We start from the raw sequence: 101,659 nt of genomic DNA, 5'->3' as shown, positions 1-101,659 counted from the left end.
GAGGGAGCATGCTCTGCTGCATTCTCCTCTTGGCCCTATTTTGATGTGCTTAGGTTATTCCATTTGATAGGGACTCTACAACTCTGGGAGAGGATGTAGAAGGGAGCAGCCGAACTCTAGCATGCCCCCAAGCAACTGGGCATATCTGAAAATCTGGGAGGGGGTTACTGCTGCTCAGACCAGCCATAGCTCCATCTATCCATCAACATCTTTCCCTCCAGCCTCCTGAAGCATTTTTGTTTTGCTGCAAAGAAGCTTATTATTCAAGATTGGCTTGGAAAAACTGTATCCTCAGCAGATTGCTATTATCTGCTCTTACACCCCACCCCCAACACACGTGCATAAAGAAAGAAACAGGAGTTCTTGTGTTTGGCACGAACAATTTTATTCTTGTGCTATTTATTTGTAAGACAGTGATTTAAAAAGTTTAACATGTATCCTACCCAGATACATAAACTGGTTTATTGATAGATTACTGCATGTGAAACCAAAGAGATCAGCTCACATGTAAAGATATCAGTGCACATAGTGGTACGCCATTATGATTCAACTTGGAATTAATACTTTGTTATTTTGTCATGTTATACATTTAGGGCCCAATCCCATATGCCTTGAGCATATAAAATTCCTACTGTGTATGAATTATGGGCTTCAGCTCTTAGTAAATTAGAAAGGAAAAACCTAAAGACAACATGAAATGCAATATACAGATAGGAATATACATAATGTCTTCATGTTAGGTGTCTTTTGAAATCTGACGTAATGGAATATTTAGATGATATAAGGTCTGATTCTATAAAAGAGCTAAACAAATTTACCCTGCCAAGGATCAGGCCCTCTGTGTTATTAACATCTACCGGGTGTTGAATCTGACAAGATTTTGCACTTATTTAAGAAAGTATTTGATTGAGAAATAAAATCTGTTAGTTTCATCTTGATTTTCTAGTTGTTAAAATGTCTGTGAAATTAAAAACTGCTTAGATCTCTGTGCATGTTGTTATTTAGGGTAATCTAAGGAAGGCAAGATGAACTTTTACTGTAAGAAACGTTCAATGGCTTTAAAAGAGATTCAGAACAAGTTCTAAAAAGTACAATTTTATCAATTTCTTTTAAAATCAGATGAGTTACTATAATCGTTAACTGTAAGATACTGAGTCATTGATAATATGAGGTTATATTTTGGGTGTGATCTTTTAGCCTTAACATTAATAGTCTCGTTGGGTACTAATCAAACGAGTAAGGGTATCCTTAACTGGATCTCTTCACCCATTGATACCTGAGGGCCTGATTTGCTACCAATATTCAGGCTGAGTAGTACCTCACTCTGAACAAGTGCATTGACGTCAATGGGAATCCTTGCTGACTAAGATATTACGCAATGGATGAAACTCACCTCTGTACAGAATCAGCATAAATCCTTTGCACCATTTAAGCCCCCGCAAGCGTTCAAAATCAATCTAGGTCAGTGGTGGGCAACCTGCGGCCTTCACGCAGCCCGTCAGGGTAATTCACTGGCGGAACGCCAGTTTGTTTATATTTGCATGGCTGCCCGCAGCTCCCGGTGGCCACAGTTCGCCCACCACTGGTCTAGGTCTTACACACACTGAGTGAAATTCACCGTTGTGCAGAAGGGAGGCAGAATTGGTCTTTGATTGATTTACAAGGATAATATCTATTCATGTTAACAGGCGTTACAAACACTGATCCCTCAGACCTCAATAGAAAAATACAATATGTAGGGTAAAAATGCCAGACAATCCCCTCCAAGCTGACTTATGAAACTGCTTGTGAGAAAGTATATGATTTTCAACTCCTCAGTTGTGCATACTGATGTCCATTTCTAGGCAAACTGCAGGTGCACTTTTGGAGCCTGGTTTTCAAAATTTGACCCCTAAACCTTATAGAAAAATGGATTTTATAGAATAAACTATTTTGCATTGGCAACATTTCTCAGGAATTATCTTTCTCCTATAAGCACATGTTGCTTTGGATCGATGCGAAGATCCTGAAATTACATAAGTTGCCCAAAGAGTCTAAATATGAGGTTTCTCTCTAGTCCAACTGAATTCTCAGTACAGTCAAAAATCATATTTCTCTCATATAAAAGTAGATTTTGCAATGGTATTGATTTGATATTTATGAATCAGCAGCTTTCTTCAGGGCACAGACTTAGTTTCTTCAACTTTACCTTCTTTACTTTAAAAAAAAGTCCTGCAATAAAAAAGAAACAATTAGCTAGAATGCATCTGTAGGAGTTTGTGATAAGCACCATATAAAATAATGAAATCACAACTGGCTGATTTTGGTTTGCATTTTATCTAACCAGAGAGAGAACGACCACAAAATCTTCATGCAAGCCTACATGAGAAGTCTTACCTTAGTCCTTCTAGGGGCCTGTAATCATATTTAGAAAAACCATGCATGAAAAGCACACAGAAAGTTTACACTATAAACTGGGTTTGAGAAGCAGTTAAGGATAATTCTTGGGACAATCACTAAATGACAGTACAGTAATAGAACCAGGCCCGCAATAAAAAGACAAAGAGACATGAATGGTTGTTGACAGATACACCAAGGTATAATGTGAATAGTAACTAGGGCTGTCAAGCGATTAAAAAAAAGTAATTAATCATGATTAATCACACTGTTAAACAATAATAAAATACCATTTATTTAAATATTTTTGGATGTTTTCTACATTTTCAAATATATTGATTTCAATTATAACACACAATACAAAGTGTACAGTGTTCACTTTATATTTATTTTTATTACAAATACTTGCACTGTAAAAACAAAAGAAATAGTATTTTTCAATTCACCTAATACGAGTACTGTAGTGCAATCTCTTTATCATGAAAATTGAACTTACAAATGCAGAATTATGTACAAAAAATAACTGCATTCAAAAATAAAACAATGTAAAACTTTAGAGCCTACAAGTCCACTCAGTACTACTTCAGCCAATCGCTCAGACAAACAAGTTTGGTTACAATTTGCAGGCGATAATGCTGCCTGTTTACAATGTCACCTGAAAGTGAGAATAGGTGTTCGCATGGCACTGTTGGCATAGCTGGAGTTGCAAGATATTTACATGCCAGTGCGTTTAAGATTCATATGTCCCTTCATGCTTCAACCACCATTCCAGAGGACATGCGTCCATGCTGATGATGCGTTCTGCTTGATAACAATCCAAAGCAGTACAGACCAACGCATGTTCATTTTCATCATGTGAGTCAGATGCCACCAGCAGAAAGTTGGTTTTCTTTTTTGGTGGTTTGGGTTCTGTAGTTTCCGCATCAGTGTGTTGCTCTTCTAAGACTTCTGAAAGCATGCTCCAAACCTCGTCCTGTTCAGATTTTGGAAGGCACTTCAGATTCTTAAATCTTGGGTTGAGTGCTGTAGCTATCTTTAAAAATCTCACATTGGTACCTTCTTTGTGTTTTGTCAAATCTGCAGTGACGGTGTTCTTAAAGTGAACAACATGTACTGAGTCATCATCTGAGACTACTATAACATGAAATATATGGCAGAATGCAGGTAAAATAGAGCTGGAGACATTTTCTCCCCCAAGGAGCTCAGTCACAAATTCAATTAACACATTATTTTTTTAATGAGCATCATCAGCATGGAAGCATGTCCTCTGGAATGGTGGCCAAAGCACGAAGGGGTATACAAATGTTTAGCATATCTGGCACATAAATACCTTGCAATGCTGGCTACGAACGTCCCATGCAAATACCTGTTCTCAATTTCTGGTGACATTATAAATAAGAAGTGGGCAGCACTATCTCCTGTAAATGTAAACAAACTTGTTTGTCTTAGCGATTGGCTGAACGAGAAGTAGGGACTGAGTGGACTTGTAGGCTCTAACGTTCTGCATTATTTTGTTTTGAAGTGCAGTTATGTAACAACAACAAAAATCTACATTTGTTAGTTGTACTTTCCCAATAAAGAGATTGCACTACAGAACTTGTATGAGGTGAACTGAAAAATATTGTTTTTTGTTTGCCATTTTTATCATGCAAATATTTGTAATAAAAATAACAATATAAGGGAGCATTGTCTACTTTGTATACTGTGTTGTAATTGAAATCAATACATTTGAAAAAGTAAAAAAAAAATCCAAAAATATTTAATAAATTTCAATTGGTATTCTATTGTTTAACAGTGCAATTAAAATTGTGATTAATCGTGATTAATTTTTTTAATCACGATTAATTTTTTTGAGTTAATCACATGAGTTAACTGAGATTAATCGACAGCCCTAATAGTAACTCTTGTTCTTTGGACTCATGGAAGGAGTCATTTTTAGCTGCCTAAATAACCATAAATTCCTAAAATAAGAAAAGTGGTGTTGAGATATAATTCATGTAATTGTTTTCACAACTGCCTATGTAACAATAGGCTCTCCCATGCCAGTGTGGGTGAGGATCTAATCCTGTAAACAGCTGTGCCCCTTTTGAGGAGACCACTGGGGCATGAGTGCAATCAGAACGGACAGGATCAAGCTATATGTGTATATGCACAAGTGCAAATGTTTGTTTTGGGGTGGAAAGAATGAGAACTATTCCAAAGACCAAGAGAAAAAAAAAATATCAGCAGAGGCACCATGATACACGAACAACAATCAAATGTGCATGTGATCACACTGATGCCAAACAAATATCAGCTCCAGTTTATTGCAACAGAACCCTGGAGGGTCTGATTGTACAACAGGCATTTAACTAGGGTGACCGATATATTAGATAGAAAAATAGTTTCCTTCAGCAGGAAGCATTATGTCTGTTTGCTGAGGGAACTTGTTTGCTGCTGTCAATACACACAGAATGCTACTCTTTGTTTAGGTAAGGGTAGAATTTTTCTGATGGAAAGAACCGTAGCTCCATCAAATCCCACGATACCTGCCTCTGGCAGACGAATCTGCTCTTAACTGGCTCACATAGATATATTATTTTATGGGATGCTAGATAAGCCTCTATCTCGTTATTAGTCAGTTAAATGGACTGTCACACTCATAGTCTTGGATAAAAACTAGATCTGCAGAGGGCTAGAATGTGTCTTTAGGAACAGCCCTGAGCAAGGGTAACTAGGCCCATCCAGACCAGGCAGTGGACCCTGCTAGTGACTCAGTTTCCCCTTAGATTCAGTCAGTCACTGACTCCTGGGTTTCTGTAGTGACCTAGGCCCAGACACTGAAATGGTATTTAGGTGCCTAACTCCCACTGAATATTAGGGCATACAGAGATTATCTTCAATCTCCATCCTGTCCTCAGTGCTTAGTGGTCCCATTTCTTTCCAGGTTTGCTTTTTATTTGTATGGCTAAAGAACCTTGTACTATTGATTTTAATTTTCTTTGCACGGTTCTTTGTTCTGCTCGGCTTTCGGATATTCTCCTTTTATCCCTGCACTTCTTGACCTGTTTTCCCATAACATGCACATGCTCATACATGCTGATAATAATACAAATCTTGAAGTTATGCACTTGAACACTGCCAGTTTTCGATATAGATTTAAGGATCTGATTTTCACAGCTGAAAAGCATCTACAGCTCCCACTGACTTCAGCTGGAGATGGGATGCTCAGCACATCTGGAAGTTTGGCACTTTAAATGTGCTGATTTTGTTGATCTGACAAAACTACCACCCACCCAAAGGGCCAAATCTGCAGCTGGCATAAACCAGTGTAGCTCCACTGAAATCAATGGAACCATGCTGATCTATATTAGGTGAGAATCGGGTCAAAAAGGGCCAAATTCTGCTCCCAGATATTCATGAGCATCTCCAAGCCAGTGGTGCTGTACAATTTGTCTTATCTTGTGCAAACTAGTAATGTGTAACAATTCACATGTGTAAGCAACATGTAACCCTTTGTTCTACATCTCTAATGCAAAACATTTCAAAAAAATGTACTACTAATTTTTGGAAGATAGTACAGTGACTGGTCTTCCACAAGTGCCTAAAACAGATACATGTAATCAGACATGTTTTGCTTAGCTTAACAAAAAGGAGCTAAAGCAATATAAATTTTTTTGTTACTTTGACAAGTTAATTCTAATCCCAACCCAGAGAAAGGCCCAAATGTGTGTGCTACTGTCTCTTACTATATCTCTGTACAGTGTGGCGCTGATCCTGGTTATTGCTTTTGGTTGCTACCATAATATAAATTATAATAATAATTATTATTCAATTATGATCACTAATACAATTTATTAAAAACATAGTTTAAATTTTATCATTCTAAACTGTAAATCCTTGTGCTCTAGCAAAATCAGACAAGGCAAAAGCGCAAAGGACACACCAATACACCATGTGAGACCCAAGTAAGAAGAGAGGCTGAGGCATGCAATGCACAGGCAGGCACATGCTTTAGAAAATAATGCATCCTCACAATGAAACAGTATGTATCAACCCAGATCTGGCTATTCACCACTGCAGTGGCTACAGCTGCAGGAGATACCCTTGTCTGTACACAGTTGCACTGCCTTCAAAACCCTTTCTGTTTGTGTTGGGGCTGATTGCTGATGAGGGAACAGTAGGGCCAAATGTACAGGACATGAAAACACACAATAATGATGAAAGTTATTTCCTTGCTTGCTGGTACGTGTATAGGTATTAAACATTTTTACTACAGTTTCTGGGTCAGATCCAGAAACCAGCTGGTGTAAAGCAGTGTAGCCCCGCTTAAGTCGGGGCAGCTACTGGGATTTACACCATCTGAGGATCTGGATCCCTGTAGGCAATGGGAAATCAGGCTTAATAAGAACTATATAACTTCCCATTACCAGTGTATTTGGCATGCACCTGCAAATATGTCTCATTGGGGCAAATTAGAAAACCAGGCTCTGTTTTTGAAAATATCTGTCCGAAATAAAACAACTGGTTTCAATATAATGTGCCCATTTGGTTTTAACTCACCTGGTCCTTTGCTTAATTGAATATACTGATTAGTTTTGCATTATCTCATTGCTTTAGATATTTGTAATATTCACTAAGGTACTTGGGAGCCTAAGGATATGTCTACACTTGGAACTGTATCAAATGCTTTACTGAAGTCCAGATAGATTAGATCTCTTGTATTTCCTTTGTCTAAAAAAATCAGTTCTCTTCTCAAAGAAAGAGCTCAGGGTGATCTGGCATGATCTACCTTTTGTAAAACCATGTTGTACTTCATCCCAGTTACCATTTACCTCTACATCTTTAATTACTCTCTCTTTCAAAATTTGTTCTAAGACCTTCCATACAACGGAGGTCAAATTCCAGCTCCAGGAGAAAGACCCACGCTAACTCTGATTGAGTTAGTGTATTAAAAATAGAGCACAGCCAAAGCGGTGAGAGGGGCTAACCACCCTAAGTATGTACCCGTCCAAGGTCCTTGGCATGTATTTGGGGCAGCTAGTCCTTCCTGCCACTTATGCTGCTCTGGCTACACTCGGTTTTGAGTGCACTAGCTCAATTAGCATTATGTCTCCGCAAGGTGGAATGTATACCTTCCAGCTCAAACCGTAGAGATACCCTTCGTCCCAGTGAATGCCCCAGTTGCTTTTGAAAATGGGACTGAGGTGCCTAAGTCACTAAGGCATTTCTGAAAATTCCCCCAAGTGGCTAATTTATTTAATTAGCCAAATATAGTAGTTGCGGATTAAGAAATATAATTAAATCTTCAGGCTTGAAAAAGGAAGTTGATAGTGTATAATAACATCTATGAGGAAGGCAATTAATGACCATGCATACAGAAGGAATTAGAGTAAGAGTTAAAATAAACAAACATTCCTTAGTAACATTATCTGTATGTTAAAAGGCAAGCTAGCCAGACTGTTGTTACTAGCTGTTTAACTGCTGGGGAAACAGAATGTACACACTTACATTTCATCATCATATTCCTTTGGAGGAGACACTGCAATGACTAAGTCAATCCAATCCTGTAAAAAGAATGTATTATCGTTACAAGAGACTTAAGCAGCCAGGTAATTCTATCTCTCGTTACATGACCCTTTGAAAGTGGAACTTTGACAGAAAGCTTCAACCATATCAGGATTAAACACAAAAGGGACAAACTCTGCCCACCCTCAGACACATCCAAGTAACCTCATAGGTGGAAAGTCGATGCGACTCCACATAGCAGGAGGTGCAGAGGGAAGGCTACAGTACCAACATGGCAATATCATGGGAAGAGTCACAGAGGAATCCATTGCTAGGAGGGAAAAGGGCAACAGGAAAAAGATCTATTTGATACTGGCTGAAGTTAGTCTCAAAAGTCTAAGGAGTGTTTTAACAATAAGCTGGTTAATTCTGAGTTACATCCCAAAATGAACAAATATTTTCTCGACTGCTGTGTATCAAACCCTTACGATGATCATTTATACCCTGCACTGGGCAATTTTAACCCTTGATATCATTCTTCTTTAGAAGATTCTCACTGTAGCCAAAACAGTAGTTATTTGTGCATCCTTTGTGAAGGATTAGATAAAACTATGATGCTGTGATAAAGTCCTTGACAATTCCCAATTCATCTTCAATGTTAACATCTTGGAGAGTCTTACTATGAAATGCCCAGAGCGGAATACATTTAAACCAAACAACTCACGTGGCCGCTGTGTCCTTCTCAGGGGGAAAAACACCCATTCACTTACCCCACCCACATTCCAGGCTTTGGCTAGAGTTGTCTGGGCTTCTGTCAGTGTCACATCGACTAAAATCTTGCCATTCACAGCCATTATTTCATCCCCTTTCACGATGCCTCCTGGTGAAGCAAAGACAGGGCAAAAATACCATATCAGCAAAATCATTTCTGTCAGAGACTTCTCTCCCAGATGCCTTTTCTTCATGCACATTCAACAAACATCCTTATGTAAATTAGCTTGAAACCTTTCCTAAATGCCCAGGTGTACACTGAAGTAGTGCAGAGAAGGTGGCTTGTTGTAAATGAAAATCACTGGAAGCTGGGGCAGTGAGTATAACATTCTTCTGTTGGTTGTGGTCAATAAGGGCTAATCAGTCCCTGGCTATGAACAGACTATGGTAATATTAAGGGGGAAAGTTTCAAAGGCAGGGATGGCAGGTAGGTCCTTAACTATGGAGATGGGTTCCTAACCACCACAGTGGCTTTGAAACTTGCTGACAGTGAACTCTCTTAAACAGGGCAGTCAAAGGTATTATAGGTACTTTGCTAAATTTTGCCATCATTTACACCCAGATTCTCATGCCTGCTACTGAAGTCACTGCAGGATTGTTTTGCAGGATCAGGGCCATTCTTAGGAACTAGAGAGTGAATTACATATGGAATAGAAGACTAAGGGCTTGTCTACACTACTGCTTAAGTCGATGTAACTTACGTCGCTCAGGAGTCTGAACCCCTGACCCAAGCAACGTAAGTTACATTGACACATAGCTTCCGCCTCTCATTGAAACAATCATCTGGGGCCAGACTGTGCCACCCTTGATTTTAATGGGATGACTTACACTGCAAGGGTGACAGAACTGGGCTGATAATAATGAAGTAGCTCTCCATCTTCCTCCTCTTCCCCAATTACTGGCCTTCGGCTGCTGCTGCTAAAATGACAGCAGCTGTGGCTTTTTCTTTATACTTAGTGAGAACCTGCCAGAAAATCTGACCAGTTCCAATTATTTTTAACTATAAGCACCATTCCCCAAATGAAGGGCCTAGTTCTGAAGTGGCTTTGAACATAAAACTCTTGGGGACTTAAGTATTTCTCTGGCGCCTATAGACATCAGCCACAGTCATGAAGAAAGCGTAAACTTGGGAGGCTAACAGATGAAGTGCTTTAGAATCAGGTTCAAAATCCCCCTGACTTTCCCCAGGTTACTCACCATGTTTGTCTGCGGCACCACCCTCATAGATAGCAGACACTACGATTTTTCCAACTGGGGAATCAATGCCTCCCTCTACTGCAAGATCTAATGGTCCTTCCTATTAAAGAAAAAGTTTTAGTTCAGAATACGCTACAGATAGACACCAAAATCAGTAGGGCCTGATCCTTCCACCCTTACAGTGAATAGGACTATACACATAATCATTGCAGGATCAGGTCCTTCGTGTATTCTGTAGTAGTACCAGTGGTCAAGGTTTTAATAAGTGCTCAGTGATTTTGAGTGCCTCATTCTTTGAGTGGACAGTTTGAGATAGGAAAGGCTGGATTTTCAGCATCTTTAGAAACTCAGGCCTCTTTAAGGTGTCTGAAGTTGGGCACTAATCCCTTTTTATAATCTTGGTCAGCATCAAACTAGTTCATAAAAGGTAATGGACATAATTCTTCCATGTTATTTCATTCAAAGAGGTCCAAGAATGACCACTGTTATGCTGAAATGGTCAAATAACGGCAACAAAACAAAACAATGTCACATTATTGAAATAAAAATGTATGATTCGTTACAATTTGAACACGCTTTTAGCAAAAGAAGAAAATCAGAAAAAAATAGTTGGTCTCTTTAGAGAGTTTGAACTGTGCATATTACCCAGATTGACTTAAAATTTAAAGTTATGACTAAATCAACAAATTCAGATTTATTTTTGTTAGCATTAAATACTGTGGTGACTTTTTACATGAAGACCCATTTTTGAAGTGGGAAGAAGAGGTAACTGTAAGAAGGAGATTCAATCTTGCAGGGATTCATAGATTTTATAGTACGCCAATGCCACTGCTATCTAAGGGCAGGTCTACACTACAAAATTTATTCGACTTAGGTTGAGCTACATCCACGCAATAATTAAATTGGCTGTTCATGTCCATACTCTACTCCTTCTAACGGCGGTGCGCATCACCAGGAGCACGTGCACTGACTGACGTGGGGCATTGTGGGGCACTGACAGCTGGAGTCCTGTCATCAAAGGCAGCGTCGACCTAACTACATCGTCCTAAGCGCTACGCCTCTCATGAAGTTTTTAGGTTGGCGTAGCAGGTGGATTAAATCGGTGGGAGGAACATTGTAGTGCAGACATTTAAAGAGTTAGGTAAGCTTCCTTATGTCGCCCTAACTCTACTGTAGACCAGGCCTAAGATCCTATAATTACATTGTCTAGATGTTACCATTAATGTCTACTGAATAAGAGTTAAGGAAACTAATGTTTTCCCTGATTAGCAATTTGTCTGGAGTGAACCGTAAAGTGGGGCACAGGAATGGGAGTGTGGCTTGAGGAATCTGAGTTTTCAACCTCTTTATGGCCCTGATTCAGGAAGGAACGTCCTTCAGCATGTACCTAACTATAAGCACAAGAGTAGTTCCAAGTCAATGGAACTACTTGTGCTTAAAATTAGGCACATACCTAAACAACTTACCAAACTGGAGTCCATGCTTTTGGTTAGCATGGAGATAAAAGTTTCAGAAGCACCTAAGTGACTTAGAAGCCTCAGTCCCATTTTCAAAACTCACTCACTTTTGAAAATTTTCTCCCTAATGTTAGCATGAGGGAGCTGGACTCAGTACTGATTGCTCTCGAACGTGTCATTTATACACACTGTCCCATTTGTGTATCACATAACTTTGTTTTGGGCATTTTTTCATAGGTACATGTCTCTAATAGTAAGTGTCGTGCTTTGTGACCATGTTAATTTTTGCTCTTTTCACTCAAGTCCTCTCCTTTCATGATCTGGGTGCACGAAGATGGGCTAGGGAAACATATGAACTCTGCGTCTAAAATGACGCGCAGTTAGCATCTGGATTGTCACAGGGCTTGACTCTGAAAGGTGGCGAGTAGCAACTATATGTTGAGTACACTTGGAACTGGGCAGAATTGGGCCCTCAATAACGACTGAGGAGTTAGGCTTGTAGGGGTCCCGCGACCTGTGCATGGACTTTGTTCTGTGTACCCCCATGAGTCCTAGGGGTTTGGGAGAAACATAAGAACATAATGCTATTGAGGGGAGTGCTAGCAGGGAGCTGGTGCAGGAGAAGGTTGCAGTGGGGAAGCACCAGTGTTTCCCTCCCTTCACCACCCAAATCTCCTGTCTTTTGTCAGAGAGGAGACCCAATACTGTTATGTACAAGAGATTCATCAAGGGTAGACCATGACGATGTAATCATGTGCCCCATATACTCTGAAAAATCAAGAGCCCACCAGACCCACAAAATGTCTCAACCCAATTACAGGGGTTACCTTTTTAATACGTAACAGCCGCACATCTTTTCCCATGATCTGATCTGCTGAAAACTATCAAAAGACACATCAGTTACTCATTTCCACCGTTACAAAGCAGCTGCATGAAGTCATTCAGACGATGCACCTCTTCTAAATCACAGCTATGGGAAGAATAGAACACTAGTCCATTAAGGACCATCTGCTTCCTTAGCAGAACTACCTCCGGTCTCAAAGGGAGCTCTACAGGCACATCACAAATCAAAGATAGTATGTAACCCTGTCTTTCCCCACATCATTTAATCTTAACCTCTGTGCCATAATTAAATCTTCTTACCATTGTGTAGGGGTCAAAATCTTCCACGTACTTCTGGAAGCCCTGAAAATAAATAAAAGTTTAATTATATGCAGATCACACACACAACATCCCACCAAACTCACTAGTGAAAAAACTACTCTAAACTACAAAAGACGGTTAGAACGTAACATGGAGAAAGACATACAGGTAGCTGATATGCCTCCTGACAAAGATATTTAAAAGCCTTATTTTAAGACGTTAGAGAGACCAGGTAGGTGAGTTACTATCTTTTATTGGACCAATTTCTGTTGGTGAGAGAAACAAGCTTTTGAGCTACAAAGAGCTCTTCTTCAGCTCTGGGAAAGGTACTGAGAGGGTCACAGCTACATACCAGATCGAACAGATAGTTTAGCATAAGCAGTTAGCATATATTTTAAGGGACAATTTAAGGTGAAGTGGCCCATTAACACCCCTGTAGTACAGGACAATAATGGGGATTAGTGGGTAACAGATTGTTGTAATAAGTCATAAATCCAGTGTCTTGATTACGACCATGATTTTTCTTGTCTAACAAAGTTATGAATTTAAGCTTCCAAGCTCATCTTTTGAAAGTGTTGTACAGATTTGTTTTGAGGATAAGGACTGACAGGTGAGATACAGAGTGATCGCTTTGCAAGAAGAGTTCACCCACAGGTGATAGGGTGTTTTTGTCTTTTATCATTTTCCTGTGAGAGTTCATTCAAGAGCATAGTGATTGCCTGGTTTCGCACGCACAATAGTTATTGGGGAATTTCATGGACTGGATGAGGTACACTACATGTTGTGATAAGCATGTGTAGGACCACGGATCTTGAAAGGTGTGTTGTGGCGGGCGTTGATCATTGTAGCAGTGGAGATTTGTCTGTAGGTTTCGCATCTGTTGTTCTTGTAGGTCTTGTGCTGCTCTGAGTTGGTGTGTCCTGGTCTGAGGGGAGCTTGCTTCTGATGATGGCCTCAGAGAAGTTAGGGGATTGTTTGAAGGCCAGAAGAGGGGGTTCAGGATGGCAATTTGAGTTGGTAAGATTATAGACCACATTTGGAGAGGTAAGGAAGATCATAGGAATGCGGGGGAGGGAGGTAGACTCACCAACCCTTCCGCACCTCTCAGGATTTGGCCCTATATGGTCAGCATTTTCTGCCTCCCTCGCTCTCACAGAGAAAGGCACTGCTTGGCATGACTCAGGGTGGCAGAATCTGGTGCTCTATAATCAGTCACAGTGGCTCAGTGTGCACAGGACTGAGTCCTTTACAAAGCTGCTCCATTCTCCCCTACCATCACTGAAGTCTCTGGGATGATTAATGGAAATAGATGTTTGATAATTTTTGGTTTTACTTTCATGGTACATTGGTGGGGATGGTGTTAAAATAAAGAGGAAGATGCTGTGGGACTGGAGATGGGTCTGGTTCTGTTTTTGTTGGATGTGGTGGTGGAGTGAGAGTTATGTTGAGATGGGTTTGTTTTAAAATTTTTAGGGGATTCTCTGCCTTTTTAGCTTTCAGGCCCAAGCCCATTACCTTAAGCAGAGCATCTGGGGTAGGAAACACGATCAACTATCATTACTGCACAGGTGGCTCCTGGATAGGCAGGTGGTTGTTTGTGATGATCTCATTTCAAGAAGGTGAGACATCCCTTGTGATATCCCGGGAGCTGCTGGGTGAGCAGCGTGGGTAGGGGTTTGAGGTGTATGGAAGTTCGGCATTAATTCTGTTTGAAAGGGGGGGGTGTCGTATTGATAAATTTTGCAGCTTGGAGAGCCTTGCTTGTGTACCCAGCTCTGGCAGCGGCAACACTTCCGTGACCACTTTAAGCTGCCATCATTTGGGGCTATAGAGACTTGGAGACAGGAAGATCGATTGTGGGAGTCCGGGTCCTTCAATCATTGACACGGTAGGTGAAGGGATACTAGGTATATGCCAGGGGTGCCGTGCTTAACATCAGTCTCACCGGTCTAATTTGGCCTCTCCATCTACCCTCAGACTCAGTCTCTATTTCACTGAATACAGGTGACAGAGTCTCTTGGCTACCCCAATGTCTAGCTGAAACAGAGGTTTCTCCACCTTTTGTTAAAAAGAGGAGCGCTATGTTGTGCCCATTGTCTTCTTGGCTGCTCTTAAAAGCCCAAGTTGCAGCAGTAACCAAAAGTGCTTTTGTCCATCTGAATCTGTCTAAGCACTTGTGATCTTTCCTCTGGGGCATGGACCGTATCAGAGTCATACAGGCCTTGTTCACCCCCAGCGTGAATTATTCCAGTGCACTATGCTCAGGGCTGCATCTGAAGAATATTCCAGACTCAGCTAGTGCGACTGCCCTCTTGTGTAGCAGTGTTTCTCACACAGAGCCCATGGCACCAGTGCTTCTCACTCTGCAGTTCCAGCACTTGACTCTGCTCCCACTGCTCTAACAGAGTTAACTCTTCAGCACACATAGCCAGACCCTGTCCATTATTAGAGGCTTTTCCCTGACAGGATGATGCGTAGGGGTTCAAGACCTCTTTTGGTGAAAGGGCTATGGGGAGGTCTTGCTAAATCTTTTAGTTAACAGTTAGCCAGCTCACCCAGTACTTAGCATGTTCAATTAAAATCTTAGGAGATAAAATCTTGACCTCACTGAAGTCAATGGGAGATTTGCCATAGATTTCAATGCAGCTAGAATTTCACCCTTAAAATTGTATTCATGCACCTAGACAGCATGTTAGATACTAGATAAATTAATATTATGATTATATTTTAATTATTATTGTAAATTTTACAATGAAAATGGAAACCAAACTGATCCAGGTGAACCACTGATTTTAAATAATTGATTTATGTATCTGATCTGAGGAGGAAAGGTTGGTCTAGACAACCATAATGTTGGAGCAAACAACCTTGAGCAAAAAACCTGAGGAGTCCTTGTGGCACCTCAGAGACTAACAAATTTATTTGGGCATAAGCTTTCGTGGGCTAAAACCCATGTCATCGGATGCATGCAGTGGAAAATACAGTAGGAAGATATTTATACACAGAGAACATGAAAAAATGGGTGTTGCCATACCAACTGTAATGAGACCAATAATAGCCCACCTTAATTGATTAGTCTCGTTACAGTTTGTACGGCAATACCCATTTTTTCATGTTCTCTGTGTATATATATATATCTATATATCTTCCTACTGTATTTTCCACTGCATGCATCCGATGACATGGGTTTTAGCCCATGAAAGCTTATGCCCAAATAAATTTGTTAGTCTCTAAGGTGCCACAAGTACTCCTCGGGTTTTTTGCTGATACAGACTAACATAGCTTCCACTCTGAAACCTGTCACCCTTGAGCAAGGAGTTCTAATTTGGTCAGAACCACTGCTTCATTATGTAACCGAGGTCAAGTCACTTGACCTTCCAAAACAGATGTTGCTCCTGAAGAAAATTTTCTTGGGAAAATATATTTTAAACAACAACATAAATAAATAGGTAGACAGATACTTTTGAACAAAAAGAGAACACAATCGGGATCCAATAAGCACACAAATGCCACACATTCTTTGAAATATATTAAACTTTCCAGGAAAAATGGCACCACAGTCATTCGCAGTGTATTCAGTGCTCTGAACATTGCACATTCAGGAGAGGGCTAATATTTCAGTCAAGTGGCAAAACCAGATGAAAAAAACCCTCAATGGCCCAATCTTGCCCTCAGGTTACAGAAGTGCCTCTTTGGGGAAGAGACTTGCCACCTCTTATGGGACTAGAAGGTAGAGTGAATAAAGCATGGATTTTTTTGGTTCATGAGAAATTCCAAAAAATATTTAAAAAGTTTTGTTTTCGGTCAACTGAAATGGGCATTTTTCAAAAATTCTAGGTCAGCTGAAAAGTCAAAAATGCCTCAAGTCAAAACAAAATGTTTCATTGAAAACCAATTGTTTAAATTTCAGGCATTTTGACCAAAACGAGAGAGAAAAGGAGGAGTAGATTCACAAGGTTGCTGGATGAGGAGAAGGAGGTAGTGGTGCCTTCCTTATAAGCCCGGCGATTAGGGCACTCAACTGGGATGTGGGACACCTGGGTTCAATTTCCCCCCTCCCCCTACAGCTGATGTGTAGAATGGATTTCAGCATGGGTCTTCCACACCACAGGAGCGTGCCCTGACCACTGGGCGATGGGATATTCTGGGATGGCCTTTCTCAATCTCTCCTCTTGCAACTGTTCCACTTTTCAGAAAGAATTAAAGAGTCATTGCAGTATGGAATTGAACCTGTACCACCCACATCCTAGGTGAATCCCCTAACTACCAGCCTGTAGAATTAGTCTCACTCTCTTTGCCTGGCCCATTTGACTATCCACTGCTATTCACAGTGGCAATTTATAATCATTCATTCCCACTTGCTGAATCTAATCCTCCTTTCCTTTCATCAAAATGCCTGAAAATCAAAATGAAAAGTGTCACTTCAACATTACTAAAACTTTTAGACGTTTTTTGGTTTGCTCAAAACTATTCTGCAAACTTGACACAAATTTGCAAATAGTTGTGATAGACTCAAAACTGTGTTTTCCAGTGAATGAACTATTAGTCCGAAAAATGTTGCCCAGCTCTACTGGAGGGTAGGTAGTCAAAGTCTGTTCATTTACTAAACATGCAGCTCCCTTTGCGTTCATGGGATTGAATGCATGTAACTATGAACAGAATGACTCTAGAAATGCTGTATATTTGGTAGCCCAAGCAGCCATTTGCATAAACATATAGATGAAGCATAATGTTGAAAGTTGCAAAGGGCCTAAGCCAATGGGAGTTGGCCACTGAAATCCCATCCTACATATTTAGCAGCAACCAAGCAATTTTAAAAAACAACAAGTAAATAAAAATCTCAAAACAACCAGGGAGAACTAAAATTAAGTAAAAATAAATGAATAGGTTTTCTGAATATGCTAATGTTATACAAGCAGATTATAATATCATTCAGTAGCAATCAGCCCCAGAATCCGACTTCTTGTTGTCTAAAACCAATCCAGTACTCCTTGCTCATCCAAAACTAGATTTTTACAAGTAGATCTTTGCAACCTTGTGGAGCCACACTGAAGGCAATGGTGCTCTGCATGGCTGCAGAGGTCCTTCCATGTGGATCCAATTGCAGGATCTGGGCCAATGTTTCACATGTTACTAATCTGATGATCTGAGAATTTTAAAAACCACAAGGGAAAATATTAATGATTAAAATATGTTCACTCGCAAAGAATATGCTGTTTAATTCTAATTCATTCTCCATTTTTCTAGTCAATATCATATCTGGAGAAGAGTAATAAAACAGAAAAGTGCATGCTAAAATCATGGAAAACAATAGCCAATAGAACATTTTAACCAGAGATTTAATCTTTTTTGTCAGTGCATGATTGTCCTGCTTGCTGTGGATTGAAGGGATTTGTCACATTTCACAGTTATTCAAATGGTTTATTAATTTGACAGCACTTACAAAAACACAACAGCTCTGAATCAAATGCATACAACCCTACGTCTCCATTTTCCTGAGAATGTATTATATATAGTGTAAACTTTTCCAACACCGAGAATTTTTAGTTTCCTGATATCTAGTATATTGCATTGAAACTGGGTTGTTCTCCAAGAAAAACGATCCATAAAACCCTTTCACTTTTTAAAAAAGCCCATGTAAAAATAAACGTCATGAAAGGCACACAACTACTAAAATCAAAGAAAACAGTTATTATTTGTTCTTCACTGCTGGTTCTGAATTCAAGCAATTCATGTTCTACTGATGTTCCATAGAACATTGTAACAAATCCAACATAACTGGCAATAGTAAAGATGCTTTGTACATGACCTGGTACATTTAACAGCAAAGAAAAAAAGCAAATTTCCCTCATGTTAAGCAATGACCAGGGATTATTTCATCATGGTGAAATGTGACCAAACTGTAGTACACCATGCAATAGCTTTCCAAGGGAACCTCATCACTTGGTTTATTTGAAACTGGACAGAAGCACTAGGAGTAGTATCATGGGGACCAATCCTGTATTGGAAAAGGGTTGGACTAGATGATTTAATAGATCTTTTCCATCTCCATTTCCTATGATTTCATTTAAAAATCTAGTCAATCAATAATAATTCTATACCAGTTAGCTATTTGCTCTGGAAAACAATACACCTATTACAACAGATGGCACAAGCAGCAGAGTATGTAACAAAGAGAAACAACCAGCACTGGAATGTCAGACAATTGATTATTTTTTTATATTTCGACCTTGGTTATAGATGCCCAACTATCCTAAAACTATCAGCGAGCACATGAGTAGCTGAAGAGAGAATTTGTCCTATGGTATCTACTCTCTTCTCATTCTCTATATTTAGCGTCTGTTTAGGAGAACACATGCACGCATTGAAAGATTATAAAGAGTAATAGTTTCCATGCATTAGGGCAATAGTGCATCTTTGGTCTGAAAAGTTTGTCAACAAAAAAGGAAAGAGAAAAAGAAAGGGTTATCATCTATGAACAGTCAAAACAAAAAAGTACCACACAAACAAAGAGGGAAAGTGTTATTTTACTTGTTTTTTGTTAGATCTAAATGATGAATTGTAAACCACCATCCTTTTAAACATCTCTTGTGGCTGCAAAAGAAAGAAAATTGCCAAAGCAGACATTAATTTTTTTCCTGTAAATAAAAATCAACCAACCTATCTAATTTCTCTTCATCCTTCTTCCTTATAAAGGGCATGGTTCACTCTGACATTTAGTAGTACTAATTCCATTGAGTACTTTCAATGGAGAGTACTCATGGAGTCAAGTATTACTGAATGGGGGGCTGGAGGGAAGAATCAGGCCCTAAATAATTAATGCACATTTCCATTTCAAGAGATTTCTTAAAATCATTTTGTTTATCAGGCTTCATTTCACCCCTAAATTTTCAGAGAGAGATCTGCTCAATCTATGTTATGCAATTTCCACTCAAATCTATGGAAACTTTAATGCAAAAAACTTGGCCAATGTTTTGAAAATGTATGGATGAATGACAACAGAGTTATTTTAAGATTTCTCTTTCCCATCAGGCTACTCCCCATCTTGCAGGGTTAATTCCACGGAATAACACACAATTCTTCTAAGGAATGGGTAAGCTGTAGGGACATCAGGATTTGGTCCTGGATGGGGGCATTCTTCAAATGTCTCTGCTTGATAAATTAGTTCAATTTGATTGTGGAATTCTGAGGTCTATTTCGGAGGAATAGTTCTATTGTCTAAGGATCAAATGCTACTCATTTTACTTAAATGAAGAGTCCCATTGACTTGCTTGGAATTATTCACAGGAGCAAGTCAAGCAGATGCTGTTTTTACTCTATTTTGCCTCCATTTGATTGCCTAGCAGCACTTTCAAAGTATTGGTTAGTAACACTTAAATGAGATTTAACCTCCTAATGTTTTAGGGGCTATCTTACTCCAATGTGCACAAAAATGTAAACACAATTTTTTGTGCCAAATCTGTGTCTCTTCGTACATTAAGTATTCTCAGACTAGGATGAGGTCCATCTTTCCACATTGGTTTTATCATCATGCCTGTTGTGGTTTTTCAGAGAATCATAGAAATGTAGGGCTGGAAGGGACCTCGAGAAGTTATTAAGTTCAGCCCCTTGGATGGTGCCAGGACCAAGTAAACCTAGACCATCCCTGACAGGTGTTTGTCCAACTTTTTATTAAAAGCTTCCAATGATGGGGATTCCATGACCTCGCTTGGAAGCCAATTCCAGAGCTTACCTACTTTATAACATTTTTCCTAACATCGAATCTAAATCTCCTTGCTGCAGATTAATCCCATTACTTTTTTATCTTACCTTCAGTGGCCATGGAGAACAATTGATCACTGTCTTCTTTATAATAGGCCTTAACATTTTGGAAGACTCTTATCAGGTACCCCCCCCCACCCAGTCTTCTTTTTTCAAGACTAAACATGCCCAGTTTTTTAACATTTCCTCATAGGTCAGGTTTTCTAAACCTTTTATTATTTTTGTCACTCTCCTCTGGACTCCTTCCAATTTGTCCACATCTTCCCTAAATTGTGGTGCCCAGACTTGGACACAGTACTCCAGCTGGGGCTTCACCTGCATCGAGTAGAGTGGGACAATTACCTCAGGTGTCTTATACACAACACTCCTTTTAATACACCCCAGAATCACATTAGCCTTTTTTGCAGCTGCTGCACATTGATGACTCATATTCAGTTTGTGAGCCACTGTAACCCCCAGATCCTTTTCAGCAGTACTACCACCTAGACAGTTATTCCCCGTTTTGTAGCTGTACATTCGAGTTTTCCTTCCTAAGTGAAGTACTGTACTTTTCACTTGTCTTTACTGAAATTCATCTTGTTGAATTCAAACCAATTCTCCAATTTGTCAATGTCATTTTGAATTTTAAACCTGCTCACCAAAGTGCTTGCAACCCCACCAAGCTTGGTGTCATCTGCACATTTTATAAGCGTACTCTCTCCTCCACTATCCAAGTCAATAATGAAAATAGTGAATAGTACCAGATCCAGGACTGACACCTGCGAGACCCCATTAGATACACTCTCCCAGCTTGACATCAAGCAATTGCAACTACTCTTGGAGTGCGGTCTTCCAACCAGTGCTGCACTCACTTTATAGTAATTTCATCTAGACCACACTTCCTTAGTTTGCTTATGAGAATGTCATACAGAACTCTGTCAACAGCCTTATTAAAATCAAGGTATATCACGTCTACTGCTTCCCCCGATTCACTAGGTCAGTAAGCCTATCAATGAAGGAAATTAAATTGGTTCAGCATGATTTATTCTTGACAAATCCATGCTGACTATTCCTTATAACCCTATTATCCTCCAAGTGCTTACAAATTGATGGTTTAATAATTTGCTCCAGTATCTTTCCAGGTATTGAGGTTAGGCTGACTGGTCTATAATTCCCTGGGTCCTCCTCCTTCCCCTTTTTGAAGACAGGTACTATGTTTTCCCTTCTCCAGTCTTCTGGGACTTCTTCCATCCTCCAGGAGTCCTATAACAGGGTTCAAAAAAGAACTAGATAAATTAATGGAGGATAGGTCCATCAACGGCTATTAGCCAGGATGGGCAGGGATGGTGTCCCTAGCCTCTGTTTGCCAGAAGCTGGGAATAAATGACAGGGAATGGATCACGTGATGATTACCTGTTCATTCCCTCTGGGACACCTGGCATTGGTCACTGTCAGAAGGTAAAAAGAAAAGGAGTACTTGTGGTACCTTAGAGACTAACCAATTTATTTGAGCATAAGCTTTCGTGAGCTACAGCTCACTTCATCGGATGCATACTGTGGAAACTGCAGAAGACATTATATACACAGAGACCATGAAACAATACCTCCTCCCACCCCACTCTCCTGCTGGTAATAGCTTATCTAAAGTGATCACTCTCCTTACAATGTGTATGATAGTTGGGCCATTTCCAGCACAAATCCAGGTTTTCTCACCCTCCGCCCGCGCCTGTCTTGGGAGACAGGCCAGTCCTTGCCTACAGACAGCCCCCCAACCTGAAGCAAATACTCACCAACAACCACATACCACACAACAGAAGCACTAACCCAGGAACCTATCCTTGCAACAAAGCCTGTTGGCAACTGTGCCCACATATCTATTCAGGGGACACCATCACAGGGCCTAATAACATCAGCCACACTATCAGAGGCTCGTTCACCTGCACATCCACCAATGTGATATATGCCATCATGTGCCAGCAATGCCCCTCTGCCATGTACATTGGTCAAACTGGACAGTCTCTACGCAAAAGAATAAATGGACACAAATCAGATGTCAAGAATTATAACATTCATAAACCAGTCGGAGAACACTTCAATCTCTCTGGTCATGCAATTACAGACATGAAGGTCGCTATCTTATAACAAAAAAACTTCAAATCCAGACTCCAGCGAGAAACTGCTGAATTGGAATTCATTTGCAAATTGGATACTATTAATTTAGGCTTAAATAGAGACTGGGAGTGGCTAAGTCATTATGCAAGGTAGCCTATTTCCCCTTGTTTTTCCCTAACTTCCCCCCCCTCAGAGGTTCTGGTTAAACTTGGATTTATGCTGGAAATGGCCCACCTTGATTTTCATACACATTGTAAGGAGAGTGGTCACTTTGGATAAGCTATTACCAGCAGGAGAGTGAGTTTGTGTGTGTGGTTTTTGGAAAGGGGGGGAGAAAACCTGGATTTGTGCTGGAAATGGTCCACCTTGATTATCATACACATTGTAAAGAGAGAGGTCACTTTGGATGGGCTATTACCAGCAGGAGAGTGAGTTTGTGTGTGGGGGAGGCGGAGGGTGAGAAAACCTGGATTTGTGCTGGAAATGGCCCAACTTGATTATCATACACATTGTAAGGAGAGTGATCACTTTCGATAAGCTATTACCAGCAAGAGAGTGGGGTGGGAGGAGGTATTTTTTCATGGTCTCTGTGTATATAATGTCTTCTGCAGTTTCCACAGTATGCATCCGATGAAGTGAGCTGTAGCTCACGAAAGCTTATGCTCAAATAAATTGGTTAGTCTCTAAGGTGCCACAAGTACTCCTTTTCTTTTTGTGAATACAGACTAACACGGCTGTTACTCTGAAACCTGTCAGAAGGTAGGCTACTGGGCTAGATGGACCTTTGGTCTGATCCAGTATGGGTGTTCTTATGTTCTCAAAGATAATTGCTAATGGTGCCGAGATTGCTTTATCTATTTCCTTAAATATTCTGGGATGAATTTCATCAGGCCCTCATGACTTGCATATATCTAACTTATTTAAATATTCTTTAACTTTCCCTATTTTGGCTTGCATTGCTTCCCCCTGGTTGTCTAAATTAATTGTGTTGAGTATCTGGTCGTCATTAATCTTTTTAGTGAAGACTGAGGCAAACTACGCATTAAGCATGTCAGCTTTTTTGATGTCATGCGTTATTAGCGCTCCTTCCCCCACTGAACAGAAGACCTACACTTTCCTTCATCTTTCTCTTGGTATTTAAAGAACATCTTCTTATTACCTTTTATGTTCCTTGCCAGGTGTAACTAATTTGGTGTCTTAGCCTTTCTGATTTTGTCCCTACATACTTGTGCTGTTCTTTTGTACTCATCAATTTGACCATGTTTCCACTTTTTGTAGGATTTTGTGTAGCAAAAAAGTCACTTAAAAGGTAATGAGATCAGTTGGACCCCTCAATGGTAGTCAATGGGGAAAATAAAAGTACTACACTTCCAAAGTCTTTGGGGGTCTTTTGAACTCCAAGCACATACAAAAATTTAAATAAAACATTGCCTCTTCTTTAAGTATTCTCAAACTATGATGCGGACAACCAATTAGCATTGGTTTTATCTGCATACTTGTTGTGATTTTTGTGTAGTGAAAAAATGACTCAAAAGGTATTGGGGTCTGTTAGATCCCAATTTAATTATGCATTCCAACATAAGATTGCTTTTATGTTGAGGCAGCAGTAATGATATGATATATGAACCTTTCATCATTGTTTTAATCAACAGTTTCAGTGGTTTTTATTTAAAAAAAAATGCACCAAAAGCATCCTGGGGGTCTGTGAGATCCCAGTTAATGTTCCCCACAGGTATCATCACAATTGTACAGCAAATTGAGTTTCTTTCAAGATAATCCCATCGCACTGATCTTCTGGGAAGCCTACACTTGCTAGAAAGTTTCTGAGGAAGCCACAATTGTGAGATACTAGTTTCTGGCAAGCTCACACTTGACAGATGCTGTTGCTGTGGCAAAGACTTACTGTTGCATTGCAAATGCACATTGCATGTCTGAATGCATATATTGTTTGGATTTTGTTGAATCACACCTGACATAAGCATTTGAGGAAGAGATGGATGTTTCACAGGGACCTGAGCACAGAAATGGTGAAGCCACTGGTGCAGGAAAGGAACATAGCAGCCTTGCTTCAGGCTTCTAGGAAAGTAGTATCTGTGTGCTGGGTACTGATCCAGAGCCTAAGAAACAGGGAAGATGCTACATTTGTTCTGGAGAACGAGGCAGGAAAACACATAACAAATGTTCAAAATGTAAAAATGTTGTATGCTCAGAATATATGTCAGCTTATTTGCTCTATTTGTTCAAAGTGGTAAGCCATTTACTACCACTTTGCTGCGTTTGTGCCTTTTATAATGCTGCTGTTGCTATCTGTTTTCATTGTCTAAAAACGGGGTCTGTTAGACGCGACACCCGTGTACTGTGTAGCTATTTTTAAAATGTGTGTGTTACTGGGTCAGTTAGACCCCAACACAAATACTGTGTAGTGTACTTCTGAATCTAGGAATGTTTTAACTTGTTCATAGATTTACAGTTCACTGGTTACAATGAAGTCAGTTTTAAATGCATCCCATGTATTTTTCCAATTTTGACATACTAGGGGGTCTCCAAGACCCCAATATGGAAATAGTTGGGAGATTTTTGGTCCAAAGTGAGGATTAAAATGGTAGTTCCTATATTTTCCTGAACCCAATACAATGCTGAATTGATTTTGTTATCCTCAGACTACTACCTGCATGCTAATAAAATAGAAATGCTATAGTTTGGAATAATTTCATACTAAGTGTCACATGAAATTACAAAGACTTTGTGATAAAACATAATGAAAAAAGTCTACCCAATTAGGGGAAGAGATTGGGGTCTTCTTTTAAGAACTTTCCACTCACAGGGTAAGTGAGGGTATTATACATTTCTAAATTCAGAAGTTGTATATGTTTATTGCCCCTGTCTGGGCAGCTTTTCAACAAGATTGCAAATAAATGTGGCTACTTAGGAAAATGTTCATTCATTTTCAGTATTAGTGTTGTGGGTAAAACCAGGGCACCAACATCAGTGCAGCTGAGCAACTGAGGTGGTGAAAGACACCTACATGCTTTAGTGTAGGCCGGGTAAAGGCTAACAGCCAAGGATCTGCTTCACTCCCATCGACTTCAGTCGTGCAGAATCAAGCCCCAAATCCTGAAAACTGGAACAAAACTCAAGTAATAAATCTTTCCCTCAGGAAAACTGTGCTCAACCACAGGGGATTTGAAGGTAGGACTCATTAGCACAAATGCCTCAGAGCTTTCTAATAATTGCAACAGGATTGTTTAAGGTATGTGGGAGACATTGCCTGCAACTCCCTTCAAACATGAGGTTTTGCCTTTGGAAATCCCCACATCCCCAGTACTGTTTCATTGCAGCGATCCATCGAGTTCTCTGTGCCAAACTGTGTGCAGCTCCTCCATGAGTTGCTGCTGTATTCTCGATAGCACAGCACAAGCAGAGCATTCCCACTGCATTTGCCCACATATCGGCATATAGGCACACTCAGGGTTTACCTTCACATGTATTTCTCCATCCATACATTCAAATAATTTATCTGTACTTGAGTAGATGGAAGACTTGGGTTTACTGGGCTGAATCCAATTAATATGAAAGATATGGTAACGCTGCAATAAAAGACCTGCAGCACAGCTGTGGCTGGCTCGGATCAGCTGACTTCGACTCATGGGGCTCAGGCTGCAAGACGTAAAACTTGCTGTGTACATGTTAGGGCTGGAGCCCAGGCTCGGAAACCAGCCTAAGCCCAAATGTCTACAATGCGATGTTTAGCCTCGCAGCCCAAGTCCAAGTCAATTGACCTGGGTTCTGAGACGTGGTGCTGCAGGTTTGTTACAGTAATGTAGACATAGCTGTAGACTTAAATAAGACTAGATAGAGAAACCACTTCTTCTACTTTGAAGACTTCTTCCCTTGTCACCTGGAAGGCATTTTGCCCTCAGTTGGGTTTTTTATTATTATTTTCTTGCCCCCGTTGGGCTGCCTAGCTAATAGTTTGCTTGACTAAAATCCAAACCTCTTTTTGACTGTCAGAACACAATTCAACGAATTTTCCTCAAAAATCAGTCTCCAATGATTGATACACACAACTTTTTACCATATACAGAAACAAGGTGGGAGGAACTATGTAGGTTGTACTATATACAGAATCAGGATGGGAGGATCTTTATAGGTCATGTGCAAGAAAATAAGAAAAGGCATTAGCAAAGGAAAACTATCTTGCCTTTGGTGATTTCACACAGTGAATTGAAGAAACCGATGAACTAGTCCTATTTCTAAACATTTACATCAATCAGAAATGATGACAAACATTATTCCCTCTATGTGAAACAAATTTATTTTTAGACTTTTCAGGAGAGATCCTGTATAAACTCTGCCTGTTAAGCACGTGGTAGCCTGCACTTTTCCTGGATAATAAAAAAAACTGTTCCATCTTTTTACATTATTTAAATATTAAACCCCAGTTTACAATGTACTGAGACCCTACCTGCGGACAGTACAAACAACCATAAAGGACTAAGTCATAGTTGGAAGTTAAAAAGTGGAATTACAAATGCAATTTACAAAGTAATTTGCTTTGAAAATCATATCAGAAGAATATTTTCTCCTCATATCCACGAATTCCCAACTAATAATATAAAGCAATTTGGGAATAAAGAAGATTGACACCTTATCATTTTGGTCTTTTCTCCTGACCAATTTCAAATTGCTTGGTAAATGATTGAATTATTAGTTATTTCACACATTCCAAACTAAAATGAAATTTCCATGTATACAATTGAATGGAATATCTATATTCACAGTCTTTTTACCCATTACAAAATCACAGTCCTGCCTCTTGATGCATGGGCAGGAATTAATATTTATCTTGTAAAAATCAGCTCTCTTATGCACATAGTGGCTTGAGAACATGTATAACATAGCAGTTCTGGGCTGAATGTGTTTTTGATAAAAAAAATGATCATTAAACAGCTACTGTATCTGTTTTCACTGTAATGTTGAAAACAGAGGAACAAGAATCACGACTTTATTAAAAAAAGAAAAGGAGTACTTGTGGCACCTTAGAGACTAACGAATTTATTTGAGCATAAGCTTTCGTGAGCTACAGCTCACTTCATCGCTCACAAAAGCTTATGCTCAAATAAATTCGTTAGTCTCTAAGGTGCCACAAGTACTCCTTTTCTTTTTGCGAATACAGACTAACACGGCTGCTACTCTGAAACCTACATTATTAAAGCAGAACATTCTGAGTATTTTAATACATGACAATTTAATATGCAAGTTAATTTTTAGAGTTTAGAATTCATAACACAACCCTGTAATTCAAGAATTTTAAGTGCCGATGGGATTTATTTTTCATCATTAAGGAGACTTTCTACTGATCTCAATGGGCATTGGATCAGGGCCTACCCTACTAGCATCACTCATGATGTAATAGGCAAAACTGCAATAAAACTATACATATAAAATGATGGCGTCTAAATTAGCTGTCACCACTCAAGAAAGAGATCTTGGAGTTACTGTGGATAGTTCTCTGAAAACATCCACTCAATGTGCAGCGGCAGTCAAAAAAGCTAACAGAATGTTAGGAATTATTAAAAAAGGGATAGATAATAAGACAGAAAATAGCATATTGCCTCTGTATAATCCATGGTATGCCCATATCTTGAATGTTATGTGCAGATGTGGTCATCCCATCTCAAAAAAAGAGATATATTGGAATTGAAAAAAGTTCAGAAAAGGGCAACACAAATGATTAGGGGTACGGAATGGCTTCCGTATGAGGAGAGATTAATAAGACTGGAACTTTTCAGTTTGGAAAAGAGACAACTAAGGGGGGATATGATAGAGGTCTACAAAATCATGACTGGCATGGAGAAAGTAAATGACGGAAGTGTTATTTACTCCTTCTCATAACACAAGAACCAAATGAAATTAATAGGCAGCAGGTTTAAAACAAACAAAAGGAAATATTTTTTCACACAATGCACAGTCAACCTGTGGAACTCCTTGCCAGAGGATGTTGTGAAGGCCAAGACCATAACAAGGTTCAAAAAAGAACTAGATAAGTTCATGGAGGATAGGTCCATCAATGGCTATTAGCCAGGATGGGCAGGGATGGTGTCCCTGGCCTTTGTTTGCCAGAAGCTGGGAATGGGCAACTGGGGATGGATCACTTGATGATTACCTGTTCTGTTCATTCCCTCTGGGGCACCTGGCGTTGGCAGCTGTCAGAAGACAGGATACTGGGCTAGATGGACCTTTGGGCTGACCCAGTATAGCTATTCTTATGTTCTTATGCATCCATTTAAGAAATTTAGTCAATTGGATTGTTCTCATGAATAATTGTCACTAATGGTCGCAGCTCTGGGACATCAATTCTTACTCAGGCGAACTTCCATTGACTTAAATGGTAGTTTTTCCAGAATAAAGACTTCAAGATTGAGTCCTTATCTTCCAAATTACTCATGATCTCTTCTGCTCTCAAAAGGCCAAACCTCGTAGTCCTTAATACAACAAAATTCAGCCCAAACATTTTTAGTCTAAGATTTTGGTCAGAGCACAATACATCTTTATATACACTGGAAACAGATGTGAAAAAAAAATCTACTTGTGTAACACTTAACAGGACAACCACAATACTAGTCTATTGTATGGTCCAATTTAATATTAACAATCTACATGTTTTCCTTGGGAAGGGAAGAATTTGAAATGTGTATAAATCATATAACTTTTGTTTCTTTTTAAAGGCAAAAATTAACATTGACAATCTTGCCACTTATGAAAAATTTGACTTTTTGAATGAATGAACACAAAAATGATCAAATCAAAACAATGTATGAAATAAAAATAAAAATATATAAAAAAAACCCTCCAAACTTCTTGCTGTGAGATAGTGTGACTCTATTCACAAAGCCACACAGAGACCTTTAACACTTACCACGTCTGATTATTCAGAACAATTCAACGTGGTTTATGGTTAGGAGAACACAAGGACAAACTTTAAAGACAATTCAACAAGAGAAATTCCTACAACTTTACCACACTCAGAAAAGAATATTAGAAAAGTCTTACCAGGGCCTCCGGTTTGATTATTGGCCTCACCATAAAGTTAGGATCAGGTTGCAGCATGACTGGCTTAGAGACTATAGGTACCACTGGCTGACGCTGGGTAGGTGGGCTTGGAGCAAATTGCTATCGGGGTTCAATTTAAGAGAATTATAGACAATGCAATTTGTGCAAACCACTCATATTGCATACATCACTTCATTGCTATGAACTTATTGCCACTAGTATAACAAAAAGCTGTCAGAAGTATTTTATTAACTGATCTATAATGATAATAAGATAAAACATAATGTAATTCCTGGTAGAGCTAAATAATGGCTTCTCTTCCTTAAACCATGACTTCAGAGGGATGATGGAAAATTTTATCCCTGCATTTGGCACTTATCCCATAGAGGCAGTGAACTGATTTAAGAGCTAAAGAAGTAATGCTAAAACGATTAATGTAATGAGACAGCGAACCTGAATTGGAATTGTGATACTGTTAAAGATATACTGCAGTCAGGTGGCTAAACTGATCTTCAAAAGTGAAATTCACCAGGCCTGTAATTTATTATTATTATTCCATTAGAAACATATTAAAAATCACTCATCTTGGGCTGAGATCAAGAGTTAGTCACAGTACTTAGTCCCTTTACTCTATGAAATACAGTGGATACTCTGAGGCATTTCAGAGTTAATCATCTGACATGTACAAATTAGGTGCCTGATCCTACACTCCTTATTCAGGCAAAACCTCCACTGACGTCAATGAGAGTTTTGTCTGAATAAAGAGTTCAGGACTGAGCCCTATGGGTTTAGGTTCTGACTCAGCTCCAGCTACTCCGGTTGACATTTCTCATAGGAAACATGATGTATTCCAGATATCATCCATGTAGTACAAGCTGTTATTATGGAAATGATCTGAAGAATTTCCAGTAAATTGGTTACACAATCCCATTTTTACAGCAAAAAGGAGTATTTTTTAGAATTTAGAGAAAAGTTTTGGAGCCAGGTCTTTGAAAGTCACGAGAGAATTCCCTTGAGCAGTGTAGTGTTTACCCACACTAAATCTATTGCTTAAATGATCTCAGAAGAATCTGAGCGTTCATAGTGATCAACTCTCTGAAGTTGCACTGGATCAGGATAATATCCCCAGGAGTCACACTTACTTCCAGAAACCTGGCTCTACAGAGTGACCCCCTAGTGGAAGAAACTCAGATCTGGCCAGTCTTGAATCAAAACCAATACGAGCCGTTTTCAGGCAAACGGGTGTTCTGAAAAATGGCTCTCTATCACACTTGCTTAAGAATATGAGTAGTTGTATGAACCATCACTTTTTTGGAGAGACCAAAGTGAATTTCTTTGTCCTTTATTCATCCTTTCTGTGACAAACTAGTGATGTTTTCACATTTGAAGACATCAAGGGGATATGAAGAGATACTTGTCTGATACTTGGAACCACAAGTTGCTTATCACTGATAGACCTTTCCCGAATGCAGGAACCTTGGAATATCTCTAGTGCTAGCTTACAGACTCTTTAAAATATTTGCTACGCAAGTCTCCTTCACATCTTCAAAAATGTCCATTTTTTATAGCTTACCAGGAAATGAGTCTGAAGTTTTAGATTAGTTATCATGGGATAATGAATACCTGAGGACTTTTAAACCAATAATGAACTTCCTCATTATCCATTTCAGGCTTAAGTGTTGCCTGAGCCTTGTGTTGGCCCTATGCACAGGAGTGAATGTCATCCCTTGTGAGAAAATGAAACTTAACCATGGCACAGTATTTATCAGTGTCTTTGCCATATAAAAATGGCAGCTGTACTGAACTTTGTGAAACAGTCTACTCTAATCCAGTGGTGGGCAACCTGCCCATCAGGGTAATCTGCTGGCAGGCCACCAGACAGTTCGGAAATGGCGAACCACGGCCACTGGGAGCTGTGGGTGGCTGTGCAAATGTAAACAAACTGATCTCCTTCTTTTAGAAGGTAACAGATTTTTTTAGACAAAGGAAACGCAGTGGATCTAATTTACCTAGATTTCAGTAAGGCGTTTGATACGGTGCCACATGGGGAATTATTAGTTAAATTGGAAAAGATGGGAATCAATATGAAAATTGAAAGGTGGATAAGGAACTGGTTAAAGGGGAGACTACAGTGGGTCATACTGAAAGGTGAGCTGTCAAGCTGGAGGAAGGTTACCTGTGGAGTTCCTCAGGGATCAGTTTTGGGACCAATCTTATTTATTCTTTTTATTATTGACCTCGGCACAAAAAGTGGGAGTGTGCTAATAAAGTTTGCGGATGATACAAAGCTGGGAGGTATTGCCAATTTAGAGAAGGACCGGGATATCGTACAGGAGGATCTGGATGACCTCGTAAACTGGAGTAATAGTAATAGGATGAAATTTAATAGTGAGAAGTGTAAGGTCATGCATTTAGGGATTAATAACAGAATTTTAGTTATAAGCTGGGGACGCATCCATTAGAAGTAACAGAGGAGGAGAAGGACCTTGGAGTATTGATTGACCACAGGATGACTATGAGCCGCCAATGTGATATGGCAGTGAAAAAAGCTAATGCGGACTTGGGAAGCATCAGGTGAGGTATTTCCAGTAGAGATAAGGAGGTGTTAGTACTATTATGCAAGGCACTGGTGAGACCTCATCTGGAATATTGTGTGCAGTTCTGGTCTCCCATGTTTAAGAAGGATGAATTCAAACTGGAACAGGTACAGAGAAGGCCTACTAGGATGATCCAAGGAATGGAAAACCTGTCTTATGAAAGGAGACTCAAGGAGCTTGGCTTGTTTAGCCTAACCAAAAGAAGGCTTAGGGGAGATATGATTGCTCTCTATATCAGAAGGATAAATTCCAGAGAGGGGGAGGAATTATTTAAGCTCAGTACAAATGTGGACACAAGAACAAAAGGATGTAAACTGGCCGTCGGGAAGTTTAGACTTGAAATTAGACAAAGGTTTCTAACCATCAGAGGAGTGAAGTTTTGGAATAGCTTTCCAAGGGAAGCAGTGGGGGCAAAAGACCTATCTGGCTTCAAGATTAAACTCGATAAGTTTATGGAGGAGATGGTATGATGGGATAACATGATTTTGGCAATTAATTGATCTTTAACTATTCATGGTAACTAGACCCAATGCCTGTGATGGGGATGTTAGATGGGGTGGGATTTGAGTTACTACAGAGAATTCTCTCCTGGGTATCTGGCTAGTGGAACTTGCCCACATGCTCAGGATTCAGCTGATCGCCATATTTGGGGTCAGGAAGGAATTTTCCTCCAGGGCAGATTGGAAGAGGCCCTGGGGTTTTTCACCTTCCTCTGCAGCATGGGACACGGGTCACTTGCTGGAAGATTCTCTGCACCTTGAAGTCTTTAAACCATGATTTGAGGACTTCAATAGCTCAGACATAGGTGAGAGGTTTATTGCAGGAGTGGGTGGGTGACATTCTGTGGCCTGCATTGTGCAGGAAGTCAGACTAGACAATCAGAATGGTCCCTTCTGACCTTAATGTCTATGAGTCTATGGTGGCCAGCCAACGGATTACCCTGACGGGCTGTGTGCGGCCTGCAGGCCTCAGATTGCCCACCACTGGTCTAATCTAATAGCCATAGTATAGAGAAACTATTTTCCAATCAAATAAGTTCCTGATATCCATTAAACTATGATCTCCGTTAAACTCAATTTCCAATGTTTAGGAAATACTATGGTTTCATATGTGGTTTCTTTCTTTAAAAGCACACATTCCTGAAGCTTCTTTTTTTAGTTTGTTTTTATTCTACACACACGCGACAAATCTAGCCCTGGCCAGTGCAACATTGGGAAGTGGGGATGTAGACTGGTACATTCCCTGTCAGACAGGTGGGGATTGACAAAAGGTAGAACGGCCATCTCAAGAAGGAGGTAAAAATTACTGCTCCTCTAAGCAAGGAACCATGTGTATCTGAACAGCTGCCAGCTACTACATGCTGCTGTGGGTGGCATATGTATTAACCCACCTAGTGGACAAGATACACCCATAACCCTCAGACCATGCTTCCTGCAGGTATATTATAAGGGCCAATGCATCAGCTGGGTCTTCTCCCATCTCACTCCTGTGCATAAAAGAGGGATCCTGTTCTGCTGTCCCACAGGAAGGTGAAAAGGTTCTCCATCGTCTTTTTCTTTTCTACACATTCTCCACACCAGTGCTATACAGTGCATGGGTAAGCCCATAACAACCTCTAAGAAATGTATTACAGAGACTTTTCCCTATATGCCAGTCTATCAAACTGGACATGTACTTTTTCAAGTGTTTATTCACTGTATCTAGCAAATATGTGTGTATTGTATCATGGAACATAAAGGGGGACTGAACAGACCTATGTTATGGTAGCAGTTTGTGAGGTTTGTGAATTTATTATAGGAAGAAATTTAAAAAATACCTTCCACTAACATAATACTTGCATGCTACTGGAAATTGGGGACTACATCCTTTCTTAGCACACATATCTTTTCTAATATGACCCAATGTCTACATACACTTTCAGTAAAACAATCAAAGACTGGTTATATTGGGCTATATTTTTCAGCTGTGATGCTATCCCAAGCTGCATTTAAAAAACATAGGATTGTAACTATGTTGTGTGTCACCCTGACAGAAACACAAATACACAGTACATAGAAAAAATATCGTACATGCAACATGCATGCTTCAAGCTTATATTTCTGAGACTGTTGAAAAGTGAAAACTCATTGTAGAGAAAGTCTTTTATACTGTTAGAGCTTAGCACTGCTAATAGGTACATGGAGGGTAATATTACCGGTATCTTGTAAATGCAATGACTGCCTTACACACCTGAATGCAAAGATATGATGGCCATTTTTCAAGGGGGGGAATCATATCCTGCACCCATCTGAAATCATCCCCTTTTTAAATTCCTTGACACTAGCATTACATTGAAAGCTCATTAAAAAAACGTATATTAATTATTAAACATTTATGACATACCAGTGGATTGCTTGATGCAGATGATATTTTGCCAACATGAGAGGCGTTTCTTAAACCCTAAACAACAATACCTTCATTACTGCATATCTACTAATGATACTTATGATGCTCAAATCAATTCATGCCACATCTATGAACAATTCATAGCCAATAATTTTTGACAGGGAATTTGACTCCTTCAGCACCAGCAAGCACCTGGCAGAACTTGCAATTAAATGGCCAAGGTGAAGAAAATTATTGATGCTGAAAAGATTTAGAAACCTATGTGTATAACATTAGGAAAGGAAGTTTATGAGACCAGAGTAATACATCTCTGTTTACTTCAACTTTGGCTGGTCTAACAACAGGGTCTCGTATTTAAAATCAGATAGATTTATTCAGTTGATTGGGAGTAACCTAGCCAGAGGATGAGATATGAGGAAGGAAACCAGTTACTTCTTTGGGAACATCAAATGTTTGTGTTTAGCCCAAATAATATAAACTAAGCTATTTAAGAAGGAAACAGGCACAACAGGCCAGATTCTGAACTCAGCTGGACCAAACCCAAGGTCCAGGTGTTCCACTATCATGTCTAGTGTTTAGTATCAGATATGTAGGAGGAAGGTATAAAAAACCCCACAATAGGCAGAATGGGATAATCTACCTGACTTTAGTAATGGAACTATATAACTAGGCCAGGTTCTGATGTGAAACCCCACTGAAGACAAAACAATGGATATAATGCATATAATAGAGTAAGATTAGCTCAATATTAATATTTTATTAAGAGCTAAAATCTCCTCTCAGACCTACCTGTTATTGAGTTTGGTTGGCAGCTGGTGGGGGCTTAGAACTTTTGAAGATTAGGTCACTTATTTAGCTGCCTAATGTGGATTAGAAACCACCCAGGGCCTTCACCCCCAGAATATTTATTGGGTTACGACAAGCCATAAAAATGTATAAATGGCTCCTGAGCCCAAAAAGGTTGAGAACCACTGATTTAGAGAACATTTAGAAAACCCATCTTCCATAAAAAGATGTAGTTGTCATTCTAATTCCAGAGAAGCTTAAGTATTCTTGAAATGTGATTATAAACTATGTTTATGGAGTCCCCTTGTTAATCAGACTGTTTATAACAAAACAAAGATTCATAATTCACTCTTTTAAAACTATCCATCAAATAGAAATAATCTACACATTTTCACGAAGAACTAAGAAGTCATTTTAATCCTGTGCCCTTCCCCTGTTCAGCTGCAATACCCACAATACAAAGTCATTATTATTCCAAATGATCTTGCAGAAAACCACAGCACACAATGCAGTGAATTCGTGCAGAAAAACATGCAGAAAAACTACCCCAAAGGGTCTCAGCTGAACTGTTTGAAACTAGTATAAAATATCTGCAGAAAGATCTTTTATTACAAAGATTTGAGTATGTGCCTGATGTTATAGTCCTTAGTAAAGCAAAATACTAGTATGATGAAGTCACAGAAATATTTTTCCCTGAATAATGGGATTTAATATATGAATTTTTTGTAATATTCAGTATAGATCCTCTTTTGGAATAAACCTAGTGAGTTTGTAATAAGGGACAATCAGAGTATTTCCCCAGAAAACTAACTACTGAAAGGTCAAACCATTCAGATTTGTAGTAAGAATGTTTAGTCTTGTTCCCATCAAAGGACTACTGTTGGTGCTCACTTCAAAAGTTTCTGAGCATGTGACTTCAACCTAGTGTTCTCTGTCCACTACTTTCCCTGAGTAAAACAATTCAGGGTCATATTTAAACCATATTAGCTGAATACTAATATTCTGCTTTATAGATACTTTATATCTCATTCAACTACAAAATAACCTACTTTTTGTGTTTCTGTAGTGAAATAGGTCACATGATTTCTTTATATTTAAAATATGATGGGCTGTAGGTAATAATGGTCAAGCACAAAAGATGCTATTAGCTAATGCATTCTGCAAATGATATTTGGATGCAGAAGATCTGGAACATTATGCAGAGCAAACACACAAGGCATATTCTCCACCTGCTATTTAGATACATCACTAATGAGAATGATGTATATTCAATGAGAGGAGAATATAATTAAATTATACCTTTGGGCTTGATAAGTAGGTCTTTTCATTATTCTGAGAGCTAATGGGTCCAAAAGTAGATCTTCCTCTGTAATTTTTTGCTTCCCAGCTATTCAAGGACTCTGTAGGGCCAGAAGAATGGTAACTGTGGTTTCCCATTCTTTCTTCTAAGAGGGTGGGTGGACGACAGAGAGATCCAATGGGTTGACTGGGTAAGGAGGCAGTGGGAGGAGGTGCGGGAGTATGCATCCCAGTGGATGATGATAAAGTCACCCGTGAAGCTGCAGAAGGTGAAGGGGCTGGACCTCTTGAAGATGGGACAATTGGTGAAGAAAGTGGATGAGCTGCTGATATTGCAGAAGTTGTGTGAGGTTGTGGAGGGAGAGGTGCTATGTGTTTTGTAGGCTTGTCAACTTCATCCAGGTTAATATCATCAAGGTCTGTGGTGTGAAGCTGCAGACCACCTGCAAACCTCCGCACTGATGTAGCAGAAGGAGAAGCAGAAGTATGTCCACTTGTCAGCTAGTGTAATGACAACAAAGACCTGCCTTAACTGTGCACTTGCCTATAATGGACCTGAACAAACTAAAAACAAGTAGCAGGACACCACAAGCTATAATTAACTCAGTACTGTAAGGTCTTGGGTTCCTATTAAAAAAAACATGTACACAACTTTTTCCTGGAGCCTTTTTGTGTACAAAGAGCACTTACCCCAGTTTTAAAAAAATACAGTGAATAGAAATACAGTGCATAATTGCTGTGCAAATAAAAAGAGCAGACACAAAAAGCAAAACAAACAGGAAAAAAATGCTCATTGCAAAAGTGGCTGATGTAAAAGGAGAGCACTTTACAGGCAGCTCCTGAAATTCTAGAGTCATTTAAAAGGATTTCCAGACCAGATTAAAAAAAAAAAAGCCATGAATCTGGAGTAAAGGTTGTCAATACATATCAATAAGAGGAACATCCTTAATCAGCACTAAAGTTTAAAGGACAAAATAGAGTGCTAGGGAATTCAGAGTTACAATACCCCAGCCAACCTAATACCACCCTAGAGTCCGGAGTGTCTGATAAGCAGCTCTGGGAATACATCCACCTGAACTGTGTATGTGACGGCGGTGGTGGTGCATGTCCTGATGGGTGGAAGCTGTATGCATGCTGGTGGCGCACATATGTGGGAGGAGGGGAAGTGCTTGATTTAGTCTCCATGAGTTTGGTGTTGTTCAAGCAAATCTACGCAGAGCTTAGATAATGCTGAGTAGCCCATGCAGAGCTTGAGTCCTTGCTGGGCTTAAGAACTCCAAAGGAGTCAATACAGGAACTAGCTGTTCTGCAGAAGTGAATACATTAATCCAGATTTGGAGCAGTGGAGAAGGGATTCTATATGTATGTGGTCTAAATGTTTCCAGTAGTCATTTGTCATGGATCATGTTAAAATGTTTGTGAAAGTTCACTTAATCAGTGTTCTCTTATCCACTATTTTGTCCACTCCCTGGAGGAACAATTAAAGAGGCATAAATTATCCCTAGAAAAACCAAGATATTTATCCTAGTCTTATTTGATTTACTTCTTCAGGTGGATTACTGCTCTGTCCATAATGATAGTCTCAGCTAAATCTGTCAGTACCATAGAGTGGCTCCACCATCTAAGAATGGCTACCGCATTGGCTGCTCTCCAACCCTTGGGAACTGCTTCTTGTTTTAAGGATATATTACAATTAATAACAAATAATAATACATAATGGCTGTTAGCTTAGACAGGTTAATTCCTCACAACCAACCTGTTCTCTCGATTTATACCAGTTTAATCTCCTGAAATAGTTTTACGGTAATAAAGTAATTAGTGGCAGCGTAAATACAGTAGTGTACTAGTAAACAGTTCCGAGCAACAGAGCTCTGAAAATATGTCCAGGAGTCTGGCCCTAGTATCATGCCCCCTTCATTTCCACCACCGAAGGGGACTGCAATCCACCAGTTTGCAGCTAGTGAGTGCAGAAGGTGTGGGGAATTTCTGCAGAAACATATCCCTCTCCTCAAGAGACTCTTCCATTGGAGAGCCATAAGGCTTTGGGCACTGGGCCAGGAGGAACAGAAGACCAGATGCTCTCTGCTGACTCTAGAATGATTCAAGTGGGAGATCGCCATGGGTCCCCTCTGCAGCTGTTATTGTTCATTCCCAAGGGAAGTCATCAGAAAGCTGTGTTCCTCCTGAAGCAACTGTGCTGGGAGGGGAGCCAGATCTGCGGGATGGTGGGAAAACCTCTCTGTGGGTGTGGAATTATAAGGCCATAAACCTTTCTCTGTGTGCCCCCTCTCCTCAAACTCCTCCCCTTTAAAGGGAAGATTTGAATAAAAGTTTATTAAGTGACTCTTTTAGAGTTCTCTCAGCTTTTGTCCCCTTCCCTTACATATTTTCAAGTGAGGCTATGATTTGGCTCTTTGTTATCCCTAGCTCTCCACGGTACTAGGTTGCATTCAAGATCCTGAATATCAATGATTCCATCCTCAGAGTGTTCTTGCCTTACCGTTCTTGGTGGTAAAGTCCTCATAGCCTCGAGTTTTAATATGGCTAGCAAAAGCCATCCTAGCCAATCTAGCAGGGTCAGCTAAGAGGATACAGAACTGTCAAGTGGTCACGCTGCTTTTCAGTGGAAGTCATGTGGTCACATTTATCAATGGTAATGCATTTTCCAAAAAAGATAGCACCCTGAAAAATGTGCAGATGTCAAATGCTAAATGCTGTCTATGTCAATCTTAAAGGCTGAAATGGGAAAGAACGGGACAGGTTTTTCTCACTGACACCCTGCAAAATCTCCCTGCCAGTCTATGAAACATACAAAAGTAATTTAGATATCACAGTGGAGGGATAAGCAAGAGCTTTCTTTTACCTCAGGAGAATCATTCTCCACAGAGGAGATTTGTTCTAACCGTGTCTGACAAAGTCTTTCCACCCAGTGCTGAACCTTTTCTGATTCCTCCAGATCTTCTCGCTCTGTCTCAGATACCTTAGTCATATCACCGTGGTATAAAAAAAGATTAATGGGTTTACACCACACACAAGATTAGAAGATACAAAATGTATTTGACTTTAAAACACTTTCTGCAAAAAACAATTATGCTCTTGTGAGTCACTTTCTGTTTCACTGCCTTCCATTAGGCCTGTCCTTGAAAACCCCTAAATATCCCATGTGAGAGTACTGTAGTCTTTAAACTGGTAGAACTACCCATCTGAGGAAGAACTGCTCTTGTGAATAAGAAAGCTCAGGATAGGGTTCTCTGTCATCCTTTAGCAACAGAATAGAGTATTTTGCTATCCTGTGTTTTTAAAGTATTTAACACATTGGAACAAACTCTCTGCTAACCTATCTCCACTGAAACCAACAGCATTATACTAGCAGATAAAACATAGTACTATGCTTTGTTACCTCAATTTAAACATTTTCTTCATTTGCTCAGGTCGTATTGTTTCTGATTTTTAGTAGTTCTTTAGTTTCTATGTTTGTCTTGCACTGAATTCCTGCTTTTCATTTTTACAGATATTCATATTTTTATTACCAAAAAAGCAAGCTAAGGAAAAAGGTGGGCACTGATCTCAACATAAGCTTACTATTCTTTACCTGTTGCCAGGTATACTGAACAAGAGCTGTAATTTGTTATTTTAAATAACCCATAAGATACCACTATCTGCAGACAAGGCAAGGGCCCACCTCAGCAAGGTACCTGAAGTACCATAAGGTACCTTTTAAGTCAGTGAGATTAAACATATTTTGAGTTAGATACATGCTCAAATACCCTGCTGAACTGGGTCGCAGACATCCATGAGCGTCAAAGAGTTTTGCGTGCAGAAAGAAAGCAGGATAAAATAGGAGGAAATAATAAAATCATAAAGAAATATAGTCCAACATTTATTGCAACATACCTCTTGTACAAGCCGGTTGATTTTCAGCTGTTTTTCTTTTTCCAACATCCCTTCTTTTTCTTTGGCAAGTTTTTGCTCAAACTCCAGTTCCTTTTTACACTTTTTCTGTTCATGCAAACTGTCACTCTTCAACTTCTTTCTCTCTTTCCCTTTCTGGGAGGTTTTTTTATTACACAAAACAGTAGTGTGTATACTTTACAATGGCTTAGAACACTGCAAAACTCGGCGCTTGATTGAGCCTTTAGATACATGAAAACCTGTCTTGGAAAATTAGCCACTTTCCGTATGTGTGCATAAGTGTGGTGGCTGTTTTTAAAACAATTCTAAAAACCAGTCCCCATCATATTGGGTGAAATTCATTCTTATTCAGAAGGCAAACAGAAGGCCTATACGTCACTTATGGATCATGCAATGTTGGTAATGTTAAATACCTTTTTCCTCTAGTAAGAGTTATGATATTCATAAATAGTTTACCATAACGTCATCATTTCTCACCCTTCTGTTTGTCATTAATTGCATGATGGCTTTCACATAAGTGCTCATGTATTAACATGTAGGAGTGAACCCTTCCTTTTAACCTATAAAAAGCCTTTGTTGCGTCACACACTTCCAAAACACCGCATACCATGCATTAAGAAAGACAGAGCCAGCCACTGCAAAGAAAAGGCTTAGATCAGTGCAGTGTACTAAGGAGGCGGTGTGTCTGGATCTTAGAGATGGCAGATGGGCATTCATGGCAGCTACAGGATTAAATGTTCTCACATGCACTGGCCACTTAAAGATGTGCTAACACTGCACAAAACAATCATACGAGTTACATGTCTGATCATTTTGGGGGTGGGGTGGAGGCTTTAAAACAGTGCAACTAAAGGCCCCTGAAACTTCTGGAGAGAGACTTTGAAGTCCGTGCTCTTGTTGTTAGAGAAAGAAAACCTCCTCCCCTGATTACAGTGGCCATCAGCTGTGTTCCCTGAGGCCAAGTAGTAATGTAGGAGGATAGCCTGCATTCTCCAGTTTCCCCATGCCCAAAGCTGCACAGTGAAGAGGAGCTGGCTGGTGCAGTGAGAGGCTGTTCTCCAGGCTTGGTTGTTGGAGGAGACACAGCACAGTGAGGAAGCATGAGCTGTTCCTCTTTTCAGCTGTTCCTCTTTTACTGTGGCTTGGGGAACCCAGGGCACAGTGACAATCATGCTACAATCATTCTCTGCATAACAGGATTAATTTATCAGCTCTGCAATACTGGAGTGACATGTAGCAGCTCACACCCCTAATCTAGGCAATAACCATTGGGAGGATTTTAAAAAATAGACAGATTCTTCTTGCTGGTAAAAAAAAGACCTGCCCTGATGTGGGAGCAATTAGAACCTTCCACTGCTGCGATCAGTGAGGTTGTATGGTAATATCTTCACAAGTAATTTGGCTATTGTTGCAAAGATTAACCCTAACAGGTACAATGACTATGTTGTGAAAAAGATTTAGTCGCATCAAACACCTAATTTCTAATGCCTGTGTTTTAGCCATGAGGTTTAGTTTGTATTACAAATGTTTTCATGTTTTGTTTAGAGCTAGTTACTGTTTACACCATTCACTGGGGACATCATTCTTTACAAAGAACGGTAAATATAGCATGGCTCATATGATAGATGTTAACGTTTTATACTGGAGATGAAGACTCACACTGAGCTCTCTGTATGATACTAGTGCTAAAGAATAGCAATATGTTCCCATTAATCTTAGCTGAATGCACTACCATAGCTCAAGTCAAACTCTACAGAGCCTGAGTCATCCCTTCCATAGATCATTTTTAATGGATTCAGAATTCACCGTTCGCAATTTGCTCTGTATTAAAAATACCTTTAATAGGAAGTGAATTTCTTTTACAAACATTGGTCTGTTGTTTTGTGTGGGCTGAAACATTTTAAAAACACACAAAATAAAAATATTGCAGTTTAGATTAAAAATACATTTTTTCAAGCTTTTAGTCTACAGTGTGCGTAGATTTCAATAGTGGGTAGATTAGCCCTTTAATATTTTCCACGTGCTTTGAGAACTTCTAAACATATAAAGGTGCAAAGCATATAATTATACAGAATAACTTGGGCAGTAAAACCAATTTGCACTTTTACAGCACACCTTATGTTTTTCTGCCATATAACCTACTGTATTGATGTTGGCTAGAGTATGAGATACAGTTCTGAGTCCACATGGTGGTCAGCACTGACATGCCAACATTAACTAACAGCACAAAGTGGTATCTGAGATGTTACAGATGTTTCCTATCCTATGCATACGGAAATAATTGTGGCTTGTGGTAAAAGATGACCTTTTAAGTGGTGACTATGGTAGATATAGCTGACAAGTCCAGGCTGTGATCCTGATTTCCTTGCACACCCAAAACTCTAAATGAATTGATGTAGAAGCAATGCAGGATCTGCTCTGGCTCTAAGATGGCTCCACCATTAAGTCCCTAATTGGTTTTGATCATCAACCTGGTAGTAATATAATGTTCATCATAGTGTCAAAAGATACTGAGAAGGAAATGAAGATGAATGTATCAACAGGACTAGAATATTATCTGAAACACTACTGCATGCTTTAGAGATGATACTTATAATATACTACCCTGTTTAGCAAATTTTAAAAGTATGTTTTGATTGTTTTCTTCCATTATGAGTCAAATTCATTTCTGTTTAAAGGTCTATTCACCACGTAAGCTTCCACTTACTGGTAAATTTCCAAAGGCACAAATGGATCTAGGCACTCAATTCCCATTTATTTTTTTCCTCTGAAAATCTTCCTTTTAAGCACTATTTCAAAGGCTTGTGGGGAACATAAGATTTGCAAAGGGGAGCACCCCATTTGTCCAGTTTTCCAAATGTGTTGAGCACCTCCTGAAAGGTATGTCTAGGTATCAATTCCCATTGCAATCAGTGGGAGTTGAGAGCACTCCGTACTTCAAAGATCAGCCCCTCTAGCTGCACTCCAAAGAAACTTGCTTGCACATGCACATGTTAAAGGAGGAAGCATTTGAATATACTGAATCCATATGAAGTAAGACAGTTGGTCACGTATTGCCACACTTAGAAATAAATGTACATGGCTGTACAACTTATTTAAAAAAAAATACAGAGGAGAGAAAGGAGTAATTTCAAATGCAAAACCCACAGCAAATTTTCATTTATAGCTCCACACACTTTGTACCTTGCGAATTGTGGGAAATTTCCCTTCATATCGATAAAACCACCCAAAAGCTATAAAAAAAGCAAAGGAAAAATATTTGATGGAGAAAAATCCAGAACTGGTTTAGATCAACCCATGTCCATATGTAACAGGTTAAAAGCTATTTGAAGGCTAAAATAATAATGGTATTAAATGTCTGGAGTGTTGTATTGTATTAAATGATGGTGTTAAATGACAGTTCCTTTATCAGATTTGATCAAAAAGCAGCATCTGTACATTTACTAACATGCTTACCTTATTGATACACTTTTTATGTGAAACGAAACTGATGCAACAGCCAGCTTCTATACAAAACCTGACAGTGATTCTCTTTATTGTTAGATAAACATTATCATGCCTATTGCTTTATATTAATTGTAACAATTTGTTAGCAATAACATATAGAATGAAATCAAGTAAATGATTCAAAAACATCCAAGCTTGTGCACAACATTTAGGGAAACAACAAAACCTTTCATTCCCCATACGAAATATTTTTGTTCTGGGGGGAAAAAAAAAACGATTTTCTTAAAGCCAAGTTCATAAAGTTTAAAACTATACTGTTGGGTAACACACAGGGCATTCAGTAACTCTATTATTATATATAAATCTGCTGATGATCCAAAGCTTAATTAATAGCATCCACTTTCTTTATATTTACTGACAGTGTTTGTATTCATTTCAGGTGTCTCTAGGGCACAATAGCAGCAATACATATTCTGAGCTCTGTAATTTTGCTAGCGTTTACCATCCAATGGACTGTGGGTCCTGCCCTAGCAATTGAAAACAGCAAGAATAGAAAGTGTTCAGTCCAGTGTCAAGACTGACTGTCAGGAGGAAATGAAATGTAGGAAGAATCTGAATCAGGATAGGAAGCCAAGGTTGAAGAGCAAACCTGTTTGTTCTGCTTCGTGATCACTCCATCCATGTCATCTGCTGCAAGTTGGTCATGCGCAACTCCCTTTAAATCTACTAAAGAAACAAAGGAGGAAGGAAATGAGGAGATAGAAGTGATAGGGTAACTGAGGTTTCCACAAGGTAAAAAGGGAACCGCACTGAGATCTGTAATATCATGAAAAAAACAAGGTATAATCAATTCCTGGTTTACCCTGAAGAAAATAAGGTCTTCATACAGCCATCATGGCCTGCAATGCACTGAAGCTAGGCTGGGTGAGGAACCTGGTGGCTACTCTGAAGTTTGACCATCAACAGTTATCTGGGGTCTAACTTCAGAGAGAAATGCCACCGCTTTCCCGTATACTATAGTAGCCCCTAGATTGTGGCTCCTCTGTGGGAGGCACTGCACAAACACAGTAAGAACAAATCCCTGTGCTAAAGAGCTTCCAATGTAAATAGACAAGAGAAATGAACAGTGGGAGAAAGAAAATATCATCACCTTCATTTTATGATTGGGTAACTGAGGCATAGAAAGATTTAAGCAACTTGCCCAAGATCATGTGGGAATACTGGGGCAGAATCAGGAATTGAACAAAGATCACCTGAGCTCCAGCCTAGGGTCTTACTTTCCTACTTCCTGTTGTGCATAATAGTGCTTCAAAGCATCTGGGTTTTTTCAGTTTAATCAACAGTTCCTGATTTAACCTTTTATCTAGAAGTTAAGCTTCAAGCCATCCTAATTAACTTTTAAAAGCTCAGTCCAGCAGCCAGGCTTACAGTTAATGGGCATTTCTATGAAAAGTTAGAGCGTACAAACAGCACCTTCTTACTGAACAGATCTGCTCCCTGTGATAAATCCTCTGACTTCAAGGGCACAATAACCTCTGACTTCAAGGGAGTTTTGTCTTAGCAATGACTACAAAATTTGCACAAATTATTTTCTGGGGACGGAAAAGGAGGAGTGAGGAATAAGAGAGGGGGAAAGGATGGAACGGGAGCAGAAAAGCGGGGGGTGGGGGGACATGGGAGAAGGACACCACAGTGTAAATGGATTAGACAACTGAAAAGTGAAGAACGCATGTGTCCAAGCCTTATGGAATCCACAGTAGGAGATGTGTTTGTCTCCTAGTGTCTGATCCACATAAGATATTAATGTATTTGCTATATGTGCCAGAAAAAGCTCTTAGGCCCCAAATCAGTGCACACTTACGAGCATGCATAAATGTAACCATGTGAATGATCCCACTGAGAACTGACTAAGTAGATCTGCTCACATGCTTAAAGGTAAGCCGATTCTTAAGTGCTTTGCTTTATCAGGGCCTTAGCATAGAAGAGCCTAAGCTCAATTCTCCTTTTTCAGTCTCATTTTTCATACCACTTGCAAAATCATCAGAATGCCCACTGCAAACAGTCAGCAGAGCAGTCAAAACCCTGAGTTCCAAAAGTCATTCTTCACGTAAAACTCAGAACAGGTTTCAGCAAAGGATAAAAACTGAAGGGAACAATTTGCTAAGAACAGATTTTTTTTTACAACTGTTGGAGAAATTCAATGATCCCTGAGATTATATCTGTATTTCACAAAGTTGAAAATTTCAAACTGATCTGGATTTGATTTGTTAAGCAGAGTAGGAATATTGTAGATTTTTTAAAAAAGATCTGCTTGCTCAGAGGTTTACTGCTGCCCTTGAAAGGTGTTGGATCTTTACAGTGTAATTTACAAGCTTGTACAGGAGACTGGGACATTTTTCAGAGTTTTGTTATAATTTCTAAAGAAATAAATATTTGCTAGAGCCTGTGCTGCATATTTGCACAAGTGTGTCACAGTAGCCACCAGATCCCTTTATTTATTTAGGGGACAAATGTTTAAACAGGGGACATGATGAGTATGCCCCCAAGAATGACCATTCATTAAACACAAAAAGATCCATATTTGCACATGCAATACAGTAATAACAATAAATAATAGCACTAATACCTAGCTCATATATAGTGCTCTTCATCTCAAAACACTTTACAGAAGGAGATCATTATATCCATTTTAAAGATGGGGAAACTGAGGCACAGAGATGCAATGACTAGTCCAAGGTCACCCCAGCTGGCCAGTGGCAGAGCTGGGAATAGATGCCCAGTCCAGTGTTCTACCCATTAGCCCACATTGTCTTGCCATAGTAATCATCGTTAGCCCATTTGCATGCACAAATACCTATCAGCATGCAAGTGTGAGCTTTTGCAGGTTCAGTGAAGGCACATGCATTTTTGAAGTGTCCTAGTGTGTCACTGAGTTTTCAGGGCTCTCAGGCTTTAGTTGACATGGCTGGTATTTCTCTTTTACTTCTGCAATTCACCCCATTTTGGTTTCTGTAGGACACTAAAGACCCACATTCTTAATTACATTGAAATGCATTAAGTAACAGCAGAGGAGTGAGCTGTTAAATATAATGTAATTAGGGACCAGATCATCCATCCTTGTGATGAGATCTCAACCCCACACTGGCCCTGAGGGCGTTACTATGGGTCAGGAGGGGCCCATTAACCTTATATGCTCCACCTGGCAGATGAAGCCCAGCTGGGAGGAGGAAATCCAAGGGGAGTATAAAGCCAGGAATTGAGCATGGGAAAGGGTCTATAGTCATTCCCTAGAGGAAAAGGGAATTGGCCAGGGACAAGGAGAAGATCAAGTCCTGGGCTCCTGCCCTGGACTTGAGAGTCTTACAAGTGGCCTAGAGGGATGAAGCAGCTATAGGGACTGATGGAAGCTCTGGTGGTAAACCAAGAGAGGTGTGGCAGGAAGGCGTCCAGGGAAAAAGCAACAGGTCAGATTGGGCAGACCGAGGTTGCTAGTCACAGGGTCCCTGGGCTAGAATTTGGAGTAATGGGTGGCTCAGGTTCCCCTACTAGCCACTGGGAAAGTGGCACTGGAGGATAGACTTGGAATAGAAGACTGCCTAAGACAGCATGTGGACAGTTGGTCCAGTGAGACTTTGTTACCCTGAAAGGAGGGAGACCATATAGTAACCTGGCCAGAGGGCCAACTCAAAGAGGAAGCACCCAGTTCTCAGAGAGAGATGGGCCACGGCATGCGCAACTGATGGAAGAGGTACCAGATGGTATGAAAGCTAATTCCCAGACACAAGGATGTGCACTTGTGGAGAGCCGACCCCTTCACAATCCCATGTGGAAAGCAGCAGGAGGAGAATTTATGCTTGGAAATCTCATGGAGATTTCCCTTACAACATTCCCATAAAGCGAATTGCGCTTATCTGCTCCTGCAGAAAAGGGTCCAGGACCCATCCTCAAACAGAGCAGATCCCTAGGAATCTGCAAGGATTGGGGCCCATGCATCACCTTTGGTACTTGGTGGCAACCCCGGCATTCCTTATGCAGAAAAGATAATGCAGCCCCAGTTAAGGTCGACAAGGGTGGGCTGGAGGTAGGGGTGGAAAGAATATGCATTCCTTTGGTCCTGCCCTGGCTCACTCAGTCTCCTCCCTCTCCAGTCCCCTAGCACAGAGCTCATATGCATGGAGGGGGCTCTGCCAGGTCTGGGCAGAGAGGGATGAGGGTGCTGTTGGTGAGGTGGCATTCCCTTTCTATGCAGGTCAAGATGGAAACTATCCGGGAACCACCTGGAAGCACTCTGCAGACTGCTGTTAAAGAAGTTTTGAGGGATAGCCTTAAAATATCACTGGCATGAACCTGTCATCTCACATTATTATAGCCACTCTTTGTAGGAGTCCTTATCTGTCCTCTCCAGTTAGCAACATAGAAATCCTCACCTAGATATAAAATGTGCAATATAATCCATGTGGAAGAATTGGTAGTTACCAGGGATGTCTTGCACATTAATGGCACCAAGTTATCATCCCATACATGTACAACCAACTTGTGTGACCTTTCAGTTTGGAGGTAAATTCTTGGGAGGTTTGCATCTCTCAAGCTGAACAAAGCTCTATAACTAATTCAGTGCTCTATGTACAATGGTAGGCAGTATGCCCTTTCCCAGGACTCTGCAAATGGTGCTCTGCTGGGCTGGGAACCATGTCAGAGTCAGCAGACAGGTCAGGAGGCAAGCAGCCTCACAGTGGGCCTGGATGGGGTCAAGGTGTTCATTTATTATCTTCCTACCAGGCAACACCTGAAGGTGCTGCAAGATGGATAATCATTCTCTCCTCAGAGATAAGTAGCAGGAAGGAGTTTACAGGACACCAGGCAGCCATCCTCACATCCTCCAAAGACTTACAAAGTGAGGAGTCTGGGGTCCTCATTGAGGGAGAGGGGAAGGGTTGGCAGTGGTTTACACAAACCAGATACTTCATGTGCACTTGGACCACGGTGATCCACATGTCTCAGCTGGTAAAGCTCAGATGAGCTGAAACCTGCATGTTGCCCTCAGCCATAGAGGTAGCTCAGTCCCTCTTTGCCAAAAGCAGGAAGTTCTATATAGATTTCTCCTTTACAAATAAAGTGACCACCCTCCCCTTTTCTCCCAATAATAAATCCAGAGCACCAAGCCACTGTGTCTCCAGCTGTAAGTACAGCATTACGTCTCTGCATCCTATCCCTCATCTTCCAAGATCTCTTCCAGGTCAAAGATGCCAAATAGGGAAATGAAACCAAGACACCCGTGGCATTTTTCTGATTATCTACTGAATACAGACAGCTCAACACTCATATAAAGTAAGAGATCAGAAAAACTTTGAAATGGGACCCAAGTAGCAAAATACCAGTAAATCCTGTCATCCATTATGCACTGACATTTTATGCAAAGAGATTAAAATAAGACTATGAATGCAACATATTTGCATCTCAGTCATTCACACATATATATACACACGCACATACACGGTATATAAGAATTTTGGGTAGATTTTCAAATGGGAGCTGAGCTTTTTTTAGGCACCTAAATGAAGTGGCTAGACTTTCAAAAGTGTTCAGAGTGAGCACACAGCAACTCTGATTGAGAACAGCTCAATGAAATCTTGCTTTTAGTGCACATGAAATGTGCCAGGTTGACATCTCTGGAGACTGAGACTCTCTGAATAGAAACAGGCTGGACAACAGCAAATTACACCTAGAGGGCTCATCGTCATGGTATGAAGTTCAGTCTCCATATCAACACATTTTTTGGCTGAGACTGTGAACATGGCTGACAGTTAGTGTGGTAGTGAGTTTTTGTGACAGATGTCTATTAAGTAGGAACTGGATGGAGATAACTTAACTCATCTCTCATAGACCTCCAAACAGCCATCAGGTGTTGCGTTTTAGTCATGGCTGACATGGGTTAGGTTTGAGCTGGTGAAAACACACCATATCCATGACTATTGCTGAATCATAATATTGTTCCGCAAACACAACTGTTTCCCCCACTGACTAGGATGGAACCAGTCAGTCACTTACTTCTGTGTTTAGGAGTAGGGGCTGGATGTACGTCTTCAGTTACAGTTTTTACAGGCTTAGGTGGCTCTTTAGGCCTCCAATCTTCTTCCCATTCCTTTTTAAATTTCTCTTCCTCTGCTGTTATCCTAAATAAATATAGAAGAAAAGTATTTCTTGAAATTCTCATTTAAAAATATAACTTTGTAAACCACAAATTATTTATTTTTCTTAATTTAAAATACAAAACCATTTCCTTCCAACTCAGCTAAAAACCCAAATTTTAAACATATAGAAATGGCTGCTATTTCTCTTCTGGTCCAACTAATGCATTCAACTGAACAGAAAACACACTGAAATAATAAGCAAACACTTCTTGTTTGTTTTCTAATGATAATATATACTTTATTGTGTTTCAATACTAATGAGATACGGAGGTAACTCATGCAAAATGAAAGTCACTGCCTTTATACAAGCATGACAGACCCACATATAAACTGGTTGAATTGCACACTGGGGTAAGGTTTGGAGAAGCCAATTCTGAGCACCTTGTAGAATCAATGATTTTTAAGACCGGAAGGGATTATTATGATTATCTCGTCTGCCTGTCTGAATAAACCAGAACAAGGAACTTACCTCACCCAATAATTTCTACATCAAGACCGTAACTTCTGTCTGAGCTATAGCATATCTTTTAGAAAGACAACCTGTCGTGACTTAAAAACTTCAAGTGACAGAGATTCCATTACATCCCTAGGTAGGTTATTCCAATGTTTACCTGTCCTCACCGTTAAAAATGAGTGCCTTACTTCTACATGATTTATTTCCATTTAAATTATTGCTTCTTGGAATAGCTAGTCCTAGAGAACACAAAAAAAGTAGCTGAACCCTGACAGGAGTTGGCTCAAGAAATAACTATAGCTGAGACAACTAAACAACAGTGACACCACTGTATAATTAAATTCAACATGTTTGGAGAAGGACTTCTACCAAAAACGAACACTGTGACACTCTAGAAAGGGAGAGTTCAGAAAAATGAGGAAACAAGTTAAAAAGAATCCATATGTGACACCTTGGCAGCACAATATTCACCACTGTAATGTAATTAGGATATGTTTTGTACAAAGAATGCCTTGTGAGGTATCATTCTAAAAGTCTTGATCTGCTAGACGTTAATATCTCGTTGGATTGCATGTGCTATTGTTGTATGCGAAGTTATGAAGTTTGGCTGTGTGTGTGTTACTGAAACATGTTGTGAGGTTGAAAACACCCACAAGCAGCCTTTCAGGTACAACAGTAAAAAGGCCAAACAATGTTAGTGGCTTAATGAAGAAAAAAAAACAAAAACAAGCACAAGGATTACCCCAGGAACGGTGTAACAACAGAAAGCTCTCAGAGATAACACTACACCATGGGAACTGTTTGACCCAGGTCACAGCAAAAGACTTTTCCAGCAAGTGGAAAGAAGATATGAAAGGGGGAAATGACATCATGATGGGACCTCTCTCTCCCTACAACAACACACCTGGAAACACCTGAGTGGCAAGGACTGAACAGGCGGAAATTGACGGTCCCAGGCTAAAGGGATTTCTAGCCTGTGTATGAAAACCTGGCCAACTCAAGCTACAGAGCCAGGGCAGCTTGTGCCTTAAGAATGTGCCAGCCTGTTTATCACTCAGGATGATAATTTACTAATTCACATCCTGCCTATCTAGTGTGTTACGCTCTAGTACGTTACGGTTTTGTTTATTTACTAGGTTATCCGCTTTGATCAGTTTGCTATCGCTTATAATCTATCCTTTTGTAGTTAATACACTTATTTTATGTTTTAATCCAAACCAGTGTGCGTTTGACTATGGTGTCTGGGGGAAATCTTAGCTTGGTTACCACATGTGTGCATGGTCCTCTTCACATTGAAGGAGAGGCGGACTGGATGTTAAACCCATATACTGGCCAGATTTGACCAGGGCAGGACGGTACTGCTCTGGGATCAGAGGCCAGTAGTTAGAGAGCCTGCATGTAACTTGAGCTGGATGTGTCCCTACCTGTGTGAATGCTGGTCAAAGTGCAGGCTGGAGAGCTTTGCAACTTGTCACAACAGCACAGTGTGAGACGGAGCCCAGGCTGGTAGGTCAGAGGGCTCAGTAGTACCCTAATTCCGGGTGGTACCCTGGGGGAACCCATCACACCATGATCAGAAATAAGGAGATCTGGGAGATGAAGGGGGAACATTGGCACAAATGGGACTTAGGATACCATGTCCCATTAACCTTCAGTGGGAGTTGGGTGCCTAACTCTTTAATGCTCTTTGGAAAAACCCTGCTTAAAATCCTTAGACCCCCCCCCATGGAGATTACTTACAACATACAACAACGAAAGTCCAAGGTGATGTACACATAACCATCCCCCCACTTGCTCTACAAAAAACCTAAACAATAAAAGGAAGCAGGAAGGTTTGAGGGGTTATTTATGATAAGCAGATATTCTTCCAAAAATGGAAATCCAGCTCAACACAAAAGTGCATGAACAATGGCAGTAAAATGGCGGTTGGAGAGCTAAATGGGGATTTACATCAGGTGTGTGGGGTAGGCTGCCTACTGACCTGAACTAGGGTCAGGACCAACCTAGTCATGTATTCGGTGCCTAGAAGCAAAAACATCTAGATTGATGATGGAGAATTTAACACAGTATAGCCCCTACTATTGCTGATATTAGCATTACATGACAAATAAACAATGTTTGACTGAAACTGCAGAGTCTGTACAATATATTTGACATATCCTTCCTCAGGAGCCACATCCTCCATGGCAATTACAAGAAATGAATCATAAGGATTCCACTTTCCTTATATTTATTAAAACAATTTTTGCTCCACCATGTTGTCCATAGCTTTAGCTGAGTAACCCTCTAATCCTCTTGATTTAACTCTTTCCATCTTCCCACTCTCTACTGTTTTATCAACTCTGCTCACATCTGCAATCAGATTGTAAAACCACGGAGATGGAGATTACGTTTTACCTGTATGGAAACATGCCAAGCACACTCTTGGCCATTGTGTTAATAAATAAAAATAGATAGTAAAATAAAAATGTGTGAACAATAACTGTATAGAATGTTTCTTCCCATTTCTCTTAACCTGTTAAAGATTGCTGCAATCACAAGCGACAAACAATCCAATAATATATTGCAGCATTTCTGCTGTTGCTGAATTTTGTACCATAGAGCACAGCTCTCAGTGACATAAAAGATATATTTTCAGCTGTGGCATGTCAGTGTAATTCACTGGTTTATGGTAGCAAAGTCCTCCAGAGTCACAGATTCACATGATATCCCTAATTTATGGACTTTGCATTTGGATCTCATCTAGCTGCTGCTGTTGTTGCTATTTGCATTACATGACAAATAAACAATGTTTGGATTTAGTTAAAAGACTGAAAAGAAGATTTTAAAAAGGCCCATGTGTAGGCAGAGGACTCTACTGAATATACATCAGAGGAGGCTAGTCTAGGAATTAAATTATTTGGTAGCAACAGGGTCAAGACCAATAACTTAGAGGTAGCCCTGCATGTTCTGGCTAATGTAATTGCTAGCAGAGTAGACTTTAATATTCAAACAATATGCCAATAGGGCCAGAAGGGTGATTCATAAAATAGTACTAACAACATATGACACAGAGCCAACAGTTTCCTTGGAGGGTCCATCTTCCTAGTTTCTGTAAAGAAATTGCAAACTACAGGGCATAACTCATTCTGTACAGTTACAGATTTTTGTTAAATAGATTTTGCTCTGCTAGGAAAGGCTGCAGGCTACAGAGAGATGCTAAGGCAAAGACTTGTGTTCATGTTCAGAACACAAGGATTGATAAGAGATTTTCAAAGTACCACCCCACTGAAGTGAGAGTATTGGTGACACTGCTTGCTGAAGCCTTTGAAACTCTTCACTGAAACCAGCCACGTGGCCTGAAATAGTTATTGTGGGTAATATGCTGTAAAGCACCCAGGTGACTTGGGAGCATAAGTCCAGAGCCTGAGCTCCAGTGTAAGTTGCAACTTCAGAGCGTTGTCCATACAGCAATTTTTAGAGCCCTTGTGCAAGCCTGGCTAGCCCCAGTCTGTTGACCTGGGCTGGGAGGCTCTCTCCAAAATGCTCTGTAGACATACCATAAATCACGTAGGTGCTTCTGAAAATGTTACCTGTCATGTGCATGAACATTAATGATAGCAGAGCTTGTAAGCTGCAAACTCCACTTGCTGATGTTGCATTTGTGAAGTGCTGAAATAAAGCTACTGAGATTACTTAAAGGTACTTCAGGTATGACGATACATCAGCTTCACAATAATTTAGGCAGCAGAACCAGATAACTGCAGCAATTTTAAGGAAAGAGTTTCAGAGAAAAGGGTCTTAAGTCTTTAAAAGGGGTGAAAGGCTACTCAAGCTACTAACACAGGAAAAGAGCATGTTCTAATGGATTGAGCCTGAAGCTCATAGTCAGAAACTCCTGTGTAGTAAAACCTACTCTACCTCTGACTTGATACATAATCTGAGACAAGTCATTTATCTTCTCTCTCTTCTCATATTTAAAATAGGGATTATAATAGTCTCCTACCTTGCAGGGGTGTTGAGGCTTAATTTGTTAACTTTTGTATTGTACAGCACTTTGAAACTATAAAAGCTCTATATCGAAATGCTTGATACTATTACCAGACTTCAAGACAGACTGTAATAGGAAGAGAGATGTGTGGGAACAAAGGTGCAATGGTTATGATGTTCAGATGAAGTCTGCAGATACCAGAGGCATTCATCATGACAGTGAGGCAGACAAGCTGGCTTTGGAAAAGGATTTCTTTGTTTGTTTATGTAGCATCCTTCACTGTTATTGCACCAATTTGTTCAATACAGTATGAGAACGGGAAAACATTGCAGACAGAAGTCGTCCCTGTGCTGACACAGACTCCAGTGCGGGGATGGCTGGCATATGTATGGGCATTTTTGGACCCCCAATCCTGGGGTTGCAAGAAGCTGCTCTGGTCCCCGATGGCCCTTGTGGCAGCTGGGGAAACATACTCTGTTCCGCATCCAACATGCCATCACTGATTCAGAGAGCCCTGTGCATGCTCTGTCTGTTGTGCAGGATTTCGGCTTCTAATATAGATAGATCAAAAGCAGTCAAATGAAATGATGCACGTGGAAAGCTGTTTAATGTGACAGGAGAGGCATGTCTGAACATTTCAGAGTAAATTACAGTTACAGAAAGGTTTCAGAGTAACAGCCGTGTTAGTCTGTATTCGCAAAAAGAAAAGGAGTACTTGTGGCACCTTAGAGACTAACCAATTTACAAGTTACAGAAAGCTGCATCAGAAAAATTATGGAGTATGAAATCTGCCACACTAATTTTCCAATTTCATACTATCATTTAATTTGCCAAAATTGTTCAGAAGAGAAAATAACGTACATTAAAACAGTGAACCACATAGTGATTGGTTGGTTTTCCCCCCTCCAGTTCTAAATGTACAACAATATTTAAACTACATTGATATTTGCATCCAACTTGTTTTCAGTACTGTTGATGGATGGGCTGTCAGAAAGCCTTCATAGATTTTAAGGTCAGAAGGGACCAGTATGATAATCTAGTCTAACCTCTTGCATAAAGCAAACCACAGGACTTCCTTGAATTAATGCCTGCTTCAAGTCCAATAGCTGTGGTTGTAAGTAGAGCAACTCTTTTAGAAAAGCCTCCACTCTTGATTTACAAATTTCCAGTGATGAAGGATCCATCACAGTCCTTGGTATGTTGCTCCAACGATTAATTACCGTCACCGTTCTAAATTTGCATTTTATTTCTAGTCTGAATGTGTCTAGATTCAAATTCCAGTCACTTAATTTAGTTATATTTTTGTCTGCTAGAACAATGAGCCCTCTATCATCAAATTTTTGTTTGCCATGTAATTACTTATAGACTGATCAGAATCACCCCTTACCCTTTTGATAATCTAAATAGGTTGAGCTCCTTGAGTGTCTCACTATAAGGCATATTTTCTCTTCCTTTAATCATTCTGATGGCCCCTCTCTGAATCCACTCCAATTTTTCAGTATCATTCTTGAAGTGCAGACAGCAGAACTAGACACAATATACCACGAACAGTTGTACCAGTGCCAAATACATAGGTCATTTCCCTACTCCTACTGAAAGCTCCCTGTTGTTTACATCGAAGGACTGCATTAGCCCTTTTAGCCACAGCATCACACTACAAGCTCATGTTCATCTCAGTCTCCCCCGGGTCCCCAAGTCTTTTTCAGTCACTGCTTTCCAGGATAGAGTTTCCCGCGCTGTAAGCCTGGCCTATGTTCTTTGTTCCTACACGTACTAGGAATACACAACATTAACATCATAGTTAGGGTTCCTTCTGTTCTTGTTATCATAAAGACTCTTCCTTCTTGTCCTTAACTCTGCTGGCCTTAGATTTTTCTTTGAGTTCTTTTGATTCCCTTACCAATTTTCTACAATTTCTAGCTTCTGACATATATATTGTTATCATCTTTCCCTTTCTCCCCAACCCTTGTGTTATATAATATCTTTTTATTTTTATTGCTGCTTTCAACTCTCTCTCTAAGCCAGGCTGTTTTTCTAACCCGTGTAACCTTAACTCTCAGTTCTGGCTTTTGGGGCATCTAATAAAATGTTCTAAAACAGTTCTGAATGATCATTTACATCTTTGTGGGGTTTTTTTCTCCCATCTGCTGTGGCTCACAGTTATTTTCAGCTTTGTAAAACAGGCCCTTATAAAGAACCCAGTACATAATGTCACTGCTTTGGACTTTATTGTTTGCATACAACAAATATAATCAAGTCTTGATCACTGGATCTCACAAACCACTAACTTTAAGTGCTGCAATCAATTCCTCTTTATCTATCAAGGTAAGGTCTAATAGAAAATTCCCCTATGTTGGGTGCAACACTTCTTGAGTTAGGAAATTGTCATCTACAAGTTTAAGAAATAACTAGGATGTTGTACAATTGGCAGAGATTTCCAGCATATGTCACTCAACCAGAAAGAACATTTTATATGACCTACATTTGGAATGATCATAAGCTGCTTTAAAACAGCACCCTCGTAGTCCTGAAGATAAATTTCATTCAGATATGAAATGTATATAGTAGAGTAGATAAGGAAAGGTTGATTTTTTTTCCTTGCCCATTTATTCCTTGATGAAAATGGAAAACTGTTTCCTTTTCATCAAAAATTTTCTATGAAGATTTTGCGGGTTTTGTTGAAAACTGAAACATCTGAGATGCTTCGGCAAAAATATGAAGTTTTACTGAACTTTTTCACTTGACTATACAATTTTTTTTCAGTTTTTGGTCACTCAAACTTGAAAAAATTCTATTTTCATTGAACCCCAATTTTTTCATTGAAGACAGACATTTCCTGTAAAAAATTCCATTTTGACAAAATTGCCATGTTCTGCTGGAAAAAAACGTGGACAATTTTTTTTTTTTTTGCAAACTCTAGTATTTAATTTCTCTTTACATGCATATTACACAACATATATAGCACAGGATTACTTACTGTTCAATTTCTTTTCGGTATCTTTCTTCTTCTTCTGCAGCCTTTTGAGAAATTTCCAGTTTCCTTCTGCAATACAGAGCAATTTGCATTTAGAGAAAAATAAGTTGCCATGTGTATGCTAGTGTAAAACAAAAATATATATTGATGAGAACAAATATGCACTGGGAGAATTTAATCAAAAAGTTTTAGCATTAGCTGAAGAAAGCATCATTCTCCACCGTCGATACTGTGGTTTTTAGAGTTATTGAAAATATACTTTCTACAGTAAACGTAACCACAAGCTTAGCAGAGTAGACCAAATGCAAAATATGAGTGTAAACCACTCTAGTGAGCTGGAGAGTCAAAAGATTTGACTTCTAATCCGGGTTTCCCGCCAGTTAAGAGATAATAATGCTTATCCACCTTTGTAAAGTACTTCGAGATTCTCAGATGATAGTTACTGTATCAACTCAAAGCAGAGTAATATTTTTATTTCACCTGCACTACGACTTGGTTTCTCTCTTATCATCTAACTAAAAAACATAGTAAATCCCTTGATTTGCGCTATTCTCTACACACTATAATCCAAGTACTGTCATCAGTTCTGTGTGTAGATCAAAGTACAGGGAGACTCTGGTCACTTATCAGGTGCAGATTTATCATGTCTTGAAATCCCACTATTTTTGTTAACTTTGCTATGCCTAATTTATGACCTATACTGTTGAGAGTGAATTAGAGACAGCATCCAGATTAGAAGAATCGGAATATAGTAGGGGAAAAATGAGGAAGTGCAGGTTTCTGCAAGAAAAGACAGTAGGGAAAGGAATAAGGATAAGAAGTCAGAGAAAAAAGAAAGAACGGGAGACAGAGAGGAACAAAACTTGTCTATGCTCTTGCTCCATTGGGAAGAGCAGATGAAGGAGAAAAAAGCAGTCAAGGAGAACATGTGTTCTCTCCACTCTCCTTGACCTAAGTATAAAAAGAGAGAAGACTCTAAGGGTATGTCTACAATGCAATAGAAGTCCTATGACACAGCTGTGGCTGGTCTATGTCAGCTGACTTGGGCTTCCAGGGCTCAGGCTGTGGGGCTGTAAAATTGCAGTGTAGATGTTTGGGCTCTGAGACCCTCCCCTTTCAAGGAGGAGGGTCCCAGAGCCTGGGCTCCAGGCCGAGCCTGAACGTCTACATTGCTATTTTTAGTCCCACAAACCAAGCTTTGCAAGCCCAAGTCAGCTGACCCAGGCTCTGAGACTCAGTGCCATGGGTTTATTGCAGTATAGACCTGCTCTAAGAAGTTAGTAGTAAGCAGGCAATGAGATTTCACTTTTAAGAACAAAGTAGCAGAGGACAGGGATATTGGGAAGAGGCGGTGTGCCGGGAGGAACAACAGAATGAAGCAATTGGAGAATGCTGTTTCATTTTTTTCCCTTTCAACAACTGTAAACTGCCACGTTAATAAATCCCTACAGCAGTGACCAGTATTGTGTTCATCTGGTTCTGCTGCCCAGTTTAACCCATCTGTTGTTTTATTTAAACTGAGAACAGATAAAGCCTGGAGTCTTAGGGCACATCTAAACAAGCCTTTACCCCATGACAAGCGGGGGTGTAAATCTACAGTGCTCCAGCACAACACGCGTTAACTGTCCATATATGTAGACTGTAGAAACTGCCAGGGCTCACATGGATCACCCATATACAAGCCACGGATGCCCGGAGTTGGCTACTTTAGGATTCTGAGCACTGCCATGACTGCTGTGGCCAAGGATAAACCTTCAGATTTAGCTGGTCTTATGTAATAAAACAAAGCAATTTTAGTTCTGACCATTTACGTCTAGACTGCTGTGCTCAGACAAGTCAATGCAATGCTACTCATGTCCGTTTGGAGACGCAGTGTACAGTGGACATAAATAGCTACCTTTTATGTATTTCAACATTTCATAATGGCTCACCAGAAACAGGGCTGCTACAGCTGTTGCAGACCTTGTGAAGGCACTGGACTCTGACACAGCCATTTCTGTGCCTGGGGATTCTGGCAGAGTTTTACAATTTGAGTGATAAATAGAACACTGTGAAGGATATTGATGGGGAGGTTACCCGAGAGATGCAGTAAGAACCTGTTCTATTGCCTGGTGAAGGTGTGAAGAAAACAAGAGCGACAGCATCCAATTCCTTTCATAACTGGGCTACAGTAACCGTGTTCCACAGCATTGATCACCCACCATAGGATGCACCTTCTCCAGCCAGTTGGTATTTTCAGTTGTTTCAACTGATCATTCTTCCTAAACAGTTAGCAAGTCTGCCTTAGATACTGATTATTAATAGACACATAGTTGAGCACACGTAATAAGAACTAGATTGTGGTCTGTGTAGTGGGGCAGTGCAAAACTGCCCCCATCCCTGGAGAAGCACCTGAGACACTGTGCTCCACAATGGTGTGCACTTTTGTGGGGCTGCTTCTTGCGCACAGGGCTGAGCAATCAACACCATCCAGGAGGATGGATCTAACAGTTCCTCTTGGTATGCTGCTCCGACTCTGGGTCAGTGAGGGAGGGATCGTGGCCCAGTTTCCTCCCCAGGCCCTTTTCACTGGCTAGCTCCTTGGAGGAGGGGGGAGATGGAGCAAGGACTCTCTGCACTGTCCAGAGCACGCTAATGGCTATTGTGAGGTGTACTACAGCTGCAGGAAGTGGGAGGGGAAGAAGAACTCCTTGCTTGCCCCTTTTTCCCTATAAGCACGCCTCAGGATGTAGCCCTAAGAGTCTCTCCAAAACCCTCCAGGAACTAGATGCTTTACATGCTGATTTCAACCATATAGGTGTTTTACTGAGAAACATTTTATGGGCAGAGATTTACCTTGATGTCACTGTATTGAATTTTATATGGGTAGAATGTTGTGACCCGATACTTACAAGACCTCGGTAAAGGTAAATGGGGCTGTTTAAAAACAACCAGTTTGCCTACAATGCAATGTATGTGGGGACAGCTGTTGTTAGAGTTCTCTTTGTATGACATATCCCCTTGGAAAAAGGCAAGTCTTTAAGTACTCGGGCAGCCTGCTTTGTGTGGTAGTGGGCACTTGAGTATGGTCCAGATATCACCCTTCACCCTATCACTGCTCCCCAAAACAGTCTTGTCCCACCTGCTGTGGCTCTCTCCTACCATGTCTTCTGATCCTACCAGGCCCCTGCACCCTCATTTTCCTGCTGGTCAGATGACAATCCTTTCCCAGCCCCTCCCACTTTGGTTTCCTACTGCCAGGAAGGGATAAGAGCCAGAGAGTCTTCAGACCCACTATCTCCTGAGGCTGCTGGTTCCCTCCCTCCAGGTTTGGTATCTGCAAAATACTGACAGCCCTCATTTGTTACTCTATGGTTTTATAGATACAGTTTGTGCGTGTGTGTCTTTTATTTATATATATTCCCTTTTCTGTTGGTGTTGTGGGCACTTTGGAACTTCAGAGCTAAGATCCTTCTGTATTCATTCATTCTGTATATATACGAGAGAGAGAGTGCGCGTGTGTATCACTGGCACATTCCTTGAGATGATGAATACAGAAGGATCTTAGCTCTGAAGTTCCAAAGTGCCCACAACACCAACAGAAAAGGGAATTGGAGGAGAGTCTCTCAGCAGCAAAAGAATTAATGTTATTCGAGAGTGTCCTCGCCATTATTTCGCAGTCATTATTGCCAGTTCCAAGTGAAAGGAAAGTTGAACAGATCTCCCTCCATCTAAAGCACTTACTGTCTCTCTTTCTCTTGCTGCTCTTTGAGGAGTTTGTTAGTCTCTAATGCAAGCCGTTTCTGATGCATTAACTCCTGGCGCTCCTGTTCACGAAGACTTGCCTCTCGCTGCCTCTCGTCCTCAGTCATGAACAGCTCTCTCCCCTTCAATCACAGCATAAAAACAAATTCATCACTAAAAATCTGAGTTAACTTATTTCCCCTAAAAAAATCACAACCTCCAAAGCTGCTACCGTAAATGTACATTAAATTGCTTCCTCCCATCACTTCTACCAAGTAACACCTTCTATAACACAGTTTCCAAATAACAATGACCAAACATGTCAGGGCTGTGAGCAACTTGGGTCCCAATCTGTGATGTGCTGAGCACCTCCTACATGATGCTGTGCACCCTCAGTTCCTGCTAAAGTCAAAGGGAAGAGAGAATGCTCCTAACCGAGACAGAAGTGCTCAACGTCTCCCAGGAGAAAGCCCCCCCCTTTTCTTCAATACCAGTCATTTTACTTTATAATCGGAGCATGCACACAGTGTGGTGAAACACATCCATTCTCACACCTGTTTTCTATTCCTGCCTATCCAAGTGGTGTGAAGGCAGTGTCAGAGGTGTTATGCCTGCGTGGATGTGCAAGCATCACTATCTCAGTATGAGTGAATAAGGATCCAAAGGGAACAGGAGTGGGAAACAAGGCTAGTCACATCATCTTGTCTGTTTCTTTGTTCTCTTCTGTTTGAATTTATAGTTCAAATAAAACATATGGAATATTTTCATCTCAAAACAACAGGGGTAACATAATGGAGCTGTTTGATGGGGGCCTTTTGTGACTGATAGGGCAATTTCCTGCAAAGTCCTTGCAAAAGCTTCTTGTATTAAGTTTATGTGTTATGAGGATTGTATGTAACCTCTCTGGGGGGAGATGTGACAGATATTGCAACCCCAAGCAGTGCCTTTCGGGTCCATTTTTAAAAAATGAACAGGTTACATCTGACTGTGTTCTACTCCATCGGGGAGGGCTACTACAGCTCCTCCAGGAATTAGAGACAGTAGGTGGTGATTAAGGCAAATCAGCCACGTTGCAACCCCGCCTTCTGGGAAGACTCACATTTACTAGTTCAAACTAGATTCTCCAGACACCAACAGACAAAGAAAGGACTTTTGGATAAGTAGCCTGAGTTTAAACTGACTCAGGACCTTCTTTCTGATCCAGAAAACAGACAGGGCCTTCTATCCCTGTCCCAGCCCCACACACCCCTCCCCCCGCATCCTTGCAGAAGGGTAGGAAGGACTTGACCTACTTTTGCCCCATAAGTCTGATGGGTGGCCTCTGATAAAATTTTAGCACACACATAGGAACTTTTATTGTTTTCAATATGCCTTCTTTGTAATGCTTTCACTTTAAGAATAAATATGCTTGCTCTGTATGGTAACTTGTGACTGCTGGCAGGTATGCTAGTCATAGCCTTAAGAGAGAAATCAAAACAGAGGTACTGCCCTGTGTGGGCAGTCTGGCTTGCTGTTGATAGTGCATTGTAAACCAGAGAGCTGTGCAGCCTTAAAAATCCTGGTCAGAAAAGAGTGAGACACTAGTCTCCACCCAGGAGATTTGATGGCTAGGAGCGGGAAGCCTAAAGTGAGTACCCTTGGTGGATCACAGACAGAAATACAGGTGCAGTTGTCTTAAAACTGTGATGCTCTTGAATATTCAAAGGCTGGTCATATGTGCCTGGGTTTGCTTCAATGAAAAATGTGTGTTAATTAGGAGGGCTGGATTCTCCACTTTGCTCAGGCTCAAAGTGGATGGATCTGGAGAAGAAACAGAAGAGAACTCACCATAGCTCCTATGGCAGCCCCCCTCATCCCTAGAATAGGGGGTGTGTCAGGAAACAAAGGGGGCATGTCCGGGGCAGGGGTAAGGTGTAGCAGAGCAGAGTTCCACTACAGAAAGGACCTAATGCCAATGGCATAAAAGTTAGAATAGGTCCCCAGCACCTCCAGAGTCTACTGGCGCTGATGAGCACTGGATGTAACTAGCTCCTTAAGCCCCTGTGTCTGCTGTTGAGAATCCAGCCTGGAATGTTTATTTAAATGAAGTTTACAAGGCCTGTGGACTATTATATTTAGTAGGACGAAAGTGAGTTATTTCGATAAATCCCCATCTCTCTGGATGAGGCTACTTCCCATGAATGTTGGATGGCCAAAGTCATCCAGGGAATAGAATTCTGGTCTGTGCATGGTGCTTTTTTTTAACTCCACGTATGCTTTCCTGGTGCTGCTAGAAATGTATGATTTGCACATATTTACATTGGGCTAAGTGTATTGACTTTTAAATGGATAGACTCTTGAGGAAAAATGATCAGATATGTACAAAGTGCTCAGATACATTGGTGCTGGAGACCAATATAAAACCCTAAGGTACAGTAGATGGAGTATTTGGTTCTTCTACCAATGGCATGTACATTCTGGTCATTCATAAATATTTCTGGTGCTTAAAACATCAGGGAGTTTAGAAGTGTACATCTAAAATAGCTTTTTAGCTTTCATGAGAGTCACTTATATAAAATCATTGTGCATGAAGCAGAGTATGAAGCCTATTACCCACTGTGCATGACCAAATACTAATGGCTGAATATTGGAAAGATGTTCACAGAGTAGTTAGACAACAGATGGATTTCACCCAACTATACTCCAGAAAACATCACACATTATCCCACTCCTAAGTGGCCTGCATTTTAATTGTTTAAATGAGTATGCTGGTAGGGGATTGAGGTGACTAATCTAATAGTATTTTCCCATCTCTAATTTCTAAGACTCTGTGATTTTATGACAAGTGACAGTGAAATTCTTATTATGCTATGGGCCAAACGTTAACAGTATCTGCATCTGTTTGTGTTTGCAAAAATCTGCATTTCTTTATGCACATCTGTTTGTTCAGTTGGGTACTGTCCATGCACAGCTGCCCTTTGACGTTTTTGGCCACATCATTTCATTTCCATAGAAGCCATTTTTTGGCTCTGCCCTCAAAATATCCTCTTTTAGAGCCCTCCCTCAAACAATCATTCACCTAAGTGCTCTGTCCTTCAAAATTGCGTCAATGGAGAGACTGAGAAAACAGCAGAACAGACCTTTCAAATCCTCAAATGGCAAGAAAAACATTTTAGTTTGGCACTCTGATTTGTTGAATGTTCTCTTGTATAACTGCAAAGGTAATAATGCTCTTGGGAATGGAGAATGTCAGCAATAACTGGTTTCTGCTGTTATCAAAGGCATTTAATCAGCCAAAGAATACTATTTATTGTTTTGTGTGCTTATGCCATGAACATTAGCCCTTAGATAGAATCATAGAATCATAGAATCATAGAATATCAGGGTTGGAAGGGACCCCAGAAGGTCATCTAGTCCAACCCCCTGCTCAAAGCAGGACCAATTCCCAGTTAAATCATCCCAGCCAGGGCTTTGTCAAGCCTGACCTTAAAAACCTCTAAGGAAGGAGATTCTACCACCTCCCTAGGTAACGCATTCCAGTGTTTCACCACCCTCTTAGTGAAAAAGTTTTTCCTAATATCCAATCTAAACCTCCCCCACTGCAACTTGAGACCATTACTCCTCGTTCTGTCATCTGCTACCATTGAGAACAGTCTAGAGCCATCCTCTTTGGAACCCCCTTTCAGGTAGTTGAAAGCAGCTATCAAATCCCCCCTCATTCTTCTCTTCTGCAGGCTAAACAATCCCAGCTCCCTCAGCCTCTCCTCATAACTCATGTGTTCCAGTCCCCTAATCATTTTTGTTGCCCTTCGCTGGACTCTCTCCAATTTATCCACATCCTTCTTGAAGTGTGGGGCCCAAAACTGGACACAGTACTCCAGATGAGGCCTCACCAATGTCGAATAGATACTGTACTAGATGTTGTTTCCCCTATTTATTTCAGCTATACAAGAAATGGTAACAAGTAAATATTAAGATTCATGTACTGCCTGTGATCTGCACGTGTTACTTCAGGATTTTATTGTATGGGGCCCTAAAGTTTACTCTGAGAGGGTTTAAACAGTTGAACAATTATTCAAATCCCATTGACGTCAATGAAAATATTCTAACGGACTTCAATGGCATTTAGATCAGGCCCTAAAAGGGCACACTACTATCGTACAAAACATTAGAAGTGGCACATTATGTTTATTAGTTGAGAAAAAGGACCAAATTCATTTCTGATGCAATACCACTGGAATTAACATTTACGATAGGAATTAATTGGTCTAGGACTTTACTGAGGCTCAATCCTGCTCTCACTTAAATCAATAGGCATTTTGGCCATTGGTAAATATATGGGAACAGGCTCACAGTCCCAACTTTATTCTGCTAGAGTACACTTAGCATAATTCTCAAACAAATAATTAAAAAACGATTACAAACGATACTAGCTTGGCCAAATCTAGCAGTGCAAAGCAAATTTTGAGACCATATAGATCGTTAGATGTGCACTATCCCAGTTCCTGTCTGCATCCAAGCAGAGCTCAGCACAGCTCTGGAGCTCAGAGTGCAAATGTGGCTTTCAGCTACCCTGATCTTGGGGCTGTCAAGCCATTGGTCAGGACCTTAGTATATGATAGAAAAGCCTGTGGCTTGCTCTGTTTTACATTGGCTACACAGCCACTAAGGGCTGTCCCAACAGCCAGGGATTACCAGGCAGAGGGAGATATTGGTTGCATCCTCTTTCCCCTAGAAACAGAGAAGTAACATAGGAGTCACTATTGCAGTTCTGCACCAGCAGAGGATTTCCTAGACAGAGGGAATCCACCATGGACCAATGAAGCTGGCTCAAAGGCTGCTTCATACCACCAAAGCATTCCAAAGTATCCTTAGTAGACTAGAAAATGTGGACCATGAGGTCACATGAACTAGTTTTATACTACAGACTTCAATGGATTTACTTGTGATCTAGACCAGTGTGAGAGTAGTGTCTGGCTCCCTGACTTCAGTAGATTTACACTGGTGCAAGTGAGTGCAGAATTTGACCCATTGTCTTGCATTAACTTGAGTTAGCGTTCTAGCTATTTTCTTTGCTGGCAAAATTGGATTTGATTTTTGTATCAGGCCCTCTTAGTGACTTCAAGCCAAAGCCTATTGAAGTGTATGGAAAGATTCCTATTGACTTTAATTGGCTTTGGATCAGGGCATTCAAAAGGGAATATGAAGTTATGTTGAAACAAAGACTATTGTATTATTTATTATTGCCTACAGTTTTTTCACATGCTTTCCGCTTCTATAGGTTCGTTACTTACGGCTCCTGATACAATGGAGATAGTTAGGGTTCGACTGCTTTTTAACACTCTCACAGCCTACAAAAACAAAGTGAAAAAGTCCATTTCAGTGTAAAAATGTTATGTATATAAAGAAGAAAGAGAAAGAAGAAGTAGGATAGTTTTCCTACTCAGAGTTTTATAGATTTTAAGGTCAGAAGGGACTATTAGATCATCTATTCCGACCTCATGTATAACGCAGGCCACAGAATTCCATCCAATTGCACTTGTGTTAAGCCAAATAACTTGCTTGGCTAAAGCATATCTTCCAGAAAGACATCCAAGTCTTGATTTGAAGACATCAGGAGATGAAGAATTCACCATTTCCCTTGGGAAATTTGTTCCAATGGTTAATCACGACCATTGTTAAAAATTTGTGTCTTATTCCTAACTCGAATTTGTCTGGTTTTATCTTCTAGCCATTGGCTCTTGTTATGCTTTTCTCTACTAAATTAAAAAGTCGTTTAGTACCCAGTATGCGGAATTTACACATAACTGCTGGGAACTTTCCATACACAAGACACTTAATTTAAATAGAATAATGGGGCAAAATAAAAACTCTTTTCCCACCTCTTTGTGGTCCACATTAGAGAAATCCACTCCATTTACTTCAACAATCTGGTCACCAATCTATAAGAAATAATTAAAACATAGCATATGACTCTTTCTTTGTTATGAGTATCCTTACACGTTTTTCCTCTCCTGCTGAAAAAGGTCACAGAACATGACTTCACCAATGGATCCCAGATCACTGAATGAAATTACTACAAAATAAAATGACCCTGTAACATCTCACTTGGAGGACAACATACTCACCTCCAGCCCCACCTCAGCAGAAAGAGAACCTGGTTTAATATTGCTGATAAAAATGCCTGGTTTTTGTGTTGGACCACTGGAAATGCTGGGGTAAACAGAGAAAACAAATGATATAGGATAACACCATACAAAAAAGACATCATACATGCTGAACCATTGTCTACTTCTAGGTTAGGTATTTCTTGATATTTGCCTCCTGTATTTCTCACTGATTTTTGAAAAACACACTGGGCCATATCCGCAGCTGATGTAACTCACCATAGTGGGGGGAGGGATAGCTCAGTAGTTTGAGCATTGGCCTGCTAAACCCAAGATTGTGAGTTCAATCTTTGAAGGGGCCATTTAGGGATATGGGGCAAAAATCTGTTGGATGATTTAACTGGGGATCGGTCCTGCTTTGAGCAGGGGCTTGGACTAGATCTCCTGAGGTCCCTTCCAACCCTGATATTCTATGATTCTATGATAGCTCCACTGAAATCAATGGAACTATGTTAATTTACATCAGCTAAGGATATGACCCACTGGATTTAATATTCTCATGACAGCATATCCTGTCACAGCCAATATTGTTTTTCCAGTTGGTCACAATGCCTATGCACGACACTTATCACAATAAGCTGATAGGAGAGCAACACTATGATAAAAATATTTTTGACCAGATCCTTTGCTGATGTAAATTGGCATTGAAGTCAAGAGAGCTATATCAATCTACGCCAGCTGAGCAACTATTCCACATAAAGCACGTAGTGAATGAGTAATTGCTTGCATGTTCATTTAGGGTGCTGAGGACATCTGCGCTATCACTCGGTTATGTATAACAGAATACCATTCTTCAGAACTATGGACCACGCCAAGAGGGAAGTCACAGGCAGGAAACCCTCTATACCCCATACTTCTGGGGTAAAAATCCTCAAGCTGCAGCTAAGAAAATGTGTTGACCAAATATGGCAAAGATTTCTGAAGCATGCTGACTGACTGCTGCTTCTCCTGCCATCAGGCAGATGCACTGTCCATCTTTCTAAGTTTGCAACCAGCTTTATTCCCTTAATTAGCTGCTTCAAGTTGTTCAGTGGCTGGGTAACAAATGAAAACATGAAGAGTGCACAGAAATATAATGCTGGTCAGTACAATGTGAATGCACATTGCATAGAAATGGTATTTCATCTTATAGCGCTGGTGAACCAAAGATACAGAGACCATCTGAATAAAGGTAAGTATAAAAGATAAGGGGCCAGATTTACTAAAAGTATTTAGATGCAGATAGGCACCTAGTGGGAATTTCAAAAGTGCCTCAGTTAGGTGCCGAACTCCCATTGAAAGTCAATGGGAGTTAGGGGTCTACTGAGTTATGGTGCTTTTGTAAATTCTGTTAGGTGCTCAGCTGGCAAAGTTTCTCAAATGTGGCCACTGTGGCCGCATGTGGCCACCAGGGGGTTTCCCTGCAGCCACGACAGCTTCCTGAGCAGTGATGGTGGGGCAGGAGGCAAAGCATTGCCCCCTCCCTCCCTGTTCCTCCTGGATGCACAGCCCTGCACAGCCCCTGGAGACAGGTGGGGCACAACACAACACTGCAGGAGCACAGTACCGGGGAGGGGGAAAGGGGGAGCAATGAGGCTCAGGCTTCAGCCCTGGGGTGGTTGGGAGGTGGGCTCCAGCGGTGGGACTTAGGAAGCCCGGCTGTGTGGACCAGGGGCTCCAGCCATGGGACTTCAGGAGCCAACACTTGGCTTTGGCTGCACTTCAGGCACCGATCCCCAGCTCCAGGCACCGATCCCCAGCCCCAAGTGTGCAGCAGCAGACGCTGGCCTCAGGTGCCAATCCCCTGGCTTCAGCCCCATGGCAGTGGGCAGTGGGCACTGACTCCTGGATCTGGCCACGCAGCGCCGGAGTCCAGCACCTAGCTCCAAGATCTGGCCGCATGGCAGGAGGCACTGGCCCGGGGCCCCAACTGCCTGCCCCAGCCGTGCAGCTTCTGCTCCAGGCACAGGTACTGACCCCTTCCCCAGCCATGCAGCTCCTGCCTCCAGATCCAGGCTCTGGCCATGGGTACTTGGCCACACAGCAGTGGGCACCAACCCCCGGCTCCAGTCGCGCAGCTGAGGGCTCACCACCCACCCTCCTCTCTCTTGGCCCCGCATCCATGCCCCCTTCTCCATCGCCCCTGGACTCCACTGTCTACCTGGCTCTGCATCTACTCCTCCATCGCCTTGTGCCCCCATTACCGCCCCCGGCCCATATCCATCCCACCATGTCCCCACTGCCTCTGACCCCTCCCCCTCATCCAGGGCTTAATTTGTTCTGAAACTTGCTGAGAAAAGTGATATTAACAGACACACAAGTATCACTTTTCACAGCCTTCCAGATCACTACTAAGTGTCCTGTAAAAAGTGATTGAAATTAACAAACATACAAATACCACTTTTCACAGTAGTATTTTTATTATTGAGTCTGCAAAAAAAAACCCAACCCTACATAAATTACAATGATGGGGATGTGTATATGTGCTATTTATCTGTTTTTCCTAAAGTTAATCAAGTATTTTAGGAAAAAGTGCCAGTGTGGCCACCAGCAAGACTTAGTGGCCGCACTCTGAAGCCACCAAAAAATTTCTTGCGAGAACCCCTGCGATGAAGTCAAGAACTTAACTGAACAGAAAACCAATCTAAATGTATTTAATCTTCAGGGACTGAGACGTCAACAAAAAACAAAAGGGGATATATTATTTCATTATGTGATTACGGACATACAAAGATTAAAAAGTTTAGATTCTCCACAATTGGATTTGCTGTTAGTAATTCTGTAAACTAAAGCCATAAACAGCCTTAAAACACGCCGCCTAGCTTGAGCCAATAACATGTTAACATCAGTCATTTATATGCATATGCAGAAACCATCAGTGTTGGAATGCTGTTATAAACAATTAATACATTATAATAATTACTATATTACAGAGAATCTAGGAGACTGTTCTGGCTTCCTCACTACCAGGATCTAGTCAGCATTCCCCCTCCCCGAGACACCAGGGGCACAATGCTGGAGGAGCAGGTAGCCAGTGAATTCCCCACCTTCCTGGAGCAGTGGGACTCAGCCTTTGGGCTTCAGCCCTGGGATGGCAGGGCGGCAGGCTCCAGCTGCTGGGCTTCGAGCACCAGCCCCAGGCTCTGGCTGCACGGCAGCAGGCCCCAGGCTCCAGCCATGCAGCTTTGGGCTCCGTCCACCAGGTGTGGCACTTCAGGCTGCAGCCTCCTGCTGCCTCCCCCGGCCACCTCTCCACCCCCATTGCCCCTGGTCCTCGCTGTCTCCCCTGACCGCCCATCAAGGGCTTAATTTGTCCCCAGCCTTGCCAGGGCCGAGTAAGTCTGCTCTGAAAAGTGATACAGTACTTGCATGTTTGTTAATGTCACTTTTCACAACAGACTTACTAGCTAGCAATAAAGGAACTACAATGATTTGGACGTGTATATGTGCATATTTATTTGTTTTTCCTAAAACTAATTAAGTACTTTAGAGAGAAGTGTGATAGCGGCCACCAGCAAGAGTTGTTGGCCGCACTCTAAGCCAACCAAATAATTTGTCCTGAGAACCCCTGTCTTAGGGCATCTAAATATCTTTGTAAATCCGGCCCAGAGTTCATGTGGCAGGAGTGTATTTTCATACAGTTATAAACAGAACAGTACAAAGAGCATAAAGTTGTTTTTTCTAAGCCATAAAAAGTCTGACCATAAAACATGAAGTAATATGATATTTTTTTCCTCCTACGCTCCTCTAATGTCTATTACTAATTAGAATATGGCAAGCTGGAGAAATTGCTATATTCAATGTTCTAAACAGTTTCCCCCCCATAAAGTCTGCACTGTTTCCTAAAAACAAATGAACCAAAACCAAAACCAAACATCCCTTCCACATTTAGTTAATTCATATTAATACGGAATAGCTACTTTATGAATTCAAAGTTAAATATGATAGTATAAAAATTACTTCCGTGCATCATAAAAAGGCTTAATGGGTATTTTATTATAGGTATATGGTACATTTGAGGGAATATGATAAATCATAAATGCTAACATCTCATCTACATGGTGGAACTGATTCTCCACTCACAACCAATTTACACTTGGGTAACTCCACTGATTTTAGAATTGCTCCTGATTTACACCAGTACAAATAAGAGAATCATGCCCAGTCAGAATAAACTTTTTTTTTTAAACTCATCCCATCTGTGCAATTGTAACTCCAACAGACCCCAGTCGTCGGTGGGCGGGATAGAACTGGGGACCTCTGGAGCTTAGTGCATGAGCCTCTACCGCAAGAACTAAAAGCCAACTGCCTATTAGCTCAGGCTGTAGAGCAGACTCATTAACCTCTCTCTAAGTGGTCTTGGTGCCACTAGATGGGACAGAACACCACACCCAGAAGGTGTGTGGGTTACACAATGCTTTGCCATATAACCTTATATTATCATTCTTTCTAATTATCTGATTTAAATTTTGTAAATCATACTATCATAGAAAGGGATGGTTCTTTTTAAAATAAATGTTATGTTCTGATTGCAGAATCATTTTGTGTGGGGATAGAAAGATTAACCCCTTTACTGCTGCTACCAGCATTTAAAAAAAAAAAAAATCTATAGATCAAGACATACTATACCACATATGTTCAGCAGCGGCAGTAAATGATCCCCAATAATAAGGTAACTGATTATTCTTAATTTCACAGATGATCCTTGAACAGTTCTTTGTTAGGGTATGTCTACACTATGAGCTGGGGGTGTGACTCCCAGCTCAAGGAGACATACCCACACTAGCTCTGATTGAGCTAGAATGCTACAAACAGGGTAGCTATGAGAGTGTGAGCAGCTCAAGGGATAACTGCCCCAAGTACATTCCCGTCTGAGACCCCAGGCACATACTCGTGGCAGCTAGCCTTTCCTGTGACTTGTGCCACCCTGGCTACACTCTATTTTTAGTGCGCTAGCTCGATCAGAGTGAACGTGAATCTTTCTCCTCGAGCTGTGAATCGCACCCCCCCCAGCTTGAAGTACAGATATACCCTTAAGCATGAAAAAGAGGTCAGCGTATTTATTAAGCTTTTTCTGACCAAAAAAAAATCACATTCAGTGCAAGCGCACAAGATCATAGAGAGTATTAAAAGATGTTAAGTATGGCGCCTGTCTGGCTAAGAGCTGGTCTGTACACAAACTTGCACCAAAATAATTATATGAGTTTTAAATCATACTTTTTGTTTTTTCAGTGCAAGTCTGGGGGTAGGAACTCATTTTTGAATAAAAGTGCCCTATTTTGATTTTGCTTAAGTCGATTTAAAAAAAAAAAAGTGTGAATTAAGACCAACTGAGTAATTTTGGTGCCAAAAGTAGGATGGAGAGATTTGGAAAGAGTGAATAACATTATGAATAAGGCTGTAAGAAAGTTGTGATCTTTTTTTTTGGTTCAAAAGTTGCAGTCACAGTTTGTTAAAGTTGCAGTTTGGGTACATTCTTCCCAGGATTGCAGCCTGCTTTCCAAAGCAGGGCAGCAGCACAGAAGAGAAGCTTGGCTCTCAAAGACAGATGGAGGGACAACTGGGCCAAAATTGAATGGCAGTGTGACCCTGTGCTCCGGGACAACGAAATCAATGGCACTCAGGCACTTTTGAAAATTCCAGTAGGCACCTATCTGCATCATTAGGTATATAAATACCCTTTAAAAATATGTAGCCCATAGACACCTAAATAATGTACCTGCTTTTGAAATTTGGACTTAGGCTCCTAAGTCACTTACATGCTTTTTAAAATTTTACCCTTAGACACATACACTGTCAATAAAAATAAATAATTCTTTTCTTTTGATTTATAAGTAACTAAAAGAAAAAAAAGTTCCTATACTATGTTCTAGGTGTTTTTTTGAAATAAGCTGGTCACATTTTCCATTTTGAACATGGTTAAACACAGATCAACAGTTGTTCTTTTGTAGTGACTTAAAGAGGCACTAAATGGAGGTGCAAAATTTGGCAAGTAGACATTTATGCTGCAGTATTAAGTGTTTAAATAACACATTGTACAAAGGTATTCCCACATTTTTGTCAAAATATTAGCTTGTATGTATCTTGTGCTGATACTACACAACTAGGGGTGTAAACAAAGACTGTTCTGCATTTCTCACCCCACAAATTACCAATGTTTCTTGCAAACCATATTAAATGGGACTCATCTACAGACCTGCATCCCATGCCCCTTGAACCAATCAAACTAATGAAGACTTTCTTCTCTTTATTGTCCCTTCCTCCAGATGAAGCGAGTCCAGCAACACTGCCTTTTCCCTCCTATAGCAAAAGAAAGAAGGGGAAAAAGACTGCAGGCGAAATCCTGGCTTCACTGAAGCCAGTAGTAAACTCCCATTGATTTCAATGTGTCTGGATTTCACCCTACATATTTACAGGTTACACTGCTATACAGTCCAAATTCAGCCCCAATGTAAGGAGGAACAAATACATTGACTTCAATGGAGCTGTGCCAGGACTGAATTTGGCTCTTTATTCGAAGAGGATTATCACAACAGTCAAGATCCATCTCAGGAGGAAAGTGGAGAAAAAGTTAAAGCAAGGGCATAAGAGAAAAATGATTCGCTTGTGCATATCATGACAAGAGTTGCCCAAAAGATATTTATTTGAGCTCACGAAAGCTTATGCTCAAATAAATTTGTTAGTTTCTAAGGTGCCACAAGTACGCCTTTTCTTTTTGCAGATACAGACTAACAGGGCTGCTACTCTGAAACCTAAAATATATTGATAGCCCTCATTACCTATTATTTTAAATGGAACCTTCCGTGATGTAAATCTAGGGAAAGCCAGTTATGGGCTTTCTTAGCACTGCTGTAACCCATGGATGTCATTCATAGACTTATTTGTTCTTCCATTAGTCTCCCACACTCTAGGAATTTTAACTTCTAACAGAGTCAGGGTATATCAAATAATCTATTAAAAATTACCTCTTGCAAAATAAAGCACTGGCTTGCTGAGTCACCAAACTCAACAGAAGTTATTGAGTCTATTGGTAGAAACATTTCATTTCTATCACACATTTTCTGTATTACCGCTTCTAGAGCTTTTAATTTTCATATCTGTCTGCTAAACTTTAGCAGTCTATTTACCATGTGCTCATCACCAGAACATCACAGCAAAAATATACAAAAGTCTACATTTTCCAGGAGTAACTAGTGATATTGAGTGTTCAAGCTGAGACCACCTGAGGGGGCTGATTTTCAGAAAGATTGAACATCTGCCTTCTGAAAAAATCAGGCCCCATTAAAAGCCATCTCAATTCAGGTACCCAAAAATGAAGGCACTCAAAACCACAAGTTACTTTTGAAAATGCAGGTGATGCTGTTTAGTTATGTTTTCTAACGATCAACCTCATCCACTCCCATTGAAGTTAATGGAAGCTTTTTCTATTGACTTCAGCAGGAGATGGATAAGACCACATAGGAGCACACTGGTAGGACATTAATAGCTGTTTGTTTCAGATTTCACTTAACAGGTTTTTGTACCATAAAAATAAATGCAATCACTCAAAAGATAAGTACAGGGGGGAAAGGCAAGCTAAATATCGCTAAGTGTTCCCAGAGGGCATATTACTAAAATAAGGTATTAGGTGTCTTACCCCAGAATCTGACACAAACTGATCCACAAATTGCCACTTAAGAGGCTCATCTGGAGAGCTAGAAGTAAAACAAAACTAAAATGGTTAAATATGATGAGGAAAATAGTTTAAAAATGATGAGTATATTGAATGTGGCTTCAATCCAGCCTTGTATTTTGATTCCACACATAAATGTAGGTACTATTGATAAAGAATTATACTGACTTTGTAGTCAAGTACTTAGACGTCTAAAGGACATCAGGTAAACATGCAATAATTTACATCAGTAAAGATGGAGGTAGAGCTGGTAAAAAAAAAACAACCTGTATAATTTAGCAAACTGTTTGAAAAATTATTGGTTTTTGGAAACTTTTTTCGAAAGTCAAAAAATCTCAACCAGTTTATACAGCAAGTCAAAACATCCCTCAAAAACCTAAAAGATTTTTTATCAGAACACCTCAGTTTCCCCCTACCCCCACTGAAATTCAAATTTTCAACAAAAGTCATCATAGACCAATCATGATTTTCAAAACTTCAGACAGCTTTAGACAGAGACTGCTTCTAAAAAACAACCCCTGAAAGTTAGGAAGATGCAAGAACCTTGGAGCATTCTGCTAAGTGAATTTGGTGATGGAATTTGTCTGAGTTCCAGACTGATTCCACTGATAAATAAGCAAGCTTATCTTTCTGCATTAAGACTGCGAATCAGATGAGGCAGTACCCTGCCAAATCAGCCAATGTGTATCATTTTAATCATTGGTAAAGTTGGCCATTATCAACTTTCTAGAATATCAATGATAGATAAGAGATTGTAGAGGAAATGAAGAATCTAATTTGTATGTTGGATATGAAGTTAGGAAAGGGACTGATTGCGTTTACCTTTTGACAGGTATCATGCCGACATCTGCAAGAGAAAAATATGTCAGGTAAATCTTCCTGCAGATTATGAATTAGCTACATGACATTCTCTCTGTCACTGTGGGAATTGTAACAACCCATGTGAATTTTGCATTACTTACGTCTTACTTTTATGGACACTATTTTCTTTGTGCGGATGAGATTTATTACTTCCTCGTGAGTGCATGAAGAGATGGAGTATCCATTTATCCGAACTATCTCATCTCCAATCTTAGAAATAAGATATAGAAGGAAAATCTGTTATATGATTTGTTTAAAAAAGGAATCAGTGTAGAAAAGTCTCTAAGCAACTTGTGTAAACTGATAATCTCTTTGATGTAGAGGTCTTGTGACTGGGAAAAGAAATGTTTTGGATAGATAGCAGAATCCTTGAATACCTCTAGAATCTCAAGTAAAGTCCAGAGTGAGATTTAACATAAGAATATAAGAACGGTCATATAAGGTCAGACCAAAGGTCTACCTAGCCCAGTATCCTGTCTTCCAACAGGGGCCGATGCCAGGTCCCCCAGAGGGAATGAACAGAACAGTTAATCATCAAGTGATCCATCCTGTCACCCATTCCCAGCTTCTGACAAACAGAGGCTACCAAGACCATCCCTGTCCATCCTAGCTAATAGCCATTGATAGACCTTATCCTCCAGTGATGAGCTGCCAAAATCTTAACAACGAGTTCCCTCCTCACCCCACGAAGGGGTCGTTGCCCACCCCCACCCCCTAGGACTCCTGCCCCATCCAACCCCCCCGCATTCCTTGACGCCACCCCCCTCCCCTGTCCCCTGACTGTCCCCAGAACCGGGCAGGAGGATCTCGTAGGCCACCGTAGTGGGTGCCCACCCCACCCCTAAGAGCCAGAGGCACCTGCCGTGGGCGAGGTGGGGAGTCCCAGAGGTGCTTACTTGGGGCAGCTCCCAGGAAGCATCCGGCAGGTCCCTCTGGCTCCTAGGGGCGGGGGAGCGGCCACTCCCTCACTGATCACATCAAAAGTGGGGCCTTAGGCACTGACTCCCTGGGTGCTCCGGGGCTGGAGCACCTAGGGGGAAAATTTGGTGGGTGTAGAGCACCCACTGGCAGCTCCCCTCCCCGCTCCCAGCCCCAGCTCACCTCACCTCCGCTCCACCTCCTCCCCTGAACGCACCGCCCTGCTCTGCTTCTCCAGCCCCTCCCCCCGGCTTCCCGCGAATCAGCTGTTCGGCAGGAAGCCGGGGGAGGCTGAGAACAGGCGGTGGCTTCGCGCTCAGGCCCAGGGAGGTGGAGGTGAGCTGGGGCGGGGAGTGGTTCCCCTGCGCCCCCCCCAATTACCTGCTGCGGCATTGGCAGCCCTCCTCGTGCCCCTCCCCCACGCCCCAGCTCACCTCCGCCTCCCTGGGCCTGAGTGGGAAGCCGTGGCCTGCTTCTCAGCCTGCCCCAGCTTCCCACACGAACAGCTGATTCGCTGGAAGCCTGGGGGGGACGGAGAAGCAGAGCAGGGCAGCGCGTTCAAGGTAGGGGGTGGAGGCGGAGGTGAGCTGGGGCCGGAGGTGGGGCAGGGAGCTGCCGGTGAGTGCTTTGCACCCACCAAATTTTCCCCTTGGGGCTCCAGGGCTGGAGCACCCATGGAGTTGGTGCCTAAGGCGCCACTTTTGGCTGATTAAATTTAGAAGCCCTTTTAGAACTGGTTGTCCCTCGTGAAACAGCCGGTTCTAAAAGGGCTTCTAAATTTAACAACCAGTTCTAGCGAACCGGTGTGAACCTGCTCCAGCTCACCACTGCTATCCTCCATGAACTTATCTCGGTCTTTTTAAAACCCTGTTATAGTCTTGGCCTTCACAACATCCTCTGGCAAGGAGTTCCACAGGTTGATGGTGCATTGTATGAAAAAACACTTCCTTTTGTTTGTTTTAAATTTGCTGCCTATTAATTTCATTTGGTGACCCCTAGTCCCTTGTGTTATGAGGAAGAGTAAATAACACTTCCTTATTTACTTTCTCCACACCAGTTATGATTTTATAGACCTCTATCATACCCCCCTTAGTCATCGATTTCCAAGCTGAAAAGTTCCAGTCATATTAATCTCTCCTCATATGGCAGCCATTCTATACCCCTAGTCATTTGTGTTCCCCTTTTCTGAACCTTTTCCAATTCCAATACATCCTTTCTGAGATGGAGCGACCACATCTGCATGCAATATTCAAGATGTGGGCGTACAATGGATTTATGTAGAGGCAATATGATATTTTTGTCTTATTATTTATCCCTTTCTTAATGATTCTCAACATTCTGTTTGTTTTTTTGACGGCCGCTGCACATTGAGAGGATGTTTTCAGAGAACTATCCACAATGACTCAAGATCTCTTTCTTGAGTGGTAATAGCTAATTTAGCCCCCATCATTTTATATGTATAGTTTGGATTATGTTTTCCAATGTGCATTACTTTGCATTTATCAACATTGAATTTCATCTGCCATTTTGTTGCCCAGTCACCCAGTTTTGAGAGTTCCTTTTGTATCTCTTCGCAGTCTGCCTGGGACTTAACTATCTTGAGAGTTTTGTGTCATCTGCAAATTGCTACCTCACTGTTCACCCCTTTTTCCAGATCATTTATGAATATGTTGAATAGGACTGGTCCCAGTACAGACCCCTGTGGGACACCACTATTTACCTCTCTCCATTCTGAAAACTGACCATTTATACCTACCCTTTGTTTCCTATCTTTTAACCAGTTACCAATCCATTAGAGGACCTTCCCTCTTATCCCATGACAGCTTAATTTGATTAAGAGCCTACTGTGAAAGACCTCATCAAAGGCTTTCTGTTTGTTCTGGATCAATTGAAACAGTTGTTATCACAAAATTAAAAATATTTTGTTCTGATTTCAACTTTTTATATTATTATGTAAATATATAAGAATTTTATAATATAATAAAATAAATTTCAAAACAAAGTTGTTTTGAATAAAAAAGTCAAAATATCTTATTCTAATAAGGTCAAAACAGAACATTTTAACCTTATTGGAAAACTTCTTTTGCAATATTTTTCAAAACAAAATTTGATCTGAGTCAACATGTCCCCACAAAAAGTTCTGATTTCAGTTAAACAGCATTTTCCAACAGAAAACTATTATGTTGAAAAATATTCAGCCAGCTCTATCACTAATGCAGAGCTATGTGAAAATGATCAATTGCTACTGTATTGCATCCACCCCTTTCCTGAACTGAAGCAGTCATCAAGTTGTCTTGGCCGTATTGTGGCTATTATGCATTATACTAATTCAAACTGCATCCTTCATCTATTTTTCACTTTTTCACTTTCCTGGATCACCACCCACTTTTTTTGGTTCACAGGTCTCCAGATCCTGCAGAAAGAGTCCTGCACAATTCTCTGCCTTTCTTGCTTATGCATCCAAACATGGGTTTCTCCATGCTTATTCACGTTGAAACTCTGGCCTGATATGGTTAACATCAACCATAATGGGGCGTAAAAATTTTCCTCTGCTTGATTCCAGGACCAATTCTACCCATGGTTCCATTAACACTCTCCCCTTAGGCAACTACAAACTAATCCTCAGTACAGAAGGGCATGCAAGTGACCATCAAGAAATGCTTTTACAACAAACTACCAACATTACTCCCTACTTCCAATGCATTTTGCCTGATCTCTACAAGCAACACAACTAAATTCCTTGGGTCTATTTCTTGTCTGGTCTTCCATGGCTGTCCCCATAAACTGATCTAATATGTATTATTGTTAATAATGACATTTATATAAAATGCGCCATTGAAATCAATGGAGCAGGATGGTGCTCTTACCATCAAAACTTTGTGTGGCGTTTTACAGAGAAGACATACGCACATATGGATTATTGTTTGTAGTGCCACCTGTAATTAAGTTTGCTTCACACTTTCCATTTTAAGACCCTGTTTTCAGTTGCATGTAACTTTGACAAACAGCAACTGTTTGAGCTGAAATTTTCCATGCCAGGTGTCTGCCTGAGGCTGACTTTTGTGGTTGAAAGCTTCAGTAAAAATGGTTCAGCTGGTTCAGAGAGCAAAATTAGGGGAAAATATGTTGTTTCGTCAATGTTTAAAACAGTCATACAACTGTTTCATTTAGAAGCTCTTGCACCCCTATGATCTGGAGCAGGTATTGAACTTTGGCAATGGAGCAGGGGGGTTACCCAGATGCTTAGTGGAGGTTTGTCACCCTGATTCCGTCTGTTCCAGACATGCTCCATCACAGGGCTGCAGAGACTGAGCAGGACTTTGCCTTCAGTTGTTCTCCCCAGCTGCCTGAGCCTGCAGTGGTACCAGGCCCTGGAACTGAGAGCAGTTCTAAGTGCTCCTTTAGCTGATGCTCAGGCAGTGTGGAGAAGGCAGCAGCCTGTCTGCAATACAGAGATATAAGGCGTTTACAGGTCAGGAAGACAGACAGGTGGGAAGGGTGGGAGGAGCATCATCCATCCTGCACAGTGAATGAGGGAAGGAGCTTGTGGAAAAAATACTATGCAATCCTGTAAATAGAGATTGTATCATAATGCACACACATGAGGAGGCCACATTAAGGTTCCACAGGCAACCTTAACTCTGGCATTTCCTAACTTTTGAAAGCTTGACTTTATACCCTTAGCTTTCTTTTTATTGTAGGGAGATTTTTTTAAAAAAATATTAATAACACAAATCATTTTATTCAATGGGCCTGATTCTACCACTTTTACTCATACTGAGAATTATTTCTGATTTCTCTGGGAGTAGAGTATGGTACTACTTCCATGCTTACTCATGTTGAAACTCTGGTCTGTTACGGCTATAAAGACTTAACTGCACAACCCTTCCTCTAATGGGTGAGGATATGCTCACCTGTTTTCATTAATGGGACTCCTTGTGTCACTTTATCATGTCTTCCTATGATAGCCTCCATGCAGCAAACAACATTTTATTTTGCCTCTAAAGTGCTGTGCTGTACAATAACAATAGCATACTCTGATAGACTGAGTGTAATTGCCTCAATCGTCTCATTATTGCTTTTTTTAAAACACTGATTGGATGATACAGTAGAGCAACAGAAGAACATAAAAATGAAAACGTCAATTTCACACATAAAAGTACAGGATTCCTGAGGGAAATAAAGATGTTTTCACACACAGAATGGAAAAAATCCTGTCTGTTCACAACTATTAACTGATGTGCTTGCTCCACCTACTGGGCAAACAAAATCATCATCTAGGGGAAGATATGGGGTGGAATTTTCAAAAGGATCAGAACTGGCTTCATGCTGCTTTCACTGAAGTCAGTGGGAGTTTTCCTATGGGCTTTAATAGGAACAGAGCTAGGTCAGCACTCAGAGTTTTGGAAATCCCATCTGCAATACAAAAAAAATTAAAATAGATGGAGCCTCCAGTCTGGTCACCTAAATTTTTGCAGGACTACTCACTACATGGTTTCTACTACTGCCTACTTGACCTATTCTTAAATAATCTGACCCAGATTGCCTGACCCACATTAGGCTTGTGGAGGTATACATGACAGTTTAGCATACATGGCAGATACTCCGCGGCACCATTGCTCGCCACAGATGCAAAGCTATAGAGGGATGGGCCAGGGAGGGATGCTAAGAGATCAATCTGAAGCGACATTAACTCATGTGGTCTCCTTCACTCTGAAAAATAAAGGAGGCTCTTGGGGAAGCAGTGGCTTGGATTAGCTCTGGCAGCATGACTGCAATGAGGCTGCACTGCTAAGAAGTGCAGCAGGAGGGCTCAGAGATGATGAGAAGGCACAGGGCTTCTGTGCAAAGGGAGCTGGACTTGTGCAGATCCTCTGGAGTCTATGCAGATCCTTTGGGAAGGGGTCTGAGGAATCTTCAGGGAATCACTGCTTGTTTTAGGCAGATGGGATAGGTGAGTGATCCCTGCCCCCCAGCGGAATGATTCTACGAAAACTCAGTAATAGAATCTTTGCAAGGTTTTCACTCATCTCAGTCCTGCCTCCCATGGCTATTTCTGTAGGTCAGGGTGATCCATTTAACCATAAACATGGTATTTGAATGTCTTTGGACTTTTGGGTTTATCCCACGTATAATCTTTACAAAATAAACAATTTCCATTTAGAATAAATTATTTTCCATTGGGTTAAATGGAGCCTTGGTGAGAATCAAGATAAATCAGTCCAAAATAAAAAGAATTCAGGCCTAGTGCTACACAAAATATCCTCACAGCCTTGTGAGCCTTGCAAGTTGCAGAAAACTGTAGTTCATAGAAATCCAGTATATTCAGAGAAAGGATGAACCTAGTGTGATGGAGTGCAATGCCACAGTGAAAAATCTCAGTTCTGTGGTAGCACACTGCAGAGCCACTTAGAGTTTGGTCTGGCCTAAACAGAATTTTTGCACTAGTATCACTCATGTCAATTAGAGGTGCGATTTTTGTTTCAATTGCTCTTGACAGTCCTCTGCCACTTCTGGTTTTGCAGCTCCAGTTCTACTGGTGCATCAAATCCCTGAGGGCCATGCTAGTTTATTTTCCTCCTATTTAGCTGCCATCCCTGGTAAAGGTAGCTAGGAGAGGGGTCCTCCTTGTCTCCAGTTGCATTTTCAGATCTCCAGCCTCTTCACACAATGCACAATATGGGAGTGTTCCTAAGAGAGGGGATGTAGGGCAATAGCTGGGGACTCCCTATATTCTGGCTATTCCTGGCTGCTGGACTGGCCCAAATTAGGGCAACCTTCAGGCTACTTTAATCTGCATTAGGGGTCAAAATGGCCCCAAGCTGCTTCTAGACCAGGAGAGGTGCAAAGGTGATGTAAAGTCACTTCTCCTTGAGCCCTCTGTTGTGCTTAACTCAAGAAGAGGGATAACCTGACCTACTTGTGTTTCAACTCTGATTTACAAGGACCAATTGTAAGGGTGAAAGTCGTTCACTTTCTATGTATATTCTGCCCTTGGCGTCTCTGATCAGATTGTAAACAAAGCTCTGCATTCCCAATTTTGATGATGCTTTTCATGACATAGAAAGTTTCAGTGGTTCTCAAATTTTTGTATTGGTGACCCTTTCACACAGCAAGCCTCTGAGTATGACCCTCATAAATTAAAAACGGGGGTTTTAATTTAATTTTTATTTAACGGGGGCTTGGAGCTGTCAGCCCCACATATGGCCTGCTCAGGGCTGACAGCCCCATGGAGCCGACAGCTTGTGACCCCCCTGAGGTGCCATGACCCCTAGTTTGAAAACCCCTGACATAAAGGCTTCAAACTGGAATCAGAATCACCAACTCTTTTTTTTACATAGACCACAAAATCACCATCTGACTGTAACAATTTTCAGTCACCAGTGGCCGTGGTCAAATCCAAATCAGTGACCTAGAGATTAAAGTCTTCATTATCCCATTACAAATCCCCTTACAAATCCCCTGAGTCAACAAGACCCCATTTTAATTGATTCATGGCCTTAAAACAAAATAAAAAACAATAATGCAGGTGTTTTCACTGAGTTTAAAGTAACAGCCCTGAAAGATATGCTTCAGGAATATATATTTTAGCACCTCCTGATTATTGTACATATTTAACCCAGTTATTAGTTAACATATTAAAAACTTTTCAGTCAATGGAACATTGCTTACACCAATGCTGAAACTGAGCCACTCTCTTTAATAGATAGTATCTAGCCGTTCTAATGTACATTATTAGTTAGATAATCTACTCCTGTTAAATCTAATGCTGTGTTAGGAGATGCGTAGGCATATAGTGGCCCTACTTCAGGGTAGTCGTTATGGCCTGGAAAAAGGGGGAATGGCCAAACCACTGCTGTGCTTTGGCTGTTTCATGAATTAAAGTCTTCAAATCAAGATTGGATGTCTTTTAAAAAGATATTCACTAGTCCCTCCACTAGTTACTGGGCTCAATGCAGGAGTGGTGTGTAAATTCCTATAGCCTGGGTTATTCAAAAGGTCAGACCAGACAATCATAATGGTCCCTTCTGACCTTAAAATCTATTAATAGACTCCTATCAAAAAATGCACATTATTTTTAACATTGGTGGAAGTTATGTCTGCACACAGAGAGGAACTATTTAAATACTTTTTGAAAGGGTGAACATATACTGAACACTGGAAAGACGCCCTCATTTCAGCATTCCTTTACTTTCTTGTGTCATTATATTAGTTTGCTATTTGCTTTTGTTTTAATTCAACTTCCTTCTGATCTATTTTGAATCCTTACATGTTTGAGATCAGTAGCACAGTTTCAGGATACTGAAAGGTTAGTCTACATCTTTATGGGGTTAAGTCACACTCAGGTGAGTCCATACCATCCTAGCCACTGAGGATGTAGAAGCTCTCTACACCAACATTCCACACAAAGATGGACTACAAGCCATCAGGAACGGTAACCCCAATAACATCATGGCAAACCTGGTGGCTGAACTTTGTGACTTTGTCCTCACCCACAACTATTTCACATTTGGGGACAATGTATACCTTCAAGTCAGCAGCACTGCTACCGCATGGCCCCACAGTATGCCAACATTTTTGTGGCTGATTTAGAACAACGCTTCCTCAGCTCTCATATCCTAACGCCCCTACTCTACTTGCGCTACCTTGATGACAACATCATCATCTGCACCCATGAAAAAGAAGCCCTTGAGGAATTCTACCAGGATTTCAACGATTTCCAACCCACCATCAACCTCAGCCTGGACCAATCCACACAAGAGATCCACTTCCTGGACACTACAGTGCTAATAAGCAATGGTCACATAAACACCACCCTATACCGGAAACCTACTGACCGCTATACTTACCAACATGCCTCCAGCTTTCATCCAAACCACATCACACGATTCATTGTCTACAGTCAGGCTTAACTGCATTTGCTCCAATCCCTCAGACAGAGACAAACACCTACAAAATCTCTATCAAGCATTCTTAAAACTACAATACCCACCTGCTAAAGTGAAGAAACAAATTGACAGAGCCAGAAGAGGACCCAGAAGTCACCTACTACAGGATGGGCCCAACAAAGAAAGTAACAGAACTCCACTAGCCATCACCTACAGCCCGCAACTAAAACCTCTCCAGCGCATCATCAAGGATCTGCAGCCTATCCTGAAGGACGATCACTCACTCTCACAGACCTTGGGAGACAGGCCAGTCCTTGCTTACAGACAGCCTCCCAACCTGAAGCAAATACGCACCAGCAACCACATACCACACAACAAAAACACTAACCCAGGAACCTATCCTTGCAACAAAGCCCGTTGCCAACTCTGTCCGCATATCTATTCAAGGGACACCATCATAGGACCTAATCACTTCAGCCACACCATCAGGGACTCGTTCACTTGCACATCTACCAATGTGATATATACCATGTGCCAGCAATGTCCGTCTGCCATGTACATTGGCCAAACTGGACTGTCTCTATGCAAAAGAATAAATGGACACAAATCAGACATCAAGAATTATAACATTCAAAAACCATTCAGAGAACACTTCAACCTCCCTGGACATTCAATTACAGACCTAAAAGAAGTGGCAATTCTTCAACAAAAATACTTCAAAAGCAGACTCCAACGAGAAACTGCAGAATTGGAATTAATTTTCAAACTGGACACCATCAAATTAGGCTTGAATAAAGACTGGGAGTGGATGGGTCATTACACAAACAAAAATTATTTCCCCATGCTCATTTGTTAGTCTCTAAGGTGCCACAAGTCCTCCTTTTCTTTTCCCCCTACTGTTACTCACACCTTCTTGTCAACTGTTTGAAATGGGCCATCCTGATTATAACTACAAACGTTTTTTTTTCCTCCTGCCCACCTTAAGTGATTTGTCTCGTTAGAGTTGGTATGGCAACTCCCATCTTTTCATGTTCTCTGTGTATATATCTTCCTACTGTATTTTCCACTCCATGCATCTGATGTAGTGGGTGTTAGCCCATGAAAGCTTATGCCCAAATAAATTTGTTAGTCTCTAAGGTGCCACAAGTACGCCTCATTCTTTTTGCTGATGCAGACTAACATGGCTACCACTCTGAAACCAAGGTTCTAGGTTGTCTCAGAATGGCTCTTGCCATTCCAGTAGTAATACTAAAGCCCTGACTTACAAAACCAAGGAAGTTCAGAATTAAGACTGATACCACAATGTTTTTATGTCCCATTGAGCCCAATTATTACGGCATGTAGCATCTCTCATTAAAGAGGTAATGTAATGATGGGATATCTGACCAAGTTTTCAGTTTCCTTCTCTATTACCTTACATCTTGTGTAGTCATTTACAACATGCAAAGTGAGAGTGCCGTGTGTGTAAAATGGAGTGGCAGTATTTTTTCAAGGTGCAAGGCAATGGAGAATTAGGTTGTATAGGGCATCCTATATACTTGTCAACACATCCAATGCATTGTAGAAAAATTCCTAATAAAGGCTGTAACAGCATGAAGTTAGATAATACCTTTATTTTGCCTTTACATTTCAAGAAAGAGAACTTGTGTCATGATTAAAATAAGATAGTCACGCTGACCATTTCAAATTTCTGTTTTTGTATATTTCTTCTCCTTTCATTATTCATACTAATCTCAAAACCTTTCTTTTCAAGAGAATCCTCATAGATATGAGTATCTGAGAAAGCAGCACAAAACAGAGAAGAAACAATAAAACATGAAAAGGATAAATGCTCTTCATTCAGAAAAATCAGAAAGTCATAGAAAAAAGGTCAAAACTTCAAATGTTTCAGTCAAATTCATTGACTATACAAACATTTAGAAATGCAGAAACCACTTCAAGGAATAATCATCATGAGAAATGAATTAGGATAAAAAAAACGGGGGCTAAAACTGATTTTATGATAAAAGATCATTAAACCTTTTCTCAGACTGCATTTTTGGAATAAAAAAGTGTAGAGATTTAGCTAAATAATGCAGATGGGTGAAATTTCAGAAGCAGTTGGCTTTACCATGAGACAGCAATTTAGAACAATGAACAGCCTGTCAATTCTCCTTATTCACTTGGTTTTAGAAAGTGGCTAGTGCTGCCTATTATGGAGGCACCTTAAGCTGATCCTTACCACATAATATCAACAAACCCAAGCAAGACAGTTAGATTAGCAGCAAAACACCACCTGTTCATATTAATACATATAATTGAAGTCTAATACATTCACAGTAACATATTCAGGGATCTTTTTTTTCTTTATTCACACTTTGTCTGTGTCTGAGAAACAGAAATGGAGTTCTGAACTACTGTGTGCTTGGTACAACCTGGCTCAGAGCTCCTGCGAAGACTCACAAGAGACAATGAATCAATGTGGAATACTAGGGCAGTCAAATATTAGGTGAAGCGATTGCTGCCCTTCCCACTTGCACTTTCACCAAGAAGAATGAATGGGTTGCCTTAACAAGCTTCCATCTTCCAAGAGCACAGCATCTGAGTGCATTTCCGAATCAAGGTTGGCTGAAAACAACCTTACCTAGACTGCATCAAATGACTGGTATTGGTTTGAGACAACTGGTGAATAGGAGACAAGTGATTAGTAGCACTACATGAATGTGTTAGTTCGACAGCTTATATAGTTGCCATTAAGTTCATTACTGTTCAGTCACATTAGTATCTTCCAGATGTGACTGTCCTCTGTCTTGCTTTCCCTGTTCTTGCAATGAATGAAGAGAAGAGTGAGAACACTTCGAATGAACTGACCACAGGTTGAGAATGTGTCAGCTGTCCACTCTCCCCTTTCTGAATGCCTAGAACAGCTCACACGGCTAGCTCCTGAATGATAGATTAAGATCTGCTTCTGGTATTCCTCTTCTAGCAAATTCCTGATGGAGAAGTGAGTTGTTGATTGACCACAGTCCACAACAAGTGTGCCTCAGGCTTGTATCTCTTGGCAAATTTTTCTGCACCAGTCATGAAGGAGAGCTACAAAATTAAGATCTTGGAGCTGAATCACTTTCTCTATATCCAGTATATGGGACTAATCTAACAGTGACTCTGGTTTAGTAGATGGATATATATACACACACACGAACATTTGTTTAAAATCTTAAAAAAAAAAAAAAAAAAAAAAAGTCTCTGGGTGAGTTACCTGAATTGGGCAGGCCAATTGTGACTACATGTAGCCTGTGATGCATATGAATCTTCGGGAAAGGGATTGTAAGAAGGTGCACTATTTTATTTTATTCCATTTAAATATCAAATTAAGAAGTACCTAATCTGATTCATTTGGGGCCTAATCTGATTCATTTGGGGCAAATATTAAATATAATCCATAGAAGCCAGCACGTCCAGCAACTTATTCCCCTCATAATCAAAATTAGCCAGAAAGAATAAATCAGCAACACTCCATCCTACTCACAAACATCTACGCTTACCACACTCCCCTCCAGTTAGATAGTTTAAGCATTCTTATGTCTGATAAAGAGAGGTCCAGCATATGGCTTGATAGACATTTTCATTCACAATTTTCTCTCTTTCACCCAGTTAAGATGTATGTGTGAACAAGGAGGAGGAACAAGAAATGATGCACATTTTTCTACTCTTCATTTGGTATTAGCCCTTTTTTCTTTGTACATCACCACATCCATATTTTTTGTCTTCAAAAGAACTGGTTTTACTGCATTATTTATCCCAGGAATTTATCCACAGAAGAAGCTATTATTATGTGTTTTTACAGTACCTAGTGCACTTGGGTTCTAACCTGATTTGCTTTTAGACATTACCACAATATAAATATTAAACAATAGTAAGATATAAATGAAATTTAAAATTAAAATCTAATTGCATTTAAGAGATTATTTCCCTATTAGGCAAAATTTACATTTTTTAAATGGTTATTCCTGATTTTCATTGTTTATCCTTTATTTTAAGTGTTGTGTCCTACATTTATTAGGCTTTTCGCAACTTGAAAGGTTCTTATGTTTTCCAGTTATAGAAGATCTTCTGTTGAATGTATTTTACATTTGGATATTGCTGGATATAAAGCGTGAATTCAGGTGCCTCACATAATCCTCCTTTTATGCCATTCTTCAGAACTGGCATATACAATCAAACATGAAAAAGAATTTTTGGTTTACATAATAATAAGGGGTTGGGAGGAAGAGGAAAATATTAATAGCACTGGCTGATTTACCACATTTCATGGATTTGATTAAAAAGGAAAAAAAACTTAAAAGCGTAAATTCCTTAGTGACAGTTACATAAAGAGATTAAAGAACATTTCTGACTGGATTCTTTCTTCAGATCATAATAAGAGGGCTTGTTACAGCAGTATGACCAAGAATGTGTTTTCTTACCTGAAGCCCAACACTGTCTGCTTGTCCACCTTTAATTAGTTGGGAGATAAAGAGGCCACAAGTAAATTCCAGTCCTCCTCGCACACTTATTCCAAGCCCTTCAGGATGCAAACGATCCAGTCTCACTTCCTTCAGCTTTCTGTAAATGTGGAATGTATCGCAATGAACAACAGTATGACAAGTTGTGACAACTGAAGCTTCATTTTAAGTATTTAAGTTACTGCTTAAAATATTTTCAGTTGTCATGCTTAGACCTGAAAAGAGAATATGTGACTAATATTTTCAACAGACACATTTCAGTCCAAACAATAAATTCAGTCCCCAAAGAACTACATCTAAGACAACTTCAGTGTCTGTGATAGCATGCACAGGATATAGATATTTTATTCATCAAAACGTGGCTGAATAAATTACTTTTCAATCAAGAATTCCTGCTTGTGTTCATGTGACCTACATTGTTCTACATGTACCTTGATCGTTTAGGCGTCAGCTGATCATATTCCACCTGATGTTTTAATGGGATAAGGGGACGGATGGCGTCAAACAGCGGCAATCTACTTGGTTCATTAATCACAAGCTTTAGGTCCCCTACCAGTACTGGGAGATTCATGGATCTATAAAAATACATTGAGAAAACAGGACTGGGTGATCAAAATACTAACAAGATTATATTTGCTGTTTGTACCTCATACTAAGACTGGATTTTATGAGAGAGAGAGATTTGTTTAAAAGGTTCTTTATGTAGCTGAAGACCAATCATAAGCAAGGGATATGTTTTTCCTGTATCATTTAAAAATAAAACTAGTGTAAAGATATTTTTCTAATTCAAGTAAATTCATGTCCACATAGTCTGTGTAATTCTTTAATCCACAAATGTCTTGTCAATACTGTAAGGAAGACATCTTTAGTTAGCTTTATTCTCAGAAATACCAACAGACCTATGTAAATCTTTGGTCATGACATTCAAAAGCAGGTAAACTTCTTCACCAGGTTTAGATTTCATTTCAACCCTGAAACTCTGTCCACATTTGCAAACCTTTTTCGTGAACCTGGGCCATGTTGTCAGCAAACTTCTTCTCTCCATGGATTCAGGAGATAGATGTATAGTTGCAATCTGAAAAAGCCACATGGAACTGAGTGGTTGCAGCTAAGTATGTTTGAATTTCCAGCTCATTTGAACTCAAAACAAAGTGAAATTCAGTGGCGGTGAAATCATATAACTATATCAGAGGTGGGCAAACTATGGCCTGCAGGCCACATCCGGCCCATGGGACCGTCCTGCCCAGCCCCTGAGCCTCGCCCACCTCCCTTCCCCCGCCGGCCCCTCTCCCCTGCAGCCTCAGCGCACCACACCACCAGCGCTCTGGGCCACCACTCCTGCTGGACAGCGTGGCTGGCTGCGGCGGGGCTGTGAGCTCCTGCTGCTCTGAACAGCATGATAAGGGGGGTGGGGGTTGGATGGGGTGGAGGTTCGGGAGGGGCAGTCAGGGGACAGGGAACAGGGAGGTTGAATAGGCATAGGAGTCCCGGGGGGGGGGGCTGTCAGGGGGCTGGGGTGTGGATAGGGGTCGGGGCAGTCAGGGAACCGGGAGCAGGGGGCAGATGGATGAGGCAGAATTTCGGGGGGGGGGCGGTCAGGGGACGGGAGGGTAGGATAGGGGGTTGGGTCCCGGGGGTGGTTAGGGGACAAGGAGCAGGGGGGATTGGATGGGTCGGGAGTTCTTAGGGGGGCAGTCAGGGGATGGGAAGTGGGAGGGGGCAGGGCCAAGCTGTTTGGGGAGGCACAGCCTTCCCTACCCAGCCCTCCATACAGTTTCGCAAGCCCGACGTGGCCCTCGGGCCAAAAAGTTTGCCCACCCCTGAACTATGTAAGACAGTTGGAACCAGCATGAACAGAAAACTGCTTATTTTCGTTGAGTTCCACCTAAGAGTTCTTGTTACTAACTTCATCAATTTTGAGACATAGTCATAGGGCCAGATTATGTTGTCATGTCACACCAGTGTGAATCTGGAACAACTCCATTGGCTTGAATGGAGCACAATAGACAACAGAACTTGGCCCATATCTACCTATTCACTATCAGGTATCTATCATCACAGCATTTAGGTACCCTGCATATTACTTTTCTTGATGTGCATGTAACCCACTAATATTAATAGAAACTAATACACATCATAATAGGATTATATCCCCAAATATTTAAACTTATTTGAAAGGAGTATTCAGAGTGAAACAAATCCTAGCTGTTGGTCACAATATGTATTTGTCTTACTTTTTTTTGCTGCCGTACTTCATAATAAATAAAAAAGTTAAGATCATTCAATAAACCTCAATAGTAGCATTTGATATTTTACTTAAAACTCGGTACAATTTCTGAACTTGTGGGGAAAAGTTAATGGTGGAGATATTTGTTAATTTTGTAACTGTAAGGAAGTTTTAAATAATTAACAGCTACTGTTTCATACTGGTTTCACAAGCAACAGGCAATGCTTTATGAATGGAGAAGCAATTAGACAGACCTCAGTGAAACTGAATCGGATATGCAGCTGAGGGCATACAAAACGGTACCTCAGTACAAAGACCACATGGAAATTTAGAAACTTCTACATTTCACTCCATTGAGATGCTATTAATTAAGATATGAATGGAAACTATGTCCATCAGAACCATTGAGCTATGAAGTGTGGAAAAAATATTCTCATCTTCTTTAAGAAACAGTGGCCCAGATGCCGATCTCAGTTGCACTGACGTTAATGCACAGTAATTCCATTGATTTACACAGGTGTCACTGGAATGAATAATTGACCTGATATCTTGTAACTGATGTTTTTGTCATTATGTTATAGAAAAACAAAACGCTGCAACGTGCAGGACAAAGATTTCCAGGTTGAATTTATTCATAGTCTTTCTGCTAAAACAGTCCAAAGTATTTTCGCATGTTGGAGAGATTTATAAAAAGAGTGAATCTAAAAATCAAATAAAATAAGCAAACTGACTGGTCAAACAATTTTGCTCTTTCCTATGAAAGATGCTCATGATTTTTTCCTGTTATAAACTATCAAGTTTCCATTTATTTATGTAACTGGTAAGTCATCACAAACAAAATAACTTTATGATCAAACTTAAAACCATGCTCATTTCTTATGTACCGAATTGCAGAAGTATAGGACTTTGTTAAATAAAACTAGGAAGTATTACTTCAGCTAGTTTTCTACAGACTACATTTAGGATTATTGTTTAAATTAGATTTTAGCTGTTTAATCTTTAAATAACAAATGCAGTGGATCTATAACTGCTTTTAAAAGTCTGATGTTAGAGCTTACTGGTGGTACATCCGTAGCACATCATAAAGGTAATCCTTCTCTGCTTCATTGTCAATAAGCAAGTCAACCTGAAAATACAAGAACATCCTTGTAATTCTATGACTAAATAGCTACAAATGTTGAATGTATATGACAGTCACAAATTCCTGAGCAAAGGGACAATGATTTCAATGGGGAAAGTCATCTAATACACAAATAAGATCTCTGAAAGGCAATATTACTTTAGAATTTGAAACCTAAGGCAAGGCTGATTTTTTTTTTAAACACTGACGGATTTAGTACCATGTCCAAAACCTGTCACCACAGATTTTGAAAGCTAGTATTCCATTTAGTACAGCATGCTGTAATATCACAAGCTTATCTTACCTTATAACGACTGTATTGTTGAATAAATATTTTCAGAAACCTTTTTGGCCATTCATTAATATAGCACATGCTTTCACAACCAGAAACGTCACAATCAAGATAACTATACTATATGTTAAGTGGCTTTAAAGTTCTGATTTTCGCATCTCTCAGATATTGTTAGGTAAACTACCCACTATCCTAGATTCTTCCTCTTGGCTCTGGTACTGTGACAGAGCTGGCTGCTTGCTATTCATTAGTTCCTCACTCTGTAACAGTGCATTCACTTAAACTAGTGTCAGATTACAAGGCTTCCACTTTGCTACCTGCACTAAAATAAAATTTTTAAAAAAGTTCAGATCTGTCACATGCCAATTTCTGTCTTCTGTGAAACCCATGAAAACCCACTGGCCTCCTTTGCAACAGCAGATTACATCACAGAAATTTTGCTTTTAGACAAGATTAATGTTTATGAAAACATAATTTACATCTAAGGTAAAGGAAAAGTTACTGTGACAAAAAGTCCAAGGACAAATGTGAATGTTTAAGCATATTCCTTTTATTCTAGGTTTTCAATATCTTTGCATTACATTTTAAGTTAAATGAATGCTTCACGTTGCATTATAAATCTCTTCTTGTCCTCCGAAACCAACATGATTCCATATATAATTGATTGTCTGGGACTTTTTTCCCCTGCAACAAAACACTTACTGCACAATTAAAAGTTAGACACCTATGCACAGGGCAAGATTGTTTGACTGACAGTATAAATGAGCAAATTGCCCCAGTGAACTTCAGAATCCAGGAAAGAAAATGTGTGTAAAAATCTAATAACATGGTCGCACTCATAAGTTGGTGCTATACAATGAGCCAAATTCTCCACCGATCAACTGACCTCCACGGGTTTTCACATTGGGTGTAAATTCAACACAAAATCTGGTACAATGGACCTAAGCACTGCTTCTGGCTAAGGTGCCATAGAAGGGTGCTTAAGACTCTTGAGAAATATGTCCAAACCACTAATAAATTCTCCCAACAGACCTCAGACCCAAAACAGCAACCCTTCTCCCTGTCTGACTGGAGGACAGACCCTGTAGAAATGGTACACTACTTACACAATGTGCTGTGCATCATGGGTAGGCTTGGAAAGATGGTCAATAAATGTCAATTTCACCGTACACACAAACGGACAAAAATATATTTCCATTGACAATAATAGAAATTTACAGATAGGCAAAGAAAGAAAAATGCTGGTTACTAGACTTTGATTTAAGGATATTTACTTTATATATTTTGACATGCGATGTTGACAATTTGTGTTTTAACAGTGACAAAGCTTTAACTTTTTGAATCTCAACATCAAATGTCATTAAATAATTATTGTCTGACCCCCGCATTGTCCCACCTCCATAATTTCCCAAAACTGTGAAAATTTAAAATTCATAAGAATTGGGAAAAAAAATCTTTACAAATAAACATTGATATTATCCATCAAAATTATATATATAAAAAACCAAAACTGAATTCTGCCATGTCTAGTCATGGGGCTGTAGCTGCCATATGTTTAGTTTTAGGTGGAGGTGGCATGTCCCCCTCTCCTCCCAGTTTTCAGCAGTGGGAGGGAAGAACACAAGTGTCTAAATCTTGCTGTTTATTCTAACACAACATCCAGCCTTTTCTCTCTGTCCATTCCACCACAACTCTCATCAAAACCTTCATCATTTCATGACTTGACGATCACTACCTCCTTCTCTCTGGCCTTGACAAAGGCATGCTTGACAAAAAGGTAGTAAGTCCATTCAAAATGCTGCTTCTAGGATCATTTTCTTGGCCTGTTGCTCTGACTGTGTCACACGCCCCCTCCCAATCTACAACCCTCCACTGGCTTCCACTTTTGCACTGCAAACATACGCTGCTTTTTCTTCACCTTTAAGATTTTCATGGCTGGGGTCTGCCCTACCTATTAATGATCCATTCTGGCCTTCGATCTATGAAACTCTACCTATAAACTCTAAACCCTCCCAGCAATACCAGCCTGTAGTGCCTGCTCATCAAATTTTCCCCTCCAACACCTTTGTGCTCTGTCACATACTACCTCTTATGCAAGGAAGAAACTCCCCATAAAAATCTGCACAGCCACGCCTGGTATCATCTTTAAAATTCCTCTCTCCTGTGATATCGACAAAACACTTGATTGAAAACTAGGCAGCTCCTGTGCTGCAACTGCAGTGTTTTCCATTCAACATTGCCATTTTCTAGCAGCCTTGTCTCCCCCACTCACTGGATCGTTGTATCCATCTGTTGTCTCTTGTCATTTGCTTATGTTGTAAGCTTGTTGGAACAGCCACTCTTTTGTGACACGTGCACTTTGCCTATCACAATGGGTGCCTGTTAGGGGCTCTTCCCAGAATGGATTTGGCCTAACAACACAAAATATCAGCCTTTTATACCTATCTAATCCTTAAGAAATAAAAACATGGAAGACAATTGAGAGGAGAAACAGGGATATACGGTTCCATAGATTTTAAGGCCAGAAGGATCGTTAATATAATCTACTCTGACTTCCTGCATAACACAGGCAATATAATTTCACCCGGTGATTCCTGCATCAAACCCATAACTTCTGGTTGAGCGACAGCTTTTTTTTTTTTTTTTTTTTAGAAAAATCCAAGACTTCAAGTGATGGAGAATTCACTACATCCATTAGTAAGGTGTTCCAATGGTTAATACCCTCACTCTTAAAAACCTGTTCCTTATTTCTCATCTGAACGTGTCTAGCTTCGCCTTCTGTCCATTGGCTCTTGTTATGCCTTTGTCTGTTAACTTAAAAAGCCCTTGACTGCCAGAAATCTCTTCCCCATGTAGGTATTATAAACTATGATCAAGCCACCATCCTAACAGTCTCTTTGATAAGCTAAACAGATTGACCTTTACAGCCTCCCGCTATACATACAGTTTTTTCCGGAATTCAAATAATTCCTTTAGTTCTTTTCTGAATCCTTTCCAATTTGCCAATATTCTTCTTAAAAAGTGGGGACACAACTGGACATGGCATTCCACTAACGGTGTCCCTGATGCTATATAACCAGTGGTAATAATACTTCCCACTTTTCTACTTCTACTAGATAGGCCCCTGTTTAAATGTCCAAGGATAGCACCTGCTCTCTTAAAGCCACCACATTGCATTACAAGCTCATATTCAGCTGGTTACCCACCATGAGCTTTATTCATTTTCTGAGTCACTGCTTTGAAAAATACACTCCCCTAACATGTGACCTAAATTTTTGATTAATTACTTAAACATTAAATAGATTTGAATTAAAACATTTTGATTTTAATTAAACATTAAATAGATTTGCTTTTATTTGCTGCTGTAAAAAAAACATTTTATTGCAAACAAAAACAGACGTAAGAAGCAGCAGAAGACAACATCAGCCTAAAAAAAAACTTCTAGGAAAAGATCCCCCACACGCACTTAAGGCTACACTGTCTGGCCATACAGATTTTGCTACATACCGTTTTTAATCTTTTTACTACCGTAATTCCCACACATCATATTTTCACTGATGGTCATGGATTTTGCATGTTCACAAAGAACCTCCTTCTGCTTCAATGGAGAAAGAAACACACTACAAGTTCATCTCCATCAGTACAGTGTTCAACTCAGACTTCCACCACAATCACGTAACACACTGCATACTTGTGCACTAGGGTGACCAGATATCCTGATTTTAGAGGGATAGTCCCGCTATTTGGGGCTTTTTTTTATATGGGCTCCTATTACCCCCCACCCCCGTCCCGATTTTTCACACTTGCTATGTGGTCACCCTCTTGTGCACAGATGTCTTCCCTGCTTATTTGCGAATGTTGTTGAAATTGTAATTAAAGTTTTCTGTTACATATGTTGTAAGGGAGATTAGTATGTTTCCTTATCTGTTGGAGGTAAAAGATGTGAAAAATGTATTATGTGAGTGTTAGCTCATGGTGAAGAGATGTCCCATAAATTGACATTTCCTTGCTTTTAAGAACATAAGAATGGCCATACTGGGTCAGACCAAAGCTCCATCTAGCCCAGTATCCTGTCCTCCGACAGCGGCCAGTGCCAGGTGCCCCAGAAGGAATAAACAAAACAGTTAATCATCAAGTGATCCACCCCCTGTTGCCCATTCCCAGCTTGTGGCAAACAGAGGCCAGGGACACCATCCCTGCCCATCCTGGCTAATAGCCATTGATGGACCTATCCTCCATTAATTTATCTAGTTCTTTTTTTAACCCTGTTATGGTCTTGGCCTTCACAACATCCTCTGGCAAAGAGTTCCACAGGTTGACTGTGCGTTGTGTGAAGAAATACTTCCTTTTGTTTGTTTTAAACCTGCTCCCTATTAATTTCATTTCGTGGTCCCTAGTTCTTGAGTTACGAGAAGGAATAAATAACACTTCCTTATTTACTTTCTCCATACCAGCCATGATATTATAGACCTCTATCATATACCCCCTTAGTTGTCTCTATTCCAAGATGAAAAGTTCCAATCTTATTAATCTCTCCTCACATGGAAGCTGTTCCATAGCAACAAAAATTATTAGGGGTCTTTTCTGAACCTTTTTCAATTCCAATACATCTTTTTGAGATGGGATGATCACATCTGCATGCAGTATTCAAGATGTGTGCATACCATGGATTTATAGAGGCAACATGATATATTCTGTTTTATTATCTACCCCCAACATTCTGTTTGCTTTTTTGACTGCCACTACACATTGAGTGGATGAACTATCCACAATGACACCAAGCTCTCACTCGAGTGGTAACAGCTAATTTAGACCCCATCATTTGATACGTATAGTTGGGATTATGTTTTCCAATGTGCATTACTTTGCATTTATCAGCACTGAATTTCATCTGCCATTTTGTTGCCCAGTCACCCAATTTTGGGAGATCCTTTTGTATCTCTTCGCAGTCTGCCTGGGACTTAACTATGTTGAGCTGTTTTGTATGATCATCTGCAAATTTTGCCCCTTTTCCAGACTATTTATGAATATGTTGAATAGGACTCGTCCCAGAACAGACCCCTGGAGGGCACCACTATTTACCCCTCTCCATTCTGAAAACTGACCATTTATTCCTACCCTTTGTTTCCTATCTTTTAGCCAGTTGCCAATCCATGAGAGGAGGTTTTTCATTGGGTGGTGAGGAAGAGTAGGATGTCACACTTACTCAACCTATAGTATTTATTGATATAAAAATTAGCTCAGTGAAAACCAGTGCAGTCAACAAACCCAACCAAACAACATGTCAGGATGCATAATACTGAAAATGTTATAATGTCATTGTATAAATCAATTTATTTATATGCTTATCCTATCTCAAAAGGATATAGCAGATATAGAAGGCAATCAGAGACAGATGATGAAACCTGAGGCATGGAAAAACTTCCAATATGAAAAGAGTCTGGACAGATTGGAATTGGTTAACTTACTTAGGAGTCCAAGTCAGAGATTTAGGACAGAATTATAGAGAATAATGAGTAGTACAGAGAAGATCATCTGAGTACTTCAATTTGCACCCTTAAAATACAAAGAACAAGAAGGAATTCCATGCAATTAAAAGGAAGCAAATTTAAAACTGATAAAAGAAAACACTGTTGTCGCATTGCATAATTAATCAGTGGAACTTGCTACCACAGGATATCACTGAGGCCAAAAACCTGTAGGATTAAAGAGTATCGGACGTTTATATGGATAAAGAGAACATTCACAGTTACGTTAGACACTAAAAAAACAAAAGGAATGTAAATCCTTGTATTTCAGGGAGTAGGCCAACGTCTGGCAGGCATCAGGAAAAAACTTCCCTTAGGAGCAGGTTGTTCCATAATTGCCCATTATTGGAGTTTCTTTCCTCAGAAGCATCTAGTACTGGCCACTGTCAGAGATAGGATTTTTGACCATTGGTCTAATCCATTCTAGCAATTCCTGTTACTATCAGTGCAGGCATTACAGGTTTAAAAATCAAATGCATTATTACTAGACCAATGCAGAGACAGAAAGATACTTTATGTAAGTATGAACACACCGTGGCAAATGGAAATTATTATTTTTTCCTAAATGAACTTCAATAAATGCTCCATTAAACCTAGAAGGGATGCAAACAAACCAATAATGAACAGTGTGATATTTCCTGCCCTTTCTAAATTCTGACAAATTGGAAAACAAATTGATTCTAAGGAGTTTTGGTACAATGAACATCTGTGGCCTGGTTGTTTAACATAAGTTAATTAGAGCTGTCCTTTGCATAAGGGTATATATAAGCTATTACTTGAAGTGTCAAATGTCACAAGATCACGTCTCAGAGTTCATATTACCTTGATGCAGTTACAGAGAATGCTTTGAAAAATAAATGCAGACACTTTCATTAAGAAATAAAACATTATTAACAAAGTCACAAAATAGGGTTTGTTAATATGGAGATACTATGTACTCATTATTTCAGGGAATACTTACTACAGTTGTGTAATTTTAAATCCTAGGATACAACTAAGTAAATAATTTCCTTGTGGATTGTTTTCACACTATTTAAATCTATGACATTTCTTTGCTTGTAATTTACAATATTAATAAAATGTATCACTCACAAAATATTTTAATTATATGTGCATAGTAATCTGATATTCAGTTGAGATTTATTTATTCTGTAGAAAAAATATTGTGAAAAATATCAGAGCTATGTGATCTCAAAAACTGTAATGCAACTGAAATAATGCAACTTGAAAGTTAAACTTTCAAGGCATACTGCAGGGTCCATTTGTTTCTCCTGGCCTTTAAGAAGAGTTAGAGGATACCGAAGCACTAGGCAATATGTTGGGATATAATTTACATTTAGGGCTTCTGCTTGGTAGAAAGGAAGAACTGATTAACATTACAAAATCAAATACAAATGTAATTTGATTGATAGGAAACACAGAACCTGTGTAAGGGCATATTTTACTGTTCTAACTCAAAAGAATAAATATTTGACGTTATTGATGCAAAACAGATTAAAATTAATATTACTGCATCACTAAAACCATGCGGTTTAACAGTTTAAGCAAGAGGCCTCATCCTGAAACTCTTTATTTAGGTGGGTAGTCGTTACTCTCACATTCATCCCATTTACTTTCACTGAAGTATGTTGACAGTAAAGATTACTTGCATGAATATTTGTTAGCAGAACTGGACCCAGGATGATTTATAAATTATTGCCAACATGAAAGGGAATAGGTCCATAGTCCAAGACCATAATTATTGCCTCAGAGACACAGGCCTATCAGATCTGTTGCCCAACCCAATGCAGAGTTAGAGACAATGATGGTTAGCAAGGCAGACATTTTATTAGACATTTGTAATCATTGTCATGCAAATTGGGCTGCTAGATACATAAAGAATATTTGCACATAATTGCGCATGGCCTACTGGACACATAAAAGTAAAGACCAAACAGAATTCCTCAACATCACTGGCCATCAATGCTGGTTCCTGCAAATGTTGATTATTTGGCTTTGGGCTTTCAGGCCTGGGTTTACTTTCCCCATTGTGAACTGGCTAGTATTGATTTGATTTGACTCAGATGAAAGAAACAAAACAGCTTTTGTTTAATAAAGGCAGCCCTGCCAACTTGCCAAGTCTCATATCTTCCAAGGGACACTTATTTTTTCTGAAGGATTTTTAAATCAACTTGAAAAGTCTCCTCTTCTCTTGAGGGAGTATGTTGTGTGTTTTTCTGTGACATTTATCAAATTAACGGTGTCTGTTTTACACCGCCCCGGTTTGGGAGCCCTGGAATCCAGGTCAAATTCAAGAGATAGAAGACGGAACCAGCCAACTTGTCCGGCACGTTTCAATCAAGCCAGCGACTTTCTGTGCCTTGAACTAGAAGTGCTGCCCGGGAGTGAAGTCCCAGTCCCCCGGGAGAGGTTTTCTCCCCAGGGCTCTGGGAGAAATGCTTTGTTCTGCTTCAAGCACTTCACGCTCACTCCCCTCCCCAGGATCCGGGTTAATTGATACCAAGAGTCCACAGTCCCAGCAAAATGTCCCCTCGCCTCTCCCAGCGAGCAGCCGCCACCGAGCCGGGCAGTGTGGTGAGAAAGTCACCGACTGCAAAGGGCAGAGCGGGGCTGCCGCGCGCGCTGCTCTCTTACCTTGCGCCTGAACTCCCGGGCCACCTTCCGCTCCATGACAATGGGGGGCCCCGAGGCTGCGGCTTTCCTCGGGCTTGTTTCCTGCTCGCGGGCAGCTGCTCCTGCGGCTCCGCCTGGTCCCCGGCAGACGGGCGAGCGGTGCAGAGCCCGGGCCGTGCGCTAGAGGGAGCGGCGCGGCAACAGGGCACCTGCAGCTCAGCAGGGCGCTCACCACTTTCAGTCCCCTCTCCACCGCCAGTTCCTCCTGGCTCCCCTCCGCGCCCAGCCCGTCTCCCTCCTCTCCCGCCGGTAACCCCTGGCACGCAAGAAGCCGAGCGAACGAGCAGAGAGAGCCTTGACCAACAGAGAGCTGCTGAAGCTCCGCTCCCCTTCTCACCCATTTTTGTAACTCTTTTCCTTTTCCCTGTGACCAGCAACAATCGTTTAAAAAAACAAAAACAAACAAACACGAAGCGGGCTCCCCAAACCGGGATATTGACTTACAAATCATGAGTGTTCTTTTAAAAAATAAATTTTGAAAGGGTTTTGGTGTTTTTTTTGGGGGGGGGGGGGATTGAACCTTTAGGGTATACTCAGCCAGGTCTTCAAGCATTTCTCTGCGTCCATGACAGCATTGCCAAATCTGATGGATTTGATCAATTTAGTGTTTTTCTTAAAGCCCTAGGTGAATACTCCAGACATTTCAGCTTTCATAAAAAACAAGAAGTTTTTAACCTTTGTAGTTGAAGCTCAAACGCTCCAGCACCAGGTGGCAAATAAAAGAGAACCCAGTGTAGGTTTCTGTTTGTTTCTTAGGGCTGCATTGATTCGTGATTTCTGAATGCTTGGGGTTGTC

At 40.5% G+C, this 101,659-nt stretch overlaps 1 protein-coding gene across 3 annotated transcripts; it reads right to left on the bottom strand.

Moving 5' to 3' along the window:
- Window positions 1-377: 377 nt before the first annotated feature.
- On the bottom strand, window positions 378-101,072 carry USH1C (USH1 protein network component harmonin). Of its 3 annotated transcripts, XM_073347367.1 has the most exons (22): window positions 100,825-101,070; window positions 92,309-92,376; window positions 89,455-89,598; window positions 88,985-89,123; window positions 75,834-75,942; window positions 75,694-75,718; window positions 74,836-74,893; window positions 73,396-73,499; window positions 67,182-67,266; window positions 66,936-66,995; window positions 66,348-66,404; window positions 61,075-61,217; window positions 57,355-57,420; window positions 49,811-49,935; window positions 44,412-44,488; window positions 29,337-29,456; window positions 12,432-12,473; window positions 12,116-12,169; window positions 9,832-9,931; window positions 8,634-8,743; window positions 7,867-7,922; window positions 378-2,211 (listed from the first exon to the last, which is right to left on the bottom strand). In XM_073347367.1, exons 1-22 carry the CDS (start codon window positions 100,858-100,860, stop codon window positions 2,199-2,201), a joined length of 1,791 nt encoding a protein of 596 aa, XP_073203468.1. In that variant the 5' UTR covers window positions 100,861-101,070; the 3' UTR covers window positions 378-2,198. The 3 variants fall into 3 exon arrangements, with proteins under 3 accessions (XP_073203468.1, XP_073203469.1, XP_073203470.1); XM_073347368.1 differs by lacking the exon at window positions 29,337-29,456 and having other exon boundaries at window positions 100,825-101,068; XM_073347369.1 differs by lacking the exons at window positions 378-2,211; window positions 7,867-7,922; window positions 8,634-8,743; ... (1 more) ...; window positions 12,116-12,169; window positions 12,432-12,473 and adding exons at window positions 24,337-24,400; window positions 25,309-25,397 and having other exon boundaries at window positions 100,825-101,072.
- Window positions 101,073-101,659: the final 587 nt, after the last annotated feature.

Source organism: Lepidochelys kempii, chromosome 6, assembly GCF_965140265.1.
Source record: "Lepidochelys kempii isolate rLepKem1 chromosome 6, rLepKem1.hap2, whole genome shotgun sequence".
NCBI classification, from domain to species: Eukaryota; Metazoa; Chordata; order Testudines; family Cheloniidae; genus Lepidochelys; species Lepidochelys kempii.
Note: the sequence above shows the minus strand (reverse complement) of the source record. Positions and strands in the feature narration are given on the sequence as shown.

Excerpts from the sequence above, each read along its gene's own strand:
- USH1C (XM_073347367.1), bottom strand. The coding sequence starts at position 100,860 with ATGGAGCGGAAGGTGGCCCGGGAGTTCAGGCGCAAG. Across the intron at positions 44,489-49,810 it reads CCCTACTCCTAAACACAGAA|TAGATTTAAAGGGAGTTGCG; the intron begins GTAAGTGACTGA and ends TTGTTTCTTTAG. Across the intron at positions 7,923-8,633 it reads AAGCCTGGAATGTGGGTGGG|GATTGGATTGACTTAGTCAT; the intron begins GTAAGTGAATGG and ends TTCTTTTTACAG.